At 37.2% G+C, this 136,288-nt stretch overlaps 1 protein-coding gene across 3 annotated transcripts; it reads right to left on the bottom strand.

The window, feature by feature from the left end:
* Window positions 1-64,109: 64,109 nt before the first annotated feature.
* On the bottom strand, window positions 64,110-132,322 carry gfra1a (gdnf family receptor alpha 1a). Of its 3 annotated transcripts, XR_015713029.1 has the most exons (12): window positions 132,003-132,322; window positions 131,484-131,780; window positions 128,254-128,334; window positions 118,769-118,909; window positions 86,789-86,967; window positions 84,383-84,555; window positions 82,203-82,312; window positions 79,214-79,348; window positions 76,416-76,597; window positions 70,171-70,218; window positions 65,364-67,242; window positions 64,110-65,165 (listed from the first exon to the last, which is right to left on the bottom strand). XR_015713029.1 is itself a non-coding variant. In XM_087803379.1 (11 exons), exons 1-11 carry the CDS (start codon window positions 132,040-132,042, stop codon window positions 67,102-67,104), a joined length of 1,527 nt encoding a protein of 508 aa, XP_087659505.1. In that variant the 5' UTR covers window positions 132,043-132,322; the 3' UTR covers window positions 64,110-67,101. The 3 variants fall into 3 exon arrangements, 2 of the variants coding, with proteins under 2 accessions (XP_087659505.1, XP_087659506.1); XM_087803379.1 differs by having other exon boundaries at window positions 64,110-67,242; XM_087803380.1 differs by lacking the exon at window positions 118,769-118,909 and having other exon boundaries at window positions 64,110-67,242.
* Between the last annotated feature and the right edge of the window lie 3,966 nt (window positions 132,323-136,288).

Genomic DNA, 136,288 nt, shown 5'->3' with positions numbered 1-136,288 from the left:
TATTTAATCAGTGAGAATGGCCTTTCGTAGAATTACAATTAGCTTTTTTTTTGTGAAGGTCTTTCTCAGTAAATGCATTTAGTTGATTGGAATAACTGCAACTGTACTTTTCGGATTAAAAATGTGTTCTGTTTAATTGCTGGTGTAGTTAGGTCTTTTGCTACAAGATATTTAAATAAGAAATAACGTCATATTTTAGTGAAAAGACTATCCAAAAAAACTTTTTCGAACCTGTGTTCAGTCATCTTTACTTAACTACTTACCTGTGATGAGCAGCATTATGCATCAATGAAATATGAATAACTTTATATGGTGAACTGTGGTTGAGTGTGTAGATCTACAGGTCCAGCTTTTTAAAGGTTCCAAAGAGCTGCAAATAAACTGTATTACATTTTTGGGGAAACGTTTCACCTCAGTTCCTGCATTGAAAACCACCAAACCATCAATATTCAATAGCACTGTATCGATATTTATTTTTTAACTTTGAAATAACATTTTATTTTAATCAAAAGTGTTTTTATGATCTATGTTTCAATAGTGTCTGTATAATAGACAATCATTCAATGTTTCTTTTACAATTCATATTTTCTTTATTAATTAATATTCACAGCGTTTAATCATTTGTGTGGTGCAATTGAATCTCAACATTCATCATTTATTCCGTGCTAAAGTAACAACAAAACCGGCCAAATGGCGGCAATGATTGAAGAAGAGAGGATAAACAAGGTTCCAGAAGTTTTAAAGCTGATGTTTGGAATCATTTTGGCTTTAAAACAAAGTTTAAAGTGAAAAAAAAAATTAAACACTGACACTGCTTCAGGTTAGTATGATGCATATGTATATATATATATGCCAATACCACCACTCTGTATTTATGTGTTTGTCATGAAGTTTGGATCAATAGTAAGTGACAATCAGAAAGTGAAGCAAAAATACTTAAGGATCAATTCTGATTGAATTCTGATTTGATTCAGTATTATCCCTCAAGAAAACACTTTAAAGAGACCAACATACCAGTACAAACTTAACATTATCAGTATGACTTGGAAATTAATCATCAGCCTTTGACCTCGGATCTGTTGGTTCACACTTAAAAATGAATCATGGAATACTAAAAATATTTGGCAATGGGTGAGATCAATGGATAAAAAGCACTTTCATTTTTGAACATCCCTTTGCCATGTCTCCTACCGTGTTTTACCGTGTGTTGTTAGTCATTCGGTTATGATGTTCAGACCTTCTTCTCCTCAGCCTACAGGCCCACTATTTGGCAAGGGCAACATGTTCTTCCATGTTTTTTTTTAAATTCAAACAGATTTTATTAATACAAATGCTCTTTGTGCTTTTCATCTAGTCCGTCACATCTGACAATTTTGCCATGGCACTCCAAACTGAAGGCATACAAATCTAAACCACAAACTCAGAGGGTCATTAGAACACTCCACTATGGTAAGGTTGTGAATCGAGGAGGAGACAACCACACAAATATGACACTTTTATGTTGATTTGTGATGCATATGTGATGACCTTAACAAGATTATATGTTGAGATCGTGTCAGTATGGACACCATGGATATGATTTATGAACTATAATAGAAAAATAAAAGATTTTTGTGTAACAAATGTGTAGCACCACCTACAGTTGTTTTCAGTTGTCTTGGAGCGAAACACAAGATTTAGTACTTTAGAATGGCTAGTTGTTTGTTCTAGGCCTTGGGTGTAAAACCCTCATAGCCTCTTTGGGTCACAAATCAGCGTCTTCCGGAGCCGTAAACTAAATGAATTCATTCATTTTTCAACGACTGTGCTGCTAGTGACTGAACTGTAATTCTCTCCGCTCCCTGCGGTAAGATAGAAGGTTCTTCGGCCGCCAACTGTTCTATTATTAATGAGGTCCAGTTAAGTGTGGCTGCAGAATCGCATTGCTGCATTGTTTCTCTTTTAACATTTTCCTTCTGTCTCTTCCAGAAAACTTTGTAGTGAGAGATTTTATTTATTTGTCAGACAAAAATAAATGAATAAAACCAGGTCAGATCTGGATTTAGATTCTTCCTTTGTTAAATGATTTTGCTCTTTGAACTATACTTTGATTTCTAACACTAAAGTCATCTTAGAAATACATTAATACATGTGCCTTGCCAATGGATTATCACATAAAGCTTTAACTCTGTTTAACTCATGCCTAGTTACATTTTGTGGATTTAGAATGGAAGATGTATGTGAAAACATAAAGAGTTCATAAAATCCTCTTATCATCTGGTTAATTAAAAACTTAACATTTACTTAAATAAAAAGCAAATTATTGTTTTAATGAAGTTGTTTAACTTGTAGTTGTGAGTATGATCCTCTTCAATACCTCAATTCTGCCGCCCTCTGCTCCACACTGCTCAGCCTAAGCCCCCCGTCTATCTCTTGTTTTCCCCCTCGTCTCCTCTCTCCATCTTGTCTCTTTGAGTCGGTCAAAGAAGGCCAGCCACTAAGTCTGGCTCGAATAAGAACCGGCTGTGTTTAAGGACACCTCACAAATATGTAATGAATCAAGTTTTGTAACAATTAATAAAGTAATATTTTAAAGGGACTGCAGACAAAATTTGGGGAACCAATTGTTTAATGTATCACATCATGGTTATAACTCTTCCATTGTAACTGCTGCCAATGATCAAAAAAACAAAGCCAAAGTGTGGCGAAACCAAAGAAGACAATTTTATCCACTTTTGTGTGCGACTCGTTTTTTTTTTCTCAATGTGAATGTATGGCATTAGAACATTAGGAATAGCTAATTTACTATCCGTTTTAAAAATGAGAATGCTAAATATGCTTTGTTGTCACTAAAATGTTTTTGTTTGCTCAGGTCTAACATTATAGACATGTACCTGCGCCGAAATAGAAACAAGGTCATATCACTTTCTATGTATTATTTTCTTGATGATTTAAATCACTTTATATCATAGTATAAATGTTTAAGATCAGAGAGATCAAAAATTTCTTTTTTTCTATCATTCAATTGTCTAGTTACCTTTCAATCGCCTTTTTATTCCTTACTCCTTATTATATAGTATATTTATCTAAATAATAAAATGAGCAGATTAATGAGCAATTTTTATTCATTAAACTATCTTAAGTCCTGTATCATTTAAATTGAAATTATTAACAATTTATTTAATGTTGCACTTTGTTATTGTTTTTTGCTATGAAAAAATTATCTGTTGATGATGTTGTGCATAACAATAAGTGTGTCCCAACCATCACTGTTACGCATAGGTCTCCTCATGGTAAGGGGTTTGGGGAATACACTGTTAATTATGGATCCAAAGATCCAGCAAAGAATCAAAAGCAAACCAGGTTTTTATAGGAGCTGTTTATGTTAATTTCTAAGAACAAACAGTTACTATTGAAAAGAGATCAAACGATGAAACCATCTCACTATTGCGTGTCAGCATGTGTTCATGTATGTCAGAGTGTGTGCATTTTTAAAACTGTGTTCATGTCGGTTCACTCGGGTTTGCATTTAGTTTTAGTGTATATGCTGTTATGCAAACATCATAATGTTCTTTATACAGTTTTTATAGGTGTAAGCACTGTATGCGCATGTTTTCTAGTCGCTTTTAATCTGTGTGGTTTATTGTGCGAAATGCACACTTTTGTCATTTATAATGTATGAGTCCTTTTGTGATTGCATACCATTTTATGTTAGCATATTTGTGTGTGTGTGTGTGTGTATATGCATAAGGATTAGATATCTGTTCAGAACACTAATATTTGTAACTTATGACAGTGAGAGCCTTTTTTTCCCTTGCTAAAGATCCATGTCTCCTATTCTTATTATCTCTAGTGACTGCTGTTTATTCCCCTCGGGTTTGATGCCTTTATCTCTGAAAAGAATCACGTAAAACATCAAGCTTGTTGTTTCTCTTCCAGAATATGTGTCAACGCTGTCAGTAGTGATAGGTTGATGAAGCCTCATGATGTTCCTGTGAAGTGAAGACACTGTATCATGATACAGGGTCTTAATTTTGATAGGCCACTAGTTGGCACTCCAAACAAGAAAATTATGCCGGATTTCATTGAGTTAAAGTAAGATTACTCTAGTTGATCCTCCTCAACCACGTCAACCTCCTCAGATGATTATAACTAACCGTTCATTAGGGCTTATCTCAATGATGGAGTCTGATCTGTATAGCATGTGCACGCTTCGGGGACTAAAAAATGCTTATGCTTTCACCAGGGGAGACGTCCCAGATACTTCTTTGTAGTTTCTGAGACGTCTCTAGTAGTTGGCGCGACATCATCGTCATGTAGCCACAGGTCTTTTGAAAGGTCTCGGAGACTCTGGAATGCAGCCACGTGGTCTTTCAATGTAGGTCAAGCATTGTCGAAGAACACGTTACTGCAACGTTGAAAATGTCTTTAAAGTCCGATTCGCACGGGATAAGTATTACCGGTGGACCTCTGGTAATTTGTAATAATTTCAGAGAATGTCTGAGTTTTAATCCCGTGCGAATGCGCCATGTCTGTGATTTGTAATGTACTCATTTCGCCTCAAATAATCAACTGTTATTCACCAAAGGGCGACGTCGGGTGCAAATACTAATCCCGTGTGAATCCGAATGCCTGTGTTTTTAATTCTGAATATTTACTTCCACTGTTTTATTTTGAAGAGGTTTAAAAGGAAGTAGATCGAGTTAGTTGTTGTTGGGTGTGTCGCTCCACAAGATGAAAGTAAAGAAGACGTGCGCGCTGCACAGCTACAAACTAAGTTCCAGCCTCGTTGTTCCCCATACAAAATACGCTGTTACTTTATCTTCTCTAAACGAAGAACACTTCAGTTATTGCGCTCCTTTTTACATCTGTATCTCTAGGTAATGTCAGTAAAAATGACTATTTTACAGACATCGCCTATCCCGTGGGGGGGGTAATTTACAAAACACAGAGGTCCCCAGGTAATACTTATCCCGTGCGAATAGGGCTAAGGACATCTCTGCGGTAAAGGACAAAGTAATTCTCTGCGAGTTCCCCGCAACATATTAGAGGCGTATCCGAGACCGAACAGACTTGAAATTGTCTTCAACTAATCGTGCACGTTAAAATTCTCTGCAACTCCCTGGCGATTTGACTTAGTCGAGGAGACGTCACCGCCACCACGGGCAAATCAAGTCGCCACTAGGTTGCAAACTTGTCTCCAGGCTGTTGAGATAAGACTTTTACTCATCAAGTCTTGAGGACATGGTGCCATGTATGGACAGGGAGGGCAGCTGTCTTCGGAAGAGATCCTGGGTTATGTAGGGTAACATTCTAGACACTGTCCCTCTAAACGGGTTTTAATTGTTTTCTTACCATATTGTAAGTGATGCAACTTTTACTGCACAACCAATGCAACGATTAACATGACAATTTCTCTCTTGAAGTCAATGGTGGTCGGTGTTTACTTACTACAGAGATACAAAGACCATTTACACAAAACTCTTGATCAGCCAATAGGGAATTAATGAACGATAAAGAGTATATATATATATATATATATATATATATATATATATATATATATATACATTTAAAATGTTCTTAGTTTTAGATAAAACTTATTCAGAGAAGAAACGGCGGCTGCTCTTGCTTGTCCTGGTTGATAAGTCGCCACAGCACTACAGCTTCCGAAAGACTCTCGTGGCAGATTAGTTTTCCTCCTCCAACCGCTTCTCTTGCTCTCACATTTATTTCTCCCTTCGTGCGTGAAGCAATTAACATACTGTGTCACTTCAACCCCGTACACTCATTAAGGAAATCACACTCACAGAGACTGCAACAGAATGTGGAGCATAATGAAGAGTGCTTGATTAAAATTTAAGTTTTAAAGCTGTTTTGTTTGTTTGGGACTTGTCATTGCTGAAGCCACCGAAGTAATTACTGCTGCTGTAAATGTTTGCAGTGGTCTTTTTACAGTCCAATTTCAGCTCTGGAAGAAGTTTAAAGGTGCTTAAGTTCGTTTTTAATAATGGCACAGTGTCAAATTAGGGACTAATAAAGCCTGTATCAACTACTATTAGATATAAAAAATATTTTAATGTGTTGTCCAATGTTTAGGATTTTAAAATGAAGGCTGAATTCTAGACACTGCTCTTCGGAGGTGATGCTCTCACGCTCTGATTCCTTCACTAGCTCATCCTTAAATCTGAATTTAGAAATTACTATTCCAGCAGACAGAATGCCAAACCTATTGTGCATGTTTATTTATTATGCGGCCATTTATGGACATGGAGAATCCGTCAAGCAGGTTTAATCTGGCTGAACAAATTTACGTGTATTTGTTGATAAACAGAGTTTGAACTAATTAAAACAAGTTCCCATTGATAGTAAGCAATTTGGGGATTTACAGAATGTGTGAAAAATATACACTTGGGGGACGAATAAATATAGATATGCGAGTCCTCAGTTGATCGATTGAGACTGTGCTGGAGATTGTATTAAGCTGAGAGTGTGACGGTAAATATAAAGGAGGTGCAGGAATAGAATTCATTTTCTGTACTCATTAGTTTGATACTCAATACAAGATAAGTTAGGAGGACATAGACCTTGAAACCACAGATACATTGGGAGACAAAAACAACATGTCCCGATTCTGGCTCTCTAAGAATTTAGTTTGAAGTATCGGTGCCACAGTGGTTAGCGTGATTGCCTTACCAGCAAGAAGATTGCCGGTTCAATTCCAGGTCGGGAGGGAGGAAACTTGTGAGCTGTATGTGTGGAGTTTATATGTTATCCACGTGTAGCGTGGGTTTACTCCAGGGACTCCGGTTCACTCTATTTCAAAAACACAACATTGTTGCTATTGCTTTATGACCTGAACTTCTGTCCACAAGAAACATTCTTACTCATTATTTATTGTTCCTGCTACTCATCATTTGTGGTAAATGTTCAAGTCCATTGAAAGTAGCAAATCTGCAAGCTTTGTCTTTCCAGCTCTTCACATTACAGAAAATATGTCAGAATAAAACTTCAGCAACAATCAGTTCGCTGAGGCAGACACGTGTTTGCTAATTAGACTCTAAAAAAACATCTTTCTGGAGCACTTGAACGCAAATAGTTACTCTGCAAAAATTACAGTGAAGAGATTTTTTATTATCTTGTTTCCTAATACATTGTTTCCCTCGCAACCTCATTGAAAAAAAACCCCATGATAAACCAAACCTGCCAGATCTGCACTTTTCCAACTAAAGCCTTCTCAGATTGTGGGATCAGTGTCGACATTGTAACAGCTGTGGATGTGGTTCACAGCTGAAGTGTGGGTGTTAAAGTTCTGTGATGTGATGCTAAACATATCTGTCCACGAGAAAAAACACCCTGTTGTGTCCTAATCCTGTGAACAATAAACGCTAATCCGCCTTCAGGGAGGGACACAAATAAAGACACCTAAACTCAAACTCATCCAGTTATGAGGCAACATAGGGTGGTTGTTATTAAAAAGATTTTAAAGACATTTTTTACATTTTTGTTGAGATTGTTTATCTGCAGAACGACAAAATCTGTTGTTATAAATAATAATATTTAAGAAAAATAACAAAATACCTCTCACATATGCTAACATTAAAAGACTAATGTTTTTATTTTAGTTTTTTGGTTGAATTGATCTTGGACCTCTATTATACTCTATTATATAGTTATTGTCTGTTTGTAGAAAAAAGTACGTTAGAAAACATGCTTAAGCCCCACCCACTGAAAAATGCTTTGTTTACCTAACCAAGGCCACTCTGCTTTGATTGGTCAAGCATCAAGGTTTGTCAATGCATGTCATCAATCCTGGAATACAATGGATTTATTGTATAAACAAAGCGGGGGTATGATTACAGCTGTAGGAAGAGTGATGTCATTATTAGAACCATAATGGACTCCACTCTTGTACCCTCTTGTTCGCAGTGAATTCATAGGGGAAAACTTTATAAAGTAAAACTTGAAACATGTGACTAAGTCAGGAAAGGTGGGTTTTCACATGAGTTGCTCTTTATCAAACACTAAACAATCAAATGAACAATAAATAATAATAAATAATAAATAAACAATTTCTATGATTCACAATTTTTTTTTTCTGTGCAACCTTCTAGATATTACCATATGCCAGGTTTCAGTAAAACATTTGTGCAAATGTCAGTACAAGAGCCTCTTCCTTAAGCTTTTCCCGGAGACTGGGAGTGCTGTTTAATTCCACCCACTTTCACCGTTAAGAAGGGCTAGGGTTACTGAGTAAGAACTAACTATTAGTTGGAAACTTGGCAAGGTTAAATAATTTGCATGAAGAAATATAAATATATCTGAAAGTTGAATGAAATACTGGAGACAGGAGGAGAAAGGTATCAAAAGAAGCTAAAACCAGTGAGATTCAGGCAGAAGTAGCTCACCACTTCAAAGAGTGACAGAAGTGTAGCTATAAAATGTCTCAATAACCTCCGTCTGTGTATTGACCAGCCATAAAAAAGTGAAACGACAACACCACCACCTGAAGTATGTGTACTAAATAAAGGCAATCAAAGCACTGACTCATTATTTCAGCCTTCTGCATGACCTCTTATTCTGTAACTTTCCAATTTAGATATTAGATTATTATCCAAGGATTGGCCGCCTTCTCAATTGTGGGGGTCACTGCTCCGAGTGCTCCAATGCTCACCGGCACTGCTGTGGTTCTGCAGCTTCCAGCGATTGCTATGTCTACCAGCAGCTGGTGTTTTGCACCTGTGGTATTTTTTTTTTAACTTATGCTCTTAGTCTCTTTAATTTATTGATCTATGTGTTCGCTTATTTTAGCCACAGTTTCATTTGACTAAAGTTTGTGGAGTCTTTGTCAGCCTATCTGGGTGTATCACAGTGTATGTTTGTGTGTCCAGGAATGAGTATCTGTTTTACTCCCTAAAGGCAGATTAACTTGTTTATTGTCCAAAAGGATTAGGACACAAAGGATTTTTTGTTTGCTGACCAGTTCTTTAAACCTGAGAGCTTTTCAAAGATGTCAGCTACTGTTATGGTCACCGCACCGTCAGGTTGAAAGGCGCTCATCTTAGCCCTTATTGGAAGTTGGAATACTGAGCTATTGTTTTGGTGTTAGCACCGACTCTGATTATCAAAGTATCCATGTATTCCTTAGCCTCTTTGTGTAACCTTGCAGGCTAGGGTTACGCAAGTAGTAGTGTTCCAACAGAGCTCTGTTCTATGTCTTTTTTTCAGTAGCCCATTTATTGTCATAATGCACTTCAGCATTTGACACAGACCTTTTTACTTTCCATGGTTTTTCTGTCATGAAATTAAGTAGTTGGTAGCACCAAGGGTCACTGGAAGATGTCATCCACTCTACAGTGTATGTCCTTTGGACAGGGTTCAAAGCTGTGGTTTGATCGGACTAAAAATATAATATTGGTTTTGCATTTATTAAGACTCAAGTGGCCCTCATGAAATCAAATATCACGTAGGAAATAGTTTATTTTATAGTTATTTTGTTTAGTCATCGCTTGCCCAAAAATAACTTTGTTTTAGGACAATTTTCCGCTGCTTTTATTTATTCTGTGACCCCTCAAAAAGGTTTAAGCAAATATAAAAAATATTTCGGGAAAAAAAATCAAAAGTATTTAAATTTAAGTGAAAATATTTTTTTTGCATATTTAGTTTGATTTTCTACTGCAAATGTATTTCTGGAAGCCAGGGAGGTTGTTCCTTTTGACCCAGAGACAACACAAGGGATATCACATTTGTTTAGGGCCTTCGGGTCACCTTGACCCTGAGATAACAAAGGTAAATGGCCCCTCGCATCAGCCATACATGTTAAATGTGGCCCTTGAGGACATTTTATTGCCCACCATTGCACCAACTGGTTATCTGGCTGCCCTGTAAAAAAAATGAATAAAAGCTAAACTTATTTTGAAAAAAATGTTTGTCATGGTTGGTAAATAACCCTGTTATTTCTTGCTGCAATTAAGTTTAGCGGTGGTTGGTTTCGACAGTCACATGGTCTGAATAGAAATAGTTGCTCAAAAACTTCTAAATTAATTATTAACATTTGATACAAATGGTTCCCCAGATTAGCTTTGAGGTCTCTGAATTAAAAGGAAATGAGTGCTGAGGTAGCCTGCCTGCTGCTTCCCCACTGCTGCAGCATCTGAGTGATGAATGCGGTTATGTGGACAGATTGTTATGGCGGGTGCAGAGTAATTGGCCATGATTTAATATCGCTCTGATGGCTGAAGTGGAAATGCATTTTGGCCAATTAATATGTCTTAATCGAACATGTGTGAGAGGTTTAATATGGGGAAAATAAAAAGACTGCACTGCGTTTTGTCCCAAAAAAGGCACCGAATCCAAAGTATATGCAAAACCCTTACCTTAAAAATATATTGCTTTGTCTTTTGGAACTTAATCTCTTCTTCAAAAGTTATTTCTCGATTTAAGTCTAAATCCTACAGGAATGCAGCAATGCTCACTACCTACTGAGAAATGGTATGTGACAGTGAGAGCCACACGTAGGAAGTTTAGCACCTCTTCTCGCACCTAAAAAACGATTCATACTCGTAACTCACCTGGATGTGTAGGCATAACTCTTTGCACATTCCTGTCAGACGTCCAATGTCCAATCAGCTGCTGCTGAGCTACTTAGAGACTTGGGCTGCGCTGCAAGATATATAGCATGAATGGATACACTTTATCTGAAGATTGAAAGTCAGATGACTTTAAGTGGTTACTGACAAATATTGTAAGTTACTTGATGTCATGTTTGTGAAACATCAAGTTGCCAGAGAGGGATGGTGATGGCTATTGTCTAATAAGGGGTGCAGAGTTTTATGGTGGTCGTCAAACTGCAGATTATCAGATGTCCATCATGCCAGCTAACACTGAAAGTAACTTAACCTAGTTCAGCATTACCGGTACAGACGCTGGAAGCTGTTAGAAATCGATGACACATGGAGAAGGTCTGTAGATTGTAGTTATGGTACGACCTTTTCATCCCAACGGTAGGAACACGTTTGGTAGGTTTAATTTATTCTCTGACATTTTGGACCCACCAGGAGAAGGCAGTCTTAGATGAGAATGTCATTGGAAAGCTTTATTCTTCAAAGGTATACCACTGACCAGGAGAACGATCTGGAAACATTGGTATGTTCTGAGGCAACAGAAATACAACATGATTTGTCTGGTTCTTCTGTTGTTATTACCTTTGGTCCATGTATGTGTTTTCCAGTCAAAGGTCAGTTGAATGACACTTTGCCAGATATCGTTTTGGGGAATGATGTGATCGTAATGGTGCGAACAGGTGACTGGAGTTAACGGTGTCCTTTGTTCTTGAATATGATATCATAATAATATAAATAATAATAATAATTATATTAATATGTTTTATTTGACGGCGCACTCAATCACATTGTATATCAATCTTGTTGTGTCAATAATAGAGAGAAAATCAGCTTGAGTATGTGAGAATCCTGTTCTACACCCTAAAGTACAAATGTAAAATTGATAATGTCAATGATAGTTTTTCAAGAGATGTGTATACTGGATAATGAGTGAGGTTAATGTACCACATAACTAAGGGGAAAGACTTAAGTTCCTTTGCTTACAACAAAGTGGCAGAACTACAAGTGTAGGTCAATTGGTAGAATTATGCTCAAAGTCTATAAAGATGGATATTTAATGTGTCTACTCTCTGTAGTTTCCACCATTGCACTTGTTTTTGTGTCCAAAACGAGCTACTGTTTGACTCCTTTTCCATCACAGTCAAATGAGTCAGATGGACAGGGACATGCTGAACACTTTCCTCAACAACAAGTGACAACTATGAGTCACATGTGGGAGGCACACAAACAGAAAAAAAACATACATTGTGGAAAATGTCTCTAATCGCTAACAGGCCTTCTCAACATGATCCTTTCCACTATTTGACACTTCTGCTCCAACAACACAAGTAGAGAGTCAGAGCTGACATTTCCTTGATTTGCAACATGACCATGTTTTAATTTTTTTTTCATAATTATTATGTTCATTATGCTTGACAGACTTGTTTATTTACTTGCTTATTTTTGGTGGCAAGAACGAGTTTTATTTTTTTGCAGAAGTCTGTGTTCCTTCCATTTATTCTATTTTCTACTTTGAAATGCATATTACTTTATTTTCCATTTATGAAACAAAAATAGTAAAACCAAATTAATAGTGTCTTTAAAATAAAATACTGCATTTCAGGAAAGGCATTTTCTTTCTCTTACATTTACATTCACACAAATCAGGTCGTATTAGTGCGGCCGCCGACCTAACTTCAATCTAGAGTCAAGTTACATCCTTTTTAAAAGGCAAACAAGGCTGACACTAAAGGAACGCGACATGATTGGTGATTAAATTGCCAGAATATTCCAGGTAAGTAACACTTTTCAAGTGCTAAGACTCTCTCCATTACTCTTCTTCCACCCACCTCTCTATACCATCTGCCCACCTCAGCACCATGCAGAGCAGAACTCTAGCACCTGACCTCTGTAACTGTGAATCTCTCCCTCTCTTCAAATCAAAACTCAAAACCCACCTGTGCTGCACTGCATACCCCTCATAACCACATTCATCTTTTGTTACCAGCTGGTTTTATTGTATTGTTTAATGCATCTCATTCCTGGTGTTATTGTACTGATTTTATTGTTGGTATCTGTGCTGTAACCTTCTTTATTTTGTTTACTTTTCTCCCATCATGTGGTATTATATACATTGATTCCACAAGTCTTTAGGAGGTTGGTGATGGAAAATAAGTGATCTTTGCTTCTCATCAACAACAGTGATGTCACTACCTTCATGAAGGACCAGGCAACACGTTTCGGCACATTCTGACCAACGCAACAGTAGCATACACGATAGAGGCCTATGGGAGTGTATTGTACACAAAGGTCTGTAACTTTTTTGTTTGATCAATGTTATATTAACTACATTTTAGAATGATCAAATTGAATACCCAAATGACTCAATTATTTACCTGCGTGTTAAACTGCCCCTTGCTAAGCTTTTAAACATGCATGAAAGAATAGATAATATATTAAAATGTTATCTTGCGTGTACTTTTAAATATATTAATTCAACAGGGCTAATGGTAGAACTTCTTCTAAAACACTTTGGACCAGTGAATGCTGACATCAAACTAGTTCCTCAGATGTAGGGGAGACAAGTTTTCCATCAGTGAGTGACCAGTCTGGAGAATGTTCTCTCCCTACTGGGTAGTGTTATCAAGAAAATTTATACCTTTAAGTGTTCATTCTTGTTAAAAAATGCTGCTTTGTCTTAATCGTGTTACATTTTTAGGTAAGCAATAAGCTTAGATATAAAGGGCTTTCAGTGAGGGTTTTGGTGAATTATGTTGTTTATTGTTTATTCATCGTTCTTTTTTTTAAGGGGTTGGTGTATCTGATGGCCTCGCTCTCTCTTGGACTCCCCCTTTTTTTTAATTTCATTTGGATTTATTGAGATTTGGACTTTGACTGTGATATATGATGTATACAAGTCCCATAACACATATCCTAATTCTAAACGTAATGGCCATCCTTTTTTTTTAAACCTGGTGCAAGAAGAAAACCTTGAAAGCCTTTTCTTATTGTATAGTTGTTCATTGACTTGTCAATTGTTTTCTAGCTAGACCTACATATTTAAGTTATTAGTTGTTTTGTTTTTTCTTTTGACAGCAGATTAAACTTTGCACCAAGTATGAGGGGTGAGTTAATCTCTTTAGTATGTGTGTGTTTGTGTGAGTGTGTGTGTGCGCGCGCCATTGTTTTGATAACATTGTGTCTGACTGGATCATTAGCGCTCTTCACTGATCATCTATTTATTAGTAGTGGCTGGTGAGTTTGTTCTCACAGACACAGACTCTTTTAATCAAACTCTTGAGTCTTTCATACTTTAATTATGTGACACTTGATGATGCGAGAAGCTTCGCTAACGGCATTAGAACAAAAAACACCAGCTTCTTACAGCCTCTTTAATAACTGAATTGTTTTGCGTTCGTCCCCAAAGTTTTTGGCTATAGACAGAAGTCACTGAATATATTTCCAATGTAGTCTGCCAGCCTCCTTTTTCCCATGTTATACGGTGCCACACTTGTTTTAGTTGGTGGATCTCAGCTAAGACAAACAGCTTATTCTATTGCTATTGACTCTTTTCATGAGCCTTTGGTATTTCCGATGTGCCGATCAGGCACCTGATTGCCAGCAGCTCTCAGGAACCTGATTGGCAGCACCTGTGAAAATGGGTTGTTCTACAGTGGTGGCTGGACATGCTGATCAGGAAATGTGTGTCTGTGATGGCGAAAAGTGTGGACTCTGTGGTAGCAAGGGATGAAGGATCTTATGGAGGGCCTATGGCAGTCCAAAAGAGTAACCGCAAACACAGGCTCCTCTCCATGCACTGCAGGACGGAACGTTTTACGACGTCTATTTTTCCTTCTGCCATAAGATGTACAATAGATGCTTGACATGTACTTTAACTTTTTGTTGCCAACTTTTAAATTATTGATTTATGTTTGTATGTATTTATGTATTTGATTGTATTTGTGTATTTAATTATTTTTTACTTATTCTGCATACACAAAAAATCTGCCTATGGTGTTCCTGAGTGTTGCACCTTTTAAAACCCACTGATTGACCACAGTGCGTCAGGATGAAGGACATCAGACACTGGTCTGCAGTACAGTAGTACCTCAGGGGACAGTACTAGCCCCTCTCCTCTTTACCATCTACACTTCAGACTTATGCTACAACTACGAGCTGAGTTTCGTCCAGAAGTATGCTGACGACACTGCCATTGTTGGATGAACCAGATGACAACAATGATGAGTACAGGATTCGTATACGTGACTTTGTGGACTGGAGTGAGGAAAACCATTGAGAAGAACCACTCGGCAGATGCAACTTGGATGAAAGACCAAATCTGTGTCTCTACTTGCACAAACAGGTCAGTAGTGTGGATCATGTGTAGTAGAATTTAGCTACTATGTCTGTATCTGTGTTTCCATTGTGCGTGAATATGTTTTTTACAGTTTAATTAGAGTTTTAAGTTGTAAAGTTATGGCTCTGTTCACCTGCATGATGCAAGCCCTGTGGCTCCAGCCATTTGTCGCTGTAGATCTCGTGTGCCAAGAATGATTAGAATTAAAATCGTAATGCCAGTGTTCTAAACACAACGTAGTATTTTCTTTTGGTGTCAGTACAGAATCAAATAATGAGATTAGATTAGATAGACTTTAGTAATCCCTCTGGGGATCTCCTTCGGGAAATCAAAGTGCAAATATAAAGAGCATAGATCAAAGGAGAAATACTTGAAATAAATTAAAATCTTAAAAGAATACAAAGATTAACATAGAATAAGAATAGCCCTCTGCTCCTGCCCCCAAACTCAGAGTCATAAAAGTCTAATAGTGTGAGGAATGAATGAATCCCTGAGTCTATTATTGTTGCATCTAGGGGTAGCATTCCTACACTCCATAAGATAACACACAAAGTAAGCAATACAAAAACTGATCCAAGCACCAAGGAAGTCCAAAAAAATGTTTCATTTCATAAATTTGAGCTAGAAATACGGATAAATTGATGTTAATCCAGTCTAAGGAATCCCTGCTGAGGAATGACTACACTTGATAGTTACTTCATATAAATAACTGAGTCTGTTAAAATGTCCAGTGACTATGTGTTAATCTGTGCGCGCAAGATTGTGAGAAGTAAAAGTAGCCTTTTGTGCAGGTTTATTACCTGATTTTCTGGAACTCCTGTGTTTGTCTTATGTATCTTGCCTTTTATATATTTTTAACTGTGTATTGTTTTTGATTGTTAAAGCGCTTTGTGACCCTGGTCTAGAAAGATGCTTTACAAATAGTCTTTACTTAATTACTTACCTACTTACTTACTTACTTAATGTGATCTTCTAATGTAAATAAATGTAAGATGCAACTTGGAACTCAGGCAAACCACAATGTGTGTTTCTTCCCCTGCTCTCACTCTGGTTGACCACTCTGGGACCCAAATCATTTGCAGAAATAGTGAGGTAGGCTCCTGATTAAATCAAGCATATCATTTATCATTAACGTAATCACTCACTCTCCCACTGCTTTTTACTTGTCACTGCCCTTGACACAGCCATTCTCACATATCCCTGATTACTTTATGCTCGGATTCTGTTTTGTCATAAATATGGATAGCTCAACTGGAGTGCCCGACTCAAGGTTTTGAGGATGTGCGATTGAACCCCACTCTTAGCTCTGTAAGGGTTGTGGGTTGCTTAAGATTCAGCACTACTTAAGGCTAAAGTTTATAAAAAAGAAAATGGAGCTACTCAAGGCAAGAAGGACCTTGCCGGAAGTTGTATTGTAAAAAAAACAAAACAGTATATGAATTAATCTTTGATATTTCTTTGATTGTTCTTCATTTTTTCAAGCATGAATTTTAGGGTCATGCAAAATTACCTCAATAGGATTCTGGTCAGTACTTTGACTAGACCACTCTAAAGTCTCCTTTATGTTTATCTTCAGCCACCAAGAGGTAGACTTGCCAATGTCATGATTGTGCTGCAAGTTCATATGTTTTCTGGTAAAATTTATTCAAGCCTTAATGTTCTTTTTGTTCAGCAGCGGTTCTTTGTCTTGACTGAACTATACAATATAAACTAATAAATAGTTTTATTTGTATCTAAGTCGCTTGGTAAATGAAGTATCTGATCTGGTTTTAGATATAGATAAGAGACAGTAGTACCTGACAAATTTCACAAATAATCAGATAAGAAAATGTGTTTATAAATTTAAGGAATATAATGGCTTACAGAGACCCTTTGAGAATAACTTTCTGATTGGTACCTGATTCAGATGCCAATGATTCTTGTGTTGCTATCAAGCTTCGGAGTAAGCTTTTAAACTACTCTTAGCCCAGTCACTGTCAAGAGCATAGAAAAGTAGATGAAACTGAAAAGTGTACAATGATAGTTAAAGTACAAAAATTCTGTTTTCTTCTGGTATCAATAGAGAGATCACGTACTTCTTTGCAGGCAGGACATTTTCAGTAAGGCTTGTATGTCGTGGGCAAATGCCAATTTTTTTTAGATGGTGACCTATGTGTCAAAATCCAAAGGGTAATCTTTTCTTAGCAGCTTATTCCTAAATTAGAATTGCAAAGAAGAAATGTCATACATTTTGCTGTTTCAACTTGAAGGACGTTAAATGGTATTTAAAAATATTCTAACAATAACTTATCTAGTTAAGGACAATGTTTTTTTAAGTTTATAACTTAAATGGGACTAACCGTAGATGAGTTAGAATCCCCATTATTGTATGGAAACCATGACAACAGACTAACATAGCTGTGTGTTTCAACGTCTTCCATTTACATAACACACAATTAATCTGTCACACGTAGTTTTTTTTCATTTTCTTTTTTTTTTTCTACATAACGCACCTCTTTTTCTCCATCGTTTTGTTTACTTTGCACTCAAAGGGGTTTCCCACCACACATCAATGTCATTTTCTCACAAAGCAAAGACTAAACCAGTGTTCTTTGGTGCGAGGTGGGAGATTTTTTTTAACCCCACTGGGCCACTTTTAACGACTAGTGTTTTTTCTTTTTTTAAATGTGAAACATCTTTTTTTTTCTTCAAAATATTGGCTGATAAGCAACATCATCAGGGTCATCTTGTTCATTAGGGCCTTCTGGAAAAATCTGAGAAATGTTAATTTGGCATTACTTAAGTCAGCCCCTTGGGCTTTGTTATAGGTCAGGCTAGGCTTCAGGCAGATCTTTAGAAGATTTAATCTTTAGCTAACTGGCAGATTCCGTCTGTACCAAGCAACTTCAGATTTTTTTTTTTACATTGAGTCCATGAATACAGAGGACAGTATAGAACCAACGGCAGCTTATTTCAGACAGTAGCTGACTCCACAGATGACCAATATTATTACCGTGCTACGAAGGAGATGCAGAGGTTTTAAGGCTTGGTTGAAGCTATTGTTATTGGTGGTGGATTTTCATCCAGGTTCGAGACTGGCCCAACAGGTAGAACAGAACAATTTATCTACCGTACGAACGTCAAGGGAAAGTATAGTGTCATCTCAAAAGGTGTAAGAAAAAAATCAATATGGCGATAGATCGTGGTGTTATCCCTCAAAAAACTCTATCGATAATGTGTGTGTAGAACAAAATAATTATATTCTTTCATTTTATAATTATATTAAAATATATAATTATATATACAGTATATAATATTAAAATAATGAGACCGTTTGTTTTATCCGGCTGCTTGATGGCAGCAGTCATTAAGTCAGCTAAATAAACATTGAAATCAAGTGAGATCCTGACGATGACTGAGGACAAGGGGATACAGTTGACTTTAGGCGCTGCAGCAAGAATTCTGAGCTGCTCTAGTAGGAGAAATTACATTTCCCCGATCCTTAAAACTCTGCTTTGGCCTTACACCCCAGTTAGGCCTCTGAGGTCTGTGGATCTGAATCTACTGATGGTTCCTGGACACGCATCCGGACCAGAGGGGAGAAATCCTTCCAGGCTGTTGCTCCTGAGCTTTGGAACGATCTTCCTCCCCACCTGCGTTTGGTGGGGAGGAAGGTTACTTATTTACTTACTTTAAAAGCTTGTGTTTTGACATATTTTGGTTTCAAAACAAATGTAAGCAGTTATGACTTCGTCAAGAGTCATGTGGTCTATAAATTCTGTAACCCCAGAGTGAAGTACTTTTACCATTCTACAAATATATCCTTGTTCCTACAGTATCACAAGGTATCTTATTGTTGCCACTGTATCGTAATAAGTATTGTATCAACTTACCAATAAACAGCACACTCTGCATGTCAAACCACTAACCACTGGTAAGATCCTGAGAGACTGCAAAAACAGGATGAAACACTTTGTCACATACTGTCCAACCTTATTTGCCTAGTGTATGTGGTCAACTCCCCCAAGATCGTTAGGTATTATCCAAACAACAAACCGTAGGTGAAAAGAGAACTCAAGGCTGTTCTGAAAAACAACAATAAAGCCTGCAGGACAAAGAATAATGAGGAGACGAAGCAGCGCAGCAGGGGGTGAAATGCTCCCAGAGGAAAGGCAAAAGGCTCTTACAGAAATAAAGTAAGGAAAAGCAAAGTGAGGACTTTGAGGGATGTCTGGGAAGATGTCACAACAATCACAGGCAACAAAGCAAGGATCTACAGGAGGATGGTGGAAAGGGTCGCCTAAAAAAGTTCTTTAAGTGACCCTCCACTACTGTTCTACGTGGCCATTGGCTTGGTCTAATGTTATCAGATTCAAGACCTTTAGCCCATTAGGTGTGCAATGGGCTTTTTGGGTTTGTTTCTTTCTGTGTTCTAAATATAGTTACCAAATGAGAAAATGACAAGTCCTGGGGCCTCATGTGCAAAGAGTGTGCGCACAAACAGCAAAGTGTATCAAGACATCTTCATCAATATCATCAATACTCACTGATTTGCAGTTTTATTCTTGTTAACCTTCATGTTTAACTGTTTCAAACAAGCCACTGACTGTCTCTGTAAACAAAGTATTTATTTTTAAATAAATACGTATGTTTTTAAATAAAATAATTTACAATAGAACTTGTTTACCCTTATTTACCACAGTTTCTGGTCCATGTCAGTAATGTTTAAAATGAATGAAAATAAACTTAATACAGTTTAAATTAATCTTGTTTTTTTCTGATTGGAGAGGAAAATCACATGTTCTTGTTAATTAAAAAAATTATTGACATACTTAAATGAGGGCGAAGGAAGGGATGAACATGCTGCGCTGAATTCTACGTTAATTTGGATGTACAAAGTGCTTGGATTTTTATGTCATGCACAGATTCATACAGTACAATGACAATAAAGATGTCCATTTTTTTTTCTTAGTCAAAGATCACCAATCTCCACTGGTTCTACACGACTGGTTCTACACATTCCTCGATTTATCACTCTGAATGAATGACCACAAAAACTGGACCAAATTTTATTTCACTACCTCTAGTACCTGCTTCCTCCTCTGATTTAAGCTTATGTATTTTCTCACACTTTTACTGATCTCCATTCCTCAACTCACCAGCTTGTATTTCTCCATCTAGTTCTCCAACGCATCTTAACCCTGAATACAAATCACTGAAAGATCAGCAAACATCACAGTCCACAGAGAATCCTGCCGATTGGAGAAATGGCAAACAAGAAATAGCTAAATTTGCATAATCTTACTCTCAATTTAAATTACACACCTTCAAAATGTCCTAAAGCTCCTTGCCTTCTTATGGAGTACTACACTTCCTGTCTAGAATATCTGTCGTACTTCTAACATTCACAATGCTTCCTTTTCAACTTCCAAATGGCAAAACTTTTCATCTCCATTCTTGCCTCACATATATCCTTTTCCTGATGGCCATCAACCACCACAAAGTATTTCTTAATTTAAAAAAAAATATAAAACCAACACCTTATTTGGTGATTTAATCAACACTCTAATTGTACATTCACACTCCATAGTCTGTGTAATTGTAACTTTTCTCTCAACTCAAAGGAAAATTATTTCTAGCTTAACATCCAAAATCCAGAGTCCTGGCTTCAGTCTTCCCGCTCTCGTTTTACAAATCTGAAAAGGAATTCATTATTATTTATATATTAAATAGTATATATATTATATATATTAAAAAATTAAAAAAAGGTACACATTTCGTTGAATCTCATCTTATGCAAGACGTTTCTAACTATAAACATTTTTACCTTGAAACTCTTTCATTCATGAACTTGCTGAAAATGTCCCTCTGCCATCCAGGACTTCATTTTGCTTGGATAATTTCATCATCAAACTGACTACGTAAATTCACTCCACAATTCAATTTCATCTGTTGTTTGATAGTGCGAATGTGAGGCTGCGATGGCTGAAATGTTAATAAGCGAGCTAATAAAAGGAGAGGAAGGGTATTTAGTCTGTCATGGCTGAGTTCGTACCTTTGGGGGGTCTTGTTTGTTTTGAGGCGCCAATAACGACAGCACAGGATCATAATTATGGAGTTAGTGAGGTGAGGAAATTACACGAGATGGAGAGACGGCGGGGAGCAGATTGTTTGAAGCAACCGATCAGAGCCGGTTCCAGACTGGAGCCGACGATGATGGAAGTGGAAATGACCGGGAGTAACATATTAATCATTTACCCAAACAAATTAAAGCCACTTGTGGAAAATATCAACGTTGCAGAGTAGATGCTTATGAATCATGTGGAAATAAAATGAAAATCTTCTTCTCCTGTGGTGGGATGGTTGTTATCTCGTGGCTATATTGTGTCATCGGTGTGGAGGACATGAATAAGAACTCTGTGATGCAATAACTGTTCTCAGTAGATCAAGAGATACAAAAAATGAATGAATCCCTCAACAAATGTGTTCATCACTTCTTACACATGGAGCTAAAATTGATGTCTACGAATAATACAAAGGAAATAAATAATACAAATAAAAAAGAAAAACGGTTTGGACAAAAGTTTTTGGATAGGAATTTAGAGGCGTTTAGTTCTGGATCAAATTCATGAATTGTTCCTCAGCCTGCTGTTGGGTGTTCAGGTTGATAATGAACATGTTTTTTACAATCTCACCTACTACTTCATTGTTTATCCACACTAATATTAAAGCTTATTGTGGTATTTTATGATTATATCTTCCTAATTAAATATCAAACGAATATCGCTGGAATATTTTCAAAATTACAAACTAAATCAATAAAACAATATAACTCTGAACCAAAATATTGTGGCTGGAAACTTGGTTTGCATAAGTTTCCTCTGTAGATATTATACGCGCACACAAATATTATATACTATATATATATATAAAAATATAAATAATTAACACTTTTTTTTTAAACATTGTTTTATATATATATATATATATATATATATATATATATATATAAAACAACGTTTTAAAAAAAAAGAAGTGTTAATTTAAGTGTCTCTTAAATACATCTTGTTACTCTATAGTTAATTAATTTAGATATATTTAGATATATTAAATAAGAAAATGTGAGTAAGCCACGGCCACTGTAAACACCGTTTTTCTGGAGATCTCCACCTCCAAGTGACTTGTTGTATAAACAAAGCGAGTCGTGATTACAGCTGGCTGGAGGAGGAGTGAAGCCATTATTATGTCACGATGGAGATGCTCTTGTTACCTCTCCTTCGCTGAGATTCCAGAGATGGAATAACTTTATAAAGTAATAACTAAGGAGGGCAACTGTGCAGTGAAAGAATCCTGGTATGTTCCAACCCCTTTTGTCCGACTTGGCTGCGGCTGTGGCATGAGCAGAAAGTCTGGTTGAATCCCATTAGCGAGTGGAAGATGAATTTGAATAGAGCTCCAGAGTAGGAATCTTTTTTTTCTTTTTTTAGCAAGAACCCTTATTGTCACGGTGATTTTGCTACCAGATGTGGGGTTCAAGTATCATCATGTACAGCATATGTTTGGGTGACTTAAGAGGTTTATTTTTCACTGATCATACACACATTTGCACATATACTGTCTCTCTTACAGATGCTGGATCAGCTCTGCACTGATGGGAGTGACTCTCTAATGCTTCATCTTGTGTACTTAAGCTCCGCAGCAATCTGCAAAAGTGCTGTGCTGGCCCGCTTATTGGCACGAGCGTTGCTTCCTTCACCGTGGAGACATTCCTTCCTCTTTCACCTGCTTCTTAAATTTGTTTGTCCAAACTTTATCGACTCATGCCTTGTTGCCAAAGCTCCTAAGTTTGTCCAGAAGATGCTGCCTCTATTTCAACTCAGCCAGAAACTCTGTCAGGACAAGTAATGTTTCTGTTTCAGATTCGATCAGACATACACATAATGTACACCTTTTTTTTTTTTCTTATTCTTGCCCGCTCTCTCACACACACACACACCGTGGTTGTTGTCTCTAGATAGTTATCGATGAGACATTGATCAACTGGCTCCTTGTTAAAAAGATCTTGGGATGAAACTGCAGGCATGACGATGAAGGTGCTGACTAATCAAGAAAGCACTCACAGTCACACACACACACACACACACACACACACACACACACACACACACACACACACACACACACACACACACACACACACACACACACACACACACACACACACACACACACACACACACACACACACACACACACACACACACACACACACACACACACAGACACCAAGTCATGCTGGGTAGTGAAGAGCTGATTTCTTCAGTCCTGCAACAGTGTTTTTCCTTATGCATACTTGGTGTTAGCTCCTTTTATTATTAAAAATGGCTTAATGTTGAAATGACTAAACTGTTCATATGAACATAGATGGGACTAGTTGTCCAATTTCCACCTATTAACATCATTTTTATTTTCTTAATGCCAGCTGTTGCTGTAGCAATTTCTCATAAAGGATTATAGAATAGGATTGTATAATTATAGGAGCCACATGAGGCATTAACTTTACAGTGTTTGTAAACTGTTGATGTTATTAAGAACAAAAAAAAAATGGATAACCGAAACAAATTGTATAGCAAATAAAAACACTACATACCGTGACCTTCAAATATAGATTCTTGCTGACAGGAAGCCAGAGGAAATTCACAAAATCACTTATCAGACATCCATACATACCCAAGAAGTTGCAGGCACTACTTTCCCAGGGTTTACCATTAAAGTTTAAGGTAAGGTAAGGTAAAACTTTATTGATCCCTCAGGAGGTCTCCTTTGGGAAATTGTTTTTTTCCAATAGCCAATACATACAGCAATTTTTTTTATAAAAAATCAAAAATAAATCAAAATAAAATAAGAACAAGAGAAATAAAGAGAAAACACGATTACACAATCTAAGTCTAAAGATAAAGACAAAGAACATAGATCAAAGAAAAATAACAAAGACAAAGGATACAAAGACTAACATAGAACAGAACATCCAGATACTTTCACTCCACTCCTGCCCCCGAACTCGGAATTGTACAATTTATTGGCCCGAGGAATGAATGAGTCCTTGAGTCTATTTGTTTTGCACCTGGGAAGGAGCATTCATGCATCATCTGCTTCTCTGCTCACTGATGACAGCACTGAGAGGATGACTGTCATCGTCCATGATGGACAGTAGTTTATCCAGTGATCTCCTCTCAGCAACTGTCACCAGTGAGTCCAGCTTCATGCCAACCACAGAGCCAGCCCTGCTGATCAACTTGTCCAACCTGTTGACTCTCCTCTTGGACACATTTCCACCCCAACACACCACAGCATAGAACAGGACACTGGCCACCACAGACTGGTAGAACATGCATAGGAGCTTCTTTCAGATGTTAAATGATCGAAGCCTCCTCAGAAAGTACAGTCTACTCTGAACTTTCTTATAGACATAGTCTGTGTTGCAGGACCAGTCCAGTTTACTGTCCAGCCACACGCCGAGGTACTTAGAGTTGTCAACTATCTCCACCTCGTCGCATCTGATGGACACTGGACGTGGCTTTGTCCTGGACCTCCCGAAGTCCAAGACCAGCTCCTTGGTCTTTGAGGTGTTCAGCTGCAAGTGGTTCCTCTCACTCCAGTCCACAAAGTCACGTATCAGACTCCGATACTCGTCTTCGCTGTTGTCCCTGATGCATCCAACAATGGCAGTGTCGTCAGCATACTTCTGGACGAGACTCAGCTCTGAGTTGTAGCAGAAGTATGAAGTGTAGATGGTGAAGAGGAGAGGGGCCAGTACTGTCCCCTGAGGTGCTCCTGTACTGCACACCACAGTGTTAGACGTGATGTCCTTCAGCCTGACATACTGTGCTCGATCAGTAAAATAATCCCATTAAACAATTATAATTAAACAATTTCCCAAAGGAGACCTCCTGAGGGATCAATAAAGTTTTACCTTACCTTACCTTAATCCGTAATCCAGGAGACCAGACCAGGGCCCACATGAATTTGTGTCAATTTGTCCTGCAGCAGAGTGGGCTGGATAGTGTTGAAGACACTAGAAAAGTCCAGGAACAGGATCCTCACTGAACCGCTTCCTTTATCCAGGTGGCAGGAGGTGAAGGATGGCATCTTCCATACTAACTGCTGGCCGGTAGGCAAACTGCAGGGGGTCTTGCGTGTTGCAAAGTCTTCCACAGAGTTGGTACTTTCCCCAGCCGTAGACTAAGGTTGAAGACATGCTGGAGTGGCTCAGCTAGTTCAGCAGCGAAGGTCTTTAGCAGTCGACTAGTTCAGCAGCGCAGGTCTTTAGAAATTATTTTAACTCTTAAAAACCTATGAAAATAATAGCAAGTCATATGTCCACTCAGTACAAACAAATGAAAACAAAGCTAAATAAATAATTAAGTGTTTGAGCTGTATGTTTTAGGTTTAGTTGGAGCTCTGCTTCAATTTTCATTTTTGGGGTAGTCACACTAGGGCACACTAAATGTATCATGCTTAACTCTTGTTTTTGTCTCTCATTCAAGGTGAACGACCTCGCTGGCTTCCATAAATACATATGCAGTGGTGAAAGTCGTTCACCTTGAACCAGAAGCAACACAAGGGATACAGCGGACACATTCGTTTTTGGGCCTTTGGTTCACCTTGACCCTGAGATAACACAAGGGTTAAGCATGTTTGAACCTGGAAGTCTGGATTCTACATTGTATAGAAGAAAACAGGTTTGAGATAGGTTAGCGAGCTAATGGCAGCAAGACAGCTGACATTGATCGAGATGTAAGCTATACACAGCTTGTAACATAATTACCAAAATAAATGTGATCCATCAATCAGACTTGATTGGTTTCATGCAGTAATCCCTCAGAAAGAACAAATATCAATACCATAACAAACCTAACACAGAGGCAGTTAATAAGACAACACAACTATAAAGTTTAATAATGGATGCAATCGCCTACTCAAGCCAACCAGAAGAAAGTCCTTCCAAACCTATAAGATCCACCATTCTCTGAAGTGCACTAAAAAGTGGTGGCTGGTTTGAAACAGACTCTATTAACTCTATTAAAAAATACCAATTAGCGTAAGAGTATTTTGTTCATCATTTGATCGATAAAGAGTTGATGAAGTTGAAAAAAATATTCTATTTGAGCATATTTTCAACTAGATATAATATAGGTTTATGATATAACCTTTGCTTGTTTACAAAATCCAAATCCATTTGTACATCTGGATTTAGAAGTCGTCCTGGTTGTCCTCCACCCTATCCCAATTTCTTCGAGTCCAGAGGCAGGGACACACAAAGACATACAACCATTCTCACACTCACTCATACCTAGGGGTACATTTCTCCATTTCCCAATCAAGCTCTGTATGTTTTTGAACTATGGGAAGAAACCATTCTGGTCTATTTACAATGCAATGGTCCGTGGCCACACATCAACAAGGTATTTTGTCTAAATCCTTTGATTTTCTCCAGAAGGCTTTGCGGAATTTCAAAAAACCGAACAGATGTGCATTTGTACCCGTTGACTCATTTGCCCAAAGCATGAGCTTTGAATAAGTGAAAGTCGGGGTTATAGTGTTTAGTTAATAGAAACAATTGAAGAGGATTGCAGTTAAAAAATGGTTGTTTTTTAAATTATTCTTTAATGAGACAAACATAAAGATAAAACCTAAAATGGAATGGCATGGAACCGTTAAAAGATCAGAGGTGTTTGAATTGGTTTTTGCTTTTCAGTCTTGTCTGGATCAATACTAACAATCAGTTGTAAAACTAACATCGGTTTTAACTATCTTTACTCCCTGCATCTTCACTGGTCCTTCTGCTCATATTTTGCACATGTACTCTATCATGCTTCTGTAAACCTTTTAGACAAAATAGGTTTAAATTATCACAGAATGTCAAGTGCTCTGGTGACATAATAATTTACCCATAATGATGGAGCACCGGTTACACGATGGTGAAGTTAGCACGACCAGCTCACAGATAGAAGGTTGCAGCGTTTGTTCTGTTCTTTTCCGCCTTTTTCGCCCAACTCCCGCCCGAAGAAGCTAAAAAGGCTGAAATATGTATTTTTAAATCCCTCTTTTTTCATCTGAAGTCACTACAAAAGTATAAAATTAACCTGTGTTATAAGACTGGTTCAGTGAAGTTCTTTGTTGGAAAATTTATTTTAGCTAAATTATCTAACTCAGAATAATCTAAAACCAGAATAACAAAATCAAAGACGCTCACTAGACTTCAGCTGATGTTGAGATAAATGTAGGAGGATGATGATGATGTTTATTTCCACTTGTATGGAACCTGTAATTCTTGTTTACGATGATAAATGAATTAATCAGCCAACAGATGTTCTGTACAATGCGTCATTAAGGCATGTCTCAGGATAGAACAACTCCATTTTTTTTTAATGTTTTTTGTTGACAATATAAGTGTATACCAGTTTATAATTACAACATCAATGTTAGGTACTTTTTTAATACATTTTAAAATGATGGAAAACATCTTGTATATTTCAAAAGTGCACACACACATTATACTTACCGTATTTACCGCACTATAAGGCGCACTTAAAAGCCTTTAAATTATGTCATTGCGTCATCACAGTGTGGGATTAACCACACACATCATATTATGGCTGTGCGCTCAACCAGTCACACACGTGCATTCAACATGTCATACACGCGCGCTCTAGATGTCATACAAACGCTCAACTTCATTGCTGCACACTCAACATTTGTCTGCTCACAACACCAGGCTCACGCACTGTTGCTTGAAGCCTTTTAAACATAATTTGAACATCGTTACCATGGGAGTGAACGGAGTTGTCAAAACTCTTAATAAAGTTTGACTTTATCTGACTTTTTTGTTGACATTCCCTTTAGCACAGCTTTATCTAATGGATGCATTTTGCAACCCCAGTCAAACGTTTGACTGTATCTTTTATTCTATGCCCTTTATAATCCGCTGCACCCTATTTATGAAAACAGTTCTAAAAGAGGCCATTTATTGAAGGTGCGCATTATAATCCGGTGCGTCTAATACCGCGGAAAATACGGTATTTGTTCTTGATTCTTTTTTTATTATCAATTTAGGATAAATCCTAAATATAATTGCAGACCCTGTTCAAAAGTGAACAGAAAATACGACAGTCAATGCAATGGTAATATTATAGACCCAATAGTGCCTAGGATTGCGAACAATTCTGGATGTTTTGACATTAAAAGTGCAAAAAACACACCTATCTGAGATTTGTGTTGTTGCATTCAAATGTGTGTAACACATACGGAACAAATAAAATGTAAAACATGGATTGAATTTACTAAAATGGGAGAATATAATATATTTGTAAAAACTTGAAATTAAAAAGTATCAAAACCAAATGTATTCAAGAAAAATGTCCCACAGCGAATCACATGTGACTACATGATGGATTTATAATTAAAAGGTAAATAAAAAGGTTCCCATTGAAATAATGTATTTCTATGTTCTGATCGATGATCGTCTGCAGCTGTGGAGTTCACTGTTGAATGAATCAAATCATCTTTGACACTGACTTAATCCCATAATTATTACACATGCACACACACACACAAGCATGCACACACACACGTGCACATTTAAGCCCTCAAGGGGCACCAGGCAGATGGGATTTGATGCTAATGGGACACATGGCCAAATGGACTTAATGGACATTGTTCCCAAGGAAACTAAGTGACTGTCTGTTTGCCAGTCTATTCACACAGGAAAGCAACCAACAAAAGATTGCACTAATATGTATAACCACTGTTCGCAACGTCTGTGATTGTTTTGCAATCACGTACACACACTCTGACACACACACGTGAGAAATCTGAACAGAGAAAACGGCAGCTTTATTTCGCTGACGTCAACATCTCTTTAAACATTTACAAAATATCTTTCAATTTTAAAATGCATTTGTATGAATGTTTTAATGTATCCTTACATGTGTCAGGCAAAGAAAAAGTTGTTTTAATAATACACATGTATCTTTTTTTATTTTCTATTTTGGTACAATGCATGTGATAAAGTGCCTGGTCCAGAATAAAAGGTCATTAGTAACCTCGCATATGACAAATTCACACAATTTTATTTCACTTTACTGCTGCATTAAGGCGTACAATGTTAGGCAACCCCAAGTTTCAGCTTTGCCTCCATTATGGTAAGGAAACACACAAAATTTCTTCTTGTCTCTTCCCAATCAGTGTCATTTTGAGAGGCTCTGCCATGTCTCTATGTCCCCTGGGAATTGTGCCTATGAACTATCTGCATAGACGTCTATACACAACACCTACTTGCAGTCTATTCAGCTTTTTTTTTTCTCGTAGCCTAAACGCATAAGACCATGGGAATCACTTGTAAACAGTGAGTGCGGTGCTGAAAATAAATGAGTAAATAACAAGCTGGTTTAGTGAGACTGCTTTATTAGTTTTATTACCTCGACCATTATGTATTGACTTTGAGTTTATGCACGCTTAGGCAAAAGCCAGTCGCATCGATTATGTTATGTACAAGACAGACCAAGTACAGACTAAGGAGTAGAATTTTTTTTTTCTTTAATATTTCTATTTGTCATATTAGCTGTAGCTCCCTTCGAGTTATATGTGCACATTCCAAAGCAAATTTCCCCACTTGACTTCTACATGGCAACACATTTGTTTGTAATTATGTGGGTCAAATATCACTGACCACATCAACCATGATCACATTGAACTGACTTATTCAACTTCTTGTAAATTCGATCTTCAAAGTCCAGGTCTAAGGTCAGACCTATTGCGGTCTTTTCTATCTCCCCCAACAGTTCATCACATTCTGTAGTCTGAGCAGGGTGGAGTGACCTATCGCTGCAGTATAAGACTCAGATGTATCCATATCTACGACAGCTGCTGGTCCACATTTAGTGAGAGTTGAGTATGTGTCTGTGAATGCGTGAGGTTGGTGTATTTTGAATACATCTCCTTTTTTAATTTAATTAAATTTTAAGTCACAGGATTTTTCAATTGTTCTTCTTTGACTCGAGAATATGTTGATTCGATATCATGATCTAAATGTACACTAATTTTAAAAACAACATACTCTGGTGTGATATGTATTAAGAATACTCTGACATTATTGTATTAGATTGCTGCTTATCTTTTTAAACGAAACAACTGTTTAATAAGTGGGTCAATCTTGAGGAGAAAAAAGAAAAATGGCAAAAACACAAGCTACTTAATAGATAGAGATAGTTTTTGTCGATTGTTTAAAGCTAGGTATTAACATCAAAGTTAACAAAGGGAACACTGAATTATTAAGCCTGAGATAACTGGAAAAAACAGGGCAAACCGGTATCAGGAAAGACCAAAGCATTCTGCATTTGCCAAAAAGTTGAATGAAAACACAAAACCCTGATGATGACCTGCCTCAACAAAGACCAAGTGGAGGCAATGCTAAGGACAAAGCAGCCAGTAGAGCACTTAGGGCAGACGGAAAAAGAGGTCTAGAATTTGCCTTAAAAACAACTTAAATGTCTTAAAGTGTTTCTTAAAAAAAAAATGGTGTAGGTCTTCCATGATAGAGCTTCATAAAAACAGAAACAGCATACAGGTGAGGCTCAAATACTGGAAAGAGCTTTTGAGGAAGATCTAGGAATTCTGTAAAGGGTGTATCTCTGGATCGACCTCCACGATGAGGTATACACAACCCAGCTATCTTAAGTCCTTGTCAATGGCACCGAATCCACTATAGCTCACGGTGAATGAATTGCGGTGTCACACCAGGAAGCACACATTTAACAACCATGTCACTTGGTCTGCATGTTTTCCCTCCCTTTTACCTGACAGTGCCACTATCCTCCTTCAATCCACTTGATTAATAATAAAATAAAATATGTGCCTCTTCTATAAAATGCACTTTTTACCTGCCATTGGTTTTCTATGGCGAAATGGAATCTATTAAGTCACCTATTCACTCTAGGTCTGTTGTTCTGAGGCTGATCTGTTCCTGCTTGTTGACTGTTAGTCACTAGACTTGGCCCAGAGACAGATTGCACCCTGGAAAGTTGAATATGCTTGCGGAAATGAAATTTGTTATCAGGGTCGAAAACACTGGCAGGCAGATTGATGAAGCGGTATAAACACACGTGTGTGTTTGTGTGTCGCACCTGTTGGTTTAGCACAACTGAATGAAAGTTATTATTATGTAAATCCTGCAAATGATAATTAATTTGACTGCTTTGTTCTTCGCCATTCACCCGCAGAGTCTCTGTGAACCCCTGATACCGTCTTTCTTCCGTCCACATCCATCTACCTGCAGCTATGATGCTGAGCTTCAAAACCTGCTCGATGAGGAAACAACAGGATAGTTATCTCTTCTGATCAATACTCTTTGAATCACAGCCTAACAAAGACAAATCCCTTTTACACATTCAATATTCCAACATAGAATTGATATCTAGTATTACTAATTTATCGATATATTGGAAAATAAACTAAACCATAAACAAAAGAAACAGTTTAAATATTAATGACAAAGAAACAATACATTCGTGAAAACCCCCCAAAAATAATTCTCACTTAACTGGATTAAACAAAACAAGGGAAAATTTAATGCTTTGTACATTATTTACCTTCTATTTCTTGAATGAAAATATGACAAATGAATAACCATCTGTATATTTGGTGAAAAACACTGTACTTTCTCTTTACCTTAAAAGGGGCCCCATGCTCTTTAAGGGTGTTTTTGTCACTGCTTGACTTCTTGCATTGTGTCTCACTAATGGTGCACCTGCTGGGGAAAGTGTATTTTGTTTCTTTTTCTCCAAAAAACATACGTTAACATTAGGATCACAGAAATAAACGGCTCTTTCTAACATATGTGTGTATTGCTACATCAGCATCCGCTCTTATATATAACCTCACTAAATAGTTAATCAATAGCTATTCGACGGAGGGTTTACGGCTGACAGATGTTTTAATCAGACGAACAAGACAAACAACTGTCTGAGGAGAGACCTCAATATTTTCTCCTTGACTCTTTACCGAAACCACAGATGTGGAGATGCAGCAGCACTGTGAATTATTTAACAAGCACTAGTCGTCAATTAATCAAGTCGGACTTTACAACTGGACCTGATCCCAGCAGAAAGTGAGGTGGTGAACAATGTTTCCCCTGGAAACTAGTTAACAGTTAATCTGAGAACAGTGTTGCAGTTGTTATAGGATATTTAAAATAATTTGTTTTATTGAATAAATTAATTTGTTAAAAAATATTACGCGATCACCCAATACTTTTTCTTCCATGTCCTGTTAGCGGCTCCGTAGGTATTATTATTCCAGTATTTCAAAAATAAATGTTTTTGTATTATTTTAAGTTAAATATACAAAACAATTCAGGCATTTCAAATTCAGTATAAATGCACCATTATAGCTGCAAATGTACAGCTCTTTATTTTTGCTAGCTTGTGACACAGGTTGTTTTTTGTTATATAAAACTTGTTCTGTTAGGAAATGTACTTTCACAAGTTGACCCTGAGTTTTCTTACTAAAAATCCCTTTACAAAACAAGCTACAATGTATATATGATAGATAAGAGAAGTCCTTAATGTAAGTGAAAGAATCAGTTACTCCAGAAAAAAAACTAAAAACTGTTCTTTCTTTACTGCAATGTATAATGCGATGAGTAATTAGAATCCTATGATTGATGCAAATTTAGTATTTGTATCTTGTCGAGTGACACACCTCTCAATCATGCACAATAGTGATGACAAAAATTAATTAGGAAGGCAACTGTGACTTGCAAACTAAAATAACTGATAAATACAGGGCAGTGGAGAAAAAACACTTACGAGAACACTCACTTGTTTTTTTCTGAATAAACGTTTAGTGGGCAAATCACTGTCACTACAGCAAACACATGGAAAATTGTTGTTTTTATTACTCATAAAGCAGTCATTTAAATATTTGTGAGGAAAAGTGTGTACTACTGTTGTGATTAGTAGATAAGAGTCGAACCCAATAGCAAAAACTGAAAATACATGCAGGATTATTGAAAATGAAAACATTCACATACAGATTCAAGTTCATCAAAAGAAGCGTCCAAAACACACCATGAATCAAGTGAAAAAGAAACTGCAGGATGACTGCAAAACAAAGGGTGGTGGTCAGAAAACACATAATAATCCACGTTAGAATATGAGACAAATTCAAAAGTGAAGTACCATACAAATGAAATGATGCGTGTTGCATGGGGAAGGTGCCTATAACCATTTCGTTATCTTTGGGTCAAGGTGACCCAAAGCCGAAAACAAAATGTGTTTGTGGTATCCCTTGGCTGTTCTTTTTTAGAGTTATAGGCAAAAAATGTATGTCAATGCTAATGAAGCAACTGTAACTCAGTTGTCTTTGTCTTCGTCTTTGTCCAAGAATTAGGCACTTATAAAAACATCCAAATACCTCCATACTGCTCAAGTCTATATTTTAAGTTAGTTAAAGTGAGTTATACAGTATTTTAACAGTCTAGGCTTCTACCCTAGCAGTGTCCACCAAAACAAGCTTAAAATATAGACTTGTTGAATTCAAAAATAAATATTTCTCTTTTTGAGGAGGGACATTACAGACGAGCAGTATGGAGGTATTTGTATGTATTTTTGTGGGGCCTTGGGAGGAAGATGAAGACAACTGAGCTCCAATTGCTACATTAAAATGATAAAACATTTTTGTCTATAACTCTAAAAAGGGACAGAGTGCTCTAAAAAATAATCCCAACTCTTAGTCGACATGAGGGTGAGTAGAAATTGAGTGAAATTTTGAATTTTGGGCGAACCATCCTGCACTTAGACTTTTCCAAAACCACACAATCTGGGACACCATTATGTTTTTGTGTGCGAGATGTTATTACTAAAGCTTTGTTTGAATTTGCACTTTTGTAGATACATGTATGCTTAGTTCACAGGTAAAATACTTGGAAGTCTTGGTTTGATTTCATCTTGTCAAAAAGAATTACAGAAGACTGCCCAATGTTTGAGTACTTGACCTGACCTGTAGCATCTGTCTGTGCTTTGCTTCGAAACCTCAGATTGTTCAAGTTAAGGAAACTGAGGTCATTTGGGGAGCACAGAACGCTCCTGAAGACCCTCTATGACTCAGTAGTGGCATCAGTCTTCTTACACGAAGTAGTTAACTGGTCAGGGAGCATCATAGGGGTGATGTCTGGATAAGAGGTAGGATAGTGTGGACAACCTTACATGTACTGTTTCACTTTGAGATCCAGCACCAGGCAGTGAAGCTTCACTTATGTTTTTTTTCTGATCAACATAATGAGCCAAATGACCCGTTATCTTAATTCTCATGTAGAATTAAAAATCCCCTGCGTGTAGTTTGTGTGCTCAAGCTATTACCTTGCATTTCACACACGTGGGCATGCACAAACAAACACACACAAACATACCCAAACACACACACTTCTCTGGCAGATTTGGGATCACAGGTGTCTATTTTGTTAAAATGAAGCTAAATTCAGCATGTGATTGGCATCATTGTCACACTCTTTTGCTCCCGGCTGTTTATACGTCCTTTTGGTAGAGGCGGCGATAAACAAACACGGAGGACAGAAATATTGACAACATTATGATGCTACAAACGTATGAAAAAAAAAAGTAAACAGTGTCTGTGTTTAGCTATTCTGTTTCTATGGATACACCGGGTCTGGCCCACCTCTGCTTGTTTATGCCACCGCAAAGTTAATTAGCCATTTTACGGCTGATTTTCAGCCCGACAGGCAGATGGAAAAGACGGACATCATCTTGTCCTTGTCGTGCACTGAGGGTCTTTTCAAAGAGGAGGTTGAGGACATTAAAATAAAAGCAATCAATCCCGCCAGAGAGTGTCGTCGTCTGTCTGATCGTGTGTTAACCAGGACACAATGCCACATGGAATATGCGTCAAAACCACCTTTTCAGCAATCAGTAGTAGCATTAAAGTAAAAGTGAGACTTAAAAGATGTGTCTTGAGTTTGTGTTTAAAAATATCAACACTCTCTGCAGTCTTTTGGGGCCCCAGGCAGTCAGTTCCACAGATTATATCGTAAAGCTAAAAGAAGATTCTCCTGGGATGTGTGCAGGCTGATATGGTTAAAGCAAGCATCTGATAAGTTATGATAACTAAGACCATGAGATTATTTCTAAAAACACGCTGTAAGCCAAGAACACTTGTTTCTGTAAAAGTTTGAACGTCTATTTTGGTAGTTAGTGAAGGTTGTGAGGGCAAATCTATCAGGTCAAGAGAAAGGGGTGCACAAGAGAGCTAAGGCCTCATTAAAAAAAAAATTACACCAATTTTGATGTAAGATATAATAGCTTGAAAATTGCCTTGAAGACTACTGACCTCTAAGTCAATGTTTTAGGGGACAGAAAAGCAGAAATCATGGAAACTCAAATTGGATCCAATTGTCCAGATTGTCGCAAAGGGACTTGTGAAAGAAAAGCAAACGTAGTGAAGATATCCAGTTTTATCCACTTCCAAACATGATCGGGGAGAACAATGTCAGAAGTTGGCGGCTGATTTGAAGGTAAACTCCTCCTGTGGTTGCATCATCTTCGGTAGGAGGAAGTATCGGTTCACCTTTGTGAATCTACTCAACCTCTGGTGTAAAGATCGTCTGGTACGTCAAGCTATGACATTTGTTCATCCCTCCGGCCTTGGCCTGTTGAGTTAACAAGGAGTCTGGTCTTGGTAGAGACTAGTACTACTGTGGTACTACATCCATTCATCTCACTGGGGTTCTACCCTTCATTTACAGTTTTAGTCACATTTTAGTCTTGTTTTGCATAATATTTGAGTGCTCATCATGAGGTTTTAGTCCTTTTAAATTATAATTCATTTTCTTCAGCTTAATCTGTGTTGTGTTGCAGGGATGGAGCTTGATTTTTGTATTAATTGGAATAGAGATTTGGTAGAGTTGACAATTTCACTAGATTTTGGTAATTTCTTGCGCCTGGGCTTTATGAACCTAATCGATGACAACTTTCCCTGTTTAGAAACGCCTATCCTACTTTATAAAAGTTGTGCTGCATTGCAAGTTGATTTTGAGAGAATTTATATTCAATGTTATATGCACTTTTATTTTCCAATAAAATCAATAAAAACGGCTTCTAAGAAAAAGTTTTAACTTGTGCAATGTTGCCAAAATGTCCTTGTTTTAGGGTTTCTTAAGCCGCAGAAAAAAAGGCTCTCATGAATTAGCGTTATATGTCCTGGCCTTAAAACCACATTAATGATCTTGTTTAAAGTAATGTAAAGTCGGCATGATTTTAAACTTTGCACATACAATGAAGTCACCTTGGCTATGGACGAGAGCTGTGTTTCTTATCAGTGGTGGCCACCATGGCAATAATTCACCCGAACATTTCCTCTCTTTATCTCTCACTACAGTCTATAAGATAATGCTGCAAATCTTTTTTTTTTGTTAAGGAAACACTTGATTGTATTTTAACACAAAACTTTTTTATTCTTATTTCCCATGTGAAGATTATTATTTCCTGGTCGTGACTTGCACAGCAGATCTGAAAAAAATGTCAGTTTCAAAGGTGGAAGATCCATTTATTTCCATAAAAAAACAAAGGAAGTTATGTTTTTTCGTAAACAAATGCAAAAGAAGAGCATTAACTATAATTTGACATTGATGGAGTATTTTATTACAAGACGTTAATTATAGCGTCTCAACAGGATCCAATATCTTTTTAAAAGCTGCGGAAATGAGCAGGATGTATGGATTCCTGGTAAGAAAACTGTCTCTTTGATTTCCAAGATGGTAGTTATGAAGTATTGCTTGATAGCAAGTCTACTAAGAGAACCTGTTATCTCACCGCTTCCCTCTCAACTTTCTTCCAAATGAGCTCTGACATCAGCGGGACGCCAACAGCGTAGCCTGCCATCTCATCTCCATCAGGTGCGAGGAGCAGAACCAACTAACAAGTGGAGGCAACAGATTCACTAAATCAGCAGTGTTATGCTTCTGCAGAGGAACTGCAGGCGTGTTATCTACAGGTGAAGACTTGCTGCCTCCCTGGAGAGCAAAGCGACTGCACTGGAAAACATTTATTAGTGACAGAGAAGTGAGGATGGCAATGCTCAGGTCACGACAATTGGTAGGGCTGCTTACGTTTGTTTTTTTCCGTGCTCTGACCTTCTCTTGTTTGACACATTTGTCACAGTACTTTCTGGCGTTGTCGATTCAGGTCTCAGTTTCAGATTCGCTCCTCCCTGTAGTATTACTGAAGGATCTTGGGACTTTTTTTCATGGATAAAATGCTGCTCTCTTTCAACTATTTTGTTACATAGAATAAAGCACCATAGGTAGGAAATATGTCCATGTATCCATTTTCATCGGTAGTTCACTAAATTGCACAGACATATGAACACTAATGACTCAAAATGGGTAAAGAGATTTTCTTTTCCAACTGACTTAAGGCATGTGTAGAGGTTGCAATCTTTGGAGGAATTTGCAAAGTCCAATTTCTTCTCACAGTCCAATTTTTTTTTTTAACATGTTTACTTCAGTCTTGTTTTTATTTTGTTTTTACATAGATGGAGAAAGGTCCAGTTTTTTGATGGGCTGAAGAAAAAAAAGCCAAATAATAATGATATTCCTTTCATGTCTCTTACCCAGAAATTAATATCCTGAGGAACAAATTAGGTGGTCAGGCAGATGCATTTACGTTTTAGGTTCAGTATTTTTCTCTCTCTAATTATTTGTTCTGAATTTTTATTGTTAGTCAGATCCAGTTGAATCCTGTTAATTCTGTTGTAACATGTATCCAACATCATCACTACGGTGACAAATAGGATGGAAAAAAAATATGTCCATGTCTGTTATTTCCTGTCTGGTCGAGACAAGAGCAAGTGCTGTGATGAATTGTAATTCTTATAAAACACATATTGTTAGCAGCAAGTGCCTGTGATTCCTCTGTCACTTGGAGATGCAAGTTTGTGTGTGAACCTATGTTTGTGTGTGTGTGTGTGTGTGTGTGTGTACCTGATGCATTATTCTGTTTCTTATTTTAACATCATGCATCAGGACATCATGCTGGGAAAAGCCTTGTTCTCTATCCTTTGTTCATCTGACATTTTCTCATTAATAAAGTTTCCCCGCCCCCAACTCACCCACAATTCCAACCTCTCCCCTCCTACCCTTCCTGGATTCCCTCACCTACCTTCCTCCTTATTGTCAATCAGCCATCAACTTTGATCTCGGCCCCTCTCCACCACCGCTTTCATCTTCCATATCCATATGTGTTTCTCACTAACCCACTTCCTGTTTGTCGACCCCATTTCCTCCATAAATAAGCTGCTGTCCAATTAATAGCTAATGTCCTCCGAAGGCTTAGAAACCCTACCAAGTTTTCCAGTAAACATTTAACTGGAAGTTGAAGGCAACCGTTTTATTTCTCAAATAGAACAAAAAACAGGTTACTGTGTATTTTTTAATGCCGTGGCGAAACGCAAATAGGAGGCAAGACACATGTATCTGCAAAGGACTTGATATTGTTAAAATAATACAGAAATCTTCAGTCATATATTTTTATCGTACTACCGAATGCACATTTTAAGTAATTATAAAGTAGGTGTTTATTAAAAATATTAGTGTGACTTCCAGTAAATGCAGTGGGCAAAAAATACAAATTTTCCAAACTGTTTGGCAAGCTCTAATCAAGGAACTAACACGGCTATGGAAGTGTGTGGGGGCGAACCCACGCTTTCAATAACGTATCCCTCTTCATCACAGATCCCAGGTCATGCGAAGTACAGGATTGCATTACATTCTCAGATTTAATGTGCTGAATTTATTCTTCAAAACCAGGGAGGAGACGGAGCAGAGGTAGACTATGATTATTTATAACACCTTGAGGAACCTGCGCTTGCTGAGAACACTCATTTTAACCTTTTCTTATTCTATGGAGTTATAGAAGTCTCAGGTGGCGGCAGGAAATAGCTGAATGGCTTGAGTCTATTAAACTCACAATGAATTTTTTTTCACTAATCTTTGACATTCAGATGGCAACTTAATAATAATGACATCCGACTCGGGTACGCTTTAGTGAATGTGATATTAAAATCATTTTACAGTTTTGGTAATTTTCGATTCAAACACAAAAGCATGAAATATGACTCATTGTTTTGATGCATCACATGAACAAATAAATTGGCATAAATAAGTCAAATTAAGATATTTGCTCAACGAAGCTCATTGGTATTTTTCTGCAATCTTTTTCCTGAAATCCAGGTGCATGATTCAAGCTATTCACGGGTGGTGTCACTTCCACAATAGTGTTTGGCAAAATGCAAATGACATGTGCTTCTTAAACTGACTGAGGAGACTCATGAAGTACTTAAATGATGATATGATATGTGTATAGAGTTGTTTCCATAGTGGTGGACCAGCCCTTGTTGCTTCATTTTTTTCCTCATTTTTCATTTATTTGAATGTGATATGAAGTATACGTTTGTGAGCACCACAACACAACGACATGTGTAGTTAAGTCAGTTCCTTGATGAGAAATCATCTTCATTTTGATGACAAACATTCCTTAAAATTGACTTTAGACAAGCACATGCAGATTAATAAAACTTTAAATATAAATCCAAGTGCAGTTACTATGATCTAACTTGTATGCAGGAAGCATTCCTCCCCCTGTACTTGAACCACCTACCCCCAAATGCAGAGATGTACAATTTGATTGCACAAGGGATGAAGGAGGCCTTGAGTCTGTTGGTGTTGCCTCTGAGGAGGAGCCGCCTTACACTGTTCCTGGATCTGTACAGTACAACTGCCTTTTCTAGGCTGAGCCTCGATAGAAAAGAGTGCAGAAGTGGTCCACACAGTATTAGTTGTGTTCTCGCTTGAAATCTTATTGTCTCTGCCCTCTACAGAATTCCTAAAGTTTCATTCTGAGGCGGTTATTGCTGAAACTCCGAACAGGCTGTCGCTTTATTTTTCTCATTATGTTGTTTCCTCCTCTGTGTCCGCTCTTCTCTTAATGATGAGTGTGTTCTCCTCCTAATCGATCTTGCCTTCCTCAGCTCAAAATCAATAATAGATGTGGATTTTTTTTTTAAATAGTGTATTCTTAAACCATGATAAACTTTAGCAAGAGATAGAGACCAAAAAAGGGAGTATACTTGTTTTTTATAAGCACTGTTATATTATATTGGTTCTTCAATACTGTGCGTGGAAGACAAATACAAAATAGGGAAAAGTAAAATATAAACCAAGTACACAATACAGTTAGTTATTCTGAATACAAAACAAAATGTTTTAGCTACACCACAGTGAATTAAAACCAATCTCTAAACAATAAGCTATTTTTGTATATGACAGAAAGACAATCAGTTAAAACAGCAATAATAATAACAAAATAACAAATCATAGCAAAGTGAAAAAATGTTAACATGGCCTGGTGATTCACAATGAGCAAGTATTTGGCAGCAAAGCGCAATATTTAATAATGAATGCAATATTAATAATAAATGCAATATGTAATGATAGACATTGAAAGTAATTTAGTCTGGTTTGTGTCCATGTGTTTTCCATAACATTGAAACAATCATCACTCTTTGGTCGGTCACACCAGGCATGATTTGACGCCCAGATGTCCTACTGAAACTTGGCATGCTAACTTCCCTTAACGCCATCAAAAAAAGATAAGAAAGGGTCATTAAATCTGCACATGTTTTTTTTTATTTTCATTTTAAGCCAGATCCACTGTAGTTTTTGATAACTGATGACAAGTGATGCCGTTTGCAAGCCTCACAATTCAATTGTAGAACAGTTGTGGGTAAAATTGATAATCATTCTGAAGCCATGCACCTCAGAGGTGTGAATATAATGTTAGATCAGGTGCAAATGGGAGAGCCTTCTGTGAACTTAAAGGGTATGATGTGAGGAAAAAGAAAATGTAACTGAGAAAAAAAGCATTAGGTAATTAAGCAAATGACAACATTTTTAGACTAGAAAGAGAAACAATTGCAAAATAAATGTTTGGTAGAAAAGTGCCCTCAAATATTCCCGATTTCAAAATCTGATTATATCTGCAGGATATAAGTCCCTGCAGAGGAAACCTAGACAATTAATCCCCCCACATCCAAATTTGGGGCTCAAACTAATTTGTGTGAGAACAGTAGTTTGTGCATTAGTAGCAGCAGAGATGTTGTTGTAAAAACTAAAAGGCAGTAGTTATCACATTCCACAAGCATTAACCTAATGCAAAAAATATATCTTCATAATAAACCCAGGTGCACTGGCCTGAGCCAAGGCGTCAACAGGAAGAAATCGATAGAACAACAATAAAATGAAGTTTGAAGCATCTGTTTTGACCGAAGCTACTAGAATATTGATGAATACCAAAATCCCGTAAATTTCCCACTGCCTACGTTTCACGCACAAATTCGTTCAGCTCACGCTTGATGAATGAGACCCCTTGTGTGTATTTGTTGCTTTTCTGTGTAGGCAGTTTCACCTTCTCAGCAAACAGAAAACACATTTATATTCCACATGGTATACGCGTGTGTTAAATTAATGAGAATAGTAAGTTATTGATGAATTTGGTCTGTGTTGAAATAAAATCAGGAGAACAACTGGGATTGTCGGTGATGTGTCCAAACAATCCTTACAACAGTTCATGAATCACAATACAATACTATAGCTTGTGGAAAAACATGGTTTTATTTGAGATAATAAGTGAATGTAATTTCACTTTAGCCTGAATTCCTGAACTATATATATTTTAATTTATATAAAACATAAAAGAAACCGTTTTGTTTTGAATACTAAATGACCTATTTAATAATTAATTTAATTAATTTAATTAATTTAATTAACTATTTATTAAGACAACAAAGGCTGAACACTAAATGTAAGTAAGTAAGTAATTTATATTTATAGAGTGCTTTTCCAGACCAGGGTCACAAAGCGCTTAAACAATCAAAACAATACTGAATAAAATATATACTTTAAAGGTCAAGATAACACCGAGAACAACACAGGAGTTCCTGAAAATCAAGGAAAAGCCTGCATCAATAAAAATGTCTTAAGAATGTGTGAAGAATTAAGAAATGTCTGGCATAGTGGATAGGTGAACAGGATTCAGGATCTGGTTGGTGAAGACGATGGACGGATATGGTCTTGCCTGTGACTAAAAGGTTTAATGCGAAGATGGTAAAGAAACTTGTAAGATCTGATAAACGAGGCAAAGAAGCCATCGCATCCCATGATTTCAAATATTCTTTATTCTCATTTGGTTATGTCTTCGTTGGTTCTGTTTCACCCCCTTATCCTCCTCTTTCATCTCTCCAGATACCAATCTTATCTCCTTAAGCTCCTTAAATCAGTGTCACATGTTGTTGAATCTGCCTGAAGATAAAACTGGAGTTCGACTCGCACTCTCTGGTCGATCACTTGGACTTGACATGAAGTGTTTTCATCAGGTTTGTGAGATCAATGTGAAGATAACACATCTCATTCAATTGTAAGATCATTTTCACGATGCCAGGAGGATTCACTGGGTACACGTTTGGCAGACTAATTTTTACGTACGGAGTCAAATACAATAACGTACAGAGATGAGAAGATTGTTGAATGGATAAGTATTGTATGTGTTGAGGAAGTGATCTCCAACCAAGGTTATTTAAGGTCATTTTTGTCAGTCTTTTCTGGATCTCAGACAGAGAAAGAGGTCAATAAAACCTAACTCTTTAAGTGACACACATTCATCAGTGGCCCCCCACGGTGTCTGAGTGCTATTCTGTCAAGCCACCCCAGATCATGAGTGACTGGGCATGTTGTCTCCTGGCAGGAAAAAAATGTTGGGCCCAATAATGGACCTAATTCTCCATTTTCTTCCTCGTCTAGCATTGTATCTGTCAAGATGATAATCTTTGATGTAAGGTAATTTAAAAGAAACAGTTTTGAACTGGAAGGGAATCGATTCTGTTCCACTCTGGAAGTCTACTAAACTTGAGGTGCACAGACTTCACCTCAGAGATCTGTTGACTTCTTACAATGAGATGGTAGAAACTGCTAGATCTGATTACATCAGAAAACTGGTAGCAGCAAATAGGAAAAACCCCAAAGTTTTGTTTGACACGATTAATTCTCTTGTGTCTCCTGCTCCTCAAATCACGCCTGTCTTCTGTGAAGCAATGCATTGTTGAGATTTTTCATTGACAAAATTAAATTGATCAAAGAGAAAATCTCTCCCCCTTTGTTTGGAACCCCTACTGTCTCTGAGCCCATCCCCTTCTCTTGGTCCTCCTTCACTGCTGTATCTTTGGGTGATATTTCAGCACTAGTGAACAAGATGAAACCATCCTCTTGCTCAGATGACGTCCTTCCTTGTAGGCTTTTTATCAAAGTATTTGATGTAATTGGCCCCTGGGTTACCAATATGGTGAACCTCTCCCTTTCCACAGGGGTTTTTCCCAATGCATTTAAACATGCCATTGTGGAGCCTCTGCTCAAAAAACCAGGCTTAGACCCAACTGACCTCAGTAATTTCAGGCCTATTTCTAAGCTCCCTTTCTTGTCCAAGATCTTGGAGAAGGTGGTGTCTGAGCAGCTGTCTTTGTTCCTGGATCAGAGCGACATCCATGAGAAGTTTCAGTCTGGCTTCCGTAAACATCACTCTACGGAGACAGCTTTATTGAAAGTGTCCAGTGACATCATGATGTCGGCTGACTCGGGTAAATTCACTGTTCTGGTTCTCTTGGATCTGTCCTCAGCCTTTGACACAGTTGATCACCAGATCCTGCTGAGAAGACTAAGGGATGAAGTGGCACTGTCTGGGTCTGTGTTAGAATGGTTCTCATCTTACCTTTCTGGGCGCAGTTTTAGTGTATCTGCCAATCAAATGAGGTCTGAATCGGCAGATCTGTTGTGTGGAGTCCCTCAAGGTTCTGTTCTGGGTCCTTTATTGTTTTTGCTGTACTTGATTCCCCTCGGTAAAATCATTCAGAGATTTCCAGATGTTTCTTATCACATTTTTGCTGATGACATCCAGCTCTACTGCTCTTTTGATCAAACTGAGCCCCAGAGGCTGAACAGCTTAGTCAATTGTTTGCTAGAAATCAAACAATTGCTGAGTGAAAACACTTTACAGCTAAATGTGGACAAAACTGAAACTCTGGTTATTGCTCCTGATGATAAGATTCCAGGGTTGAGTCAGTACTTGGGTTACTTAGGTCAGTCTGTCAAACTGAGCCTGAGAAACCTGGGTGTTGTATTTGATAAAGACATGTCTCTTGTTCGACACTGCAGAAAACTGACCAGAAACTGTTTCCTTCAACTGAGAAAAATCTCTAAACTTAGGAAAATGTTGTCGGAACATGATCTGGATCTTATAATCCATGTGTTTGTTTCTTCTCGTCTGGACTATTGTAACAGTTTGTTTTCATGTCTTAACAAGAAGGAGCTGTCTCGCCTGCAGTTGATTCAGAACTCTGCAGCGAGAATTCTGACCCACTCAAGTAGAAGAACTCACATTTCTCCGATCCTTAAAACTCTTCACTGGCTTCCAGTTTCTTTCAGGATCAACTTTAAAATTCTGGTTCTTACTTTCAGATCTATTCATGGTCAGGCTCCTCCTTACATCACTGATCTGATCCAGCCTTACACCCCAGCTCGGGCTCTGAGGTCTGTGGATCAGAATCTACTTATGGTTCCACGCACATGGCTCAGGACCAGAGGAGAGAAATCTTTTCAGGCTGTTGCTCCTAAGGTTTGGAACGATCTTCCTCTCTCTTTGCGCTTGATGGAGTCTACTGACTCCTTTAAGAAACACCTTAAGACGTTTCTATTTGTTCAGGCTTTTCCTTGAATTTCTCGAACTCTTGTATTATCTCAGTATTATCTTGATCTTTAAAGTATGTACTTTTTTTTTAGTATTCTTTTGATTGTCTAAGCGCTTTGTGACCCTGGTCTCGAAAAGCGCTATATAAATAAATATTACTTACTATGAGAGGCTATTTATTTCCATGGATGCTTATAATATTGTTACCTTTTATTATATTTGTTTTTCTTCTGTGAACACAGGTCTAATCAATGAAGGGACATGTAGAAAAAAGGAAAAAATCCAATGCTTTTAGTTGCACTTTAAACATATAAACACACAACACAACAAATAACTCAAGTAAAAACGATCCTTTTTTATTTTTCTTTCCAATAGTTTATACTTTGCACACAGAACTCTCTGTGAAATAATAGCTGCCAACCTTGGACAAGGTGACCCGTCTCCTGCTCCTTTTAAAGAGTGCTGCCACAATGTTCTCTGCATAACAGAGATATACTTAATTCTTTTTTTCTAAGGAGGTTGAAAATCCTGTCCACACCTCGACAAGGTGAGCACTTATGAATGTAAATTTGTAAACTTCTTCAAACATCACACAGGCCCAAACGAAGACTCCATTTAGCATTCAAATTATCGACATGTTTAACATTTAAAAAATATGTTTCCTTTTTGTCCAAAAAGCGATATAATGCAATAATAGTTATTTGTAAAGCGTCTCTCTATACCAGGGTCACAACGCGATATAAAAATAAAAAACAATACACATTAAAAATACCTACAAATTTAAAAACTCTAAAAGCCCAAGACAACATTAGACAAACACTAATCAAAAGGTCTTAAGATGTATGATGATTTAAAGGAGTCACAGACTCCATCAAACACAGAGAGAGAGGAAGATCGTTCCAAAGCTTAAGTGCAACAACCTGGAAGGATTTCTCTCCTCTGTTCCTGAACCATGTGCGAGGAACCATTAGTAGATTCTGATCCACAGAACTAAGAGCCCGAACTTGGGGTGTAAGGCTGGATCAGATCACTGATGTAAGGAGGACCCTGACCATGAATAGATCTGAAAGTAAGAACCAGAATTTTAAAATTGATCCTGAAAGAAATTGGCAGCTAATGCACAGTTTTAAATAGCAGGGAAATGTGAGTTCTTCTACTAAACTACCATTTAGAATTCTCGCTTCAGAGTCTTGTATTAACTGGAGGCGAGAAAGCTCCTTCTTGTTTAGATACGAAAATAAACTATTATACAAATGAGAAGACAAAAATGTATGGATCTTAAGCTTCAAATCATGTTGTGACATCATTTTCCTTAATTTAGAGATTTTTCTCAGACTAGAGACATGTGAAAGTAAAATACATCTAGTGTTAGCTGCTGCAGAGCAGACATAACACCAGAGGTGCTCTTTTCTGAAAAAAAAAAGGTATATATTTGATGGTATTTATATATCCGTTTAAACTTCTACTGAAACTCCGACCTACCTGCTGTTACTACACTAAAATGTCAGCTGAAGGAGGCTCAACCCCTTGGTGTAGTTGTCAGAGTTTTCTACTGATCCTCTCTTAGACTAAAACCAAAAAATCTAAGTCAAAATAATTTGATTTCAAAAACCACCATTCTCCCAATTTTTGTTTTGCTAGGCTACAAAGATTTGATGGTAATCCATGAAACTGGATTACGTTGGATCTGTTGCAGCATCTGAATACAAGATCTAAAGATATAGCCATTCACATGATCAATTACTAAAATCCTTTGTTGGCTCATTTTTACTATACTCGGGTTCTCTATTAATCATTTAATTTTGCACCATATTGCACTATTGGGAACTTAGTTAGATTATTAAAATCCTATTGTACTATTTTTATATGTTATTTTAAAAATGTACACATTTATATCGGGTACTGTTGACATGCTGTAGTGTGAAAGTAATAACACATTCCCTTCCTGCTGTGTGGAATACACCCAAATTCTATGACCCGTGAAGATATACCAGCAGTGCTTCGAGGCCATCATTCTCTGCCACTGAATGTGTTATTTTTTACTTTGCAATGCAGAAGACTTGCGGCCCGAATGTCCAGCATATATTTTAGTTCTCTCTCCACTGCTATTGTGAGGTGACCTGAACTTGGACCGCCTTCTGAGAAGAGCGAAATGTCACGTTGTATTAGCAACATACAAATAGATGTAACCACTACCTAGTGAGGCTGATGTTTTACGTAAACACTAGAGAGTAGAGGAAATAAATAAAAGTCTTCGAGCTGAATACTAAATTCTAAAATAACTTAGTTTCTGACTTTGTATTGACCTTTTCTGTTTTCTGTTCTTTCTTTTTGTTCAACTGGTAAATCACCAATCTTGAGTTAAAATAAGTTTCAAAATATTTCATGTGTGTTCAATCAGGATTGTGCCATAATCTGGGAATGTTTCCAACTATAAATAATGATTAAATCAGATATTTATAGATATAATTATGTCCAAATACCTAAATGGCCAGTAATGTTTGAGTGTATCTCACATGTGTCCCTGGTTAGAAGATTTTTAGTAAAATGCTCACTGATCCATCCACCGCTTTATTGTGTGATTTAACGACTTGTATTTCTCCCAAATACAAATTAGACGATTTAATTGCTCACCAATGATTTAATCCACATTCTTTTCTGCATTATGTGCCAATTAGCTTTGGGTAAATCCAACATCCCTGCTGCGCAAGACCGGGAAAAAAAAAAATGACACCTCTCCACATGGTTTCAAGTCTGACATGTGCACGTTGTCTGGAAATGATCAGTGTAGTATTTTATTTAACATGCATTTGGCGAAACAAAATACACCAACAACTGCATGATACCCAGTCAGTTAATATTTGCTTGTACAGTTTCTCAAATGGATTGCTTATTGGTTAACTGGTAAAACTGGATGGGGGGGAGGGGAGAGTATGTTTAGTTATTATAAATGTCCCTTTTAAAGTAGCGACTGGAGCTCAGTTGTCTGTGTCCAAAAAGACACTTATAAACATTAAAATACCTCCATACTGCTCTTCTGTAATATCCATCTTGTATTGAAGCATTAACATGAAGAATTGTTCCAGAGAAAGAAATGTAACAGGCCTACCAGGCCACTAGTAAATCTTGCTCATGCGCACTGACACTTGTTAATGTGTATATACACGAGAAAAAAATCTAGGCAGCAAAAAAAACCTTAAAGTATAGAGAGTTATTTTCTACGTTTTTCGGAACAATCCCTCATGCCGAGGATTCAATACAAGGTGGACTTTACAGATGAGCAGTATGGAGGTAATTGGGATGTTTTTAAGTGTGTCTTATTGAAGGAAGATTAAGAGGACGACAACTGAGCTCCAAAATGAACATAGATTTTTTCCTATAACTCTAAAAAGGAACAGATTACTCTGAAAATAATCCCAACCCTTGGTTGACATGAGGGTGAGAAGAACATGAGTGAAGTCTGCATTTTGGGTGAAATATCACTTTAAAGGAGAATCAATTATGGAAATAATTATTTTTATACTTATATTAAATATGGTCTAAATATAATCAATATTGAATTAATTTCAACTTCAATGGCGGTCTTCTGCCCTCTTTCCATGACATGATCCTCCGCCTGAAACCTTCACTAAGAACATTGTTTAAAGTTCATGACAAAGTGACAACCATGTTTGAAATAATCAACTGTGGTCCTGGGCTTTTACAATTGAATCTAGTTTAAAGACTCAGATCTAGGATTTCAATACATCATATACCATTTGACACTTTGTTCAGATTTAAATGGTATGTGAAATAACCAGGTTCCCACTTTACTTAATTCCGGCCATAATTGATGATCATGAACAATTGTAATGTCTTCTTTTAAGTCGTTTGAATGCATTATAATGTCTTATGAACGTATCCGCAATCCATTGAACACAATACCTTCATTTAATGTGTTACCAAATAAGCAATACCCTAAATAATAATAATAATAATAATTCTATTTACAAATCACATTTCATAAAGTAAAACTTTCTTAATGTCTTTGTTTCCTAAACTTTTTCAAAGATTACGAAACTATAGAATTGTTATAAAATAGCACTTATCATTTTATGAAATCTCTATCAGATATGTGTTGCTATAATGACAGACTCAGATTTGTTCTTCGTGAAACAAAAAAGATTTCCGATAAAATGGTCTGACGGTGTGTGCGTAGCAGTGCTGGAGGCTTGGCTGGGATGCGGACTGAGATAAGATTCGGTCCCACATTTTTGCAGCCTCTAATAAAGAAACTGTTGGTGCCAAAAAATGGCATGAGGTTTTCAAGACAGTTCAAACAATTAAATACTGTACGGGGAATATCGCTTTACCTTAATTTTAGTAACTTATCAATGAACTTTTTTTGCTTATGTCTACCACAAAAAAACGAACAAGAACGACTCTGTTTTGCCAGGAACAAAAAAAGAAAAGAATATTCCAAAAAGTTGAATGTTAAAAACAAAAGTTTTTGCACTGTTGTTGACAAAAGTACACACATTTCCTTTCACTGTAGATTAACATATTCATAAGTTTTCTCACTGAGTTGTTCCTTATCAGCAGTGCACAAGAATTGCTTGTTAAAAAGTGAACCCACGGCCCAGTCAAGAGAACTCTGGTACATGTTTTTATTCAGGTTTCCAATATATTTCATCTATCCTACAATTGTATTAAATTATTCCTGTCTCTGCAGCTAAAAACGGCCAAATAGTACGACGCTGCTGCTACCATAAACTTTTAGGATTGCATTGGACCTCAAATAGGCAAACAAGTTCAATCTTGGTCTTGTATGACCAGATCTCGACAATCGAGATCACTGGACAAACTACTGTCCACTGTCCATCATGGATGATGACAGTCATCCCCTGAACACTGTCATCAGTGAGCAGAGAAGCAGATGGAGCACGAATGCTCCTCCCATGATGCAACACTAATGGACTCAGGGACTCATTCATTCCTCTTGCTAGTTGGCAATTTAATTCCAAGTTTTTAAGTGGAGTGAAAAGGTGATTCTATTCCATGTTAATCTTTGTATCCTTTTTCTTTGTTATTTTTCTTTTATCCGTCTGTCTGTCTGTCTGCCTGCCTGCCCGTCCGTCCGTCCGTCTTGTTTATTGCTATACTTAATAGGTCCAAGAAATCAAATACAATGCACTTGGATTCTTATATTTGGGCCCATCTGAAGGAATAATAAAGTGACTGCGCCTACGTTATATAAACATCACACAGCATATAAAGCTATTGTTACAGAATCTGACAATGTTATGTCTCCTTGTCAGAATAACCATCAACTGGATGAATGACAATACAGAAGAAAATAGTAGATAACACTTTGGGTCCTCTGAGATGAAAAACTGAAGGGAAATGGCAGATAATCGTAAACATGTCATCTTAAATCTTAGATGCAGACGGCTACAGCTCTAAAAGGTGGAATCCTTTGCAAAAGTCTACTCTACACAGTCGTTACTCCAGTTGATCTTTTTAAGATGTCCTCGAGTTTGAGTTTTCAGATAATGTGGCTGGAGATATGAGAGAAGGGCACAAGATCTACTGAGGACACAAACCAGTCCAGACCTGGACCAAATGTTTCCGCTACTCTTCACCGTAGTTATACATTCATACATAGATAAAATTATCAATGAGGCATTAAAGACAAAAAACATATGTAGGCTTTTTAGGTTTGAGATTAAGCAGAGGACCAGGACTAGAAATCTGAAGTTCCATTGGCTATGGCTCATTCTTAAAGGGTTGACGCCCAAAATTCAAACTTCACTCATCTTGTACCTACCCTCATGTCGACTAAGGGCTGGGATTATTATCAGAGTAATCAAAAAATGTATGTTAATTTTAATGTAGTGACTGGAGCACAGTGTTGTTTTCTTCATTTCATCCGTCCAAAAAGACTCACTTAAAAACTAAAAAAATACCTCCATACTGTCCGTCTGTAAAATCCATCTTGTACTGAAGCCTCAAAATTTCAGAATTGTTCCTGAAAAAAGTTTATATTTTAAGTTTATTTTTTTACCGGATGATGCTAGGCTAGTAGCCTAAATTATGCTCACTGCTACTTGAAATGTCTTTTTTTAAGGAAAGATGTCAGACAGGAACTGAGACACTGATAACTTCCACTACAAACAAACTTTACAGACTTATTTAAGTTTTACAGTCGAGCAGTATGGTGGTATTTGGATGTTTTTAAGTGTTTCTTTTTGGATGTAGATGAAAACAACTGAGCTCCAGTCGCTACATTGTAATAGACTTACACAATTTATGTTTATAACTCCAAAAAGGAACAGATTACTCTGAAAACAATCTCAACTCTTATTTGACATAAGGGTGAGTAGAAAATGACTCTAATTTGAATCTTTGCTGAACTTTCACTTAAAGGACTCTTTGTGGGCAGGCGATGTCGCATGTATGCACAACTTTTGTTATGTCAACCCACACCCAAATGTTCATAGTCATGGTAATATAATGGGACCTAAATGTATGGTCTTAGTATCCAAAATAAGTGGTTCTCTTGCGAGTTTTCCTCTTATATTGTTCCGCAGGAGTAGACAATTGGACAATACTTTTTAATCTGCCTGAGAATATTTACAGTTAGACTGATTTAAAATGAGTGGGCATGGAGCCAGTCAGGTCCAAGAGGAAAAGGAGTGGTGTTGTCTCCTATCAGCAGCTGCCTGCTGTATTTGTGCCACCAAGTAACTCTCCTCTCGCAGTGCTTCGAGTCTTCATTTTAGATCCAATAAAAATCAACATGACGAGAGAAGAGTTTTGGATAAGTTCCAATAATCACTGCTCAGCTTCAGCTGGCAGACGATTTCTGATTCACACACACTCTGCTGCACCGACTGTCTGGACTTAAGTGGCACCTGATATTTGGAGAATTAATCATCCCGGAGACTTTGGTCACAACCTCAGCGCATCGCCTGACGCGGCTTTCGCGCTCACAATGACTCAGCAAGTTCCAGTAACTACGCTTATCAAACTCCCACATCCATCTGTTTTAATTGCCCCGACCCACCCCACATTCACTTACTACGATTAGTTTGGTGAATCAAGCCAACGGAAGAAAAAAAAAAAACTGTTGTCCCAAGATAATGGAAGAGACACCCAGGACTGGAAGCGGAGATACTAAGGAAAGCATCCGTTTCTCACTTACCTCACTTACTTGCCAGCTAAATTTCATGTGTGATTAATTTTAGTTTGTATTAGTTTGTCTTTTGAACAGGTGAACTCTTAACTGTCTAGTTGTTTACGTTGTATATATGTTTGGCCATGTATGACTTTGCAGAATTTAAAAAAATGTGTTCGTATAGTTAGAAATTGTGCAGCTACAAGCAAAGCGTTATTCGTAAGGACTGAAACCTATATCAGGAGTTTTTTCGGTGCCAAAGTCAGTTGCGTCTGTGCCAAAAGACAAATTAAATTGCTGAACAAATATCTAACAAGGGCTTTTGTCTAAACTTGGACACGTTTAATGTCCTCTGTTGCAGTGCATTGTGGGATTTACATCATGACTCACAAGAGTGCTTTTACTTTTCATTGCACCAAATATTCCCGCTACAGTAGTTAACTAAAGAGAGTCTTACTTTATTTTTCTTCTCTACCGACGTCAACCACAGTATAAAGGAATCGTCTAGACAGACAGTTAGACAAAGTTATGGGTCGTCCCTTTTCCATGCCTTTGTCTATTACATGTGTTTCATGTTAGAGAAGACACAACAGTTGTGAGCCTCATTCAGGACAACAACAAACTGGACTACAGAGAGGAGGTGCAACACCTGGTGGACTGGTGTGAGGTGAACAACCTGCTTCTGAACGTCGACAAGACCAAAGAAATCATCATTGACTTCAGAAGATCCCGACCCAGCCACGCACCACTCCTCATCAATAACACATCGGTGGAGGTCGTCAGCAACACTAAGTTCCTGGGGGTGCACATCACAGAGGACATCAGCTGGACACTCCACAACCACCTGCCTGGTGAAGAAAGCCCAGCAGTGCCTGCACTTCCTGAGACGGATGAGAAAGGTGTCTTTCCCTTCTCCCATCCTCTTCAGCTTCTACAGAGGGACCATCGAGAGCCTACTGACCAGCAGCATCTCCATCTGGTCAGGGAACTGCAAGGCCTCCGACTGGAAGTCTCTGCAGAGAGTGGTGAGGACCGCGGAGAAGATCATCGGGACACGCTGCCTGAACAGAGCCCACAGAATTCTGTCCGACCCCTGACACCCCCTCTATGGACAGGACCTCTCCTGGCGTCTGGCAGAAGGTTCCACAGCATCCGATGCATCAGAACAGAACGATTTAGAAACAGCTTCTTTCCTCTGGCCATCAGACTGCTGAATGACAATATGACTTGAGCTATGCACCATGTTAAATATTATGTATTTATTCTATTGATAACATACATATTGATAACATATTAGCACTATTGTTAACTTATTTATATTTATACTTTATATACATAACTATATGTACTATTTATAACCGTATTTATGTATTGTGTTTATACTATATTGCACAATTTTATTAATATCAATATTTATACTATATATATATATATATATATATATATATATACATCTCTCTGCTGTGTTTTTTAACGGTTGCCAAGCAACACAATTTCGTTGCCAGTTTCACTGCTGTGTTTTCTGTGCAATGACAATAAAAGAAAGTCTAAAGTCTATGTTGCATTTTTTTTAAATTGTTACTGTTCTTTCTAGGGGTCTGGCCCTTTTGTTTTGTCTGGGGTTTGTGTCTTTGTTTGCTTCTCCACAGGTTCAGAGTGGCACACCTGATGTTCATCATCCCCTCCCCCTACATAATCAAGTCACCTGGCCACCTCTGTAAAGATGGCTGGTCTTCAGTGCTCTCTCTCTCTGACTGGAGAGCTCGTTGGGGATTTTTTTTGACGGTGTTGCTTGTACTGGTAAGGTGCTTTTATTTGGTTTTCTGTGTGTTCCTCTTGCATTTTTAGTCTCTGTCTAACTCTGCACTCTGATGTAGTCAACCTGCTGTCTAGAAACACTAGGTTAATGGGGTGCACCACCCTCTGTATTATGGGGTGCTCTTGCTATGGTTTCTGTGTGAACACACCCTCACTAACCAAACTCGCTATGCTATGCCCTGCTAACGTAGTATTTTTTTCTTTTTGACACGATACAATTGTGTTGTACTTATCTCTTTGTTCTGTTTAAAAAAAAACAGGAAATACAACCTTTCTTGTGTTGAATTTTAAAAACTTTGACTCTTTGACAGACCATTTGTCGTTATCATTGTCTAAATCAAATAAAACAAGTCTATGTGGGGTTGTCAGATTCCACAACAAGATCTTTTGAAAATTTGGCTTCTGCCAAAAACAAACTCATGAAAACATGGTTAAACATTTAAAAAAATAAAAGCCTTGTTAGTTCCAGGTTTACATAATACCAGTAATAGGCACACCGAGTCCCCAGAGGGAGAGGGGCGATAGCCTTTTACCAGATCAATGTGGTTTCTAGTTGTGAGCAGATCACAGGGATCGACACTCCTGTTACTCTGAAATCACTTCAAGCAGAATGCGGGATGAGAAGTTCTATCTTTGAGTTCTCTTCATCTACGTTTTCCAGCCACTCTGAGTACAAAATGACCTGATCCAGGATATGTAGGAAAGCTGCTTTTACAACTTGATGAAGATCAATCTGGATCATTAGGACCACTTACTGCTCTCCTTTATTATTTATTTTGAGGTGGATTTATTTATACACAGTTCAAGTGTATTACCCCCTTATTTTTATCTTTCATACATAATTGGACCATTTCCTACATTTCCTGGACAGGGAATTTTTCAAAGGTTAAGATTGATTTTTGATTTTTGTCTACGAAGCTCTGCTTCACTTTTATTGGAACGGTGATTCATCACAACTGTAGTTCCCACATTCTTCCAATGCTAGCTTAAATGTATTTGTAGTTTCCACTATTTTCAAGCTCAGTGCAACTACATTTTCTTAAATCACAAGTATTTAAACTAACAGAGCTCAAAACAAAATTATCTATGTGTGTTTATCTTCTTAGAATATTCATTCTAGAACCATTTTCTCTGGGAAAAGCACTCATGTATTGCTTTTATGGTAATTATATGGTGGTGGGTTGATGAAGCTTCGTGATAATGCTATGTATTATGATACACTGTCGTCTACATGGCAATGTTAGTTTGAAAATGATTCCAGGTGTCATTCAATTTCTGGATGACAGCCAAACATTAAGAAGAAAGTGGCCTGTTAAAATGAAGACACTGTTTCATGAGGCTTTATCAACACATATCTAGTATTGTTTAATACTAGTGATGGGTCGATGAGGCATCATGAAACGTTTGAACACATAACAACACTGTATTGATACTGTGTCACTGAATACTGACACCGACTGGACCTTAAAATCCCTACAGGTGACTTAGTTGAGAGGCTCAACTGACACTGATTTTATGACCTAGTATATACAAGTCATTGTGTTTTTATATTGTGTTGTTTCATATCTTCATTGAAATTTAGAATATCAAAGTTATTTTTAAATAAAAAATGTAAACATAACATGTGATCACAAAAATTCATGTTTTATAAATAAGAATGCTAGTCGACTGGAAAAATTAAAATAAAGGTTTAAAGAGTTTTAAAATTAAGTCTGTTTCTCTTTTTTTATATATAATTTCTCCTGCTGTAAAACACTAACGCTTACATTGAAAAATATGTTATTCAAGACAATTCTGTTAAATAAAATTGACATTTAACCTGCAGAAAACAAAATGAATAGTAAACTAAGATCCACTAAGAATGAATGAAACAACAAGGAAGTCACAGCAAATACCTTATTTTCCAAAATGATCCCACATGTAGGTGGAGGCGGATCTATAATTATATTCTAAAATACAGAACCGCTTCCTTATTAACACAGTTTGGCGTGTCAACGTCAGTTCGAAACCTTTCCGGTATCCATCTCTTAACTGTCTTCAAGCGATTCACGCACCGACACGGGTATTGTATGAGCTTGATGCATGCACCAACGCATTGGTGTTACGTGACCATCCCTATCTAATACTAACCAAACAGTGATTTAGCTGTATTATCATGCAGTATTGTTCTTAGAACTCTCTTCTTCAAATCCACTTGGTATCCATCAATCCATCCATCTACCAGTACATATTTAAAGTTTTTTCACAGAGGCAGTTGACGGAGTTGCCCAGACTTTCTTCTATCTAGGAATCTTCTATCTAGGAATCTTCTCTAGCCAACAGTGCTCCTCTTGAATCATTACTCCTATTTTGAAAATGGGACGCAAATACGATCAATCAGGGTTTTGCAATTTAGCCAGAGATTCACCCAAACCCAAATGCATTTTTCTGCCGCAAAGTCTCTTCCTTACAGTGTTCTTGACCTGGTTGTGACAACGAAAATCTCTATGCAAGAAACAATGTCAAAAGTGTTTGTACAGGTGTGAATGAGATGTTGCCGTTGAAGAATGTTAGATATTAAATGTAAAATGTAAATGTTAAATGATTATAGAGTAAACGGTAGTCTTAACACCAATGCATTTATATTTGGGATTTTCCAAATAGGGCAGGCAGACGTTTGACAATTGATGTCATTTACATTAGATGCAGTCGACAGTCTAAACGGGATCATGCTATTATGGGATTAAATGTCTCTGCGAAGACATGGAACAGCACTGAGGTCTTGGGGGTGTTTTTTAAAGAACTAAGCCAAAGCAGCGCAGGGGGAGAATGCATGTCAACGACCTCCTACATCTGCTGCTTGTTATATCATCACAAAGAAACAAAAAGGAAATTATAGACTTGCTCTTTCCTTAAAGGGCAACTAGTGAAAACCCAACTCTTCTGACTTACTCGCATGTTTCAAATGATGAAGTCTTCCTCTCCAAGATGCAGTAAATCTCCCATCATGACCATGTTTTGAAGTTATTACTTTATAAAGTTCTTCCCTGTCTGAAATCTCGGCAAACAAGAGTTTACGAGAGCGGAGTCCATTATGTCCTAATAATGGGCTTCACTTCTGCAGCCAGCTGTAATCACGCATACATTGTGTGTGCATTTATCCATTCATTTTCGGTCCCAAATTGAAAAAGTTTTGGTCTTGTCTTGACTTTCTCCACTCTTGGTGGTGCCTTGGTCTTGTCTGAGACGGTCTTGAATTCAAGTCTGTTACCGAGAGACGCATCACTCAATTGGAGAGAACAGAAACATTTTAAAGCATGAGAAATTTGATCAACACAAAATCGGCACAGATTAGTTGAGCCTTTCTTGTTCAGCTAATCCAGACGCAACACAATCCAGAGACAAAGCTTACACACAAACACTGCAACTCATAGATTCGTATGACATCTTTTTTATTTTATCCTGTTAGCATACGCATAAACACACCATCTCACATTTTTAGCCTAAGATAGTACATAATCTGTGAAAAATGCAATAATTGTTAGTGCATTCAGCTGGTATTTAAAATGCAATTAAGTGTGTGTAACTCTGGAGCAGAAACCATAATTACTCATGTGTGAAAATAATTCTACAAAAGATTTGTAGATATCTGGAGAATGATTGCTATACATATTCTAATCCTTATGAATAGTAAGCAATGGTTGATGAGACCAACAGATCTATGCAGTCGTCTAATGTGACAAAGGAAAGCACAAAAGTGTGGAGTAATTACCTCCAACATTAGCATTAACACAAGGTTTGGCTCTACAGCCACGACACCTTTTCTTCTTTACTCTTTAACAAAAACGACTCATTTGTCTTGCTCTATGCTCATTGTCATTTCTGCTGGATTTCATTGTCTCTCTATGCTCTCTGTTCTTTTTACTTTGTCACATAAATACAGAAAGGAATGCAGGAAATTGCTTCTGCGGTTTGGAAGGAAATGCAAAAGGACGACAAAGTAAAGACAATTCTACAAGAAAAAACTTTGAATGGATAATACTTCCGATGTTGTTTTTTTTAAGGTTCTTTAGTAAAAATGTAAAAACATATATGACCAAAGACTACTGCAGGACAGATTATATCTGGCTTCAATTTCTCGGTTTTTGCCAGTGGAAATAACCTTTAGTCGACTAACAATATACATCAATAGACGGCACTTCCGGTAATGCATGTGTGTGCATATGTGCAATGTTTTCTCTTCCTTGCAGTAAAGCATTCTTTGATTTTTATTATTAACGTCTGATCTATATCCCTCTAACGAACTGCGTCAATAAAAAACAGACCAGTTGCCACGGCAACAGGTCCCAAGAGTCTCAGGTTCTACTCATCAGACAAACGTTCTCTATGAAACTGTCGTTTGTTGCTAATGAGTCCATTAGTCTACCGGGATTTTGATTGGGGGGTTTAATGGTGCTTCAACCCACCTGACAAAACAATCAGATTAATGTGACCCGGTCACTGCGGTGGGGGAACGAGCACTCACGCTCACCTGTGGAGTAATTTGATTACTTTTGAGCAATTTAATTTGGCAAATGGAGAATCAACACAATTATGCTGCTAATTCTTTTCAAATACTGCTGTGACGTTTTGAGTGTTGAGTCATCGAGGAAGAAGTGATTTCTACTTCCTCCGTGTGCGGATGAAGCTTACCCACTGATCTCATCCAAATGCCTTTAAATGTCACTGGTTTTTTTTCCCTAATCTGCATGAAAAATGCTTTCTGAAAAACTTGTGAAATATAATCTAACGCTGCTTTAAATCTAAGGCCTTTCTAGCAGCTTTTTATTTTTTTTATTTTCTTGTTTGATTACTGACCTAATGAAACTGTTAACCATGAGTGCAGTCAACAGACTTTCGATGACGGACGGCCTGTTTCCTTGGCATCTGCCTCGTGTGTTGACGTTGTATTTGTGCGAGCTCTTCCCTCCTCACGCCCGCTCTTCTGAGGAGACGCAGCCAAATGCAAGAACGCCGGCCAGGATCCGCAGCCGAGCTCCAGGGAAGGTTCTGGATGCAGAACATTTCACACGCAGATGATTCCGGAGTGGGCGTAAAGCCGATTAGAGTGTGTGTGTGTGTACCTGAGCGTGACCCACAGGTCCCAAAATTCAGACACACAAACTGCAGTACTGTTTCACTGCAGATGCTTCAAAACACTTAACCCACGCACAGAGACATTTGGATCTGGATCAGAACCACTTTTAGGAATTCTAATCAGTCAGACGTAGTTTGGCAAAAAAAACATTTGTTGTCACAGAGTGACTCAATGTTTTTCCACTGGGTTTGTTCATTGCTCAGCTTGGCCTGATTTTTCTATTACAATGCGCTTCATCTAAACCTGTTTTAACTAAATATGGCATCGGTCCTCTATGGTTGAGCGAGGAGACACCATCACACACAGACTGCAGTCTAGTGAAGTTAAGTTTCTCCTTTATAAAAGTTGTCTTCACACTATAAAAGAAAGGGAACCTGAACATTGCATTAAAACAAATGTTTTTATAATTATCAAATAAAAGCTTTAAGTGGTTTTATTTATATCCTTGTTCATATTGTTTGCGAGATTTTGCGTGTTTTTTTTTTTTAGGTTTTCTCATTAACTTATCTTTGCTTTGTGATGATATATTAAACAAGGATCTCCTTTCTTCAATCTCAATTTGAAATTCATTTTTTCAGCTATTCTAAAAGATTCCTCCCCAAATGATGGACTTTGCTTTTGATTCTAGCTACTATACGTCTGATGTTCTCATTACTTCAGTACTGGCAAACAACCAATAGCAATCAGCAGAAAACCCGATCGGTTAGACGGTGCACTCTTGATAGTTTCGACCAAAAAGACGCCACTTGCAAACCTTCTGTGGATCAAGTGAAGACCATTCATTAAGTGTACAGAAACGTACTGGTCTGGGAGGTACAAAGAGAAAATCACTGGGTTATTTTGAGTAACCCCTGTTTAATCTTTATTACTCTTTCTAACTAGGCTTTGCTATTAAAGGATTCAAATATCTGTTCTTTTTCAGTTTCAGTCACATGGGATAGAGTGAAATATAGATATAAGGTCAAGCAGATAAAGAGATATAACTGAAAATACAAAATACAGCCTCGGTTGGACAGAAAGAATAAAGTAGAACCATAACAGAAAACATAACCTTTTGGTTCCCCAGCGGTTCTAGCAGGTTGATATTATTAGGCAATTCATAATAGGTATTTTCTTTCCTCACTTCTTTTCCCCTTCTTTTCCTGCTTGCTGGCCGCCCTGAAGAGAAGAGCAACTCAGTTTGCAATAGGAAGTGCTTTTCATCAGCACAGACGGCCATTAAGTGCTGGCTTGTTATGTGTTGATGAGGCCTGGGTAGTGATGGCATCTCTTCTTTTTAATATTTGGCTCTGCTCCTCCAATTTAATGAAACCTATCATTATTTTCAAACTTAGAGTGCAATCTTGTGGCCCTTTTAAAAATGGAAACACTGTATAACGATACAGTGTATTCACTACAGAGATGTATCATGAGGCCTAAACTCTTGCTGCGGCAAGTCAGAGCCTCAGACAAAAGTAACTGAATACTAAAACTCTAATCAATGGTCAAACACATGTATTTACATGTAATTTAGTTTTCAATTGAATCTTAATAACTAGCTATTTTCTTCACATATTTTGTAGTTGCAAACCTAAAAATGTAAAATAAAAGGCAAATCAGATCAGTCATATTGATTCCAAAGTCAGATCCTACCAAACTGTTTCACCTTTTTATAAGCCATGAGAAACTATGGAGGAGCATCTGTGAGGGCATATTTTTTTTCAAAACGGATACACTGACACATGAAACTTGTCTTAATCCATTTGTGTCCTAAAGATAATTGAAAAAAAAAATGTAGCTTGACTTTACACATGTATTTTCATGCATTTTGTGACAATCACTATTGTATTTAATTGAAACAACTGCATTAAATTAATTTGCAGAGATATGGCCACCCATTGTATTCAGCATACAGAAAGCCAGAGACACAGCAATTCACGAGAATGTTAGACATTAAAATTAATGGCATATATATATATATATATATATATTTATATATATATATATAGTTCCCATATGCCATTCATTTTAATGTCTAACATTCTCTTGATAAGGCATGTATACAACTCACATTCTGTCAAAGTAAAAGACAAGTTAAGCAACATTTAAAAAAAAAAAAAAGTCATTCTATCTATAGATCATGGTCACAAAACCTTAAAACGTTTATATTTTGAAAACTGGGAAGATTGTAAGTATGATTAATGTTTATCCAAGTCATCTGACCTGGCTCAACACAGTTCAGGCTCCTGTGGACGTCCAGAGTCTTATGGATGTCAATTAATGAGGTCATGTAACCAGAAGTGCTGATTTTCCCAGTTTTTGTCGACTCCTCGTTTTGTTAAGTGAGTTTCTGGCAGCAGAAGTTGAAGGCGCACCCCGTCCCTCCCCAACCCTCCCAGTTTTTTTGATTTACAACCTTTTTTTGGCTGTCGAAGACTCGGCCACAGGGCAGTCAATACCAGAGGGCCAGAATGAGAAGGTTGAAGGGAAGGAGACATTTAATCGGATTTAAACCATGTCCTCACGGAGAGACATCTTTTCATATCCAGTGTTCATCCTTGGTGGTTTCAAAAATACTCTGAAAAAATGGCGCAGTTTCAAGCAGCCAGATCAACTGAGTGAATGTGACAGAAAACGGAAGTATAAAAGTCGTTGTGTTAATCTATCTAATCTAATGGTACACTTTTAAACTAAGTCAAGTGCTCCACAGGAAAGACTGTATAGCTATTTGTATTTATGTATACTTGAAGAAGAAGGGTGACTCGGTAGGAACTCTTCTGCACTTTTGAGTTCACAACTGCGTCTACATTGAGATGTGTGTGTGAAAATGTAGTTTTGGTGCACTCAAACGGGCAGAAAATTGAGTGTGGATCGAAGAACACTTTTCACAATAAACTGGCGCCATTTTAGTGAAGTTGATGACGCTAAACCGAAGCAACGTCACTGACGCGTCTTTGGAGCAGATACCGGCGTTGATGTCCTGAGAAAACATTTTAGAACAAAACAAGATAAAGCCAATAACACAATTTTATAACTTGTTTCGATTGGCAGAAGCACTGTTAAGTGTCGACGATAGGGTTCCAACAGTTGGTGGCAAAACGTATCTGTAATAGGTCTGAATCCGATACCAGATGTAGGTGCTTCATGAATGCTCTATATGATAATGAGTGCAAAGGCAATTACATTAATGGATTTATAAGTTAGATTCTTTGCCTCCCGACCAACATCCGTCTTGAAGTGATTATGTAAGATGTGTAGTTGATCGCAAATGTCACTAATGGATCCTCAGTTTTAAGGTCATAATTGACTTGGATATGCTTGTTTTTACGTAACCAGTCTCTGTTAAGGATTTTCGGCAGTGGTGCTCACTCTAATGAAAGTGATGAAGAATGATGACTAACACTGAAATGTCAAAAATAATTATGAACTTAAATCATGATGAATTTGTCTATGCACACAGGACATATAATTTATTTGCAATTACTCTCTTATTCTCTTAATGGTGTCACAGGGACCAGATTTAATTACCGTAACTTGAGGCAGGGGTGTTCCAGGACACATTGCAGGTAAAACATGGGACAGCATTCATACACTGTCCCACAGCATCATAGCCAAAATGCTATCAGTCAATCTCTTATTGACCAGTTGGTTCATGCACCGTAGAGTTGGTGGCAATTCTGAGCAGGTCTCGTGGTAATGGTATTTCATAACTGCTAAAATACAGAAATTAATGTGAAAACTAATAAGATAGTTTAAATTATAAAACCATCGATTTAGTTTCAGCATCTAGTTTATCACACCTATTTGAGACTTGATTGCATCTTAACCAAAGCATGACACTGTATCATAGTAATGGTCTGATGAAGCTTCATGAAGCAGTGTCATTATTTTTGGAATCCACTAGATGGCAGTCTCTGCACCATTTTACTTTTGTTTAGAACAACTGTTCTAATGACACATCACATTATTTTTGAACTGACCTCTAAACAACATGACACTGCTTCATCAGCCAATCACTACTGTCCTTTTAGAGTCGATTGGAAGTCATCATGTCCTTGAAAGCAATAAAAGAAAATACTAATTAGAAAAGACAATAAATAATCCGATATGTACTTCCTCAATTAGTTATTTGATCAATGACTTGACAGGTAATGAATAGAAACACAAAAAGCTGTTAACAAGCATGAATATGTAATTATACTTTATCTAATGAACTAAATCAAGTACATTTTCTTTAATGGCTGTATTTCAAGTAATATTGATCTTACACAGACTGATGAGACTAAATTTATTGATATTGACAGGGGAGTGGATCCAATCTTGATAGGACGGGCTGTAGCTCCATTTATTTGAGTCACTCTTCGCAGCATGTATGTTGTGACAAAAAGTGCAGTCACACAAAGAAGCTACAGTATTTCTAATGCTTTAGTCTATTTTCTGCTTGTAAACAAGGTCACTTATCATCCACTACTTTTGTATCACAGTTACTACATTTCCTGATTCAATGTAATTGGAGTTTATTTTTGTAATGAGTTTCCCCTCATAGAGTCATTAGCACTGATGCGGAATATTTATACCCTGTAGCGTATTTATTTAGCAATTTTCTTCTTGGGTATGTAAGAGAATACACAATTCTTACAGTCCTGTAGCTTCATCTGTAGATGTTTAACTTAACTTAATTTGAATCCCAAATTATTTTAGTTTCAGTTGGTTGAATACACAAACAGAAACAATCTGCAGGGTACAGTTAACAAAGATTCTAGAAAAGAAGTTGATGTTTAGACTGGGACTCGGTGGATATTATGATAGCTGGGTTTGAAAAGACAGGGAACATGATGGGATATGGTGACTGAGGATGGGTTGATGAGGTCTCATGATACATCGGTGTGAAAACACTGTATCATGATACAGTGTCTTTATTTCAAAGGCCACTAGTTAGCGCTCTATGTTTAAAAATGATGCCATATGTTACATTTAATTAGTAGACTAAAAGGACCAAATATTGTAAAGAGTACCATTTAGCGTTATTTCAAAATGAATCATGATGTATCATGATACAGTGTCTTCACTACACAGCTGTATCATGAGGTCTCATCAACCCACTATTAGTTGTGACTAATGATTCCATGTCTCTGTTTAACCTGACGCAAACAAAAATAAGAGAGTGCTAGATAATAATATAATGATAAAACAATATGTATATGTTTTAATATAGTTTGTTTAATGTGTAGTAGGAGTAAAGGAAAAACATGACCCAATATCATTGGTGATTTAACAGTTTAATTAGAACATTTGTACAATAGATTTTACATTTTCACAAGCGAGGTCGCTCGACAGCAGAGCGCCCAGTGAACTTTTCCTCGGGTGTCACCACAAATGGATCATCACACATGGAAGGAAAACGACATTTGTTCCCTTTTTTTTCCACAACCAAGACTTTCGTCTCAATTGAAAGGCCAAACCAAAATCCCTCTGCCGACGGTCAACACTGGAATTGGTTCTCGTAGCATCTTGTTTACAGTTGAGGGTTTGTCTGTAATTGTATATGTTTGGTGACGTATAGATTCAAATGTTTAAATGTTATTGTGCTACTTTTTTATTTTATACTTCAGTTTGTTAGCTATCCAGAAGAAAAACCTGTGTTCATTTATTTGCAATAGCTGCCTTTCAGCAAATCCATGATCCAATAACAAACTCATTCTTGGAACCAAACATCTGATAACATTAACTATCTGGAGTTTCAAGCAACACTTCCTCCTTCGTTTCTTGCTGCACACATTCATTGCATTTTTCTTTTTCCCCCCCTTTTTTTTTACGGAAAAACTTCACGGCTAGAGTATCCCCCAAATAAGTTAGAAAAATAATTATTTTACAAAAAAAAGCTAATGGTAGCAACATCAAAAGTGGGACTATTTCAACCAAAAGAAATCACAAACTCATGAACATAGTGGAAGAATTACACAAATATGTCTTGATGACAAACAAAATGAAACGGTATTTTACGTGGATTAAGCTGCAGCTACACAATATAATGGACAAAATGATCAGTTGCAATTATGTTATTAAAAACACAAACTTTCTATGACTTGATTCCATATTGGTCCTTTAAAATCACTGATTTGTTAGTTTATGATGATGCATCATGAAACGGCACTGAAGACAAGTATTGTTTTCCTTTTTTGAAAAGCAACTAGATGGCACTCACTTTTTATTATCTTTGGCTGTAATCCACTAATTCAGTGAAACCTGGCATAATTGTCTATCTTAGAGTGTCATCTAGTGGCCTTACAAATTAAGACACTGTATCATGATACAGAGTCTTAAAAATTAAATGACCTTTAAATTCATTTTTAAAGGTCACTAGGTCACAATCTTTGGCTCTCATGTACTAATTCAATTAAACTTGTAACCTGTTCACTGACATTTTCAAACTTGGAGTGCCATCTAGTGACTACAAATGAACATACTGTATCATGATACAGTGCCTTCACTACACAGCTGTATCATGAGGCCTTACCAACTCATCACTACCCATAGTTCTATCCAATAACATTGGAATATCAAAAAAAAGAAAGTGTTTGAAACTTAAATTGTGCTTATTTTTTCAAGGGTTTACAAACGGGGAATTTGAGAAACATAAAAAAAAAAGTAGCGACTAGCATTCAAGCACAAACTCATTTTCTTTTTACTTTAATCATTCTCAGGTAATTTGCTGAATCGGAAAATTCAATCAGCACAACACTGTGCACAGGAGAATGATTATTATTATTTTTTTTTTTTTTTAAACATTTGTTTATAATTATCTGTTTTACCTGTTATGAAATGGCTCCAAGATCCTAAAAGATTAATTGGTGTACTCGTCACTTATATCACTGGATAGAATCGTCGGTTAAATGATCTATAATGTTCATGTCTTGTAGGCAATTACATATGTCATGATACAGAAAATCTTCAGCTTTCACTACGTTACGCTTGAAAGCTGAACGTCCATATTGGTACATAAGACTATGTGAGAGACAAGTAACAGTTTATAAAGCCATGTAATTATGTCTATACCATAATGATTGATGATAAATAACATTTAAGTCACATGATCACATCTCATCAGCTCGTGCACGGTGTTACTAATGCAGCAACTGAAATTCAACAAAATGATTGAAGGGAAAACAACAATGAACAGGCAGACAAAATGAGTAAACTGCGTCAAAAATAAACTATTCATAAATTATAAAAGAAAAATGAGGTCCTTCAGCAACCAGTGATTCATGGCTGTATGGCTCAAATACATTTTTATAGGAACCTTCGGATGGTTTCGCTGGATGATAGTAAGTCAAGTATATAAAGATGAAGATTTTATTTGACTGAAAAGTGTCTCCAAAGATAACCACAATGTTGTGTCTCTAGTGAATAAATCAATGTAATAATTAAAAGTTAAGATTTGCAATTTCTCTCTGTTCAAAAATCACTGTCATTAGTGACCACAACTGAAACTAGAAGCTTAAAAAAAAAATGCAGTTCTGATAAAATTCCAATCGGATAAAATCCCTCACTGTTCTAGTGACAAGCGAACATTGCTGTTTTACAACAACCTTCACACAGGTTCCACTGCAGCAGCTCCTCTGTGCCTCGTTTGAAAGCCTTGACTTGTGTTAGATTGTTTACAATTACACATGAGTGCACTCTCCACAACATATAGCTGCTTGTGTGTGAGTATATATGGTTGGTGCGGTATGTGAGTCTTAGCTTTTGTGCGCTTATGCCAGCTGCAATGTGTGCCTTCAGTATGAGCCTCGTTTGATTGACTCAGCGTTCAACTTCGACTTTCAGTAGACACGGAAAGGGTAGAAGTCTGTGATGGTCCGTTCACTTACACTCATTTAGACATAAAATCACATAAAAACTCCACTCACGTTTGTGGAAATGCAGCTGAACTTTACACAGAAGATCCCAAAGTTAACGTCAACACAGGATACAACAGAAGGCATGTTGATTTGTACATTGTTAAAGAAAAAAAAAACAACATAGGCTACCATTTGTCATTATGTTTTCTATAAGAATTTTTTACTTTAGTTGGTATTATCTTTGAAAACACGCTAACATGAACACACAGCCAAACACTTAAGAGGTCATTTGTCATTACAACTGTTTGGCAGAAAACAAAGTTTTAAAAAAAGTAAAAAATATAAACTGAAGGGGAACAAAATCACTTTTATACAAACAGACTTGTCAGTATGGGTTTTTGCAAAGTTTCCAGGCTACAAGCGTCCAAACACCAGCGTGCAGTAGCAGTGAGTTACCAGCAGAGGCAGCAGCAAGCCCAGTCCATTGGTGTGATGAGTCGATGGGGAGTTTCCCAAGATTGCATTCGATGTGCTTGGACTGTCAATCTGAGGATCCTGATCAAGACAAGAGGGATTGTTAATTCAATTTTTATTTTGTTATTGTCCACACGAGAATTTGGCTAAAAAGTATTTGTATCACTTTATCTTACACTTGTGATAAAAGAGGTATCCTCCAACCTGGGAAGCATACACCATCCCTTTTCCCTTAATGTATCCCAACTGTTTATCTAAATTAAAAAGAAAATTCAGCTAATGGGCAGCATCCCTCGCATATAAAAAATCATCTAAATGGTCTTTTAAAATGTCTTCTGCTGAGAATCTTTAAAAGTTGACACAGTTTGTTGTGATGATGGGTTGAGCTGGTGGCTGTGTAGTATCATGATACATTGTCTTCATTTTAAAAGGCCAATAGATGGCACTCTCTTCTGTATAATTTTGTATAATATTTGGCTCCTATCTACTAATTCAATGAAACCTGACACATTATTATTGCCATTTAGTGGCACTGTATCATGAAACGGTGTCTTCACTACACAGCTCATGAGGCCACATCATTCTATCACTAGTATTTATACAGATAATATTTAGGGCAGGTTAGATGGCAGAGCTACCACATCCAACATTTAAACTGCGTCAGATCTGTTGAGGTAAAGCGTTAATATCGATGAAAGAATACATGAAGTTGTGGAAATAATACTTATTTAGTAAATATGATCCGTAATTAATTTCAGTTTTATCTAAATTGAAATTTAAAATGTTTTTTTTCAATAAATCTTTCATTTATTCTGGCAGATCAAAAGATTGATTTGTAGGGAAGAGGTGTCTTTATGAAGTTAATTATTACAGGTGTACTTCGAGTCAATGATATCATGCTATATTGTGTTTCCAGTAACCTACCAGCGCACTTGTCATTAAACATAAGGTTTATATGGAGAAATGTAAGTTAAAAAATGGTAAACAATTATTATATGATTCACCTTCAGGATGTGACTGATCATTCTCTTCACCCAAACACTTTTTTTGGTTTACAAAAAGGCAGCGAACGGTAACAGTGAAAAGTTTAAAACCAGATGAGAAAAAGTAGCACTAATTGTGACAAAATACAAAGTAACACAAAGTTGTCATGGCTTTGCATCCGAACGCCTCTGATGGAGGTACACGTGGGGGTCAAACCTCCCCTTTCCTTAAATGTCAGAGCTGCTTCTTATTATTGTACAACGGCATTTACAGTGAACTTTAAAAGCCACTAGATAAGCAGAGATTACAATTTTGGCTTAAAAGGAAACAGCAGCGGTCACTGTAGCAACCGCCGCTGACGGGGGAGGTCAGTCCATTTGAGTTGAGTCAATGAGTGGTACACTTGTGATCCTCAATGCAACATTTTCTTAGAAGGATAAAGGTTCTTTTTTTTTTATCTCAATCATGACACCTTAGCTGTTGCCAATAACTTTTGACTGAGAAATATAAAAGGACTTTTCGCTTCATTCCAATTGAATAGAATGGCGACACAAAAAAACCCTTAAATTCTTGAATTTAAAGACAATTTAATTTGTATTATCTTGGCTCATTTTGGGGTCTTTTGATCTTAAGTATGCACATGTAAACACCAACACAACTTGGAAATTTCATATATATGGCCTATTTCAATATGCCGACGATTAACAGTGAACTATTTAATGATGAAATAAAGTGCATTTCCATTAATAAAATAAATAATATGGTGCAATAAAACACAATACAACATAACATGATATTATATAAAATAATATTATATAATACAGTAAAACATATTGTAAAATAGCCAAAAGCTTAGTTCTGGGGAACCTGGCTGCGTCGGCCACTATGACCAGATCAGATTTCACTGGATCTGTCTGTCCATTGTTGCCACCCAGTGAGCTAACCACCCCTATTAGCCATAACTTCTGACAATGAGCACAAGGGCACCCCAGGGCTGTGTCATCAGTCCCATGCTGTTTCCTGACTTTTTCAACAAAATAAAAAAGGTGCTCGGTAAAGCTTAAGTTGCTCCGGGCATCCACACAAGCCTCATAGAGAAGATCTCATACGGAGAAGAGACCACAAACATGGTGAGCCGAGTGAAAAGAAAAATCTGCATCAAAGACGTTGCTCCGTTATTACGGGTCACACTGGACAACAAATCATAAAAGACATTAGAGGGTGGCCAGGGACGGGTTGCACTTTTGAAAGTGGGGTCACCCAAGATCGGCTCCTTCGAGGCCAATGAGTTTGGGACTGGCTTTTATGTTGTCCGTAACATTATTAATCATTTTCTCCACACTACATCCAAAAACATTTTTGTCTTTTCCAGGCTTATTGGAACAAAGGATGAACCAATGATTCTGTGTTTTTGCGATAATCCAAACGAATGCTGTATCCCGAAGGAAATCGTAATGCATTCAACTTTTAGTTCCTCACATTATTTTATTGAGTGTTTATTGCATTCATGCTACATCAGGTCACACACAAACAAATGAGCAGTGTGACGTTTTTGCTAAGTACAAGCTCTCTAAGCTAAGCTAACGGCTAAAATGAAAAGCAGTTATTAACAGGGGGAGAAACGGTGTTAAAAATGTAGTAGTTCTTTATAACTGTGGTATTATGAATGATGTAAAACAACCTTTAATAATTGATAAAGAGACTAATTGGTAATTAATACGCAGTACTGTATATGTCAAAGAAGGGACTGTATTTACAAAATGTTGTGGTTTGGTTATACTGTTGTTCAAAGTTAATAAACCTGGCACTTCCTACTAAAAAGGTGTGATTTCTCTGACAAAAAACAGTTTTGTCTAGACTAAAGGTATGTCTCAAACAATTTTGTGTCCGTGTCCTACTTTGAGTGTCGATGTTCTGCTTGAACTTGGACATTGTTTTATTTGACCACTTTCTTTTAATTGGTGTCAGTATGTGTGAATGTTCTAGGCTCCAGTTGAATGTCAATGAATTAAAGAAGTGACTCACCACACACAAATCTCCATCCACACTCGAGTTGGTCTTGAATTTCTGAGCCTGCAGAGAAAACAGAGTCATCGTGACATTAGTGAAGTCTGGCGATCATGGAATCTCAACTATTTTGTATGTTGGATCAGATCAGGTAGCGAGACTATTTTCAGTGATGTGCCCCCCACCCCCTCATTCCTTGGTTCTTTCCTCTTATTTCCCCCCTGCCTTTGTGTGTCACGTACGTCATGTCTGTGAGTGGCATGTGTAGCACTTCCCCCACCACTCTTAAGAGCTGCTGTGACCTTAGGGCTGAGTAGACAGACTGAAGATGAACAGGTCTCACAGTTCTACTCCTCATGAGATCATCAGGTTTCAGCGGGAGTCAGGCGTTTTGCCTCTAATTTAGGTAGATGTCAGGATGTACCTGCAGATTTCTTCCTGAATCCTTTTCAATAATATAATGACAAAATGATCAATAATAAATTTAATGAACACAGTATGTAAGGAGTAAATGTAATTTAATGTTATGTATGACATTGTTATTTTTAATTTTTTTATTTTGACATTTGTAGATATTGAGGATAGATGGTGGCAATTCAGTTCCCCATTAAATTCTATTTCAGATGAGATGCAGAGTTTGCCTTTTATCAAGTGCAGCCAGTTTCAAGGTACTGACTCCAGTGCTAGTTCTAGGCATCGTTTGACTACAGGAGTTTGTGAAGTGCCTTTTGTCTGAAAACATTTAAGAAAACTGAAACTAAAGATGTTCTGCACTAAAAACCACCTCCAGGAAAGTTGTAAGGCTTTACCACGAAGAGAGCTTTAATGACCACTTAAGGAAGTTCAGTTCTTTTCTTCTCAAGCTCCTTGCTCCTGTTCATGAATATCGAAATGAAGACACAGCAGTATTGAGGAAACGACTTTTGATTTGACAAGCAGAAAGAAGAAACTACTTCTATAGAAGAGCTTATCTCATTGTCGCAAGAGTATTGTTAGTGCTATTTAAAAGCCAAAGTACGAATAAAATAAAGCGATAATAGATGATATTTATATAGTATCCACTTACATCTATGTCTGTGTGTCTGTGTATGGAAAAAAGACAAGTGGCACTCGCATTCATTGAATTTCTAAAGCTCTGTTTTCCTTAATAACATATGAACTGGGTCTACTGCGATCAAGGTGTCAGCCAAATAACCTGTGATTCAAAAGAACTGACCCTTCAAATGACATTATCCTTTCTCCACATTGAATAAATCAGACGGAACGGGGACTGCCTGCTGGCTCATTTCCAATTCAGCAACATTTGGAAGGAAAATTCTCCGCTTCCCGATTCCGTCTTGTATCTGTCTCGTTGCAAAAGTCATATTAGCATTAGTTGGATCATGGGCATGGAGCCGACCAATGTGCTATTTGAGAAGAGAGGGAGTGTTGTTTTTTGTAGGGCAGCAGTACAAAAACGGTTTCATGTCTAGACCAAAACGTGAAAAAAAAAGTTTTAATTTTTTAATTTTTTTCATTAGTTGGTAATTTGACTACTTTAAATAAACAAACACATTCACAAATACTATGAACCTTTGGACGAGGGCATCGAACATTAGGTTTTGGTTAGTCAAAGTTACAGTCCGCCTTCTCTTTCTTTGTTAGTTTTCATCACTTGCCCGAGTTCCCTCTGCAAACTGTAAAATTCACCTTCCTCTGAGTTTCTTTTGCTACATCATGCAGTGTATTTCCAGTGAAGGATTAGCCTGCGCCTGCTTCAGGACTTATTTCTGGTGGAAAAAGAAACGGAGCAAGGTGGATGCAGTCAAGAGCAGAGGGGAATGAGGTAAGCGATAAAAACGGAGTCGGCATCAACCAACTTTTGAAATGAAAAATATGGGTCTATGATGTCATCTTTTCAAAAAAGTTGCAAATCAGCTGCCCAGTCATCTAAGATGATCAGGTGTACAATTTGCATGCAAGTATCTCTGTGATGGGGCCCCAGGTCTGAGGGTCTTAGTATATTTATGTTGCAGTGTTGATAGAAGACTCTAGGGCACCAACCCCTGGAAGAAACCCATCTGAATGGCTCTTTGTGGAAATATTTTTGCAACGGAATGGGTAAAGCAAGACTCACTTGCAAGATTTAGAGTCTATAATTTGCATGCTTGAAGTATCAATTGGTATTTTACATTTTTCCCTTGTGTATATACATATATACGTTAAAAGAAAAATGGAAACAGATGAAGCTTTTTCAAAGCTAGCCTTAACAACACAAGTGGGCAGACGCACACCATTGGACCTCACAGCAGCTGAATAAGAAAGTAGGTGTGTACGATTTTCTCAGCTCTGCCCTGACAAAGTACAGATGCCATTTCCATAGGCTTCAAATTATTGTACAAGATATTGTATTTTTACGGAGCTCATTTTATGTGAAATTTCACGTGACATTCCAACTGATTACAGGCAGGCATATCCTGACACAAACCAGGCCAGCAGTGTCCTGGACTGTAGATAATTATATTGAGAATTATTGAGATTCAGGGTTTGTCTAATTGGATTGAGTCCTGCAACTGCCCAGAAGAGAGCTCTCGGTATCATCAAACTTGGATCAGATCCATAGGTACATGCCAGCATATATTAACAAGGTCGTGTTAATATATGCACATTCTTATGATGCTTTGAGATATGCATGCTGTTTGTTAGTGATGGGTTGATGAGGCCCCATTTAGTGGCCTTTCAAAATGAAGACACTGTATCATGAAACACAGCTGTTTGTAACATCGCTTGAAATAACAATAAGATTGTTATTGGGGAATACATTATGAAGCTATTCTGCCTGATTTTACTACTCTGTAATTTTGTAGCACCTTTTTGTTTAAGTAAGCAGGTAATAGAAAAATACATAGAAGTTTAATTTTATACAAAGGAAAAATATTTTCTCAGGAAATGCATGTTTTACATAATGAACAGGCACGATTAGCAATGTATGCATAATCTTACACCCTTCTCCTAATTTAACGACTTACAGAAGGATGCATACTATACATTTCTAAATTCTCTATATGTCTCTTTTAGTAAATTACAATATTTACCACGCTCAATTTCTCCTCAGTGAATTTGACAATTTCTGGACAGAACATTGAAGCATATGCATCCTTAAATTATGATCAGTCTGACAACATACCAGTCAAAACTCCATGTTTTTTGTTTTGGTAATGTTGGCTGTAAATGATGAAAATTGGATTAAAACGGATCAATATCTTCACATGTTTACAGAATTTATTTTTTTAGGGGAATCGACTGGTTTAGAAGAGTATATACACCGGGTCAAAGGACAGAGGTCTAACGAGTCAGCAAAAGAACCTGTTGACCAGGACTGTTCCAGAAGATATGTTATGTACAACAGTACAAATGGAGAAAGGAGCAAGCCAGAACTTCCTTTTTTTGGAATATGTTTGGGACAACATCTGGACTGGTGACGCGGGTAGAGCTAACGGTCGGTTGTTGAGAAATCATGCAACTACGGGGAAGTAACGCCTATTGGAGACGGCCCATTGTAAAGGTCTATAAAGTCTGAAATACCAACAATGATGTTTGCGTTAGTCAAAAAACGAATGATGTGACTTCTACAATAAAGAACCAACTCATCCCATTGATCCTGTCCAGCCGTCTTTATCTCTTTTTGCTTACACTGCTACAAAAATGTTATGCCTAATAAATGTGTGGGTCACGTTTCATAGTAACGGTAACAGCAATGCTGTGGATCAGAGGTCATATTGATGATTGGTTTTTGAAATGTGATCAGTTATTTGGGACAACCTTAACAACATTCCAAGTCATGTGACAAACATCAGGTTCATGTACTAAATGTGTCAATTAGCTTTGAAAAATAAAAAATCTCTCTGAGGGTTGCTCACTCAAGTGGGCAAATTTTGCCTGTTATGGAAGAAACTTTTTTTTTCAACATTCCTCAAAATGTTAAGGCTGAGAAAATTGTGTTGCTTTTCTCAAACTAGTTGCTTATCATATTTACAATCAAACCAGAATTTTAATCGATTTTATTTGTTAATAAACAGCTTTTTTGGAAGCCTCTGTATTTTGTGTTGGTTGGGTTTTTATCCAAGTCTGTAAACATCTAAGAGTAGAACACCTTGATCTTTGGAGTGTTTGCTTTCAAGGGAGTTTTTGAGTTCCTGGACTTTGCTTAGTTAGTTTTATTTGTAACTTCCTGTCCATAGCAGTTGGAGGTACATTGTTGATACGTTTTAGTGTCATTTGAGAAGGAAAGTGCACGATGCAAACACATGCAAATAAAGTGTGTATGTACAGACCCTACTATCAAATGTCAACAGTCAAGCAAACACTCTAAATGACCGTTTATCTCATATCTGATAAAGAAAAACCCACACACAGGCACAAGCTCACCTTACATATAAAAAAAGCCCAAGCAGGTGTTAACGACACATGAGAACGTTCAGGTGTATGGTCTCAAGGTCAAGTCAATATTGATACTAACACCTCTACGAGGTGAAAAACATTTACAAGTCGAAAACTATCATCTTTTATGATCATTTAGCTAATTAAATTTTACCATGAATTGATCAGCGACGACTGTATCCATCCATTTGTTATACAAACCATTGGTTTCGTCCATTTTTTTTAATGCAGGAAGAAGAGGGTCAACAAGGACGGCACCACTCAAACGGCGGAGTGGTTGGCTAAGAGGTTGCCAGTTGAATTCAAGCTCCTGACGTGTTTGTCTTGTATTGAACCTGAGCAAGACACTTAACGCCATTTAACATTTACAACGGACAACCAAATTCCTAGGCATGCGATAAAGCAAGATATTAGAGGAATTTCCCCATGACACCATGTAAAGCCTAATAAACTCAAATATTCATAGTAATTTAAACATCACTCAATGTATTAAAAACAAATACATGCATTTATAATATTTCTTGACCTATTTGTCCGTTTTAAATTTTCTGGACTGACTTAAATATTTGTCACGTTTCAAACCAAGACAGATGTGTTAGAGCACTTTAACCAACAAGTAAAGTTGGAACATACAGTATCCTTGAGTTATGCTTTGTCTTCATCAATGACGATTAAAATTATCCTTAACAGAGACCGTATTGTGGGTTTCTGAGAGCTGATGACATCATAGAAATACACAATAAAGGTAATGCCAAAAATAACATTCGTGAGAGGGAAGAACATCTACCAACTCACCTTCAAAATTACAAAAAAATAAAGATTACAAATTGTATTGGTTTTCCATCTCTGTTTCTGGCATGGCAGTGACAGCAACTTCCCCTAAATCCAACAGTGAATTAACTGATTCCCTCAAATCGCAAGAGATTTGCGCCTCAGGCCTAACGGGTTGCATCTGTTTTGTCAGGTTGGTAGTGTAGGGTAATCGTTTAACTCACATTTAAATTCTCAAAAACTTTGTCTTTTGGAGAAATTTCGATCAAAGAGCTACATTCTCATTCGTATGTCATAAATTTTGTCCACATGGTTACACTGTAATGAATTAAAATATTTTGGTCACATGATCATCACCACTGAGCACAGTTTTAGTGAGAGTTGTGTTGCGTTAAAATTAAAGTTATGTTATGAGCTCTTATCTCAGGGTCAAGGTGACCCGATGGCCCGAAAACAAAGGTGTTTTTTTTATCCCCTATATTGTCTCTGGGTCAAGGTGAACGACCTCCAACACTGCATATGTATTTATGAAAGCCAGAAAGGTCGTTCACCTTGACCCAGGGACAGCATGAGGGATACCACGAACACATTTGCTTGCAGGCCTATGGGTCACCCTGATCTTGAGATGACACAGGCGTTACTTAACTACAATACAATAGCGTTAACTACAATACATTTGTTTCTATTGTTTTTATGATTACAAAACAAGAACTTTTATCAAAAAGATTTGTGATTTAAGTCTAATAGAATAATTCCATACTTCTAATACTTGAAATAGAAGACATAATGTAAATGGATGACCAAGTTGTTTGATACTATATTGGCAAATTCCTGTTATTGAATGGAGGCCTTAATTGTAAAACTGTTGTTGATTTGTGTTTTCAATTGTAACCTATTGTGTAACTGCAATACTGTCTGGCAACATGTGCAAGATGTCCACTACCATTGAGTTACTGTTTAAGCTGAAGCTACTGATTGATTAGAAAGAATTGATCCAAAACACTGACCATCTGTTGACCACTGTGTGTGTTTGTATAAACCTGTGTGTTTACGCTTGTCTGTTTGTGTCTCACCTGTAAACTCCCACAGAAGTGGTAGATGTTTGAATCTGTATTTATGTTGTTGTCAATGGCGTTGGAGTTGCGTTCCCGGTTCTTTTTGTACGCCGTTGTCGTGGAGGTGGTTGTTTGAACAGGTGACATGGGCTGCCAAACTCCCACGTCTGTCCCGTTACCAAACGCTTGGATGGCGTTACCTTGAGCAAACACACACAGATAAAGAGAAGTGATCAGTAAAAGTTTATGCAGTAGATTAGCTCTATGTCTCCCTCCTCTTCCACTCCACGTCGGCCTCTTTATGTCTTGTGTATTTCACACAATAACAGTTGACACTCACTTAACTGGTAAAACCTTACTTTACTCTGGCAGAAAATAGTTGGTCATAAACTAATCTCACGGGTTCAGCACCAACCCTAATCTGGTCATAATTTAAATGCTTGTTAGCCCCCATGTTCTAGTAAAACTTTATGTTCCGTCAGCAGAGAAAAAGACAAAGGAGAGTTAGATGGTCCTTAAACCACATTATCACTTCATCACATTATAAATTCACCACACAGTCAAAAAGGCGATTGCTGATGCAACTATTTACCATTACTGTCCATTAGTGGCCCTATTAATAGCTGCCTGTGGCTTAGATGTGGTAGACGAAGACACACACGTAAATATATACACAAAAACACACACATCATCACAGAAAATGATGGCTTGGTGTTTAAAAAACGTTTACAGTAGTTCCTTAACTTTCAAGTTTAATTGTTTCATTGCGTTTTTGTCAATTAAGTTGTGTTATTTTACATTGTATTCAGCACATTATTAAGTATCAAAGCAACAACACAGATGCTTGAAATGTGAATAACTAGTTACTAGCAGCTGGATGTGTCACTACCTAATATAAAAACTGTCCACGAAATTACTTTCCACAAGGCTGTGTGCTGAGCTCCCTCCTGTTCACCCTGTTGATGTACAACTGCTTAGCTATTAACTCAAGCTGTTGTATTGTGACACCATATTGGGCGCAACCAGTCCTGTCTGGTTATTGAGGCTCAACAACATGTCTTCTTCCTTAAGAGCTTGAAGTCATTGTAGCTTGGAAAAAGCTAAAATCTACTCGTCTGCCCCTTTCTGGTTTTCAAGAATTGTCTTCACATGTTTTTGAAGGGAACTACATAAGAAATCCAAACACTGAAATCTAGGAAAGGGTTAGAAAACCAGGAAACTTTTTGGACTGTCATAAATAATTTGTGCTCCCTGTTGGAATCCAGGGATTAGGATGAGGATCCTCTTATGCGTTTGGTTTGAAGATGCTTACCAACTTGAAAAACTGGTTTACTCTGGTCTACGTCGGAAAACTAGGTGTGGTGGGTCTTTTTTGCAACTGTGATTTATTATTTTCACTGTTGGATTAACTTGAGCTGCCTTGGTGCAGTGCAAGACTCATAACAGTTTTTTCAGTAAAGGTTTAGAGTGTTGCAGACATATGTCAGTGAAGTTTCTATACCATTTGTTTAATTGCTAACTAAAGGACTTCACTAGAATCTAACCACACATTGTGTGACGGTATGTTAATGCAATGTAAAATTTAAAGATGACCTTTCAAGTGTCCCCGATCAATGACTAAATTAATACTTCATATCACTCCATAGCAACATTATAAATGTGTAAAGTGCTTAATAGAAACACATATGTGTAAATGTCAACCTGTTAAAAAAGAAAACATCCCTGTGTTCCGTTACAGAAATAAATCAACCGTGTGTATAGGAAACAACTGTGTCTTCAGTGGAATCATCTGCTGGAGTGAACCCAACAATGATGTGCTTTGTCAAGTTATTGTGTTTTCACCTGCACCCCTGTGTAAAGAAGTAAAACCCATTGACATTTACAGTGTCGAGAGTCGACATGTGTGTTGTGTAAGTGTAATTTAGCATTCACAGGTGTTTTCTGAGGCGAGACTCGGGGTAGTGTTTTTATTCTAATGAGGCAGAGCGATGCTCAGGAGGAGGCCAGTGCATCAACTCTAACGGAGTGGGAGGCTTGAATTCCTCTGTCAACATGACGTGATAGTCAAATGCAGGAGTATTTTGCACGAACTTGTGTGCAGTTTCATGATACGCACTCTATTCTTGTTGTCTTTGTTTGGGTGTCTCTCCAGTGTATTAAAAGCAGGCCTCGCCACAAAGTTGATGCTCTTTCGTATATACTGTATGTGTGTGTATCTGCAGGAACCACAACTTTATTCTGGGAAAGGATCTGAAATTTTTCTCAAAGTCTATTGCATAATAATACATGTTTTAGTTCATGTACATTGGCAGGTTCTTGTGACCATGATGCCTTAAGGGTATTGCGTGAAAACAGGTTCAGGTTGCCTGTCATGGTGCAGACAGAAAGAGAGCGAAACTGTGTTGACCAATATGTGAGGATTGTCAGGATCATGAGCTTGAAGCTAAATGTTAATGGAGTCATGAATATTGTAGTCGGTGCCTATAGGTAGGGAGTTCAACAAGAGGAGCGAGGAAGTTCTGCAGCAAACTTGATAAGGTGGTATAAGTGATTTCCCAGAGGACAGAAATAATTACAGGAGGAGACTTCAATAGCCATGTAGATGAAGGGAACATAGAAGTTGATGAGGCAATAGGTAGCTCTGGGGTACAGGATAGTGATTCAGAAAGACAGATGGAGATCTATTGAACTACCATTTTTTTTTTTAAAAGGAACAATGAATAATTAAAGCCTCATTGAAGCACAATACAACATCCAAAACAATGCTGATTATTTATAAACTTTAGGTCAAGTGTTCATTGTATAGTGGTACTTACGGAGGCAGGTGTTTTCTGTGAAGAACTCTGTGAACTTGTCACACTCGTCCTTGTTGTTGCCGCTGTTGCTGCACTCACAGTAGGGGGAGACGCTCATCTTTGGGGAGCGGAGGTAGTTTGGAGTCAGCATTGTGCCTGATGGAGCAGAGAAATGGGTGGAGTTTACAATTTGGGGATCACTTGGATTGAAATGAATATTATTCTGTGTGTGTGTGTGTGTGTGTGTGTGTGTGTGGGAGTATGTTCACAACGGTTAAATGTAACAAGGTTATGTGAACAAGAAAGCATCAGATAATATTTGGTTTAAAAAAAAAGAAGGTTTAAAGGCAACTCTTTCCTGACTCCCTGACATGTTTCAAATGTTCAGTCTTTCTCTCAAAGTTGCAGTAAGTCCCTCATCATGACCATGTTTTGAATTTTTTTTTAAAGTTCTCCTCTGTCTGAAATCTCGGCAAACAATAGATAACGAGAGCGAAGTCCATTTTGATGCAATAGTATCTTCACTCCGCCTCCAGCAAGATGTAATCACGCCCCGCTTTGTTTATAGAACATGTCCCATGAAGGTGGAGACTGCAGAGAATGATGAAGCGTGGTGAGAATCCCAAATGCTTGACCAATCACCTCAGTGTGGTTGTGTTAAACACGTTTTTAATCCCAAGAAAAACTAAGCATTTTCAGTGGGCGGGGCTTAAGCACAAATATTTAAATTAACATTTTTTTTACAAACGGACACATAAACATGGGTACAATAGAGGTCCAAGATCTATTTAAAATACATTTCAATCAACACATTAGTTGCCCTTAACACTAGAAGTCCCAGAGATTAAAGATTGGAAATTAAAGGTGCTGAGTTTAAGATGAGTGCAAATTGAGAGTGGATTACAGAAGGTAAGATAAATACAATAACAATGTTATTCCTCACTTTTGGACAAATAAGCAGAATGAAATTCACCATTTTATTATTGTTACTTTCAATATTGTAACTTTCAGGTGGTTTGTCATTATGCTATCATTCAATGCAAACTATTGATTTCACAATAAGATAAGGTATCTTTTATTTCTTGGACCAGAAATTTAGAGCCTCCTTTTTTCTCACCGAGATTAATTCCCAAAAATTGGCCTCCTGCAAGGTATGCATCTGCACCGCAACAACAAGAGGCGTAACAACGATTTTCCGTTATTCTTTCTTGTCTGCTGAGGTGAATAAATGTGTGCAGAGGAATTAAGTTTGTTGTTGTTTAATAAAACTGGAGTTGGTGCTCCGGCAGACACACAAAATAAAATATGTGACTTGAAATGTGCATTAAGCTGTCAAAGGACCGCAGAGGCGCTCAGTTATCTCCCTCCTTGTGTGGCCGATAAAACGCGGTGTAATAAGAAAGTTAAATCATTGTTAGTTACGTGGTGGGTTTCTCTGGGAGGCAGGGCGCAGCTGAAACCGATGAAGAATTACCTTCAGATGCTCCACAAAGAGAATCACCTAGTCAGTGATTTCTGACTCCTGGATGCAGTACTTCCCCCCTCTCCCTCGCTCTCCTGCTCTCTGCATCCCTCACTCTATGTATGTTTGGTTGTGTTTTACTACCCACTAATTGTGATGTATTTTACATGGATATTGATTGTAAGAGCTATGTCAGATCTTCAGAATGTTTATCCTTTCTTGAAGAAATTTGTCAGGCATTTTATAGGGGAAATGACTTGTTTGTAAAGACACATCGGTCAGGTATGTTGGCAACAACCACATATTATTTTGTCATGTTTGTTGATAGACAGGATAACAACAATTGTTCTGCACCATAAAAAGGCAAACTATCTGAGTGATTTACACATTAGGTGACGATGTGATAAGTGAGGACATGTGGTTTGTGAGGAAACTCGGGTTAGAGAGGACATGCTGATTTGAAAGAACATGGTGATTTACGAGCAAACGATCTGTTTAAGGATACGCCGTTTCGTAACGGTATATTTTGTGAGGAGATTGAATTCTTTCTGAGGACAATCTGGTTTCTTTTTGAAAGACATACTGGCTTGTAATATAATTCTGGTATGTGAGGATGACCTCTTGTGTCTAGGTTTGATTTGGAAAACGTGCTTGATAGTTCCTCCCAAATTCTAAAGTCACTCATTTTCTTATCACCCTCATTTTGACTAAGGGTTGTGATTATTTAAAGAGTAATCCGCTTTTTAGAGTTTTTGCCTACCATTACTGTCTAAAATGACACACTCAAAACATACAAACATACCAGTGGTGCTCATCTGTAACGTCCATCTTGTATTGAAGCGTTGACAAGAGAAATTATTTAGGAACATTTTTAAAAGTCTATATTTTAATCTTGTTTTTAGGAGACTCTGCCAGGCCATCTGCTAGGCCAACTTCCTACACAGACAGGAAGTGCTTATTAGATAGTTAGTTGGAAGTAAATATTGTGAGCACTTCCAATCTACTGTCTACACTGGAAGCATTTGCTATATTTACCCGGAGTACCTCTTGCCTGTCAAACGTCCTGTCTGATGTTGGCCTAGCAGTGTCTGATAAAAACATGCTTAAAATATAGACTTGTTTCATTTTTTCCAAAACAATTCCTCATTTTGTGGTTACAAAAGAAGATGGAAGTTACAGACGAGCACTGTGGAAGTATGTGGAGGTTTATAAGTGTCTTTTTCGACTAGGGTGAAGATGAAGACAACTGAGCTCCAGTCGCTACATTAAAATAAACATACATTTTTACCTATAACTCTGAAAAGGAACAGATTACTCTGAAAATAATCCCAACCCTTAGTTGACATGAGGCTGAGTAGAAAATGACTGAAGTTTAAATTTTGGATGAACTATCACTAAGGATAGTTGGGCAGGCAGTCAACAAAGAAAGTGAAGAGGGAGACTATTAAACTGTCACCCGCAAGAGTCTTTAGCGAAGGATAAATGTAAGCTTCTGAAACAATCTAAAAAAGAAAGATGGTGTCAAGTTGTGACCAGTGCTTGACTCACCAATCAGCCCGGAGTACGCCAGCAGACAGTCTGCGTAGTTTTCCTTCAAGCAGCCTGAGAGAGAGCGTGGCTCAGACTGACAGTTCGAAAAGAAATCAGCCAGACGGGACCTGAGGAACACAAATGTTTTCATTTCAACATTTCCACTTTCTGCTCATGTTGATGTTCCGTTCACGCTAGGTATCAAATTATCACTACCTGCAACCACTCAGAGATGAGAAATAAAATTTCTATATGGGACATTGTGAAGGTGCTCAATACATAAGCGCTGACACTTTTTTGTTTACTGGAAGTCCACTCAACTGGGAAGCATGCCTGACGTCATGGGTCAGATATCACTGGACTGGAAACTGATCTCTGCTCGACTCCTTGTAATGAGGCTATTGAAGAAACACATCCGCACACCTTTACGGTGGGCTGTTTGCATCCTGGAGAGAACAAGACTAAGGCTAATTCTCATTTCCTGTTTGTTTATACAGCGAGTCTGTTCAGTCGTGTGTGAAATTGAAATGGACTAGAGGCTGGTAGGAAACTCAAGTGTAGTAGCTCAGGAACCTTAATCATATCGGTGTGTTCATTTGACCTGTCCATATGCTTCTGTGTGTCTTACTCTGTAACTTTCCCAAGTCAAGAGAGCTTCATTTCCTGAGTTAAATCTGTCATGCTAGCACAAGCGTGACAGCTCCACTGGTACTTCCCCGGGCCTTCACAGGTAGTGGCCAATTTTACTCAAACTATATTAGCAAAGAACCGTTTCTTCAGTCATTCAGATCTCCTTTCTTACATTTGTACGCAATACTTCTTCTATCCTTTGATAGGGCCCCACTGTTAAATACCAAAAACATCTGGTAAGTCTTATACGTTTAAAAATGTAGAAAGATCCCCTATCACTTCAAGACCCATGTTCGTACATGTGTACAAGCACAGACACACACATACGCAGTGAGACTTTCTAGCATATGTTGGGAGAAATTGACGACTTTAATCTTGCCACGTGATCTGACAAACGGAGTGAGGGCCAGCAGTTCTGGAGAGTTTCTGTTGAGCCTGAAGTGTTTGTCTGAGAGTGTGATGGATCCTCAGAACACCAAGGTAGGGGACACGAAGGTAGAGAAAGTGAAACGATAAATCTTTGTTGTCACACTGTTGTTGCTCAAACACGATGAAAGTAGGCTAAACATAAACACGGATGTATACACAGATACTCAATGTTGTTATTTATTTAGCTTGACTACCCACAATTGCAGATAACGGCACCAACACACATAATTACTTTATTGCAAGTTTAATTTCAGGTATAGTAAGTAGTGATTATTTTTTATTACCATGGTTATTCTCTCTCTCTATATGTTTTGTTCTTCATGTAGCCCTTTACCCCCACTTCTTACAAGTATTTCATTTTTCAGTTTATTTATACTTTATATTAAGTTTTTGCAACATCACTATTGAATTGATTTTCTGTGTCTCTGGTAAGTATAGACCTTTTCATCACGTATTAATAGTAATTTGTCAATTAGACATAACAACAGTGAAGATGAAAGTATACGAACTATGGAGCAAACAATATAAATAATAATGTCCAAGTCTCCTGTGAAGAGTTAACAAATGTTTTTTTACCACTATAAATCTGGTCAATATTGATTTTTCCTTCACTTGAAAAAACGAAAGTTAATTTTCTTACTTTTTCCATATTGAATTTATATATGCCTAATGAGCTCAACTGAACTTACTGCAACTTTATTTAAAAAATACTTTGAAACAACAGCTGTTGACACAAAGTGCTGAATAAGAACATAAATATTACGCAAAATAATACTTTAAAACACTAGGATAATACAATAAAAGCAAATAAAATGAGTAAAAATCAGGACAGTAATTTATGAATCTTTAAATGTTGATCAATTATAGGCACTTTTCTAATAATTGTAATACAAAAATACATCCATATTAATTGTTTTAATATTTTAACGTCATGAGAAGTAATCATTTAAGACAATTGGTGCTCACAGGCAACACTACACACTACACCTTCAGTAACACAACCCTCGGAATGATTAGTGATCTAGTTTGAATTGAACCGCTGAAGGAATGTTTTGCTGCAACAGGGAAATGTGGGGAAGATGGAGCATAATTAGATAGACCAGAATTCTGAATCGGTAAAGTGCGGTTTGTGCTCTGACCTGCAAATGTAATTGGTCTTGCACATCGCTTGTATCTCTAGGCAGTTGGGCTTCTGCTTTTCCTCGTAGGAGCAAACGGGGACGATGGTCTGGCGTCTGCGTTCTGAACAGGCCGTTTGGTCGGCCACTGGACACGAGCAGTACAACATGCCATAGCTGTGTTCTGCAGGAACCTGGAAAGAAGGGACAAAGTCATTAGTTGCATTGACCTGCAAAGGTTCGATCAGCATCCCCTATAGAAATGGAGTTTATGAATATGCTGACGTGGTCCTCCATGGAGCTTGACTGTACGTCTGCAATGATTTCATTTTCATGATACAATGTCTTCTTTTTTAAGGCCACTAGATGGCACTCAAGTTTGAAAATTATGCCAGGTTTCATTGTATTAGTGGATTAGAGCCAAATATTATAAAGAAGAGCGTATTGATAAAGGATAGGACCACAAGATCAGCGGGATGACTCGGCTCTTTATTGAAGAAATCGCAGCTCTCGAATTGACTACATATTTTGTTTATTAACCGCTGAGCATAATCAGCTCTTTCAAATCCTCAGAAATATCGGTCTCCGGGAGTCTTTTAGTCTCCCAAAGTTACATGATTTCCAGACAATCGAGGGCTATCTCCATTTACGTCTTTGAACCAGATGTTGGCCTCTTGGTGTCCTCTTACCCAGAGCCGTTAGATAACAATCTTTCTGGCGAAAACACATATTCAAAGATTTATTTTGTTGTTTCATATATGTACTCTCTACGTAATGTTTAGCTCACATGTAAGTTCCATCTATTGACCTTTAAACATGAAGACAACGTATCATGATGCAATGTCTTCACTATATCATGACGCCTCATCAACCCATCAGGAGATATATTGGCTCCAAACCCCTAGTGCCTCAAAGAACCTTCTCGGATGAAGGGTGAAACGTCTTCCTAGAACGCTACATAGTATAGTTTACTTCCTTTCGAACCACTTGAATGATTCAATGATTTTCTACCTTAATACAATATTTCCTTTAATTCATTGTAGCACATAATTGACAAGACCTGTCAGGAGAGCAAACAAACTATTTTGCTCTGCACTTGACTTCTTCACTCTTCCAGAAGAGAGGCCAGACACGGTGAAGTGACGGCTCACTTGAGTTGTTGCTGTGGACACGAAAAGAATGTCGTCAGCAGCAGTGGATCGTCCTTCTGATAGAAAACCAAACCACTCTGGATAACAATCCCGTGCCTCGTTGTGATTTTCATCTTCACAACTGAGCCTTTAAAACACGCTCGCACAGTCTCCTCTGAGACGCCATCACTCGTAATTACACATGTTTCTGATGGCAAAATCAATGTCGCCCTTGTGTGAGAGAACAATTTGATGCGATGATTTATTTTGATTCTGACAAGCATATCTACAATCTCTCGTGAGAAAGACTGTTTGATTTTTCTTTTTTTTTTGGGACATTTAGCTATCAACTATCAGAGCCAGTGCTTGTGTCTGTGGGGCACAAGTCTTCTGGGGTTAGTTAGTAAAATGTATCCATTGTGTCTTTGAATATGTACATAAAGAAAAACCATCACAGAATATATGTGGGAGGTTTGGTGATGCAAATTTGTGTCTCAGTGCATTGAAATATGGACTCAATCAATGTTGAAGAATATACAACAATAGAGATTGTATCTGATTATGAATCTATTGAGTTACACAATGGATGCAACACACAGTGAATTGGAATCTAGGCAACTTGTCATATAATTAATGACACTGTCAAGTTTTGAAAGTAAGCCAGACAATAGTTTATTGAGCGACTAAACTCACAGAAAACTTCAACACATGCACATTTATGAGGTCAATGACTGGTGCCTTAATGTTTTTTGGGGATTAAATTAAATTAGATTAACCACAGTCAGTTTTCTTGTTACCTATTTTCTGTAGTGTTTTTATATGTAAATCAAATTAAGAATTGTTTTTTGAACGTCTTGTCCAAAAGGGAAGCATAGTGAATGCGACATTAAGGAGAGTTTGTTCGTTGAATCCTTCTTTTGGCAACTTTACTGCAGATTCTAAACAGATATATCTTAATCATCAGACACAGACTAACGGATTAGAGTCACTGTAGCTGGCCCAGAGACATCCTTGTATAAAAGTCTCTTTCTTTTTTGCAACAGATATTAAAGCAGGGTTGATGTGTCTATTTATTACAATCATCTGCATGAACTTTAACACCAAATGTGGGGATTTACAGTAACAAAGAATAAACATAACAATGCCAATAAAATATAGTATTTATAAACTTTTAATTGAAATAAAGGTGTTTATTTATGTTTCCACCAAAAAATCTCTATATTTAAACATAAGAAACCTAGGATAGAGCACTTTTTAGTATTTTTTTCCTTTTAATCATTTTTGTGTGAGTCCTCACCTTGTCAAAGAACTGCCTCAGGGCCTTGTGGCACTTCCTCTTGTTGCAGACTTCTGCTGTGGACACTCGGCTGGTGCAAGGACTGATGTACGCTGACCGGTACTTCTTGCAGGTGTCGTTGAGGTTACAAGCTTTGGCTGCATTCAGACAGTTGTTCTCTCGAGCAACCGCAGGCTCACCTGTGGATTCCATAACAGATACATTAGAATCAATGACCTGGAAAAGTATCGTAGGTGATCGTCAATGAAAACCGATTGGTGATCCTGTGATTTCAAGCTGATGTGTCTGGTTGACAAATTGGTGAGCTTGAGTTTGCGACCAGAGAAAATGGTTAAGCTCCAGCTGATTTTCTTATGGAAAATTATTTTCATCCCCCTTAAAGTGGTGCCAACAGAAAAAAAGGTGTCCACTTTACATCCCGCTTTCTTGTCAAATTAAAGCAGCGACACGGCCACCACAGTGCTAAAACCCTTGACAATGATGGCACATTATAGCGTTTCCCTCATCGTGTAAATGGTCTTTACTTTTTCTTCAAATCTTTACTCAAATAATCCATGAATTTAAGTGAGAAAAAAACACAGTAGGAGGTATTATAAAATATCTATATAATATATTGCGATGTTCTTTTACACAATACTGTATCGATATTCAACAGCCCTGTATTGATTATGAACAAACAAAAACAAATGTATAGGTTTACAGCTAATTACAAGTTTATAGTTTAATTAAAAAATATATTCTATTTTTTACAATGACCATTTGTTTAGTTTTCTTTTGCAATTAAACTTCAAAACACCCAGATGGGAGCAGTTTATTTTATTCTCCGCTGCTAAATGAACTTTGTCATCTCCTGGGATCCCAGCGATGACTGAGGATGAGAGGGTACAGTCGACTCCAGGAGCTTGTTGGTGTTGGACTTGTTTTTTGTTCAAAACAATTGAAAGCAGTTATGAATTTGTCAACAGTCATGTTGTCTGCAACACAAGAGGAAAGTACTACGAATACATCACTGTTCCTACAGCATCCCAATATATCGTATCATTGGCATTTTTACAGAAATAAAAATTCAATTTCTACCATCTTAAATGTTTTGTTTTGACAAAAATATGGTATTTTCCTCCCAGTAAAAAGAGCCTGAGGCTCTTGACATGTCAAGATGCTAGTTTATGAAAAAAATAAATTAACATTTGTTTTTATCTGAGGGTTGGTCCATGAATATAACGCCTACATGATACCGGTCCGTGGTGCAAAAAACACCGGGGACCTCTGCCCTGCAACAATTGCATAAACATCCACTCAGATATTTTCTGCTTGTTCCCAGTTAACTTGGATGATGAGGCTGGAGCATTCAGTCAGAACTTGAAAAGACACAAGTGAATTGCAGGTCACATGGACAGGGAAAAGACATTCAGAGGAACGGAACGGACATTTCAGAGGTTGGCTGGACTTTGGCAAGTGTTTAGCTCAGCAGCACAGCCGGCTGTTCTGTATGGAGGATTTCAAGTTCTCACGTAAAGCTGTCATGTGGGTGTTCTCGCTTTATAAGGGCAATAGCTTTGCAACTGAGAAACTGTCATACTCTGCTACAGCATGCTTTTGTTTTGTTTAAAAACTTTCTGTTTTGACCTTTTTTACTTTGCTTTATAAGTTTTGCTGCACCTCAGCGTCTTTCCAAACCCCGGGTGATCGCCTGCTGCAGCTTTTAAATTAATCGGCTTGTGGAAGTTTCAAGATCAATTTGATCCTTGTACTGTGTTCTTTGGCCACTCTTTGCTTTCATTTATTATTATTATTTTGTTTATGGTTTTGAGCTTTTAAATCAATTTTGTTTGTTTTCGTTCCTCTACTTTCTCTGCACCGTTTCCTCTGACTGTCTTCCCCCATGTGTGTTTGATCACCACATTTCATTCTTCATTGTATTTTTGAGAACAGCCGGCAATAGTTGAGCTCCCACCTTGTGCAATACTTTTTAAACCTGTTTTGTGTTTCGTTGGACCATTGGGATCCTTTTGGACGTTCCCTGTTTCTGTTGGTTGTTTATTTCTGGACTCTCCTTCTTGCTTATCTATTTCCACCCCTTGTCTTGTTCATTTAAACCTAACAGCATCCCATTGAAAAATCTAAAAATGTACATACGTATGAAAAGTTTAAAAAGCCAAGGTCCCCTTTAAAAGAAAAGTGAAAATATAATATTTAAAAAATAAATAAATGTGGAACTCAAGCAATTATTGTTAGCCTAAATGTTGTTTTAAATTGAAATTGAATCAGGCCCTTGGGCCATGAACTGATCACACCAGTCAAAAGTCTCTATAGTGATGTTGACGATGTCGTCCTTTAAAGTTTTCTTGGTGATTCTCCAAAGAAAATCACAAGTCTGCTGCTATTTTTCTTAACACACAGACAGACATTTCCATCTGCTGAACTCTCTGCGCACTTCCAGGCAGATGGCTCTGACACACACCAACACCCGCACACACACACACCAGTAACACGACCACACTGGGTTGGGACCAGGGCCATCTGGAGTCCTGTATGCGAGAGCTGCCTCTCCCGCACATCGACCCCACCGGCTCCTCCATCATTCTGCGGGTTCATGTTTCGTACCCTGCCTCTAATTGATTATCTCATCGTCTGCTTCCTCCCGGACCCCCTTCCCTAATTTCAATGACGCGGGAAACAGCGGGGTCATATCCTGACCTCGGCACATCTCTAGATTCCACAGGTCCCATCGTCTCCTCAGATCATTAACCTCCTTCTGGCTCTCCATCATCATTATCCTCCATCTAAAGTCTCTCTGGTGATTCCCTGCCATCTTCCTGCTCTCTGTCACCATCTGTCCTTTGTTTTGGTGTTGAGCGCTAGTAGATGATCATTTTTCCTTTCAAAAGTATGAGCTCACATCATTTATTTTTTTTATCATGTCCATAAAAATAATGAGAAAAAAACAATTTGAGAAAAACATTGTACTAAAGGGAACAAATGTGTCGATTTAAGTGTGTTTGTACTAATTAGTATGTGTCTATTTGTACAAAAAAACTCTCTTCTAACAATCCCAGAAGCCTCCACCTCCAAGGCTGGAGGAGGTGAGTAGCACGTAATAACATCATTATGGTCTCCGCTCTTGTAACCTCTCATTCGCCTAGATTTCAGACGCCTAAATTCAAAAATTTGTCATGATTAGTGACTCGGACAGGAAGACTTTAAAGGGTTAAATTCAGGATGTTGGAATTTTACTTAAATGTGATGATTATTTTAACTTAAATCATCCAAAATGTAAGACGACCAACCGATATTGACTGCGTTTCCAAGATTCTTGTTCTTAAGGACTTAAGATGGCTCTAAAGAAGGGTTTAACTAAGAAGAAGTTTTATTAACGTTTAGATCAAGCCAAAGACTTTTCGAAAAAGGCTTGTATAGGCTTTTGGAACACCTTCATACATACTGTAGGTAGCAGGTGGAGGTCTTTAAGTTCAGTTTCATCCGTTTCCTTGATACCTGTGAATTGCTACAGAGTTGCCAAGTGTTTTTCATGTGTAGTTCTTGGTAAGCCCATACATTTTATGTTTCATTTGTTTTATTGGAGTGAAAACAGTTATAGTGTGTCTTCGTATTTTGTGATATTTAGTATGATAATAGGTGAAGAACAGTAAATGTAAAATGGTGAGTTTAATGTCATAGTATACACTTGTAAATGTAGAGCTATGTGGAAAAACGTATACGTGTTATTTAATAAAACTTACTTTTTTTCTACTCTACTGACGCCCTTTTTTCCTTGCACAATCGTCCACCATTTATCATTGAGCATTGTTACATTATTCCGAAAAGCGGAGAATATCTCAATTTCCCTGACACGACTCTGGGAGACACATTCTTCTTTCACCGCGTTTTTATGATCACTCCAAACTAGATCATAGCGCTTCTTAAGAAATGTGGAAACCCGGCAATTATCATCTGTACTCTGCAGCAATCATTAAACTTTCGACAAATAGGAAAAGTTTCCCATTGTAAAGAAATCTTTCCACCTAAAAGGCTGCAAGAAACTTTACTGAAACAATTGGCTATATGCACGGTATTCAAACAAAACCAACAGCTCAAGAAATTGTCAACATATTTGCAACAATGGGGGTGTAAGTTACAATTTCAAACACACATTTATGGGTGTATTATCTTTATTTATTACCTAGAACACCACATTTTTAAAAATTTGGAAATTGGGCCACACTCAGGCGAGTAAAGATTTGTACAAGTGAATTAGGATTGAGGTGAAAACTGTCCAATGACTTTAGCATTAGACTACATCCTTTGGTTCAAGTCCTTTACTAGTATCAACTCCCTCTTCATCACTTTATCCTGCTTCTTCCTTAAAAAAAAACAATCGCTGTTTTACACCAATTTGGTTTGAATCTGAGTTTTACGTCACATTCTTGGCCTCAACTCATCCAGGGTGTGGTGATGCGATTCACCCGGGCACCGTTTTTCTTCTCTGTGGGCAAAAATGTTCTTATCCTGGCTTTCAATAGACAAACCACAAAGGTCTGGTGAAAAGTGTCAGCAATTTCATGCTGTCCCCATGTTTCTCCTCAGTCACTGTATACACCACTAACCCTCTACACAGTCCCCATGCTGCTACCAGCCTCTGCCTCAAAGCTGTGTCACTTTGTTAAGAAGTGAAGCGGATGGAAGGGAAAATGAACATGTTTGGTTGAGAGCTAAGAAAGTGAGAGTGTGAACATGTCTTCCATCAATTCAAGGTCTGAGAACAATGAAATTGGAGGAATCCGCGTTGAGCTCCAGCTGGGATTCAGACTGGATGGATGTGATGAAGTTGGGGTGGAAATGTCAGAGTTGCAAACGGCAGACGTGGAAATAATTGTGAGGGGATATCAGCCAATATGTCTGGATAAGTCCAGTGTTGGGGGTGATACAGGAGGATCCAGAGATAAAGCTGCACTGCAGGGATCAATTACCAGGAAATGTGAGCTGCTGTTTGCTGTTCCAAGTGCTGGGTGGCTTTATTGCTCAGGGACGGTTCCGGACGAAAAGGGAGATTATTAAGAGACAGGGGAGAAAAACAGATAGTAGGACAATGCTTTTTTCTGCAACTGCAGCAGTTTCAAGTGAGGATGCTTTTTAAGTCCGTCCTGAGCTTTGATATATTACATCCACTTTCACCCCGCACCCACTTCTAAACTCAAAAGAAGTGCAAGAATCCTAATAGGTCAGAAGCTTAACATAATGAGAGAGATGAGGAATGAAACGTGTGGATCTGTTGGGAAATATAAAAGACTTGTCCTTCCACGATGATCTGCTGGTTTACTTTTAAATTAGGAGCTCAGCAACCCAAGCGCAGATTCTCCCCTCTCGCTTCACAACTCCAACAACAGATCGGATTCCCTATGTTTGTGTTAAATCCCCCAAGGCCTCCTGTGAGTGGATTGACTCATGAAGAGGTATCCAGACTATAGACCGGCCTGCTGAGCATACTTATAAATCAGTCACCGTTTTTCTATCTTTTCACTCCCACGGCTATGAGAGCAGAGACGGTTGGTTTATAATTGGTGTCAACCCATGTGAACGTTTAACTGGCAATAAGTGCTATGATGGATTTAACAATGTCATTTCGGTGTCACTAGGAATGTGAATACACTTGGCTTAAGTAGGTAGTTATACATTTCTGCGTATTAATAATTAAAAACATATTTAAAACAATTTTGCTACTTATTTTTTAAACCAAATCTTCAGGTATATGTGTTTAACTTGTCCATTAGTAAGCAATACAAAGAGATCAGGAAACAAGGGTGACAACTTTTGTGTTCTTGTGTGGTGTGTATTTGTGGCACAAGTTGAGAAGAACATTCACCAGAGCAAGACAGTGAGAAAATACAAGAGTAGGAGAGAGTGAGAGAGAGGGTAAGGGGGAGAGAAGGGGGGATGCTCTCCACTGTGATCAATCTCCAGCGAGGCCGATTTCATTAGCTGACTGCCAGAGTGAAGCTCTGCGGCTGAGAGTGGATCCTGCGTGGCCCAGCCGCGACTACATTGCTCTTTAATAACACCCACAAACTACTGTGTTTCTGCCCACGGCACTCATGGAACCAGTTGTTTGTTTGTTTTAGACTTCTGCGCTCATCAGTTTGTCCATAACAGACGCCGCGTCTGGACGGAATTGAATGCTTGTTAGCCATTAGACGACAGACTTTGTATACAATTACTCAGATCCGTGGCCATATATTTGAGACTTGTGAAGGGGAAAAGCTGAGCTGACGACTTATGACCACCCTGTGGTTTGACAGAGAAACCCGAGAGGTGCGCAAGTGTTCGATGTCATTAACAGAACCAAATCTTTGTTCCCAAATTGTCTGGCTTATGTGTGCGATTTGAATGTTGAAATCGAGCTCTACATGATGTTATAGTCCAATATGATAAGTGCTGCTTATCAGTTATCAGTTTTTATTCTACATACTATTAGAAAAAAAAACGGGGTAAGAGAGACCTTTTAAAAAAATGTATTATTTTATTTATTTTTTAGTCTGTGCTAGTTCTATTGTGAATTTTAAACGTTGGAATGTCTATGTAAACTGTTTCGGTACCTTATTTATTCCAATAATCACTGTTTAATCTCTTGCTTTAATGCACAAATTCAAGGAAACCTGGCATCATTTAACTTAAGAATGCGATCCAGTGGCCTTACGACACTGTATCATCATACACTGGCTTCACTACGCAGATGTATCATACAGCCTCATTAATATATCCCATCTAGTAACTACGAGACATATTGGATAGTAAGGTATATTTGGATCTACGTCAGGTCAGAATCTCAAGACGGAGTTCTAGCAGTTTAGAAGTTTCCATGTGAATAATTTTCAACCCTTTTGCTATCTCTGGGTCAAAAAACAAATGTGTTTGTGGTATCCCTTGTGATGCCTCTGGGTCAACTTGAAGCTTAAACGCATGTGTTTCCGGAGCTCTGGATCATCTTGACCCATAGACAACATAAGGGTTAGAAGAAAAGAATAGAAAAAAACATTTTGAAAACGTTCCTAGTCACCAGTTGCTAAGGACATCCTTGTTTTCAATGTAAAATTTTGTTAATTAATCCTAAAAACAACAAATATAAAATACCATGACCCATTTTCACAGCAGTGAGAACCTGATGAATGCAAAACATCAACCAATGAGCCACAAACAAATCAATACACTTAAAAAAGAAGGAAAGATACAAGTCTTCAAGACTTGAATCCAATAGATTCTAATCAATTCTCATCATAGTTTTTGATTTAAATTAATTGGCTTTTTATGTATTTTATGAGTCACCATATCATTAGTTCCGGTTAGGTATGGTCTGCACAAAAAAGGGGGATGATTGATCTTGAGACAAAAGACGAAACCAAGAGTTTTATAACTTAAAGGGGTCCATTAATGGCCAAATGTAAAAAACTATATCCAACACCTATAAACATTGTGGTATGTTACATTTTGAAAAAAACTCATCCATCCTTTCTGCTGACAGTTGCCGTGAGACAACCAGCTGTTCCAATTAATTATCTTTAGAGTCAACAAAATTGTAAATATTCCTATATAAATGGAGTAAAGTGCTGAAATCTCCGCTGTTCCCGTGTTCTATGAGGTGAGCTCATCTCTGTTCTTGTGAGTTACATGAGAAGCAACAATCATTCACTAATTGCTCCACCAGGGGCTACATCAGCATCTTGAAGTACAAGAGGACATCATAGCACATCTGATGCCTGGCTTATAAATGGACAAGCCTCTGGGCAGCAGTTTTCTCCTGGTTTAATATCTGTTGCCTCTGATTAATGATTATTATTCCTGTCACATAATAATTGTCTGTTACTCTCTATGCAAACCTCCGCCATCAAACATACTTTTTTTAATTTGTAAGAATGAGTTCATCAAAAATGCTCATCTTAAAAAAAAGAAGCAAAACAAATAATTGGTTCACAGGAAGTTATTATCAGAAAATATTTCTGGCTTGCATTCAAAAGGAACACATGAAACTGAGTTTGTTTTCTTTGCATTATTCATCTCGAACAGAAAATGTTTTTTGTTTTTTTTACAGTGTATCGATCACTGGGAAATAGAAATTGCTCACAAGTTACTAAAAGGCCACTGTTGCGATTGATACCTCCGGCAGCATTAGAATTGCTGCCGGAGGTATCAATCACTTCCGCATATCACAAGAAACATGTTACCTTAAAACTGTGTCTACAGCTTTTGTATGACTTGTATCGTCGTGATGTCGGAAAGATAACTTACTGTTGTTCCTGCTGCTTCTCGCTACAGCTCTATTATATACTATGTTTGCTTTAGAAGAAGATAATTTTGTATAATGGGATCAGGTTATTACATATTACATTGTAAAATGTTAGTTTAACAATGTCATCATGGTTCTTTTCTGGTTAAAGTCAAAGTGCCCTTTAAATTTTTCTTTCCTTGTTTATTTTAGACATAACTACACATAAAATAACCCTCTCGAAGCAAGCAAGATTTTTATTTAACATATGTTTTAAATCATGTAATCATATATAAGTGGTACTTTTTACGTTTCTGTTGTTTAAAACATAAACTCACTGTATAACTCCATCACTCTTTTCTCCATCCATCTGTCTGTTTCTTCTCAAGGTTTCTGCCTTCTAAAAGAAAGTTTTTATTTGCCACTGCCACGCTGTGATCAACACAATGTTGAGTTGCTGGGATCTGTTTTTCTTTTCTTCATTATAGTCTAACTTAAACTGTAAAGTGTCTTGGGAACTTGAAGTTCTTTATGAGCAGACACTTAAAATACAATTGAATAAAAGGTGTTTATTTTGCTACTTATTATCCATCTATCCATCATGTAATTACACACCTGTATACATAAAACTTGAACTAAAATAAAAAGTATCTAATGAAACTAAATTTACTGTTTTGTAATGTGTAACTTCTGAAACCAAAGGACAAATAATAACAATTCAGTTGTTTAAGATGACAAGAGAAAGAGTGGAAAACTTTTTCTTTTTTTTTTTAAATATGAAAACAGTTTATTTTATTATTTATCATACAGTTGTGTTGTACACTCAGAATGTAATGCTTAAAAAAATGTATGTTAAACTAGGTTTATACATCTATATGCATACTTTCAACTATTCTGATCTATCCTAATTGCTGACCTTTGGAACCTTGGAAACATTTCCTTGGTTTCAGCTAGTTTTGTGTTCATTTAAAGTTTAGTTTTTATGTTGAGTAAGCCTGTTAAGTCTTGTATTTACTTTAGTTTATGTTTCAAAGGGTTCACCCTCTTAAATGATTTATTTATACGTTTTTACTTACATTTTTCTTGAATGAACATATGCATGCAATCATGCCAGACTCATGTTTCAAGGTTCTGAGGGGAAGGACTTCACACACAGGTCAAAAGATATGGACAGACAATCCATCACACACAGTAGCTGCAACTCAAAATGAATCCCACATTTCTGTTTTTTTTTTTTTTTTCTTTTTGTTTTTTCCTTTCTAATCACGATCGTAAAAACTCCTCTTCCTCCCGCTCCTCCATAAAGTAATTGTGTCTGGCCAGCATCAGGTTCTCTCCCGGACATGCTGCGGAATGTTTTGATGAATGACAGTAATTTTCCAAGCGGTATCAGCGACACTCTTGAAGCAAAAGAACTCAAGTCTTTTTGGCGATACATGGCTTTTAATTAACATCCCAGCTCGTCATAGTGTGACAAGAAGATTGATGAGGACCAGTTTGCCTCTGCTGGTAGTTTGAAGGAAAGACAATTACTAAAAGGATAGCTTGATATAAAAGCAGTGGCTTTTTGGATGTAGCACTGCATCACTTGAAGGCAAACAGATAGTTTCCTTAGTCCTAGCTACTGGTATGTCATCTGGAATTTAATGACCTTAACCAGGGAGGTTGTGCTTAATTGGTAAAAAAAAAATGTTTAAAACAAGAGAAAATTAAACTATGTTTTGAGACATATTTAAGGCTTCATGATAAATTGTTTTGCCTTTTAACTGCTTTTGCTTAGGCACCAAAACTAGCAAACCCTGACCGAAAAGTTGACTTCATAAAACACCACTATTAATCAGTTCAAACAAATGAATTAACTCCCACATGAATGACGACAATATGTTTTTTTTTCAGTTCATTTTACGACAAGGTTCAGTGATTAATGTCTGAAAACATACCTGGTGGTCCAGAGGTTTTGACACTGAAGTTACAAAACGTTTTTTTTTTCATGAGCCCAAATAATTAATAAATTATGAAGTGGTTTTATTAATTTGTATGGTGAATATTTTAAAAGTTGTGTAAAATCAGTATTTGCTGACTTAGTGCTTTTACAGTTTCATTAGTAATATACGAAGAAAAACTCAGACTTTTTCTTGTTTTATCCCAAAAAATGATACTGTAAAATTGATGCAGATTATTTTAAACATGCCAAAAGTTATCTCCTTTAATACCTAATTTACCAGACAATATAGTGTGTAAACATTTATATCCTCTACTTCCATCTAAAGTACAATATTAAGTGGGATGTTGAATAATTTCCAATGATTTAAAAACTCATTAACAACTAATCTCTTAGTTGCTGCTCTACCAAGCCAACAAATGATGAATTTGTACTCCCAAATTTCAGAGCCAATATTTAATTGTTGGAAATTCCAGTCAAAATTTCTGGTTCTGTCTCTTTTATACATGAAAAGGAACACTGTTTTGAACAATGATGCTATTGTCATCGTTGAACTGACCGATGATTTGGTGGTCTGCATCTTGAGGAGGAATGTGGAGATAAAACCAAAGCAAATAGTTAATGACTGGACCTATGACCTTTGTATAACTATCCACCGACTTCCTGCTCACACACGTCATTCACTTACGAGAGAACACTGAATCATTGTGCTTCTGCTAGATTTCTTTTGAACACAACAGGGAAGGGAAGTGATGTCTGTCTGTGGTCTGAGTGGATTTAGCACTTTCCACTCCTGTAACCTTAAAGAAAAAGAAACCAAATAAAAAGCTCTCAAAGGAAATAAACAGTGGCCTCCGGTCTTGTGTCCTTCCATTTGGTCTCACCCGTGTCGCAAAAATGAGATGTCTGTGCTAATTTTATCGGGACAACAACAGAGTGGACTTGCTTCTTCCATCCATCACTGCTTAACCACTTTTGTCACTCACTTTATTTCCTTTTAGTGCTGTTTTCTATTCTCTAAAGTTTCTCACTTCGGAGTTTGCTCGATGTGCTGCAAAACCCTGACAACAGATAGAGGGAACATATGATTGATCATTTTTAATTATTATTATTAGTTGATTCTTATTATTTACTTCTGTATATTATCATAGATAATACATAGTGTATGTTACTCAAATGCTTTCCTGTGGCGAAGGGTTATTCATTACAGATCCATTAAATGAAACGGGGGAAAAAACACAATAAGTTTATGTTACCATAACTTCCAGGTCAAGGTTGTGATTGTAAAGGAAACAATTAAAACTTCCCAGATGGTAAAAGATTTTTCTCTGCGGTTGTTAAGTTTCATCAACAGATGTTGATTTTCGCCCACGACAGCGTGTTTTTTTTTTTTTTAGTCAGACTTGGCATTACATTGGAGTTACATTTTGTTAAGGCTGCGGTAAAATATCTCCATTTTAATTGTCAATATAAATCTGCTTCTAAATACTAAATTATATTTATTTACAGATATAATTCTGATTTTGGCCCTGGTTTCGTCAGGATCTGGAAGCTCAGTTTTTGCTGACAATGAGAAGTTTCACTGTTTGTGGGCTGTGTGTAACAATGGAAAATAAATCACAGAGTATTTTTTTTAACTAAAAGAGAGGATTATTTTTCATGAACCTTCAAGACATCATGTGGATTCAAGCTACCATCTGCAGCCTCAGCAAATCTGCAGGTTCTTTGTGGATCAGAGGAAGAAGGTTGGGAGGGAACCTTGTAAGTAGCAGGTTACTTGGTCTTAACTTGGAGGTTTTATTTATCACTGGACAACAAGAGAACTTGACGTGAACTTTGGCTTCTGTATTACCTGTCATTTATTTGTAAGAAAGTAGAAACATTGTTCCCTCATTAATCAATTATTTGAGATGATGCAAAATGGACCAACTGTCCCCTTATTTAAGAAGCGTTTTGGATTTTTTTCATGAAACCATGAACCTAAAATCAACCAGTTCCTGTGAGTTAAAGGCTCAAGCAACTTAATGTCTGAGCTGAGCCGTCAGTTTAAATATCTGTAAGTGCTTTTAAAAAACTGGCTTATCAATATTTCAAGGTAAGAGTATTTGAAACTTTAAGAAGCAAAACCATGAACAAATTAATAATTATAGTTTGAGCTCCATCGTCTCCTCTACGGTATCAATTATGAACAACTAAGTTACTTGGAAAAAAAGTAGGCAGAGTCTGGGAAACGTCGCTGTGTTTTGCCATTTGCTAGAGCAGCTAAAGAATCTCCTTACATCCCTACATATATACTTGAGGGGCACCAGAACGTCGTCTCTGACAGTGTTTAGTAAACAAACGAGTAAAATACGGAGGGCTGAGTGCACTGTGAACCCACTGGTGACTTTTGTCCTAATAACGGCACCTCAGTCAACACCCTGGCACCAATGATCTCTGCATCATGGTTCAAGAGCAATGGTTTTTAGTAAGACAAAGACTTATTCAGCAACATTTGTGATCCACAGTCTTCTTGATATTGGTAAGGCAAGTGAATGTGTCTCGATTTCCCATGATTCTTAGACAAAAACTCCACTTGAGAGAAAACTAAACACTGCTAATATTTTAACATAAGGAACAAACATTACTACATTATACTACTTGAGTATAAAAAGACCACTTAATTGTGTAGGTGTGTTTGTTTCCGAGTGTGTATTCACTTTTATATTTATTAATTTTATAAAAGTATTCATGTGTGTCATTGTCTTCCATTGTAAATACAAGTGGCTATACAATTAAAAGGGTAAATATTGATTATATTTCATTACAAATTAGTTGAGGTAAAAAATGTCATGACGATGACAGAGATTTGCAACTGCTTATATATAGATCAATGATGTATAGATGATCCTTACCAGAATTCCCAACTAAGTCTCAAAAACTTGTTATGTATCTATCATGAATAATGGTTAAAGAACATGTAAACAGCCATGACTTTGGTGTATTTATGTCAGAAAGTCCAATGACCACACAATTATTATTTTGTAATTCATTGATTTTCCTTTCTGCTTGAAAGGCATCATTGTACAGAAGAGTTCGGTACAAACAAATATACCACATAAATGGGAAAAAAATGAATATTTTTGTTAAAAGTTCAAAACAGTATACCCCTTCACTTCAACAAACAAAGCTGTCAACAAGCAATTGTTTTAAATTGAAGCATTAATAAATAAAGAGTATCTTGGTGTGATCAGAATCACAACGGTAAATCAAAAGTCAAAAATGGGCTGTGGGACTGTGATTTTGTCCCAAGACCTGAAAGTTGTTCTTTGGTAACAAAACTCTAGATCTCAGCAGGAAGTAAAGTGCAGTCTTGATCATTTTTGAGAGCTTCCTGTCTAGAAATGCAAGTCATCCCACCCAAGTGCACCTGAGTGGTCACTGCCATAAAAAAAAGTGCTGCCCAGACTCTATTAGCACATGGAATGGATCCAGAACCAGAATCTTTTCTCAGTGTTTGAATTAAAGTCAAAGCTTTACTATCATGCTGGTCTTTTCAGGGAATGGTTAATTCGATGAGAAAACAAGAGACGACAGTTGACTTCACTGTGCTGTGATTCATCGGACAGGCAGGAAAATGAGGAGAGTTAATGGGAGAAGCTGCTGTTGGCTTCTATTTCACTTTGACAGCGTAATTTAAACCTCCCCTCTCTGTGATGTCACCACGCTCCAAGTCGATTTACAGACATACATGACTAAAATGACAAAAATCATGTGACTTTTAATTGGGAGTATAAATCTGATAAAACTTAAGTGTCAACCAGTCCATATGGATGTTACACTTCTTTTATAGAAATGGGTTGATGAGGCCTCATGATACAGTTATGTCGTGAATACACTGTATCATGATACAACTGTGTAGTGGAGACACTATATCATATTTATTTTCAAAGGTCACTATAAAACACTTTATCAACTCTGACTCTAATCCACTAATTCAATGAAACCTGACATATTTTTTTAACTCAAAGTGACACAAACAAATGCCTTTGACAGGATGGAGGTTGGGTACCTCTAAGATATTCTTATAGATCAAGTTTTGAGAGAACTAATGTGGGCATTTAAGTGTATCACATTATTATACACAGCTTAAGGCTGCAAGATATATTGAAAAATAGTGATATTGTGAGCACTACTCAAAAACTAGTTATCCATTCAGTCATCTCTTTCAACCCCCTTTGTTAAAGCAACATAAAGTAGTACTTTTCATCTCGTCTCAGTTGTTTCCTTATAAAATCGCAGAACTCAGAAAGTGTAAACCTGTCTGTCTTCGCCTTATGCTAATGAGCTAAGTTTTTAGCGTCAGTTCATTTATAAACTGTAATGTGTGCGTGTACAAGGAGGTGGTATTTATTATTGATAAAACGTCATGGATGGAGCGTCGTGATAAGTCATATTTGTCTCTGATCACGTTGGCACGGAAATATACGAAAGGGAAATATCGCATAGTTTTCCTTCTCTCAACCCCCGACCTCCCCTACAGTACTCCAGCCTGCGCATGCAAGCGGCCACATTTTTAGGTGAAAGAAAAAAATATCGCAATAATATTGATATCGCACTTCAAGAACCCAATATCGAATATCCCACATATTTCCAATATCGTGCAACCCTAGTTGGTACCTACAAGTCAGTGCCCATTTGTTCTTGAGCCTCTGGTCATAGCAATATGTCAGTGGTCTAGTAAAAATGTAAGTACAATTGAACATGGACTTTAGTTTTTATTCAGATTGTGTTAGTTTATTACTATCTTAAATCACTACATTGCATTCTTGGTATTTTTGGTGCAAAATAAATTACCAAAAAAGTTCTCTCTTTGTTATTTATTAACCAGGAGACCAATGTGAATTTACTAGTTCAATCGTCTTTACTACACAGCTGTATTGTATCATGAGGCCTCATCAACCCATCACTCGTCCACCCACTCAGACATCTCATTCACCCATTTACACATCCTTTCTTCATGCATCTTTTGATGCTTCCTAGAAGTTCTGGACAAATGTATTCTTTAAATATAAAGTAAAACTATTATTTGATAAGTGACAAAACTTACCACAGGAGATTAATTCCACCGTGAAACCTTTTTTTATAAAATAAAATGGCGTTTACTAGGAAAGTAATGCATTCATAGCTAGATCCAAATATCAGCCTGGATGGAAAGCAGAAAGTGACACGTCGAGGAAAACTAAGACGACACTTCAAACACTTCTAATGTTTCTCTTCTGCACAGTTTTGTCATACAGTGCAAGGGCTTGATCTTTTTTTAGGCCCGACAAGAAGATTATGCTGTATTGTTTTTGTTGCGATGAATGAACTCGGTTTTGTCTTAAATCTGTTTGATGAAACACTATGCGATCAAAGAAAGCCACGCTGACAGAAACTTTTGCTCTCTTAATGTGCTTTCCAGCTCAGCGGAAACATTTACGACAAAGGGGGCTAAATATTATTGAATGCTTCACAAACACACAGGGGTAAGACTCAGGGTTCAAATCCCCTCTGAATCATCTGTTTATGAATTTCTGCCTCCTTATAATCTGTCTGCTCTTCCTCACACACACACGCTTCCTCATTTTTACTGCTGGAATTGCCAAAGCAAAAATGTTTAAATCTAGCTACATGCATTTGTCTTTGAACATATTGTGTTATCTCTTCAAAAGGTTATTTTACCTTGAATGCAGCTCCTTTGTTAACCAGGAAAAGTCAAAATAGTTAAACCAAGACATCAGGGGGGAAACTTTAGATGGTCCATCCTTTGGTTAGAATCTGAGCAATGTTCTAGCAAACCAAAATATCCTGATTCATCTTGGTCAGGACTTTAACCTTTTAATTAAAAGTGTGTTTAATAAAAGAGTTAGAGGATAGTGTTCTTAGACATTTGAGAAACATCTGTGGAGGTATGGCAGCATGTTGAAGCGGTTTTCTTTGCAGCCATATGGGATTATTTACTTCACAAAAACTCAAAATAACGGTAGAGTTTTATTCTTGGCTCTTATCACAAGGAATCAGAAGTCACTATACATATGTAATCGGAAATGTTTGGAACCCCTGGTGACAAGAGCGATGTCATACACTCTGTCCCACTTTCGTGAATGAAAGAAATGTTGATATTTTTGATTTGTTAAGATGAATTTCCTCGAGCCCGTCTGCAGATCTTGAAATCAGAGGTAAAGTTACAGGAAGTGTCCCAGCATGGAAAGAGAGGAAATTGAATCCTTGGTGAGGCTGAGATGGAAATATATAAAACAAAAAAAAGCTTGGATTAGCAGACATATGTAAAAGAGATCATCATCCACTGAAAGTCTCCCCCTAAGCTTCACACAAAAAAATACATAGCCAAATATAACTTGTCCATCTGAGAGATCATGTCGATCAAAGATCATGTGCTTACTGCCAACTCCGAAACCTTTCTGGTGCTATGGAGGTCCTTGATGGAATTGCTACTGAAGAGAAGAAATAGATCATAAATCAAAATGTCCTAATTGCTAAATCCTCCTACCCTCTGATGCTTGGCAATATCTTTGATGTCAGTGGCCCGGAGCAGTATTTTCTATCAAAGTGATGTTTTTTTTCTTCACTTTTGACAATATTTAAATTTCTTCCTGCATTTGAAATGTTTATTTTTATTCCATTATATCATTGGCTTTCATGTCTGCAATATGTGGGTGAGTATCGGAATTATCTTTTGAGCTGAGTCCTCCTGGCAACATTTTGTGAAAGGGTTTTTTTTGTTTCTCCATGAGAATTAACTAATGAAGACCACATCTGGTAGTGAAGCACAATTGATAGAGATATTTGAACGTGGGTGTGTTAATGAATACATTTATTCAGAAAGGTTGAGCTGGTCCGTTACTATGTTAATTGTACATTCACTGCAACACTAAGACTTGTCAATTGTCATTGTAATAAACTCATGGACTCATAGGAAGGAAAACCAAAAGATCCACCAGTACCATTCATAATGTGTCAGACCTCTTTGTATTGACTTTTCCTTAAGCAAGGTTCAATATCCTGGGGGCCATTTTTTAACCCACAACACTTAAACTGCCTACATAAGGCTTACATTTTTGGTTTTATTTGTATTCTGGTTACACATTAGTTTTTCAACTAAAGTAAACCTACCTACCTACCTACCTACCTATCTTATCAGCTATTTCATGTGTTTGAGAAAAAATGTGCAGGAATTATAGGCTTGTTTTTATAATATACTGAACGAAGTGATCCCCATCCGATCTCGTCAACTATAATTTATATTTATAATTTTACTACAATAACTTGAATTTCTACGAGAGTCACGGATGGTATTTTTTCAGTCTGCCATGAAAACAGATCATTCAGACAGGATGTTGCAACGATTCGGCCAATGGTCCCTGAACTGATGATAAACACTCTAAATTCAGAAGATCTTCCAGCAACTTCTTGAAAGAAGAGGTTTTCTTTTGACTTGTCTGTATTTGTATCAAACACTGATTATATCAATCGATTGTTACATACTTCAGAGTAAAGTTTGAGCAATTGTTTTTTGGGGGGTTTTGTTTTTTTGGTTTATGCTTGATTGTATCAGGATGTTGACAGATGATGGCATAAAAAGGCACAGACACCGCAGCCCTGAAATGCGATCTTTGAATAAGATGATAAAAACATAAAATATAATTTTTCAAAGCAAAACATACATATGTTATGAGAATATTCACATATTATTGTAATGTTATAGTTACCCAATATTTAAGTGATTATATTATAATTATTTTACGAGTAGGATTTAATCAAGAGTTTCTGCACTTTGACACAAGTACACAAGAAAGTTTGAGGAACACTTGGATGTTTAGACAAGAGGATTTTGCCTCATCATTTTTCTGAACTTGACGTCAATAGACAAATTGGATCCTACCAGCTGCTCTTTCTCTTCACGGATCATTTCCATTCTAGCATCTGTCACACTGCCTGTCCGAGATGTTTTGATTCAAATATCCTCTGAACTATCCCTCCATCCCCTTCTTTATGGTCGCTTTCACAACAATAATACAAAAATTGGTCTTCAGAGATTTCTCGAAGGACTGCAACAACTGCCAATCAAATGTCTCGCTGATACCAAATCTGAAGCGTAAATGAGGTGTTAAAACTAAAGCTGGGTCTCAGCCCCTCACTGTTCCAGAGTTTACAAAGATTTGCGACTATTGCTCAAAACTATGATTCAATTGAAAATGTTTGAAAAGAAAGCTTTTACGTGCAACAACATATTGATTTAACTTTTTCCATCTGAGACAAAAGCAATATGAAATAATCTAATGTTTTTCTTCAACTTTGTAATATTTGAACAACTGGATTGTACTTTCACGTTTGAACCAAGTACTGTCAATACTGAGTAATTTGTTCCTTTTTAGAGACAAAAATGTATATTCATTTTAATGTAGAGACTGGAGCTCTGTTGTCTTTGTCTTCATTTTCGTCCAAATGTACTGGGATTTTCCGCTATAAACAAGCTTAAAATTAATGTTAAATGTAAATAATGCAAAAATTCCTGATGTCAAGGCTTCAATACAAGATGGACGTTACAGATGAGCAGTATGAAGGTATTTGGATGTTTTTAAGTGTATTTAGGACGAAGACGAAGACGACTGAGCATCAGCCATGTTAAAATGTACATTTTAATTTATATCTCTAAAAAAGGAACAGATTACTCTTACAATAATCCCAACCCTTAGTCGACATTAAGGGTGAGTAGAAAATAAGTTGAACTTCAACATTCAACATTCAAGATCTATAGTCACAAGATGAAATCAACCAGCAATATAGTGAAATAGTGAAATAATTATGTTCCTTGATTGTTTCGATATTCTTTTTATAAAACATGCATTTATAGGTACATATTAGCGCTCACTTTAAAATTGCATTAGGGTGTGCATGTAGGTTTGCAAACAATTTCAATAATGAAAAGTTGATTGTGTTTTGACTGTAAATGTTGCCGCGGGTTTATGTACCGTGATAATTGTAGTGAATTGCAACATAATTGATTCTTGTTTTATCAGGTAAATAAATAACATCACATCCCTGTCTCAGTGAGATGTTGAAAACATCTTTCCCTGGTGTATAATTGCAAAAAGCTTTTGAGAGAAAATATTTCAATATTATAATTAACAAACCTACACTAGCATCTGTTCCTGAACCCATATTACTTAAAACTTCTCTCTGAATAAAATCGATATATATATATAAATGTATTTCCCAACTATTTTTTTCCACATGCATGTGTTTGTTAAACCACAAATCCAGTAGAATTTAAAAAAAAATGCCTTGCAGCAGTTTCAGGGAAATACAACTTATTAAGTGTGTGTGTGTGTGTGTGTGTGTGTGCGCCAGCCAGCACGGGTCGAGTGCTTACACTGGAGAGATTTACATGCTAAGCACGGCTGCTCCTGCATCTTCCTCTTGCAAGAGTGAAAGTTGAAAAATGTACTATTGCCGGAGAAACCAATTTCATTTACAAGTGAAAAGCAAGTCTCAAAACACTCACAATTCTACTGAAGAGGTTAGACCTCAGTGGCAGCAGATATGCTCCCTCACTGACCAGCACTTTAATTTCCTTAGCCAGGCATTCAGATAAGACAACATTTAAAACCAAATTGGTTATTTGCCCTCAAAATTTGAATGTAAAAAATATAACTAAAAAAAACAAGCTATTCATCAATCATAAACGAAATTCCAATTTTAGATTTTTTTTTTTTTGCTTCAATTCCTGTATTCCTGGCCCTTTTGACTGTGAACGTCACTTTACTGGCCAGGAAAGTAACTGCAGCTGTTATGTAAGGATGAGTGATATCAACTTAATATTGCTGGACGAGCCTAAATGCATATTTCATGCTAGAGGAGCATGGATGTTGAGTTTCAACATACGCTGAAAGTTTTGCTTTTTCAGGTTGGATGGGAGGTCCTAAACTAAGTCTGTGATTAAAGTGTTTGCCAAACATAACTTCAGAGTTCCCGCTTTTTTGTCACCCTATTTTACATTGAAATCCAGCAGGACAAGCGCACCTGAAACGGATTGTAGAGAGTCGAATTGTTGCACTGTACAAATTCAAACAATTAAATAATTTTCATAGAATAGACCAAACAATAACCGGAGGGGGAAGGGGGATAGGACTGGAAAATGTTATTTATTATAAGTTGATGGCATTATCAAATGTTATTAACTCCCTAATAGGTGAACTTTACTGATGTGTTGATGAGACCTCATGAAACATGAAATTTGAAATCAATGCCTGTTAAATTGAATTAATGAATCAGAACCAACGATTATAAAGAAGAGAGTGCCATCTAGTGGCTTTTCCAAATGATGACAGTGTATCATGATACAGTCAATAACTATTCTTTAAGTTATTGCAGTTGTGTGCTTGGTTGATGCACAATTTTGTTTATCTGAATTGCATCAAATGGCTTCTTTGATATCCACTAATGTAATTGCAGAGACATGTTTGTCAATAGTCAATCAATGTAGATTGTTAATGTGTCTTTGTTGTGCACACCCCAGCATAACCACTAAGTGCCGGCAAAGGATCAACATCAGCAGAAACGAGCGTAGGTTGGCTCTGAAGTTGGAGGAACAAACATTTACACCTGGATTTTACTCTTTACACGTCTTAGGGGGTGAGTTCACCCAAACGTCACTCATTTTATATTCACCCTCATGGTGACTAAGGGTTGGGATTGTTTTCATTTATCCGTGCCACTGGAGCTCAGTTGTCTTCATCTTCTTCAAAAGACACAAACATCCAAATGCCTCCATACTGCTCGCCTGTAAAGTCCCACTTCTATTGAAGCATCGACATGAGAAATTGTTCCGGAAAGAAAGTCTATATTTAATCCTTGTTTGTAGTTTAAACTTAGCTAAGGCTAGTGTTTACACAAACAAGCACTTAGAGTAAAAGTGCTTCTGGTGTATACAGTATAATTTGACATGATATTTATTTCAAAACAGAATATCTAAAATAAAAACTCTATTCTGTCAAATATTTTTTCCGCTACTTTGGATTAAATCAAATGACGGAATTACATTTGTTGTGTGCAGTGTATTGGATAATCATCAATCAACAATAATGTGTTACGATGTGTTTGTCTACACTATAAAAAACAACATTTTGATCACATGTAATCAATTTGGGAATGTGTGACTGAATTCTCATGGCCATGTCGCATGACAATAGGAGGATTTAATCCTCGTGTTTCTGAGGGGATTAAACTGGATTTTACGATAGAGAAATGTAAATCAATATCTTATAGGGTGGAATAATTCCCCTCATTATAAAATTCATTGAACATTTTGAGTGGATGTAGTACAAATATTTAACATGGTTTCAAATTCTTGTTTTTTGGACAAATATATATATACTATTTAAATTAGTGAATTATCTAACTCACATATAGTACAGAAAAGTGTTTAGAGAAATGTGAGACACAAGCTCATTGGCTTTTATCGTAAGAATGTGTGACATGTGGATCTGACTCTGGTCACAATTAGATTATTATTTTTTAAACAACAGAGTAAAGTTTTGTGATGTTTTCTAAGTTCTGTTAATTTCTCTCTCTTACTATTGAAGATAAGATAAGATATCTTTATTTTAATAAAAGAAGCTCAATGTCCACATAAATAAATAAAAGTTGTATACACATAAAATTACACTATATTATAAAAACTGTTAATGGTTAATGAGTATTATTGTTATTATTGTTTATTATAATCATGACATGTATTGGCTTTTGTAAGCCTTACATTTTTTTGGTTTTAGTAAAAAAAAAAAGTCTATTCTTGTATAACTTTCACACTTTAAATATGTCACTTTTCATTTTCAGTTGAGTTGCTTGATTTGCCTCCCCAGTCCCTCTTCTTCCTCAGTGCGATGACCTACAAAAAAAACCATCATCCCTACAATAGAAAAGTCTCCTTTGTGCATGTTATAAATATGTGCACATGAGCTGCTAAGATCAAAGGATGATGTTGCTCATTAAATTAGAATTATGACCTGACCAGGTTTGTTCTCTGTGATAATAAGACGATGAGGTTAGAAAGGTGTTTGTGTTGTTTCTTAAATATATATTAGTGGGTGCTTTTTTGACGCCAATGACTATTTTGAGAGAGTAAAGCTTGACATTGTTTGTTGTATTTAACTGTGAAGAATACATACTATAATAATACACATGTATTTAGGTTGAAACTGAACATCAAGAATAAAGGTTTACATATTTATTCACATGTAAACATTTGTCACTCAGCCTCAAGTCACACACACACACACACACACACACACACACACACACACACACACACACACACACACACACACACACACACACACACACAGTGAAGGACAAGCTCTGCCGGAACTAACATGTCTACACCTCAAATGAACATATTGATCAACAAAATAAACTCTTAGCCTGATTGGGTTCTTTTTTAACACAACAGGCTCAAAATCACATTATCAAGGAAATCAACTGGTGAAAACAGGATGAGTTTAAGCCGCTTAATTCCCTTGTTGATGGGTTTCCAGATAACGGGTCGACCCTTTCCTACAGCACAAAATTAACTGGTTAATCAGCTTAACCTGCTCTTTTCTTTCCAGTGGCGAAGCAGTTTGGCTCAAGGTAAATTGTAATGAATATCATGGAAAGTAATGTATTGTTTCTGAGTTGCTAAATTAAAATAAACATAACTAACAATAAGTATTATGACCCTTTTATTATATTTTTCGTAATTCAGCTAATGTGTAATAATAGAAGCATATTTTTCAATTTGTTTAATTTAAGAGGTTATTACCTTTGACCAAAATTCCAGCTGTGTGGAAATCATATTTTTAATATATATATTTATATATATCAATATATATATATAATATGTAATATTTTATCTCTCTCAAGAACTCTTTCTATACTAATCGAAATGTCAGTTACATTTTTCATTAAAACAGGACACCGACATATTCTAACTTCTAGTTTGACAAGAAGCCAAAAACTGTTGTCCTTTTTTTCACCTTTTTGTCACGTGTTAAACAATGAGATGTGAGATGGTGATCCGTTGTAGTCTGTTGTGTATTTTGAGTGGCTTCTGAGCTCTGTTTATATGAAACAACCCAAAAATCGAGTTGCTTAACAACATGCAAAGATTGAAATTGCGTATCTACACCGACAAGTGCACCAAAAAAAAAACACAAATAAGAATGTCTTAAGATGTTTCTTGAAGGAGTCAGTAGATCCATGAAACACAGAGGGAGAGGAAGATCATTCCAAATCTTAGGAGCAACAGCCTGGAAGGATTTCTCTCCTCTGGTCCGAAAGTGTGTCCAGGAACCATCAGTAGATTCTGATCCAGAGACCTAAGAGCCCGAGCTGGGGTGTAAGGCTGGATCAGATCACTGATGTAAGGAGGAGCCTGACCATAAATAGATCTGAAAGTATGAACCAGAATTTTTGAATTGATCCTGAAAGAAACTGCCAGTAGAGTTTTAAGGATCGGAGAAATTTGAGTTCTTCTACTAGAGCTGGTCAGAATTCTCGCTGTAAAGTTCTGTATTTACTGCAGGCGAGACGGATCCATCTTGTTCAGACATGAAAACAAACTGTTAAATTAGTCCAGACGAGAAGTCACAAACGCATGGATTATAGGCTCCAGATCGTGTTGTGACATCATTTTCCTAAATTTAGAGTTTTTTCTCAGTTGAAAGAAACAGTTTCTGGTCAGTTTTCTGCAGTGTTGAACTAGAGACATGTCTTTATCAAATACAACAGCCAGGTTTCTCAGTCTCAGTTTGACAGACTGGCCTAAGTCACCCCGGTACTGACACAACCCTGGAACCTTATCATCAGAGTTTCAGTTTTGTCAACATTTAGCTGGTGTTTAAGTGTTTTCACTCAGCCATTGTTTGATTTCTATCAAGTAGTGTAAGTTTGCCCTCTTCCTGTTAACTTATATTTTGTGATTCCCATTTCCTTCTGTTTTCCTGACCTGTTTCTGGCTCCTATATACTTCTTGGTCTGTCTAAGATGTGTCCAGAAATTCGATCGGATGTCACATGATTGCCCATTATTCAATTATTTTGTATTAACTCATAGCTGTTCAGTATTCCTTTCAAGCTGACTTCAGAAATAATAAACATTGGAAAGACAAATAAACAAATTTTTCGTAGGAGTTTGGTCAAAGACTGTTACAACATATTTTATATAAACCAGAATAACGCTGTTTAGATGCCCTAAAATGTAAAACACATGGTGTTCAGCTGATCTTCACAATGTTGACACTCATATCTGTTTAATATACTCACAATTATAAAATATTCACTTGTAAAAAATGTTTCAAAAGAAAGGGTGATTTGTCAGTAATTTTTCATTTACTTTTTTCAATGATCGTCTTTGCTACAAGTGTTACTTCTGCCGTAGGAAATGTCTTGAATGGTGCAGAATAAAAGGGAAATTCCTGCATGAGGGCAGTAACACGCACAGACAAACATGAAACTTAAAGCCCTCAGACATGTTGTGAATTTAGTCTGCTCACCCAACGCTTCAGGTGGACGGGAGACGATAAATCCTGCCTGTCAGTTAATCTGTTGAATAATGGATGCAGTACAAGTTGTGAGCAACCACAACGGGTCAAAGTGCCATTATAGAAAGGCGGACACTGACTTACTTGTGCAGTCTGTGCCACTTTTACTGAGTTAATGTTTTCAACTTAAAGCAGACGAGTATTCCTAGATTCCATAGAAAAGTATTTTTTTAATGCAATATCCTAAATCTGTTTCTTCTATATCCAGTTTGTATAATATAATCTGAACTACTGCTGCCTGTTTCAAGAAGTATGTACCATTGAAACACATTATAAATTCAAATGGAATGAAATGTCAGACTCATTATGGTTCCTATGTTTATCAGCTTCTAGGTCCTGATAGGAGAAACGGTGAAAAGGATTGGAGATAAAAGTGTCAGGATAGGAAAAAAAAAAAAGATAAGAAGGATTCCATCTTATTTCAACCAAATTAAATCATATATAAACACGGATTTTCTTTGAATCTTGTTTAATCTCATCTTCATCTGATCATCAGGTTTTTTTAGAGGTCAATTCGAGAATTAAATGAATGCAGGGGACTCTAGGGAGGAGAACAACATTGATTCAGTGTGTAAGACAGTACTCTATTGTTGACCACTTCCTGTTGTCCAGTGCAGCCTTTACTGATGAAAACCAGAGGACTTAAATCAAATTATAGACGAGCCAAACTGTGTTAATGCAGCAGAAATCAATGTATTTAGATGAGGCCCGGTTGAAAACAATGAATCGGAAAATTAAATAAAAGCTCTGATGATGTTCAGGAACAGAAATGTGGATGAATGCTATTCATTAGCTGTTCACTTCGGTGAGAGCATATCCAAGGATATGAAGTTAGTTTCGGTACCAGCTAAACCACTAGAGTGCCAGCAGCAGGAGCACGAAAGCAGAGTGTGAAGAGAATCAGAGCTGGCGTGACCATGCCACCTTAGGTGAGTGTGTGAGCGTGTGTGTGTGTCTGAGAGAGACACGGTGTGAGAGGTTTTAAGGTCAAAGTACAAAGTAGCGGGTAAACAGAACTTGGCTCATGCCACTGGAGGCCATTGGACCGTCAACTCACTGAATTATTAGTTAAAAAGTGTGAATCATGAAAAAGACAAGTCTTACCTCCTGACTTTATCTGAGCTCCAGGCATCTGTTTAATATCTGAACCTGTCAAACAAAGAATTGTCCTGATGCAGAAATGAAGCAAAGTGTTTTTAGTTTGTCACTTCAACACATTTGGGCTGTGGGCGGTACTAAAATTAACATCAATCAACATACTGCAGGTTTAGATGGGTTGTCTGTTAAATTTGCCAGAACCCTCAGTATGAACTAGCATCATTATCCGTGTACATTTCCAAACTATTTTACATGCTTAATTTATTTTAATTGAAAACATGTCTTTTGCCGTAGATCTTAACTTTAACGGCCAATAATGTGTTGATTTAAGTGTGTCTTAAATAGACCTTGGACTCTATTGTACTCATCAGTATGTGTCTGTTTGTACAAAACTCTATTTTCATTGAAATATTTACTTGTTTACCATAACCACGCCCACTCTGCTGTGATTAGTCAAGCACTGTGGTTTGTCACTGCGGGTCATCAGTCCAGGAAGTTTCCACCCCCTAGGGACTTGTAGTATAAACAAAGTGGGCGTTATTACAGCTGGCTTGAGGAGGAGTGAAGACCATTTTTACACCATAATGGACACCGCTTTCGTAACCTCTGGTTTGCCGAGATTTCAGACGGTAATTCAAATGTATATAAAATTGTTCAGAATCTAATACAAAATGTATAAACAATTGTGATCATTACTCAATTTACAAAACGCAAATGGATTGGGATTTGCTTATTCCTTTTCCAAATCTGTTCAAACGACCTACATTTTTTATCAACATTTTAAATCACTGTGTAACACCTCAACAAAAAATAAGTATCTTCATAGAAAAAGGTTGCTACATATGAAGGAGGAGTTGTTATACCTTTATTTATGGAACAGCTAGTCAACTCAACTCCAGCCATTCGATGTTTTAAAAATGTTCATTAATGAAAAATATATAACCTTTAGAAAGTCTTAAAAAAATCTTAACCACACAAACACGTTGGTATGAGCCATGTGTTGGCAAACCTTTGGACTCAGGGACTATTAATCTATAGTATTAGTAATATGTGCGTAAGTCAGTTCAGAAGAAAATAGAATAAAAAAAAATACATCTCTTGAATACATCATGGAATTCAAAATGGCATCATGAATTATGCAGCCACAGAGAAAATCAGTGCCACCGAGGGTAAGTAGTAAACCAGTTGATTCACACTGGGAAGCTGTTTATTCCAGTGTTCAACGACCTTTCTGTCACAACAGCTGTTTATCTGAAATATACTTCTCCTGCCTCCGCACTGGTATTGTTCTTTCTCATCTGCTCGGGATCTCTCAGCCGCTTACCTTATGCAGATTCATTAGATTTGTGCTTGGGGGCGAGATGGGTTACCACTAAAAATTCTAATTCCAGTTTACAATGCACGTCTTGTAGGATTGGCTCACCTTGCAGCTATTTTTCTTATTAATAATCAGTGTTTTATTTGCAGCAGCCCGGCTTGTGCCGCTTATCCAGGAATGGAGCAGATGGATAAAGGAGCCAAGAAGCAATAAGCTTCTTTGAATAAGAGAGCAGAGGAGAAATAAGCTTTTTCGAGAGTGATTTGATTTCGATTTTACCTCTATTCTAATGAAAACAAGAAAAGTCTGAAATCATCAAAAAAAACGGGGAAGTCTTAGGGCTATAGTGGAAGATGTTACTGAGAAATGTCAGTGTTGGTTTAACGTAAGAAGCTTGCATTAAAAGCCATATAAGGTACTGAACATTGGCCACAAAGACAGCCCCATCATCTTTAAACATTGCCTCTGAATAACAATAGAAGAACCAGAGCCTTAAGAGAGGTAACAGAATAGTCTTCTTGATCTTTTTGTTTTTGTATTTTATATGTATATAACCTGTTACTTTTAGACATAATTAAGGTCTGCAACATACTTTGCCTCACGATATCTTGACCTCTTTTTAATTAAATTAATAAAATAAATCTAATTTGTTTCCATGACCCCATACAATTATTATACCTTGTTTACTTTCTAGTCTTTTATAGATGGAATCTTTACTATTTTTCTCCAAGAAAGACCTAAACAAAGTAACAATATAAGTTGGTGACCAAAGCCAAAAGATAAATGCTCCTTATTTAACAGAATATTTTTTTATTTCAACTAATAAAAAATATTAAACTGCGTTCAGTTCGCCAGATGTCTGATTCAACATCAATGATAACCTGCACCACAAAGTCTCAGGAGGACAGCCGCGGCTAAAGAGTCCTTGGCAGCATTCATTAGCCAAATTGCTTTGTCCTGAAGGCAAGGAAGGTTTTTCCTCCGTGACATCAAATGCACGCGGCTACACTTCCAGCAAAGGCAGCGGCGGTAGTTCGACCTCTGATTGGCCGTCTCTCTGAGACAGTCATTTAGAATAAAAGTGTTGGAAAAGTGGGATGGCGAGTGTTTTTCTCCTGCGGCATTCAGAAGTGGGAGATCTAGAGAGGGAGAAGGATTTGAAAGAAACAAACCTTTATCTCTTTAAATTTAATCTGAAATAAGACTTCAACAGCCTAAAGATAGAGAACCGAGTATTTGATCAAAAAAGTTCATCCATCCATCCATCCATCCATGAATACAAAAAGCTATATTTAATGAATCAATATTATATGTTAGATATTGTAAACATACAATATATGTACAGAACTATGATTTATGTATATCCGATTAACATGGATGAATGTAAAGCACTCAACAACAGCCATGGTGCGTTCAATGGCTTGTGACAAATAGATTTCACTGAAAGTTTGCTTGATTAAAATCAACTATTTAAACAAATTGAGAAAAGAAATCAGTGTGCTTTAGCTGGGATTGGAACAATATTATTGAGTCATTGAGGTAATAATATTAAATTATACATTGTACATTTTTATGTTTTTTTTTTAAAGCACAATACCGCCTTATGCCTACAGAAGAAAAGGAGGAGAACTGTATGATATTTTATAGCGAGGATGTACAGTGGTTAATAGGTAGCAAGCATTTCCAACAATAAAGTTCAAGGCCAACTAATGTCAAAACCCAACTTACCCACATGTTTCAAATGTTGAAGTCTTACTCTCCAAGATGCAGTAAGTCTCTCATCATGACCATGTTTTGAAGTTATTACTTTATAAAGTTCTACCCCGCTGATATCTCGGCGAACGAGAGGTTACGAGAGCTTACCATTGTGACGTTATAAAAGGCTTCTTGTCACATCTTGTAATTTTATTGTGACACACTTCCTGCTTTGTTCTACTTGTGTGAGTTTGTTCAGAAGCTCTGCGCCTGTTGCTGCAACAGGTGCAGCTCTTTAAGCAATTAATCCATCATCTCCCAGCAGCAGGCGCCAGATTATATTCTTCGCTACATGTCACATTTCAATTCTTCTCCTGTTCAACTTTCTGGATTTCATTTTTTGGTAGTTTTTTAGTTTTTAGTGCCTGCTTTTTGTTGTGTTTATTAGTGTGTTTTTCCCTGAACACCGCTCTCTTTGTATTTCAGTCTTTCGCCCCGGTTTGTGGTGTGCTTTAAATTAACTCGGACTATGATTTGGAAACTAGAAATTCTGGAAAAATATTCTTGGAACTCTTATTTATATTGTTATAGTTGTTCTTTAAAACTTGTGTGTAAACTCATCCCACCGCATTCGGGTCCGTCTCATTCCTAGACCTCACACTTCACTCCTCTTCCAGCCAGCGATAATCGCGCCCCTCTTTGTAAATACAATAAGGCCCTTGGAGGTGGAAACCTCCGGAATTGATGAACCTCAATGTTTGACCAATCACAGCACAGTGGGTGTGATTGGATGTGAGTGGCGAAAAAAAGATTTAATCTCCAGGGGCTCAAGCATATTTAGTAATGTGAAAATTTCTATTAAAAAAGATTCACATACTGATAAGTACAATATAAGTCTAAGGTAGATTTCCGAGACACTTAAATCTACACATTTGTTCGGCTAAAATTAGGGCTGACCGAACTCAAAAGGTATTCAAGCTGAGCCAGAGTACATTGTTATCCCAACTTTCATACTAAGATCACAAGCAGAATCGGTTGTTTCTGTTTGGACCAACGTTTGAAGAGAAATGACAAAATAATGAGCCTGTTTCTCATAAAAAAACATGGCAAGCTAGCTCTTCAGCAGGGGGTGAAGTTGAGTGAAGGATTGCCCATGTCTGCCTGCAATCAGCCCTTCATCAGCCATAAAACTAATGTAGCAGTCACAAGAACATTTGTGGCCCACGAAAAATCCTCAAAGATGTTTTTCAAAAAACAAGAAACATCCTGCTTCCATTTCCCACCGCTACCATCCATCAGGTGCTTCTCCAATCCCTCACATCACTCGTCAGTTCATGCAAACATCCCCAGACATGGTTTCCTCAAGCACAATGACATGTTTCTTGCAAAGACCTGTCTGACTAATGAGACCAGAACAAATCATCCTGAAACAAGTAGTTTCATGGCGTAAACAGAGTCTTGACATTTGATGAGTAGCAGTTATTTCTCCTTGGAAAGTTCAGCATCAACAACATCAGCCAGAAGCAAACTGCAATGTTCAGTCATCCCCGCTCTTCTGCAGCATTAAGTGAGCAAGAATGAACAGTTTGGGAAAAAAACAAAAACGGATTGTGTTCGTTTTGAGAGTCAGTTTTATAATTTACTGCAGGAATTCTGACCATATTGTTCCCTGTGTGCGACAGATCAACATTTTTGCTTAAATATCCAGTAATGTAAAACTAAAAACTTTCATTGAGTTGAGAACTATTTACACCTAAGAATGCCTTGACCTTATTTTCTGAATCCACTGACACTTACCCTATTCTACTCTGTGTTCCCCCAGCTTTTAATATTTGACCCTGGTGTATAGTTCTATATATAGAACCAAAAAGTGTGTTATTAGAGGCGCCCTACTCCGAGCAATAATCTGTTTGATAAATGCTTCATCCATTCAAGTGATTCATATTGTTATGGATCATTTCAGAATTGGAGGACATTTTGGCTACAAAGGTGAAATAATAAAACCTTTTATTTTTTTTATTTTTTTTCATTTTTTCGGTATTGTTAATGACAATTGGTTAATGACCATCCACGTGTCAACTTTACAGAATTTTGTAAGAATACTTTTAAATCAAGTAGTCTGAAAAAAGTCAATCAATTATTTCTTAGACATGTAAGACACTTACTTACAAATACTGTTAATATTGAGGATTAAGGGTTAACACTATAAAAGAAAAACATGTACTTCAGACCATTCCAAACAGAATAAGTACCATTAAAGAACACTTGTTGTCACAAATCCTAAGATAAATGAGAAAAAACAATTATAATAAATTAATAATTTATTAACTGTTCAACCGAACGAAATCGCTAATTTCCAAAGGTATCTAAAAATAACCAAAACCATGACATCTGGGTAAATTCAAAGAGATAACTTTCTTTAGTCAGGTGACTTTTATCAAAGAAATAGGGTGTGAATCCTGCCTAAGGGTAGAGGTAATCCCTTTCTGTAGTAAAAGCTGTGATAGCCTAACAGGTGTTGATCGGATTTCCCTCCGTGCAATGTGGCAAATACATGTGGCAAAATGTCCTTGTATATTCATGTATTGAAACACACCTCGGCTAGAGGTTGTGCAAACCAACTGATAATGTATCTAGTAAGCCATTGTTGGTGTTTGACTCTATTTTCACTTATACATTGATATGTACTGCCTGTAACGACTTGAAAAGCTCACCGTACTGCTGTAGTTCTAGAAAGGGTATTTGTATTGCTGCTGCCAAAATGTCTTCAGTTATTAAGAGTTTACACTCGTCTAGTGACTTTGCAAGGTTCCAAAGTCAGATACTCCTGATTATAACAAAAAGAGTCCTGGTTCATCAAACTGTCAGCAGACATAATGTTCTGTCAATAAAACTGCATCTAGTGTTCAGCTCAAGTCATTTCACATTTAAAATGATGATCCAGTCCGGGCTATAGGACAGATACCTGCCTTTGAATTTCTGAAGTCGATAAAAAAAAAGTTGAATTTAAATTACCCAGACATGCACACAAGAACACAAACACAAGTTACCCAATATAGCCCAATTGGGATGCGCTCGTCTGTTTCTACTAGGGTCCAGGAGTTCAGTGGAGGAGGGGCTGGCTCGTCCACCTGGCACACCCCCCTGGTCGCTCCCCCTTCCTGAAGAAGAGGGAGCAGTCTGCACCCCCTCTGTAAGAGACATCTCTGATCAGGACCACCGAACACAAGCCAACAGGGGTCAGTGGGAGGTCAGGGAAAAGAAGGAGTGAGGGGAGAAGGACAATTATTAAGGAGCCGGAGGATGTTAAGATGAATCCAGATGTTCAGGGGTAAAGACAGGAAGAATAGTTCTAGTCAGAAACAGTAGACTCTTGCCTGGACCTCATCGGTGCCCCCATCATCAGTCAACATCTTAGCAACAGAGAAGCTATTATGAACAGATTCCTCATTGTTACATCACAGACAAATACACGTTTAATTAATTAAACTAAAACACATCAGGTTTAAAAAAAAGGTTTAATGCAAAATTGGTTATTAATAATATTAGCATATGTTTGTTAATTGTAATATAAATTTAAGTAATAAGAAAAGATAGAAAGTATTGTTATACAACATTGAGATTGGTTGTCTGAATCTAAAGTGCAATCAAATAAAATGTGATTTAAGAATATAAAGGTTATTTAAAATGTCTTTTGTTTTTTTAATAATAACATATTTCTACTGAACATGGCTCCTTTATTTAAGCAAAATGCATCAAGCTATGTTGACAGTGACAATATATTTAATGTACAAACTGTTGAGATTGTTCAAGCAACTTTTAGATATGTCTTTGAAATCTTCTCTTTAAAAAATACCTGATGGTATTACTTATTCCATAATAGTACAACAAGTTACCTTCTGTATGTGTTGTCATGTGATCTTTATATGGAAGCCTTGGATCAATCGGCTCCACAGTAAAGTTTTAGCTGAGCATCAGCACTATGCGCAGGGAAAACTTTCGTTCACCTCCATTCTTTATACACACAGGACGGTTGTTGCCCATACAAGAACCCCACCAGAGACCACAAAGACCAGGATGGGAATAGAAGCTGTTGCCAAATTGGTGCGTGGCAGTAACGGAATGTAGTTAGCGTTGGATGAAGGAAATGCAAATGTCGGTATCGATGCCCTTATTTAACATCTTTTTGTGAATGAGTGTGTTTGCATGTATGCGCACGTGCGAGCGTGCATGTGTAAAAAAGTGTTTGCTTTTACAACTATGCTCCATGATCAAAAGAAAGATGCAAACAGGAGGATAAAGATGGGGGAGTATTCTATTGTTCTCAGGCTTTATTAGAGAGTTTCTGCTTTAATCACACAGTGGACGACACGGTGAGGGAGATTCCGACACTCGGAACATAATACGCCTGGAAGCAAAAAAAAAAAACGCATCTCTTCACAAGCTAATAAAAAACAAACAGAATCCAGCAATATCATGCATAAATGGGAAGACAATTTTGTTTATGATGACTAACTTTAGGAAGGTACAGATTTCTACTAAGACCGAGCAGTTTGATAGAAAGTTTTAGTATCTAATGTAAACTTCACTTCATCTACATATTGATGAATGATAGAGAAAAACATTATTTAGATGATAGGACATAAGATTTATGGTTCAGTCGTTTTATTCACCTATTTTTTTTTAATCTATTAGAAGCAGCTTCAGTAAAAAAATGTATACATCTTACACACTCTATTATGTGTAAGATTGATATGCTCTGATGTATGTGGACATTCAAAATTATGAGCAACTTTTCGTAACTTCTCCTGTATATCTATTGGCTCCAGGTTTGTCACAATAACCAATATTTAATCTAAAAAGTCAATGCAAACACGCACAACTTCCATAGATGCCTGCTTTTCTTCCCAGTAACAAACACTAAGACTTGTAGGGATTTCCTACTAAAAACACTGATATGCAAAATAAATTGTGTGAAATAGCTGATAAAAACATGAGGTATAAAATTAATATGTGGTTACCAGTCTGTGAATCCTTTTTTTTTGCGCACTTTCTCTCAGTCGATGATGCCCAAAGTATTCGGAGTTGCAGAAAGATATTTTTTTAATTTCAGGAAAATTGTAGAAATTCATCCATAATGGTATTTTAATTTTGGTATCGTGACAACCCTAATTTACACAAAGTCAATATTTCACATGTGTGGAAAAAATATGAATCAAGAAGTCAAGAAGAAACAACATATTAAAGTGTTCAAAAAATACTTTATCTTGTTGCTTTATGTTTATCACATTCAATGAGTTCTCCATCAAAACGTACAAATAAAACGATGCAAGTGAAGTCTTTTACACAAAGTGAGGTAACTCGTCCAAACTGTCTAAGGAAGTGAGTAAAAGAGTAAAAGTCAAACCTATCCAACCACCATCAACTTAGAAATCTCAGACGCCATCCAGCACCCGCTCTGAAAGTTGTTTTACACATTTAAAATACTCCAATCTTACCTGATGCCATTTAGAAATATCACTTTTACTGTGAGAAAAAAACTGTAACATGACACCCGCCAATCACTTTACTGATTATTGCTGGAATAGAAGCCAGATAACAAGAGATTCTGGGATGTTGGACAACAACCCTTTTCCCTCTCCTCAAACTCCCTTGAGGTCAGTTAGTACAACTCCTCTAAGACGACACATTCATTCCGCCATGGCTAGAATATATGGTTGGTCTCTCCGCATACTCAATGAGAAGCAAGGAGACAGTTGTGTACATATTTGGAGGGAAAACCTGCTGCAGGAGCACTAAGAGAGCTCTAAAAAAATAACATTAGGTTGACCACTTAGATACAGTTTTCTCATTAATGTGTCCAAAGTTTTCAACTTAATGCTTGTTTTTTGTTTATATAGTCACAGAGATGCACAGGTAGATGGTGTGTCAATGATTTGAAATTAAACATCGGCTTTTGAGGGCCAGCACACACTCTTTCATAGTATTCTTGCAGATATTTACATCTGCTGCTACTCTTTTCATCAAAATGTAATTCCGTCAACTTAATTCCAGAAACACTGAATGTGTAAATCGCCTGCGATTCACCTTGTCAGCTTCCTTAGTGACCATCGATCTACTGTACAGCATCTGGAGGTTTTAGAGGCAGAGTAACATCTCAGACCGGGATGCAAATCAAATCTCACTCAGAGACTCAAAATCCTTTTAACTGCCAAACTGCTGATAACACGATTTAAAGACATTTATCAGGCAGTTTAAAAACAATTATAACAAATCATTTTGCAAGTTGTCACCAACTGAAAAAACACCTTTGTATCCATACTGTATACAAACAAAGGCATGGATGAAGAAGAACAAAGCGGTACAAAAATGATATTGATTTGTATATTGTGTAGGTTAGATAATGGAAGATACTATTATCAGTCTGATGATGCACTAGTTACGGGTAAAATAGATTTGATGAGTTAATGGTGCCGTCACTGAGATTAAGTGTCACCTGATATCTCTGACTCTTTATCAGATGTTTCTAGATATTAATTAAAAACATATGTTTGCACACAGAAACATCCTCAGCACGAGCAGCTGGACAAGGTCAGCCAAAACACGACTCCTCCCTCTGAACACAAAGTCTGGAATACTACACCTCCAGCTTCTGCTACAGACCCAAGCGGAAGCCAAAGATGGAGCAGAAATCGATGGATCCTTGTCACCACAGCGTCAAGTTACCAATCTAACACAGAAGTCCATCGACCCAGATTCAGATGAGACCGGGGAAGGTGTACCTGGACTCTTCCAATGTTACTGAGGACGAGAAAATGTACATCGTGGACTGAGAATGTAAGTCAACGAAAACACCTCAAATGTTGCAGAAGCAACTATTGTCGACAGAATTCTGAAACTTGTCTCGGTGATGACGTCAGAAAAACAAGGCAGTTGTGACTCTGAAGTGGTCTGGACCAGATGGTGCAACAGTACTTTTGGTTTAACGTTGGTGTGAGAGCTGTTCCGCCTCCTACATGGCTCTCTCGCTGAGACATAGAGCACAGGAATCTCATCATAGCTGCAGCAGATCTGCAGTGCCGACAAAATGTCCAGTTTTTGTTTACCGATTGAAAAGCTAAGAGAAGAGCATTGAAGTGATAGTTCAGCCAAAATTCAAACGCTTCACTCAGTTAATACTCATTTAAGCCTTATGTCAACTAAGGGTTGGGATTATAATCTGTTATTTTTTTAGCGTTATTGACAAAAATGAATGTTCATTTTAATGTAGCCACTGATGCTCAGGTGTCTTTGTCTTCATCTTATTCCAAAAAGACACTTAAAAACAACCAAATACCTCCATACTGCTCGTCTGTAACATCCGTCTTGTAATGAAGCCTCAACAAGAATAATTGTTCTGGAAAAACTTTAAGTCTATTTTAAGATTGTTTGTTGCATAAATTTAAAGAATAACAAGTGATACAGGAGACAGAAAGCACTGCACAATACAAGATGGGCAAGTGTGTCTATTTGGATGAAGATGAAGACAACTGAGCTACATTCGCTACATTAAAATTAACAAACATTTTTGCCTATAATTTAAAAATGAAATGGATTATTCTGAAAATAATCCCAACCCTTAGCCGCAGTAGGATCAGTAGAAAATGAGTGAAGTTTGAATTTTGGGTGAATTATCACTTTAATAAAAATCAAAAATCTTTCAGACAGAAAATTCCCAAAAGTTGCGATTCCTGCACCTTAACATATTGTTGTCATGGCTTATTTTTGCTATTTTGGCAGAGGCTCCATACAACTGGACTGGGGTCCCATACCAGTATAATAATCAGTATTTAATATCGGAACGCGCAGAAGGAAAATAAAAACATAATCTCCGTTGTATAGATGATAACTTTCTGAAGTTGTTTTATTTGAACAAATACCTTTTCAGATCTTACATTAGTATGTGACTCTTGAGACATCAGGGTGTTTGTTTTGGTCAAGTTTACAGAAGAAATAAGTATGTAAACTAGCAAAAAAAGAGCAACACAACAACAATTTATATGGTACAATCTTGTTGCGGGTAAACCATCCCATGCTTCCCGCAGTTTCTGTACTAGTACAGATTGGAATCCTACTACTGAAGTGGGATCTGAATATTGGAATTCCAATCTGTCCTAGGACGAAAGTGAATTGTTGGAACTACTCGCTAGTGACAGTAACCTCAGTCTATATCTAATGTCAACATTTCGAACAAGTAATACAACAGACTTACAGCGGTAACAGTATCATTTTTTTATTGCACTTATATGTCAAGCATAAATGTATGCTACATACTACTAACCCTAGTTACCCTACACAAACATCTATACCTACATGCATAACCCTAAACAAATGGTAACCCTACACACATTCAACAGAAGTAAAAGTAGAGAGATTTTTCTAACTCATAATGGCAGTATGCAGATGTATCTGATTTACATATCAATACAGTACAGATTGAAATTCCAATCAGTACTGGTAGGATTCCAGATCCTACTGGATTTCAATCTCTACCGTGAAGGGGTCATGCCAATGGCAGCTTTATTTGTAAACATTATTTTTTCATTTTTTCATTATTAATGGTATTCTCATGTCTAACATTATGAAATTCACAATTGATCTCAATAATAATTAAAATATTCACAGTTAAATGAAACAAACTACTATTACATAGCTCCAAATTATTTTGATTGTTTTTTTTCTTTCATTATATTTCCATTACACTGTGTGAAACACTTATTTGTATCACGTTACAGTGTCTTTGTGTTTAAAGGCCACTAGAGTTTCATTAAATTAGTGGATTAGAGATAAATATCATAAATATAAGAGTGCCATCTAGTGGTAGTTTAACTTGCAAACACTATCATGATACAGTGTCTTCACTACACAGATTTAACATGAGACCACCCACTGCTTTTGAACCTCTTGGATAACCATAGCCTGGATGAATGAGAACCTTCACGGACACACATAGATTCTGATAGATTGAAAATGGAACACACAACCACTTCTACAAGAAGCTAAAGACTACAGAAAAAAGTTTCCTCTGTGTATTTAAGTGTCTGAAAAGGAATAAAGAGACGTCCGTCATGGACTGACGTACTGAAGTGTGAACCAGCAGCAAAAGGCTGTTATAATCCGGAACTCGGGAGTCAGACGTGAGTCAGAGTGAATCACTGGACTGGACCCTGAAGGTACAGCCGAATAAACACCAGAACATAATTAGCTGAATGACTAAGTGGCTCTGCAGAAGTCACTTATGTAACGACAGAGTTTTTACTTCTGTGATATTTGTTCCTCATGTCTTTACATTTACTTTCTTTGGCATTTCAATTGGGAGGTATTCCATGGTGGCGGCATACAGAGCCATTCAGATTCTTCACTACACTCTTTCGACATTACTGTGAAGGTTGAAATGACACTTGAATAATAAACACAATATATTCTTGTTTCTTTTGACAAACTATGAAGCATTTTCTTTGACTGAATATTTTTTCATGTCAAATTATATTATTAAAAATTTAAATTGAATTAAACATTTTTACAAACATGGAGGTACCAGTTGTTTTATGCCGCTCTAGAAAGTGAACTGACGATAAATGTGGTCTTATGTTGTGGGTAAAATAAATAATATCGGCCTGTTTTACGAGTGAGAATATAACTGTAGATATTAAATAACCTTCCATTATTCTGACACATTCAAAGAAGTATATAATCACTCTAGTTGAACCCATGATTTTAAAATAACCATCTGCACTACACTCATGCTTCCATGAATGACCGAAAGATAATGACAAACGGTAGATAAAGAGAAGTGTGTGTAGGTCTGTGTGTGCCTGCAACACACAAGCAACAGGTGCAGATGAATTCTTATTAGTGGAGATTACAGGCTCTGACAATATGACATCCATCACATTTGATTGGCACTTACTCCAATATCCCAGGATCAGCAAGTCTTACATGTATGATTGTCCTAACATAGTCAAGTCAGACAATGATTACCAGAGAAATATACATTGTCGTTACACCATAAACATCACTGCAGTTTCTCTACTGTCATGAAGAAATGAAGACTTTAAAGAAAAAACTAAGCAGTTTCAATAGATATTATGAAAAACTACCATGCCGTTATCACATAGTAGGCCTTACATTTTAATACATCAATTAATACATTGAAAAAATGCATTTAATCTCAATATTCAATGTACAAATATATTGTCAGGGCTCAAATACAACCACACATAATGTAGTTTATTGCAAATTTAGGTTTTGCTGTTTGGATTAATAAGCAAGTATCTATGGGTTAAAACCAACATGTTGATGGAGGGTTTTTGTATGTTCTTCTGTCTGCACGCTAACTTAAGATGTCAAGAGAATGCACTTCATAACAAACCCATAACACCTGAGAAAAACACTGATACTCAAGATAAACTTGACTAAAAATAGCTGTGTTTAATTATCAGATAGAGAATAAATTAGATTCAAAATATTGCTTTACCGGTTTTTATCAGTCAATCACATTTTTATATGCAACTTTTATCAACTCTTTTTAAGTTGCCAATAAAAAGTATGTTTTTGTTGTTGGGGTGAAAACAATGGCCATTCATATGGCATTTACACACAGAATTTATCCAACAGAATCTGTTCAAGTAGGTTTAACAAAACACATGCATTTATGAAGACACTTTTTTTCTTATTAATAAATCATTTCTGATATAATTAAGGGCTTTTTTGAGCAATTTCTAGCCACAATTAAACAAATAGATGAATTTACTAAATACAATTATTAATGCATGTCTAAATTTTTACTGCCCATCTGTGCCTTGCTTAGTGCTATCCGATGCCCCAGTACACACTGTTGTTTATAAAAAAAAAGCAGTTACATGTATTTGTCAAACTGTTGTTTGAAATAAAAAACTAATGAACAAAACTTTCATGAGAACAAAAAAGATTGACCCTAAAATGACAGCGTAAAATAAACCACTCAGATTTAGCTTGAATCTGTGAAACACATTAAGTGTTCAAGTTCTGTTTTAGACATCCAGGACTGACGGAACGTGTGTCTCCCGAACAGGTATTAGGTTTCCGCAAAACCTCTCATGAAGTTTTCTCACATTTCTGACACATGGAATCAAACCCCGAAAAAGCTTCCAGACAATTCCAGACACCTTTGACGGGTCTTTTTGAACACGTTCAAATTCCTTTTCCGTGATGCAACTGATGCCAAGAGACCGAGAAGTCCAGAAAACGTTTCCAGACCTTTTGGAAAACCTTTATCTTCAGGTTGTTTACAATCTAGTTAATGAGGCCAAGCCTGATAGAAGCCTCTCGACGTCTCACGGCTGTCGGTCTTACATGTTATCAACTGTCGCTCTCACACATCCCTTCGTCAGGGACGGTGACACACATCTGCATGTCTGTGGCTGCCATGGGAATTAAAACGATGCACACAGCAGTCAAGCTGTCCTCACCTGCCGTACTTACAGGGGATTGCCAAGATCTGTGATGTGAACCATAATATATGTATGAAGAATGATATTTTCCCTCCCCTTGCACAAGGCACGCTGAAATATCTGTACTATCTATACTGAATTATCCTATTTGTTTTACTCTTCTGACTTTATTTCCTTATTTTATTACAATTTATTTCTTTACACTTTAGAAAAATAATTCATCTCCTGTCCCACACAGATTATTTAACCATGATTTTATCCTACAGATTCCATCAGAACTCACACCAAACTGCAGATAGGTTTACATTTATATATTTTTTGAGCTCCTTTGCAATATGTAAATTAAAGTATTTTGGTTTAAAGGGAAAAAAAATCCATAGAGACCATTCATTAATAAAATATAGTCAATAATCACTCCCTGATTATAATTAAAATTAGGGTTACAGAAAGCATAGGTTTATTTAAGGGTATAAATTAGATTTTGAATTGTATTAATAAGATTAGATGAGTCTAGTCGACGTCTCTAGCCTCACCTAGACCAGCGTTTTGATGATCTGTTGCCCACAAACACTGCTCTAGGAATAAATGAATGTTCAACAAAGGATATCTTGAAATCATTATTAAGGAAAATAAAGAACACCCATATCCTCAATATAACCACACACTCACACATCTATTCTCAAAACTGGGAATTATGTACAGGTAATACAGAATTCTGTGGCACAACTACAGATCAGGAGCGACCTAAAGACAAGTAGGGAAAAGTACATCCACGCCTTTGCATAGAATCCAATTTTCCATTTCTAAATTGAAACGATTGACTCATCCAATAAAATGAATGAGAGTCGTTCCCTTCAGATGTTTCTGAATGGAGTGGATTAACGATCAAAACAGCCGAGGGTAAACCAGGAGATGGAAACGACAGAAACATCAGAACTATTTCTCCCTGAGCGTCGGAGCAGGAGGAGCGAAACAAGGGGTGGATAAGGTGCAGCCAGGGAGAAGAAGGCGAGCAGGGCATGAAGTGGTAACAAACCAGCAGAGACTGATTACTGGGGACTCACCAATAATGGGAGCCAGACGAAAGATATCAGACAGACGGCTGTTGACAGGCTCGTACGGAGAATCCTCCAGGAAGTCGTTACCTGAGAGAAACATTGAATCAGCAATTAATAATTTGAATGTTTTGCAGTGAATTACATGTTAATGCAACTGTTTTGTCTTACAATATTATAAGTTCCTAGTTTTAAACTTGAAGAATCTTTACCTGGAACAATTTGTATTGATTGATTAAAATGCCCTTCACAGGTCGATTGTAAGCCAGCTTTACTTCACAGCTCGACCAGTTACTGTAGAAACATCTCATCTTAACCCTTGTATTATCTCAGGGTCAAGGTGACCCAGAGGCCCAAAATGAATGTGTTTGTGGTATTGTTCACCTTGACCCGGAGACCACACAAGGGATACCTCAAAACATTTGTTTTCGGATCTCCGGGTCACCTTGACCCAGAGATAACGCATGCTTTTTAAACGTAACAGTATAGTGATATGTTAATCAACCTCCTTTTGCACAGTATTAGTTAGAAAAACAGAGGAAGACTTTTAAATCTTAAATCATCTATGTTGACGAGGGAAAGAAACAAGTACAACATTTCTTTTTTCCTGTCAAATTCAAGGTTTTGTTACACAGAGATCGTCAAATAAACATTTTCATCATGTTGGACCTTGTACAGCACATCTGATATTAACGTTAAAATATTAGTGAATGGCACTAAAGTAATAAATACTTAATAATATGGTATGACAAGTGAAGCAAACTAATATAAATTGATCACAAAACCATAAATAAATAAGAAGGAAGGTCCTCACTGTCGGCTATTGATTTGATTAATTCAATGGACAGTAAAAAGTCAAAATGTTTTTTAAAATATATATATAAACCAACATAACTGCTACTGTTTAAATATGAAACAAAGAGTGTAATAATCCACTGTCATGTTGATTTATTGACTATTCGAGCACTTTAATCCAAGTTCTGATTCTAGAATGAAGGCAATATTCAGATTAAAAGGGAAAAGAATGAATAAGCGAAAGACAATAGTGCCATGTAGCCAAACTATGTCATGTTGATATGAAAACAGGAACACATTTCTGTTACAGGAGTCTGGATTGTCATTAAATGAATAACACTACTATTTGCTGTGGACACAATGACTAGCAAGAATAGGGTTACAATTGTATTTCATGGTTTTCATATTTAAATATAAAGTGGGACGTCAATTTAAAACTTTAAAAAACAAGACTTTGAATGAAAGAAAGTTCCATTCTTGGATTCTCATGATAACATGTCGAGCATTATGTCAGAGATGTCGAATAAACACTGTATCTTTCTCTTGACATTTTTACCAGTATGGATCTTGTCCATTTTTAAGGAAAGAAGTGCATTTGTTTTTGTTGAAAAAGTAACAATTAACAAGGGATTTAGTTGTTTTGCTTTCAAATGTAGTGGCACAAAACTGAAAAAATACTGCTAGAAACAGAATTCTCAGAAATTGCGCTTTTATTTTCCCTGTAAATGTTTGAAAGCATCTCTGGAAGAATCAGACGCTCATTGATTGATGAAGAAACATGTTTGCTCTGGCTTGTTTATAGCACCATTGTGGTCTGTGTGTTACTCGCATGATTCGGGTCAGTCGATATCCACGCTGGCACACGGACGCATGCTTCATTAGGCAGGTTGGTCAGCAGGGGTTGCACAACTGGACTGAGAGGATACTTGCATTGCATGGGCGGTCACTTTAGGAGGGAGCTCCCTCCCCCTCCCTCCCTCACTGTGGGTGTCTACTGGGTCCATTACTTTTAGAGCCCAAGGGGTCAGGAGGCCGTGGTTATGCTGGGTTAGCGTTGGGTGAGATTTCACTGACTGCTCTTTTTTAGGACAACTGTTCAGACGCATTCACCCGGTAACATCCTTTTTTTTTTTCTCTGCCCAAATGGCTCTTATTTACAGAACAGAAAACTGCGAATGGCGACTTAGTTATTAGTTGACCACAAAACCATCATTCAATAAAAGCATGCCATTACCACAACTATCGATCTCTAAATCAGAGTACATAACAAAAAAACCTATTCAATATCTGATGTACTTCAGAATCTTCCAAACTTTGACTGATGATTAAGTGACGCTCTAAAATCAGACTTTTTCTCTGTTAAATTGCAAATGTAATATCAACAAAAAAGAATGTTTATTTTGAAAATATATTACACTTTATAATGATGATAAAAGGAAACAAGAATGTATGGAATATTTGTTTTAATAAAACCATACTCTCATGATTTATTTATATTGTTTTAAAGGTCAAAATACTGAGTGTTCAGGAATAACAAAAACAGTCATGCATGCAGTAGAATAGAATTCACTCAGTCCTTGCAGTTTACTATTTCAGAAGAGTTATTCAAAAGCCGACCACTATTATAGATTTCTAAAAACTATTCTTGTTGGTTAATTTTTGAGTGTTTTTTGAGTCTTTCCGTGGACTGTGGAATGTTGTTTTATTGCTGATACGCCAGCTGTAACACTCAGGATCCCTTTGAGGTGCAATGCAGTCTTTAAAACGAACTATAAATAAAGCCAAATCTGTTGTTTAATGTTACCAACCATGATTTTTAGAAGCTGTAACAACCACCTGATAAGCTTTGGATGAACTGCCATATCCATCTTTTTGTTACACTAACGTGATATTCAATGTTTTTGTCAGTGGGAGACTTGGAATTATTGCAATTCCATAATACGATCCGTCTTACCTTGGGAATTTTCTGCACAGTCCTGGGATAAATCAAACATTATGAAGAGATTTGGGCCTTCTCTAAGCTCAGGGAAATCTTCTCCTTCTCAGAGGTCATGATGAAGTGAAGATTTTTTCACTTACTTAACCCTGTGGCTAAAGATTTTTTAATATAGACTTTACCAGCGTAATCTATAGGGAGACACCAGGGCGAGCTCTTGTCTCAGTATCCAAAACAGACACACCAAGGTATGCTTATGAAAAAAAAGGTTAATGCTTTCTCAAAAGTGCTCAGGGGTCTTCCATTCATTATCTCCTCACCTCTGTGTCCTCTGAGATTCATCCTTATGTTAGAAGAAAAAGCTGGAAACTTATTGAATCAGCACTTTTTTCATTTATCATTTTTTTTTTCAACTAGGGTTTTCTGCAGAAAAAAACATGAACTTCCAAGTTTTAACTAGAAGTTCATTTTATTGAATAGCCAGAGTGGGTGGGCGACATGAACCCACCTTGGAGGGTCTGGTAAACACTCCAGTAGATGCGCAGGCAATTCTTCTCCTTCTTCATGCCTCTCTTGCAGCGGCAGTTGTACAGCGGGCTCTGTTTGAGCGCGTCCACGGCACTCCGGCACTCGTCCATCGCTTCCACGCCGGACACCAAGCTAAAGTTGGTCTCTTTGTTACCGGCCACGCACTGTCGCATGGTCCGATACTTGGAACTGCAGGCCGGTTCTCTTAAGCACTGCTCGCTGGCTCGCACGCAATCCGACCGGCCGCGTGAAGAATCCTCCGCCGCGCGCAGCATGTCTGGGAATAAAAAAACAAAAACAAAAAAAAAACACATTTAAAAGAATAAAAGTTTATTTATCCTTAAAAATACTTCATCTCAAGATGCGTACGCGCCTCTAGCGCTCCAGATTCGCGTCTGTAGCCCCAGATTCTACGATGACTTATTTTGAGATCACTTTATTTTTACTTTGGAAATAAAAATACTCGAAATATAAACATGCTTTTAAGATTCGGACTTACCCAAAAGAGGCACCAGGACGATCAGAACCGAGACGATCATATCTCTTTTTTCCTTGTGAGGACTCAAGAATCCTTTTGTTAAAATAAAAAAAAAAAAAAAGACTTAAGCGCAGTTTAATTCCCACAATACTTCCGTTGAATCCATGGAAAACATTTGACCAGAACAGATCCAACAGCTAAAAAAAACGATTCCCGGATAGTTTTTAATTGTCCTTGCAAGTGCGTGCGTGGGTCTCCGGGGTTCTCAGTGGAACGGGTCCTCCGGTCCGACAGGATGCTCGTCTGGAGCCGCACTGAAGTGATCAGGAGGAGGCAGCATCCCCCCCACACACCACACAACACGTCCCACCTCAGATGCACTCGCACTTGACTGACTGGACTGACACTTTAATGGAAACTATTAATTAAATAGATTTAAATTAAAATATATAAACATGTATGCATTGTGCAAGTGTTCACCAGAAATCACGTTACAAAATGTTCTGTATCACTTAATAAGTTCTAACAAAGCGTATCCAATAACGATGCAAAAACAACTATAATTAAATATCAATAAAGAAAAAAAAAACTTGTTGAAATATTGAAACGGCAAAAGCGCAAATGCATAACTTTAATGATGAGTAATGACTGACAATTAAAACCCTTAAAAAGCGACTGATCACATGAAGAAAACGAAATAAAAACTATTTATAAGGGACTGTTGTTAAAAGTTAAAACACTGACTTCTGGTGAATAATGTGATGATGACGAGGACTCTTTTGGTTTAGAGGCACATTCTGTGGAAAATGTATTTTTTGGTGACGCAACTGTAATCATGCACAATGCACCACTGCTGCTATCTGCTGGTGGCTTTTAGAACTAATTTTCGACGATCAATTTTTTTTTTACAGAGGCCATAGTCTTGATTTTGTGATGCATACTTTTTAATGCCATTGCTGCATGGGCTAGTTCCGAAAACTCCGGTTTCCTCCCATAGTCCGAAAAACATACATGTTCATAGGGAACTTGGAGAAATTGTCCATAGATATGAGTGTGTGTGTGTATGGCTGTTTTTTGTCTTTGTCTGCCCTGCGACAGAGTAGTGTTCTGTCCAGGGTGTCCCCCGACTCTCGCCCGAAGAAACTGGGAAACTTGGTCCTCATAAGGGAAAAAGCAGCAGTGAATGAATGATCCCTGCATTATATGGAAAGGTTACTATATTTCCAGCATGCATACAGAACCAAGAGGAAAAGTAATGGCGGGTGTACATTCAAGGCTAGAGGATGTATAGTGCAGGAAATATATGATGAGGTCAGGAAGAAGAAAAAAAAGGGTTTAATGATGTCGCAAGACTTGTGTGCGTGGGTCAGGAAGGGCAGAGGAAGAATGGTGGTCGCACAGCATGAGCTGATGTTGGGGAAAGAGCAGGAATAACTGAGCAAATGCAGGACCCGTGTGGGAAGGTCAGTAAAAAAAACAAGGGAGGGAAGACAGTGCATGAGGTGTAGCAGGATGGTAGGAGGAACAAAGAAGATAAGAAAAGCAGAGGATATGATAATAATAAGGGAGTAGAAAGGAGGTCAGGAGCACTGTGACCCGCATAGACTCGCGCACACATTTGCTTATTCAGCACTGCAGAAATCTCAGCAGGGGGAGCTGCCATGAAACTCACCACACATTAATGAAAATCTCGAATCAATATGTGATATCATGGTGATGGGCAGACAGATGCCTCAACTAATTGTTTGAACCCAAAATGTTGTCCTCTCGACCCCCACTCCCTCCCCCTTTCTGCACTGCTGTCCCCATCAATGGGTCTTGTCATTTTTCTGGCATGTTTTTTTTTTTGGTCCGATCCAATCTTTCAATGTGCTGCCTTGTCATTCAAGTCGAACTGTGACTTTCAGAGTTGGAAGTGCTGTTTTAAATACCTCTTCTCCTAATAATATACAGAAAAGTGTTTTTTCGTATTGGTTGATGGATGATTAAAGGGATAGTTTACCAAAAATATATCTAAATATGTAGTCACTTAAAAAATACCTACCTAGCCAAAACAAAACGTAACATCAGATGGTACTAAGGCTAGCTGTATGCATGCTTATGATAGCAGTGTGTATGTTTACACCAACATCCCAAAGCAAGGATTAAGTCGTTCATTGTGACTTTCTACCAATTAACTGTAATGACCAAAAAAACTTCTTAGTTGTTTTGTTTGATTTTACTAGTGATGGGTTGGTGAGGCCTCATCATACAGCTGTGTGGTGAAGGCGCGGTATCGTGATAGTGTCTTTATTTTTGAAAGGCCACTAGATGGCACTCTCTTCTTTATCATACTTTGCTCCATACTTTGCTCTAATGCAATAATTCAATAAGACCTGGCATCATTTTCAAACTTGGTAAACTGGTCAAAGTAGAATCTTCTATTGGACACGGTGTCTTGATACATTAATCTCCACTTCAAGGTAACTTACTTTCATTTAATTAGAAAATTAACCAAAAAAATAGCTAAGTTTTGAGTTTAAGAGTTTGCTTAACAGATATCTTCAATAAATACTGACGTAATTTTCATATTTAATTGAAACTTGTCAAATGTCAATTTTTGAGTAATTGAATAAAAGGAAAGTTTTTGGGAAAAAAAAGGTCAATTATGACAGGGGGAATTGAAAGTGAGTAATAAGCCAGCAAAATCTAGTCACTAGCAATGACACTAGAAAACAAGTTTGTAGAAACCTTTAGACTTGCAGAAGTTTGTGGTCCACACAACGAGGTCTAGTTTTAACCTATGTATTTAATACAACACTGTTACTTCTGTACAATCTTTAATTATGCATAACCTTAGTTCTGGAGGTGTTTGCATAATTCATATTTAATTTTTCAATACAAATGTTAAAAATAATCCATACTCCATAAAAGGATCAATCTATAGATCGCTAGCAATGCTAGCTAAGACTCTTAGAATCTTTAGTAATACTGCGCAAAAACACCAGCACTAAACATTTGTTCACGCTTATATGATACAAGATTGCCACATCTATTGAGGATAAGTGAGCTCGGCTTAACGGTCCAATTTGCACTTGCTTAAAGTGTTCACCAATTACATCCAGTGGAAAGAAGCCATTGATTAAGTGTGGCCCTTGTGATTGACTCTTCTCTGATCAAACCAATGCCGGACATTAAGTAGATGAACAAATCAATACACTACCGCTTAAATGCTGTGCTGCCTGTTTCCCTTTAAACGCCAAAGCACTTTTCTGATTCTGATTTATTCGGAGCAATCCACTTATACATGCATTATTGTAATGAAATAGGGATACACTTCCTCACACCGAGTGCAAAATCTTACGATGAATACAATATTTAACATGTTTGTTTTATTTCATTTGAAGCAAACATTATGTCTTTTTTGTATGGTTTACTGTAGATAACTGTCTTTACACAACTGTAAAAACACTATCAACAGGAGTTTTACAGGTTTCGGTTTACAATGATCACTACCATTGGATTAAGCATCACTATAAAGACTGTAGGACGTTTCCAGGCTCATCAGTTGTGTGGTATGAAGCTCAGACTTGAGCCATGAATAAAAGTGAGGAACAGATGTTGCTGCTAATTGAGCAACCTGGGAAGAACATCTGTCAGGTTGATATTCTGTCAGTGTCAGTTGTTCATTTTGGCACCTATAATCAGGTGTTGCTCACCCGAAAACCAGTTTTATCTAAATATATATTTTAATAATGAGAATGATACTGGATTGTCTATGTACATAATTTAGTTAGAACACAAAAACCCAGATGTGATCTTCTTAAATTCAGGCAGATATCATTTAATATTCAAGAAAGAGATGTTAGAAAACCCATAAAAAGTACTTTAAAAAGCACCCTGAATATGTTGGTATTCTTTCTCTAAAACCTGATACAAAGGTCGTCTAGATTGGATTAAGCTTTGATTCACCAGAACATCAACAGGTCTCAACACAATAAAAAGCATTGAGTAAAAAAACTCTCAATAATTATAGGTGTATTTATCGAGAGGTTTTTTTGGTTTGGTTAAATCGAGCAATATACAGTATCTCTTCAAATTAAAGTTTTCAACATTGTCAATGTTTAATTCTGGATGGTTAGTACATCATTTAAATGAGCTGGTTTAGTCTTTAAAATTAAAGTTATCGACACAACTACAAACTAAATAACAGTTTGTTTTCGTGTCTAAACAAGAAGGAGCTGTCTCGCCTTCAGTTAATACAAAACTCTGCAGCACTGATTCTGACCTGCTCTAGTACAAGAACTTACATTTCTCCAATCCTTAAA

This window comes from Callionymus lyra, chromosome 11 (assembly GCF_982586985.1).
Source record: "Callionymus lyra chromosome 11, fCalLyr1.hap1.1, whole genome shotgun sequence".
In the NCBI taxonomy this organism is placed as follows: Eukaryota; Metazoa; Chordata; class Actinopteri; order Syngnathiformes; family Callionymidae; genus Callionymus; species Callionymus lyra.
Note: the sequence above shows the minus strand (reverse complement) of the source record. Positions and strands in the feature narration are given on the sequence as shown.

Excerpts from the sequence above, each read along its gene's own strand:
- gfra1a (XM_087803379.1), bottom strand. The coding sequence starts at position 132,042 with ATGATCGTCTCGGTTCTGATCGTCCTGGTGCCTCTTTTGG. Across the intron at positions 86,968-118,768 it reads TCCCAATTGGGCTATATTGG|GTGAGCCTGCGGTTGCTCGA; the intron begins GTAACTTGTGTT and ends TGGAATCCACAG. Across the intron at positions 76,598-79,213 it reads CACAGAAAACACCTGCCTCC|GTAACGCCATCCAAGCGTTT; the intron begins GTAAGTACCACT and ends TGTTTGCTCAAG.